This window comes from Triticum urartu, chromosome 2A (assembly GCF_056163025.1).
Source record: "Triticum urartu cultivar PI428250 chromosome 2A, HENAU_Tu73, whole genome shotgun sequence".
Classification (NCBI taxonomy): Eukaryota; Viridiplantae; Streptophyta; class Magnoliopsida; order Poales; family Poaceae; genus Triticum; species Triticum urartu.
Window position 1 is genome coordinate 457,788,032 of NC_141874.1, and position 144,179 is coordinate 457,932,210.

Consider the following 144,179-nt stretch of genomic DNA (forward strand, 5'->3'; position numbering starts at 1 on the left):
TCATGTGAACGTCGACTACATGACAGTTCACCATATTTGGGCCTAAGGGAATGCATTGTGGAGTAGTAAATAGATGGTGGGTTGCGAGAGTGACAGAAACTTAAACCCCATTTTATGCACTATTTCGTAAGGGACCGAGTGGATCCTAGAATTTAATGCTATGGTTAGGATTTATCCTTAATACTTTTCTCATAGTTGCGGATGCTTGCGGGAGGGTTAATCATAAGTAGGAGGTTTGTTCAAGTAAGAAGAGCACCTAAGCACTGGTCCACCCACATATCAAATTATCAAAGTGGCGAACATAAATCAAACCAACATGATGAAAGTGACTAGATGAAATTCCCCGTGTATCCTCAAGAACGCTTTGCTTATCATAAGAGACAGTTTTGCCTGTCCTTTGCCTCAAAAGGATTGGGCTGCCTTGCTGCATACTTGTTACAATTATCGTTACTTGCTCGTTACAAATTACCTTGCTATCCACTGGTGCGCATCGGTCCTAAACAAACGGTTTTTAACCCCTTTCCGTGACGACATATGGAACTGTCACCAAGTGAGTGTGGGTGATACGGGGGTCCTTCCCACATGACCCAGAAACCGTCAGGGATAGGGAGCCTTGATGCATGCAGTTTTCCCTATATAACTATTTCCGATATCTCGAATATCCCAAACACTTCATCCTTGCCACTCATTTGTGCTCGCATTGCCATCGCAGTCGGAGTTTTGTGGTTCTGCCTAAAACCAGGCAGATTCTAGGCACGACGGTTTTCTAGGCAGATTCTTGGCACGGGAGATTTACGATGCCTAGCAAATCACAAACACTTCATGATTACAAACCGTGTACGATAGGTAGACAATCACACACACTTAGTTTTCCCGCACCGTATGTGATAGTGTCTGACATCACACACGCTTTGCAAATGGCAACTGTGTGCATGCTTGCACACATTTCCTCTCTGTGAACCGTCTCGGAGTATGGTGTATATCGCAAACATTTGTGTTTTACCAACCGTGTGTGCCGTAATGACCTGCACAACGTAATTTCGCCCTAATTTAATTGCTGCTATTTAAAATTGTACCTAATTTAAACTTCAAAGTAGGCTATAGCTTTATTCATATCCATCTGGTTCAAACAACCAATGCATTATTCGATTCACGGGTACATATGTTTAAGAATTACAGAAGCACCAAATAAAGAATGATGTACCAGGGTTCTATACTTGTACTATTACAGATGGTAAAGAAAGAGGCGACAAACATTCCAGTTGCTGAACAAGGTGAAGCGCAATGGCCCTATTGTGCTCTCCTGGATGCAGAAGGCATGTAGGACTCTAGTCCAACCCCTTGTGATGGCCGGCCGCCAATCATGTAGTTTGAGAGGTAATCTTGAGTAAACTGCTTCAGGATCCACTACAAAAGAAAAGGATTCAGATATTGTCATCTAACACAACTCATTACGGGCAGTAAAAAGAAGGCTATTGGGTTCTTACTTACCATCCTGCAGTTCACTGTTGTCTTGCAGAAAGTGTAAAAAAATAGTTCGATTGACATCTTTTGACCCATTTTAGTAACAATCTTTATCAGTTTCCTCACTTGATGTTGGTTCATGCATATCTCATTGCCCCATACGTAGAACTGGTAGAAGTGTGGATCTTTGGCAATGATATATGTACCTAAAAGCACCAAGTTAATATTAGAAGCTAAACAACAATTGAAAAATGATGTAGTACAACACTCCATCCATCCCATTATATAAGATTTTATTACATGTATATATAGACAACACCAGAACATTAAGGTAACACTCTTCCTTGTTGCTATGTTGCCTAGGATTGCATATTTAGTCATTCAGTACAATGCATGTTGCTAAACAACAATTGAAAAACGAAAAGGCATGTTAACTGCAATATCCTTAATAGCAACCAAATGTCGTAATTCATAGTGGTATTGTTGAAACTGTTATTGATTAAATTGAACTGCACAGCAAATAGTTGCACATATAGAGCATCACATTGTGAAGAACTGAAATAAACAAGTCATAAGGACATCTCTAGGTGATCCTTAAAAAGTTAAAGGACTAAAACCCTTAGTGGATATATATACTCCAGCAATTTTTGGCCTTTTCTAGTCGATCCCCTAAACTTAAGGTTGTAAACTTCAATTTTATCAAGTTCAAAGCAGGTTCAACCGAAAGTAGCATGCATTCAAACATAAACATAGATAGTTTTGCATAACCAAACATAAAACATAAATTTAAACTAAGCTAAACTACTTTCGGTCGAAGTAGAAGTCGAGCCAATCCTTCCTCGTCATGTACGGTGTGCGGCGAGCCGAGTCCAGGCCAGTACCGTCTTCGGGGTCGTTGGGGAAGGCACTCCTCCACTCGTCGATGTCGATCTCCTCATCCTCGGGTCCCACCTAGATGCCCTCCGCGCTGCCATCGCCGCCGCCTTCGACCTCATCATCAGAGGAGAGCGCGATAACCTCGCCGCCCTCCGCGCTACCGTCCTCGCCGCCTTCAACCTCGTCATCGGAGGAGAGCGTGATAACCTCGCTGCCCTCCGCGCCGGCAAAGATCACCCACTCCGCCTCCCGGAGCTCCGGGTGCTGCTAGCGGAGCTCTTGCATGTAGGCCTCAGCGGCGGCCTCGGCCTCGAGACGCTCCCACGCCTCGTGGGCCTCCCGCACCATAGCCGAGTTCACCACCCCTGGCTCCGGCGGAACGAGGTGGACCGAACATGTGCCGAAGGGGAAATTGAGCCTAGTCGCCGTGCCGTGGTAGCGTACCTGCCAGCAGTCATACTCCATGGCCGCGAGCTCGGCCGTGTGGAAGCTACCGAGCCACCGGCGGGTGTGGGTCTCTCGATCTGTAATCTCGGTGCACCACGTCCCCCACCACCGCTGTCGTACCCCTAAGGTAGGACTTCGTTGGCTGCCGGGTTCAGGGGAGGACGGGGAAGTCCTCGAACCATCGTAGGGGCATGGCGGCTGGCGGATTGGGGGACCGACGATGGCGGATCAGGCCCACAGAGGACGACGAGGACACCTCGCCAGCCACCTCGCCGGCGTCGGGTGAAAAGGCCGTGATAAACCTCTTTTTAGCAATTGGCTACTCAAGCTCCCTGGCACATAGGCAGAGGTTGAGGATGGAGGCGCTGGTGATGGCAGCGACCTACCAATGGTTTCGAGGATTGTGTGTGTCTGTGTGAGCGGAGGTTGAGTTTGAGGAAATACTGTGGCAACTGAAAATTTTACTAGGTGGGAGTAACAAGGCGGGGCTACTGAAAATTTGGATCAAGGGCGAGCAGATATTTTTGAGATTGCGAGGGATGCAGAGGCGGGAGTAAAATGTCGGGGTTACTGAAAATTTGAATCAAGGGACTGAAGCAGAGCGGGATTAACAGACATCGCACATGGTCCGCACATACTAATCGTGTGCTATCAAACATTAAAACCTTCCAGGCGGTAGATATTTTCGAGATTACGAGGGATGTAGAGGCGGGAGTTTTGGGGGAGCAAGCTAGTGTGCTTGACACGCCGGCTGTGGACTATAGTCGACACACCTTCTCGCGTAAGCCATAGGCATACTATACACCGACAGTGCCCCAAGATAGTTTGTACTACATCTCACACGGTTGGTGAGAATAAACTGTGTGGGATCTACTTGATTTGAATTACAAAATGGGGTCACAACGGCTATGGACGGTGTTTGAATTGCTAGACGTTTTATCTGCAGTGAACATGCAACTGTATGTGTGTCGTAAAAGAATTGGAATTATTTAGGGTTTGTTTGGACATTTCATACATTAAACTGGTTTTCTAGCCATTTCAGGTGCACAATTCAAAATTAAACTACATGCACATGCTCCGGTGCATACAAATTGGTTGAAAAATCAAATTTGTGTCCTTCAGTGCATGCTTAGGTCCCATGGAAGAAATGGGAATGAATTTTTTGGGGTACGTTTGGCCTTTTTTATACATTATCTGGGTTTCCTAGGCATTTTATGTGCATAATTCAAATTTTAACTACAAGCACATGCTCCAATGCACTAAAGTTGGTTGAAAAATCACATGTGTGTCCTTGGGTGAATTTTCTAGGTCCCATGCAAGAGATGGGAATGAATTTCAAACACCAAGGCACTGTTGATTGCCTACAAAATGTTGAGATACCTGGTTTTTAAATTCTAGTAAATCCAAAACTCGTCTGAAATTCATAAAACTTGGCATGCTATCATGGAGCGGCATTAACATGCCGTGGTGAAAATTTTATCCCATTTGGGGCAGGTTTGGGTATAAGCTTCTCACAAACCAGAGTTCTCACAACAAGCATGATGGTTTTGATAGGGAACGTACCACCTTTGGGGAAGGGACGATATTTGTTGCCTCTTATTGCTTTCAAATAATTTCTAGTGTTAACATAGAACAACAGGAGTGTTGTGTTCAATCTTGGAATTTTTCAGGGTTCGTTTGGCCTTTTTTATACATTAACTGGGTTTTCTAGGCATTTTATGTGCATAATTCAAATTTGAACTACAAGCACATGCTCCAATGCACCAAAGTTGGTTGAAAAATCACATGTGTGTCCTTGGGTGAACTTCCAGGTCCCATGCAAGAGATTGGAATGAAATTCAAACACCATGGCACTATTGATTGCCGGCAAAACATTGAGATGCCTGGTTTTTAAATTCTAGTAAATCCAAAACTCGTCTGATATTCATGAAACTTGGCATGCTATCCTGGAGCGGCATCAACATGCCATGGTGAAAATTTTGTCCCATTTGGGGCAGGTTCGGGTATAAGCTTCTCACAAACCAGAGCTTCTCACAACAAGCATGATGGTTTCGATAGGGAATGTACCACCTTTGGTGACGGGACGATATCCGTTGCCTCTTATTGCTTTCAAAAAATTTCTAGTGTCAACATAGAACAACAGGAGTGTTGTGTTCAATCTTGGAATTTTTCGAGGTTCGTTTGGCCTTTTTTTATACATTAACTGGGTTTTCTAGGCATTTTATGTGTATAATTCAAATTTGAACTACAAGCACATGCTCCAATGCACCAAAGTTGTTTGAAAAATCACATGTGTGTCCTTGGGTGAATTTCTAGGTCCCATGCAAGAGATGGGAATGAAATTCAAACACCAGGGCACTGTTGATTGCCGCCAAAATGGTGAGATGCTTGGTTTTTAAATTCTAGTAAATCCAAAACTCGTATGAAATTCATGAAACTTGGCATGCTATCATGGAGCGGCATCAACATGCCGTGGTGAAAATTTTGTCCCATTTGGGGCAGGTTTGGGTATAAGCTTCTCACAAACCAGAGCTTCTCACAACAAGCATGATGGTTTCGATAGGGAACATACCACCTTTGGGGACGGGACGATATCCGTTGCCTCTTATTGCTTTCAAAAAAAATTTAGTGTCAACATAGAACAACAGGAGTGTTGTGTTCAATCTTGGAATTTTTCAGGGTTTGTTTGGCCTTTTTTATACATTAACTGGGTTTTCTAGGCATTTTATGTGCATAATTCAAATTTGAACTACAAGCACATGCTCCAATGCACCAAAGTTGGTTGAAAAATCACATGTGTGTCCTTGGGTGAACTTCTAGGTCGCATGCAAGAGATGGGAATGAAACTCAAACACCATGGCACTATTGATTGCCGGCAAAACATTGAGATGCCTGGTTTTTAAATTCTAGTATATCCAAAACTTGTCTGAAATTCATGAAACTTGGCATGCCATCATGGAGCGGCATCAACATGCCGTGTTAAAAAAATTGTCCCATTTGGGGCAGGTTCGGGTGAATTTCTAGGTCCCGTGCGTGCCCCTCCACCCACCGCGGTGCCGGTCCCCGTGCGTTTGCCTACACCTGCCGCGCCCATGCCCGTGCCCCCCCCCCTCAGCGGCATGGGACTCTGCCGTCGACTGCTAACTCTGAGCGGCGCCAGTTGCCGTCCTCCCGTGCCCCGCCCGTCGATTGTGCGACGACATGATGTTTGATTTACAAGTGAATAACATTTTGTGCTGCCTTGAAGACTTCAACAACGGTGTTCCAGAGGACGACGACGACAGCACGACACGCCACCTCCGTCGCCGCCGGAAATAGTTTTTTTGGGGTTTAATACTGTATCTCGAATTCTCGATCATATGAATATAAATTCGTAGTGTGACTGAATGAAAGATATGGTTTGAATGAACTTGCATTTTTCTCTCTTAATGTACAGACTTATCAAATGATTTTCTTTTAAAAAAACATCAACGGTTTTTAAATATAAAACACTCGTCGCAAACGTTTTAGTCAGAACACCCGTATGCAAACCGACAGCTTTCCCAGGAAGCCAAGGGAAAATGTGCCGAGCAGGATTTCTGTATCCCTTCAACGCAAACGGTTGTTTTGCATGACCCGTGTGCAACCACGTACAAACAATTGGGTAAGATTTGCATATCTATCATTTTGGGTATGTTTCCATTTCTAAAACTGGAAAGATTGACATTTATTTATCTAGTAACATTGCCATTTGACAACCTTGTAACACTGCGATTTGTCAAAATATGCAGCTACAAATCACTAGCACTATCCAATTTTTGCAACTAAAATCACTAGCACTGTTCATATGGACACCACTAGCAGGCGTGAGCTCATGGACGGATATGCAAGTGTACCATTGATTACATACAACAAGTCATCAACAAGGATACACGTTGGATTATAGATCATTTCCAACAAAACATTCTAGTAAAGTTTTTCTCACACAACAAATAACAAAGCGATGAAATGAACTTCATCTCAACCACTCGTCGGCGTTGGAAACGCTTGCTTTGAACCAGAAGTGATTCTCTGGGAAGTGCTAGCTACTGTCTATCTCGAGACCAACGCAGGACTGATCATCGAGGCTGAAGCAGCCTATGTCAGGACCCATATTGGGATGGTAGGGAAGCATAGTAATGTCCGAGGTATAGATATAGTTGCTTCTCATAAATGATAGTAACGTTGTGTCAACAGCAGCGGGATCGCCTTCCACCATCATTGGATAGTTTTGTCCAAGGAAGAGCGAGTTTCCTCCAAGACTTTTAATATTGTACCAGGGAGAAGGTGTTGGCGCTAGTACACTAGTATCCATCCCGAATACCCTGCAACGGATGTTGCAATAGGTCCGGAGAGTGCGACCATACGAGACAACACCTGCTTCCTTAGTAACATCAGCAGCGCCCCGTATACAGACAAGAAGAGGTGATCCATCGGAATAAGTTGTCAGGCGCCACTGAGTATATGTGTCCTGCTCGTCCTCATGCCCGTGAATAAAATTTTCAAGTATAGCTGGTGGAATGTTCACAGGACCTTCGAAACACAAGAAGGTTAATTAGTAAAGGGAAACTAGCTAACCTGCATGCATGTGGATGAAACAATTATAATTACGGTGGAAGACAAACGTACCGAAATCATGAGGATTCCATGCAAAAACAGTGCCACGAGTGGTGGCAGCAAACACAAGACCCTCATATTGAATTGCATCACAATACTCATCTGTGTATAGAAACTGATTTTTGAGCAATATCCATCGAGTCGAACCATGAAATACAGCAACAAGCTTGTCGAAGATAGTGACAACATAAGCATTCCTATAACCCCAAGAGAGGTTGGGAACTCAACAAATTGCTATCTTCCGTAAACGACAGTCAGCATGATCGTATTTGAACTCACGTAGAATATCGGTGTACTCAACCTCTGGGCAGTCGTCTGAGATTTTTCGAAGTGGAACCCGGTGATGAGTGTACACATTCACAAGTTCCCACTCGCAGTTGTACCCAATATAAACAACCCAATCTCCATTTGCGCCTGCCCAAGCCTTTCCCTCAAGCGATGGCATCTTAACATCATACTTATCATTATCAAGCGGCATCAAGTTACACAAGGTGAGGCTTCCCTTGTCCCCGCGCCAATCAGCAGGGTCACGGTGAAGAAGACAGGGGAGATCAAACCGCTCCTGGACCCTTGGGTTCCTTGTAATGATGTTATTAGTTGAGTTGAGAATGGTCTTGAACGAACCTGGCATGCTAGCCGAGGTGATGATGTCGCACCGATCAATGAGTTACTCCACCACATCATCATTCAGATCGGGGCAAGAATAACGGGGTCGTTTCTAGCTTGTTCCCTCCATGGAGAAGACGATCAAACAATGGCTGAAGGAAGGGTGGAGGCAAATGGATGAGGGAGGACGAGCTAGCGTGCGACATCAGTTCCAAATCGAGAGGGAAAGGCGAAGAGTCGGTGGATGGTTGCCACGGTACACGAAGAGGCGCCTGGGGAGCGAACGGTTGCCATAGAGGTCACACACTGACGACAAGGGCCGAGTGAACCGCATGCAATCCCATCGCACAAGACACACGTCTTGTTAAGTTGAACCGTTTCTGTTCTCTTGTGTCAACACAAACAGTTCATTCGAGTGAACCGCATGTTGTATATCGCACACACCTTGATCTGGCTGACCGTTTCTTTTGTGTTGCCTAATCACAAACAGTTCATCCGAGTGAACCGTATGCTGTATATTGCACACACCTTCATCTGGCTGCCCGTTTCTTTTGTGTTGCCTAATCACAAACTGTTCATCCGAGTGAACCATGTTGTGTATCGCACACGCCTTCATCAGGCTGCCCGTTTCTTTTGTTCCTCCTCATCGCAAGCAGTTAATTGAACTGAACCGTATGCCCTTCATCGCACACACAACTAAAATATGAACCGTGTTTGATGCATCCTCCATCGCAAACGTTTTCACCTTTTTTGACGGTTTTCATACACCACCATTTGCGTTTATCGCATCGCACACAGTTTCTCAAAGGGTATCTGACCGTAGTGTCGCGTTTGCAACATCCTGCAGTAGTGATCAAACTACTCGCTACTTACAATTTCAGCACTTGCAGACGCTACCTTACTGAAAACTACTTGTCATTTCCTTATTCTCCTCGTTGGGTTCGACACTCTTACTTATCAAAAAGAGCTACAATTAACCCCCTATACTTGTGGGTCATCAGCCCCTAGCATGCTGAACATGGAACCGTCCCCTCTCTTTTGTCTATCTGAAAAAGGCCAAACACTGGGAAAACCCATCCAGATGTTTTCCCTCTCCGTCTACAACGTGTTGTACCACGTTAGAACACCCCTAGCTCTGCATACATTCATGTCATGCTTTCTGTTGCTTTGTATGTCTGTTACTTATTATTTCTTCCCCCTCCTCCCTCTCTGGTAAGCCTCGAGACCGTTGATGCTTCGGTGTTCGACTACGGCTACGCATCCAAATTTTCCTTTTGTCTGTCGAGCTTACAGGCAAGCAAACCCCCCTTGATCATTCTGATATCGCCCATTCCCTTCTCTCTTATGCTTGCATTAGAACTGCTACTACTTTTTGTATGATCCTACTCTGATCCCCTGTTTTTGTTACCTACTTTCATACCTTACCTGCTTATCCTAAATTGCTTAGTATAGGCTGGTTAGTGATCCACCAGTAACCCCTCACCTTGTCCCAGTTACCCCCACTTGATGACTGCTACCTCTTGAGCACTGCGTTGGATTTCCCCGAAGAGGAGAGGATGATGCAGCAAAGTAGCGTAAGTATTTCCCTCAGTTTTTGAGAACCAAGGTATCAATCCAGTAGGAGGCTACACGCGAGTCCCTCGTACCTACACAAAAACAATAGCTCAACGCAACCAACGCGCTTAGGGGTTGCCAATACCTTCACGGTCACTTACGAAAGTGAGATTTGATAGAGATGATAAATAATATTTTTGGTATTTTTGGTATAGAGATGCAAAGTGAAAAGTAAAAGGCAAAGTAAAAAAGCAAAGCAATAATAAAGTGATGGAGATTGATATGATGAGAAAGAGACCCGGGGGCCATAGGTTTCACTAGTGGCTTCTCTCAAGAGCATAAGTATTCTACGGTGGGTGAACAAATTACTGTTGAGCAATTGACAGAATTGAGCATAGTTATGAGAATATCTAGGTATGATCATGTATATAGGCATCACGTCCGAGACAAGTAGACCGACTCCTGCCTGCATCTACTACTATTACTCCACTCATCGACCGCTATGCAGCATGCATCTAGAGTATTAAGTTAAAAATAGAGTAATGCCTTAAGCAAGATGACATGATGTAGAGGGATAGTTTCATGCAATATGATAAAAAAAAACCCATCTTATTATCCTCGATGGCAACGATACAATACGTGCCTTGCTGCCCCTTCTGTCACTGGGAAAGGACACTGCAAGATCGAACCCAAAGCTAAGCACTTCTCCCATGGCAAGAACAACCAATCTAGTAGGCCAAACCAAACTGATAATTCGAAGAGACTTGCAAATATAACCAATCATACATAAAAGAATTCAGAGAAGATTCAAATATTATTCATAGATAGACTTGATCATAAACCCACAATTCATCGGTCTCAACAAACACACCATAAAAAGAAGATTACATCAAATAGATCTCCACGAGAGAGGGGGAGAACATTGTATTGAGATCCAAAAAGAGAGAAGAAGCCATATAGCTACTAACTATGGACCCGTAGGTCTGAAATAAACTACTCACACTTCATCGGAGGGGCTTGGATGATGATGTAGAAGCCCTCCGTGATCGATGCCCCCTCCGGCGGAGCTCCGGAACAGGCCCCAAGATGGGATCTCGTGGATACAGAAAGTTGCGGTGGTGAATTAGGTTTTTGACTCCGTATCTGATCGTTTGGGGGTATGTGAATATATATAGGAGGAAGAAGTACGTCGGTGGAGCTTCGAGGGGCCCACGAGGCAGGGGGCGTGCCCTAGGGGGGGCGCCCGCCACCCTCGTGACCGCCTCGTGGCTTCCTTGACGGAGGGTCCAAGTCTCCTGGATCTTATCTGATGAGAAAATCATGTTTCCGAAGGTTTCATTCTGTTTGGACTTTGTTTGATATTCATTTTCTTCGAAACCCTAAAACAGGCAAAAACAGCAATTCTGGGCTGGGCCTCCGCTTAATAGGTTAGTCCCAAAAATAATATAAAAGTGTATAATAAAGCCCAATAATGTCCAAAACAGTAGATAATATAGCATGGAGCAATCAAAAATTATAGATGCGTTGGAGATGTATCAATCATCCCAAGCTTACTTCCTGCTCGTCCTCGAGTAGGTAAATGATAAAAACAGAATTTTTGATGCGGCGTGCTACTTGGCATAATTTCAATGTAAATCTTCTTAATTGTGGTATGAATATTCAGATTCAAAAGATTCAAGACAAAAGTTCATATTGACATAAAAATAATAATACTTCAAGCATACTAACAAAAGCAATTATGTCTTCTCAAAATAACATGGCCAAAGAAAACTATCCCTACAAAATCATATAGTCTAGCTATGCTCTATCTTCACCACACAAAGTATTTAAATCATGCACAACCCCGATGACAAGCCAAGCAATTGTTTCATACTTTTGACATTTTCAAAACTTTTTCGATCTTCACACAATACATGAGCGTGAGCCATGGATATAGCACTATATATGGAATAGAATGGTGGTTGTGGAGAAGACAAAAAGGGAGAAGATAGTCTCACATCAACTAGGCGTATCAACGGGCTGTGGAGATGCCCATCAATAGATATCAATGAGAGTGAGTAGGGATTGCCATGCAACGGATGCACTAGAGCTATAAGTATATGAAATCTCAACAAAAGAAACTAAGTGGGTGTGCATCCAACTCGCTTGCTCACGAAGACCTAGGGCATTTTGAGGAAACCCACCATTGGAATATACAAGCCAAGTTCTATAATGAAAAATTCCCACTAGTATATGAAAGTGACAGAATGAGAGACTCTCTATCATGAAGATCATGGTGCTACTTTGAAGCACAAGTGTGGTAGAAGGATAGTAACATTGTCCCTTCTCTCTTTTTCTCTCATTTTTTTGGGCCTTCTCTTTTTTTATGGCCTCTTTTTTTCGTCCGGAGTCTCATCCCGACTTGTGGGGGAATCATAGTCTCCATCATCCTTTCCTCACTTGGGACAATGCTCTAAAAATGATGATCATCACACTTTTTATTTTTCTTACAACTCATCAATTACAACTCAATACTTAGAACAAAATATGACTCTATATGAATGCCTCTGGCGGTGTACCGGGATATGCAATGAATCAAGAGTGACATGTATGAAATAATTATGAACGGTGGCTTTGCCACAAATACGATGTCAACTACATGATCATGCTAGCAATATGACAATGATGGAGTGTGTCATAATGAACGGAACGGTGGAAAGTTGCATGGCAATATATCTCGGAATAGCTATGGAAATGCCATGATAGGTAGGTATGGTGGCTGTTTTGAGGAAGGTATTTGGTGGGTGTATGATACCGGCGAAAAGTGCGCGGTATTAGAGAGGCTAGCAATGGTGGAAGGAAGGAAAGTGCGTATGATCCATGGACTCAACATTAGTCATAAAGAACTCATATACTTATTGCAAAAATCTAGAAGTTATCAAAGCAAAGTATTACGCGCATGCTCCTAGGGGGATAGATTGGTAGGAAAATACCATCGCTCGTCCCCGACCGCCACTCATAAGGAAGACAATCAATAAATAAATCATGCTCTGACTTCATCACATAACGGTTCACCATACGTGCATGCTACGGGAATCACAAACTTTAACACAAGCATTTCTCAAATTCACAACTACTCAATTAGCATGACTCTAATATCACCATCCTCATATCTCAAAACAATTATCAAGCATCAATTTTTTTCTTAGTATTCAACGCACTCAAAAGAAAGTTTTACAAATCTTGAATACCAAGCATATTATTATTAAGCAAATTACCATGCTATTAAGACTCTCAAAATAATCTAAGTGAAGCATGAGAGATCAATAGTTTCTATAAAACAAATCCACCACCATGCTCTAAAAGATATAAGTGAAGCACTAGAGCAAAATTATATAACTCAAAAGATATAAGTGAAGCACATAGAGTATTCTATCAAATTCCAAATTATGTATGGCTCTCTCAAAAGGTGTGTACAGCAAGGATGATTGTGGTAAACTAATAAGCAAAGACTCAAATTATAAAAGACGCTCCAAGCAAAACACATATCATGTGGTGAATAAAAATATAGCTCCAAGTAAAGTTACCGATAGAAGTAGATGAAAGAGGGGATGCCTTCCGGGGAATCCCCAAGCTTTGGCTTTTAGGTGTCCTTAGATTATCTTGGGGGTGCCATGGGCATACCCAAGCTTAGTCTCTTGCCACTCCTTGTTCCATAATCCATCAAATCTTTACCCAAAACTTGAAAACTTCACAACACAAAACTTAAAGTAAAAAATCTCGTGAGCTCCGTTAGCGAAAGAAAACAAAAGACCACTTCAAGGTACTGTAATTAACTAATTATTTATTTATATTGGTGTTAAACCTACTGTATTCCAACTTCTCTATGGTTCATAACTATTTTACTAGCCATAGATTCATCAAAATAAGCAAACAACACACGAAAAACAGAATCTGTCAAAAACAGAACAGTCTGTAGTAATCTGTAGCTAGCGCAAGATCTGGAACCCAAAAAATTATAAAATAAATTTCTGGACGTGAGGAATTTATCTATTAATAATCTGCAAAAATAATTAACTAAATAGCACTCTCCAAATAAAAATGACAGCAGTTCTCGTGAGCGCGAAAGTTTCTGTTTTTTACAGCAAGTTCAACAAGACTTTCCCCAAGTCTTCCCAACGGTTCTACTTGGCACAAACACTAATTAAACACAAAAAACACAACCAAAACATAGGCTAAATAATTTATTTATTACTAAACAGGAGAAAAAAGCAAGGAATAAAAATAAAATTGGGTTGCCTCCCAACAAGCGCTATCGTTTAACGCCCCTAGCTAGGCACAACAAGCAAGAATAGATCTAGGTATTGCCATCTTTGGTAGGCAATTCTTCAATGAGGCATATTATTATAATTTTCATAAGAATTGTTGTAGGAATTACCATAATTATTAGAGGGATTACTAGGATAAGGCCTAGGATTGAAATTTCCTCTATACACGTTGTTACCAAAATTGTTCCTACCAACAAAATTCACATCCATAGATTCATTATTATTCTCAATCAAAGTAGACAAGGGCACATCATTAGGATCAGAAGAAACACTCTTATTAGCAAATAATTTCATAAGTTCATCCATCTTTCCACTCAAAACATTAATTTCTTCTATCGCATGCACCTTTTTAGTAGATCTTTCAGTATGCCATTGAGAATAATTAACCATAATATTATCTAGGAGTTTAGTAGCTTCTCCTAAAGTGATTTCCATAAAAGTGCCTCCCGCGGCCGAATCTAAAATATTTCTAGAAGCAAAATTCAATCCGGCATAAAAAATTTGTATAATCATCCACAAATTTAAACCATGTGTAGGGCAATTATGTATCATTAATTTCATTCTCTCCCAAGCTTGTGCAACATGTTCATGATCAAGTTGCTTAAAATTCATAATATCGTTTCTAAGAGAGATGATCTTAGCGGGAGGAAAATACTTAGAGATAAAAGCATCTTTGCACTTGTTCCATGAATCAATACTATTTTAGGCAAAGACGAAAACCAAGCTTTAGCACGATCTCTAAGCGAAAAAGGAAATAGCCTCAATTTAACAATATCATTATCGACATCTTTCTTCTTTTGCATGTCACACAAATCAATGAAGCTATTAAGATGGGTAGCGACATGATGTAGAGGGATAGTTTCATGCAATATGATAAAAAAACCATCTTGTTATCCTCGATGGCAATGATACAATGCGTGCCTTGCTGCCCCTTCTGTCACTGGGAAAGGACACTGTAAGATCGAACCCAAAGCTAAGCACTTCTCCCATGGCAAGAACAACCAATCTAGTAGGCCAAACCAAACTGATAATTTGAAGATACTTGCAAAGATAACCAATCATACATAAAAGAATTCAAAGAAGATTCAAATATTATTCATAGATAGACTTGATCATAAACCCACAATTCATCGATCTCAACAAACACACCGCAAAAAGAAGATTACATCAAATAGATCTCCACGAGAGAGGGGGAGAACATTGTATTGAGATCCAAAAAGAGAGAAGAAGCCATCTAGCTACTAACTATGGACCCGTAGGTCTGAAATAAACTACTCACACTTCATCAGAGGGGCTTGGATGATGATGTAGAAGCCCTCCGTGATCGATGCCCCCTCCGGCGGAGCTCCGGAACAGACCCCAAGATGGGATCTCGTGGATACAGAAAGTTGCGGCGGTGGAATTAGATTTTTGGCTCCGTATTTGATCGTTTGGGGGTACGTGGATATATATATGAGGAAGAAGTATGTCGGTGGAGCTTCTAGGGGCCCATGAGGCAGGGGGCACGCCCTAGGGGGCGCCCTCCACCCTCGTGACCGCCTCGTGGCTTTCTTGACGGAGGGTCCAAGTCTCCTAGATCTTATCTGATGAGAAAATAAGTCCGAAGGTTTCATTCCGTTTGGACTCCGTTTGATATTCCTTTTCTTTGAAACCCTAAAATAGGCAAAAAAAACATCAATTCTGGGTTGGGCCTCCGGTTAATAGGTTAGTCCCAAAAATAATATAAAAGTGGATAATAAAGCCCAATAATGTCCAAAACAGTAGATAATATAGCATGGAGCGATCAAAAATTATAGATACGTTGGAGACGTATCAATGAACGATGACTCGATCAATGTGATCGATTTCCAGGATCCGACATTGCACATCACCCCCCTTAATTGTACGACTCTGCAGAGTTACTATCGAGTGTCGAGGGTGATACCTCGTCAGCACTTCTGATGTTAACCATATAGTGTAATTGTTCGGTTGTGGTCATCGAGGGTGATTCCTCCTTCACCACTCCCGACAACGACTCTGTCGTGCAACCCCTCAAGTGTGGACCAACGAGGGTGATTTCTCCAAGTCCACCTTGACGGTTACATCAAGTGGGAATCCATCGAGGGCGATTCCTCGGGTTTTCCCCTTGCTGTTTTGGACACACGATTACTTTGACTTTACCATAGAACCATCTTGAAGTCGGGTTGTCCCCGAGGGGTATCTGCGAGAGAAAAGTGCAGTCAGGTTGATCTGGAGGATACCCATGAGTTTTTCCACGTGGCGCGGCCGGGCATTCTTAGCCCTTGCCGCAAGTCCATGAGACGGGGCGACGGGACCACATATCGTGGGTCATTGATCGTTACCGTGCACTACCAAGACACTAACGATTTGGATATTTGATCCGAGTAGGCCTCTGGCATTTTCGCACTGACCGCCACGCGGGAATAAGTATGGGCACTCTGCATCGTATGTATCAGCCGAAAGCTCTTCGGACGTCAGCAATGGAGCGGCGTGCGCCGGGTTGGACTGGAACACCTCTCTTGTATAAGGGGGGCTAGGTCTACTCACCTGCCGCGTACGCAACGTGCAGGAGTGCAAAGGGTGATGGGCCCAAGACCCATGCGCGCTTAGGATGTAGACCGGCATGTTGGCCTCTCTGTTGAGACTAGGTAGGACTGCAGTGTGTTGATCGACCAAGGTTGGTCATGACCTAATGGTGTGTCCGGCCGGAGTTGATCGAGTGTGTTGGGTAAGTTTGTGCACCCCTACAGGGAAGTATTATCTATTCGAATAATAGTGTCCACGGTAACGGACGCTCGGATTTGTATCTCGATCGATACAACTAAAACTGGATGTTGAGGCATGAGAAATGGATGTGATGGCTCCGGGATCGCTTTCTCGCGGGAAGTCGAGAAAGGATCTGTGGGCGCTAATGATACAACATACTTGCTAAATATAATATGCTATTCTTTACTCCTCTATAAGCTGCAAGATGCTTGAAGATGCTAGTCTTCGGTAGGCTAGGCTTTCCCCTTCTCGTCTGGCATTCTGCAGTTCAGACCACATATATTACCCATTTCATTGATACTGATGCATATGTAGTGTAGATCCTTGCTTGCGAGTACTTTGGATGAGTACTCACGGTTGCTTTGCTCCCTCTTTTCCCCCTTTTCCATTTTTCTCGGATGTCACAACCAGATGGTGGAGCCCAGGAGCCAGAAGCCACCATCGATGCCGACTACTACTACCACCCCGAGGGTGCCTACTACTACGTGGAGACCGCTGACCACCGGGAGTAGTTAGGAGGCTCTCAGGCAGGAGGCCTTGCCTTTTCGATCGTTGATGTTTATGCTAGCCTTCTTAAGGAAGATCTTGTTTGACTTATGTCCATACTCAGATATTGTTGCTTCCGCTGACTCTTGTGTACTCGAGCTGATGTATTCGAGCCCACAAGGGCCCTGGCTTGTAATATAAAGCATGTATGATTTTAATTTGTGTTTAGAGATGTGTTGTGATATCATCATATGAGTCCTTGATCTTGACCGTAACATTTGTGTGTATGATTAGTGTACGATTGAATCGGGGACGTCACATCCTACACCCCTAATTATAGTCATGTCATGGGCATGCGGTTGTGTGTCGAGGGTCAACTTGCAACTAGGACAAAAAATGGATCAGGTCAGTTGCGTGTAGAGGGTGGACTTGCAACTGGAACAAAATGGGGGCATGCACCAGTTGCGTATCAAGGGTGGAACTGCATCCGGGACAAAATTGGTTGGGTACCTAGTTGCATATCGACGGTTGATTTGCAACTGGAACAAAAAATGTTCCCACCATTGCATTTGCATGGCAGGGTTGTAGTTTGACTTACAACTAGGACAAAAATGGGTTGGCCTCAGTTGCATGTCGACGGTGGACTTGGACTCGAACAAGAAAAAGGACAGCCACCCAATTGCATGTCGGTGATGGAGTTGCAACTAGGACAATAATGGTTGGACCCATAGTTGTGTGTCGAGGGTGGACATGGAAATGGGACAAACAATAGGTCGGGCCTAATTGTGTACTGATGGTGGACATTGATACGTCTCCAACGTATCTATGATTTTTGATTGTTCCATGCTCTTATATTATCATTCTTGGATGTTTTACAATCATTTTATATCATTTTTTGGAATAACCTATTGACATACTTCCAAGTGCCAGTTGTTGTTTTCTGCTTGTTTTTTTACATCGCAGAAAATCAATATCATACAGAGTCCAAATGCAGTGAAACTTTTTGTGGACTTTTTTGGACCAGAAGACACCAGATGGGCCAGAGAAGCACCTGGGGGGTGCCCCAAGGGGGGCACAACCCACCAGGGTGTGACCGGGCCCCCATGCGCGCCCAGGTGGGTTGTGCCCACCTCGATGGCCTCCCGCACCACCTCTTTGCTCTATAAATACCTCCTTGCTTCAGAAACCCTAGGGGAATCGATGAAATTTTATTCCAGCCGCCGCAAGTTCCAGAACCACGAGATCCAATCTAGAGCCCTATTCCGGCACTCCACCGGAGGGGAACACGATCACGGAGGGGTTCATCATCCTCATTGGTGCCTCTCCGATGATGCGCGAGTAGTTCAACTCAGACCTACGGGTCCGTAGGTAGTAGCTATATGGTTTTCTCTCTCTTTGTATCTCAATACAACGGTCTGTTGGAGATCTATTTGATGTAATGACTCTTTGCAGTGTGTTTGTTGGGATCCAATGAATTGTGAGTTTATGATCAGATTTGCCTTGATTTAATATCCAATCTTGATTGTTATAGCCTCGTATTTCTTCTCTGATATTTGGGTTTTGTTTGGCCAACTTGGTATATTTATCTTGTAATGTGAAGGGGTGCTTTGTAATGGGTTCAATCTTGCGGTGTATTTTCCCGGTGACAGAAGGGGCAGCAAGGCACACATGTATCGTTGCTATTAAGGATAAAAAGATGGGGTATATTCCTACATGAATAGATCTTGTCTACATCATGTCATCATTCTTATTGCATTACTCCATTTTTCATGAATTTAATACACTAGATGCATGCTGGATAGCGGTCAATGTGTGGAGTAATAGTAGTAGATGGAGGCAAGAGTCGGCCTACTAATCTTTGACGTGATGCCTATATACATGATCATTGTCTTGAATGTCGTCATAATGATTTGCTTTTCTATCAATTGCTCAATAGTAATTTGTCTAACCGCCGTTGCTATTTTCTCGAGAGAAGCCACTAGTGAAACCTACGACCCCCGGGTCTATTTTCCTATCATATACTTTCAGATCCATATTGCCAATTGCCTTTTCTTTTATTTGCTTCTTTTATTTTTAGATCTATATTATCAAAAACCCAAAAATACCTTGTTGCGTTTTATTTACTTTTATTTGCATCTATCAATCTACTACAATTTTATCCTATCCTTATGTCACTTTTTGGCACCGCTACCCGAAAGGGATTGACAACCCCTTTAACGCGTCGGGTTGCAAGTATTTGTTATTTCTGTGCAGGTACCGTTTATGTAGTGTTGTGTGGTTCTCCTACTAGTTCGATAACCTTGGTCTCATCACTGAAGGAAATACCTTACCGTTGTTGTGTTGCATCCTCCCTTATTCCTTGGGGAAACACCGACGCATCTCAATCGACACCAGACATGCAATTGGGACAAAAAAGTAGGCCTCGGAATTGCATGTCGGGGGTGGAGTTGCAGTTGGGGATGAAATTCATCAGTCCCCCGACTGCGCATGTGGGTTGACTTGCAACTGAGACAAAAAATGTGAGAACCCCAATTGTATGTCAGAGTGTAGTTGGACTTTCAACTAGGACAAAAATGGGTTGGCCCAGTTGCGTGTCGAGGATGGACTGGCAACTGAGACAAGAAAAAAGGCAGGGCCCCCCAATTGGATGGCAAGGGTGGAGTTGCAACTAAGACAAAAATGGCTAGGCCCCTAGTTGCGTGTTGATGGTGGACTTGCGAATAGGATAAAATTGATCGGACCTAGTTGCGTATCGAGAGTGGGCTTGCAACTAGGGCAACTACAACTGCAAGTGCAGCTGCAAGTCGAGCATGGTCTTGCAACTGAGACGACAAACATCGACGGGCCCAGTTATGAGTCGAGTGTGGACTTGCAACTGGGACTCAAATAAGAAAACTATGAGGCCATGGTTGCGAGTCGAGAGTGGACTCACAACTGGGAGGAGAACAACTACGGTCCCAATTGCGAGTTGATGGTGTACTTGTAACTATGACCACAAATAACTAAGGGCTCCAGTTGTGCGTGAGTCAGGGATTGAGTATCAAACTGGGAAACCAAGACAACTACGGAGCCAGTTGCGAGTCAAACATGGATGTAACTGGAGTTTGTTTTGTAAGAGGGGGTAGCGGGAGAGAGGGTGGGCAATTGATATGCAATTGCAAGGATTTGAACTAGGCTGCAACTGCATGTCATCCAACACGGATGCAACTGGAGTTTGTTTTGTCGGAGGACGGCGGGAGAGAGGGCGGGTAATTGTCGCCCCTGACTACCACTGGACTTTGTTTTGTCGGAGGGGCGGCGGGAGAGGCAGGGGTAGTTGCATGTTTATACACTAGGCATGCAACTGCAAGTGTCGTCCCGCGACTGCAACGACATGTCTTTCAACATGGTTGCAACTAGACTATGTTTGTCGAGGGCAACAAAATAATATTTTGAGAGTTTTTTTCTCATGGAGACCTAAATTTATTTTTTTATAAAAATGTAAAATATTGTTTTCATTTTTGTTTTCCTTTTTCATTTTGGTTATTTAAATTAAATTAAGAGTTCAACTTTTCTCACGCAGATCAAGTTAGCCATGAATTAAGGAGCCATGGCCATGTGCAATATAGAGTTTTTTTCTTCTGAATTTTTTTCTAGTTACATGTGTACACTAGGCATGCAATTTCAAAAGTCGTCCCCGACTGCAACTGCATGTATTTCAACATGTGTAAGCTACCTGCCCACCAAGTAAATCAATCCTGCCACTTTTGCTGCGCGCCAAAAAATCCAGCACCCCGCCTTAGTTTTCTCTCTAGGGTTCACTTATTTGTGCTGAAATTACCACATATAGAGAGGTCCAAGTGAAGAGACTAGCCCAAATGTAAGATGAGCGACCTGGGGCAGCGATTTTTTTTCTACGTGTGTTGTGTTTTTGCTCAAGCGGAGCCCAATTTTCGGTTGCTCTGAAATGAGGAATTCCCTTTTCTCTTTGGAAATTTTCGACGTGTCTAATTGGAGATAAAGTGGCCAAAAAAATATATTCAAAGTAGCCTGTGGTCGGTAATTTGTAGGGGTAGCTGCCGTCAGGTTCCCGAGCACCTCTATTTTTTTTTGCGGGTATGAGCACCTCTGTTTCTGCTCTAACTAAAGGGCAGAGCTGATTGTTTTCATAGCCAAATATACAGATCATTTTTTTGTGTGTGTATGTTCAAATCTGATTTTGTAAGAGGAGCTTATGAAGCACATTCTCCTTGATTATACAAAGTGTTTCTCGCGTATGTTGACAACATGCACCAGCAATAGTGTGAGCTAGACATGTCGGTGGGGTTTCACCTGCTGAATCCAATTCTAACCAAAGTATAGACACAGAGACCAAGCTGGCTTGTGCATGCAACAATTTTAATGAAGCTCCTTTTGACAAAAAGAAGAAGAAACGAAGAAGAAGCAGGGGGACGAAAGGGTAATCCAGCGTCGTTTAGCTACAGAAGATAGGGTTTTTCATTGTCTGGGTGTGGTCTTTTTTCTCCACTACTATTAAAAGAGCCAACAAGGGGCAGACGAAAACTGCCCTCCCACGTTCGGCCAAAAAAAATAAAGTCCATCTAGGAAATATTAATATGCTTACAAGGGAAAACATCACGTAATCTCCGGATGGGTTGTTCAACTGCACAGGAACAAAAAAAATAGAGCCGGCCCTCCAGGCATCCAGATTGACCTACGCCCTACGCAGCCGCCGAGGCACCCGGCGACGGATGCGACGAGGAGTATGCCCTATGCAGCCGGCGAGGCACCCGGCGACGACGACTACTTCGCCATCACAGGTCTACGCTCTTCTAGACTTCGTGAGGCTTTTACATGCCGCCACCGTCCATGCTTGGTGACGCTTTAAGACGCCGCCGCCTAGGCTGTCCTGCCTTATCGCCGATGGATTCTCGAGAAGAGAGGAGCCGTGGTGGCCCCCCCCCGGACCGCCCGGATCCCATGGCTGAATGGTTAAAGCGCCCAACTCATAATTGGTAAATTTGCGGGTTCAATTCCTGCTGGATGCACACGAACGGGAACATTCCATAAGTCTATTGGAACTGGCTCTCTATCCATGGAATCTCATCCATCATCTAACTCGATTATTTCCTAATAATTGTTGTACCTCACAAGTCACATTAATTTGCTTATCGGCAGTGTCTCTACTCTGGACTACCAAAGCGTTATAAATATAAGGTAACTTGCCTGGGGGAAAAGTGACATCCAGCACGGGTCCAATAATTTGATCGAGTGTAATTTCATCCATCTCTTAGTTTTTTTTTTGAATCATTGAGTTCATCACTCAACGTAGTCTAGCAGTTCAGTTCGACTCTATTTGAGAGACCTCGGCCCGCGGGTCTGACACAAGGTTAGAATCCGAGCTCTTCCAGAGTGGTATCTCACTGATGGCTCGGGCCCCCCCGGAAGGGGGCCTTCTTCGCCTTCCACCTAAGCTGCGCAGGAAAGGCCCAAAGCCAATCCCGTGTCAGACCCGCGGGCCAAGGGACAGTCTCAGGTAGACAGTTTCTATGGGGCGTAGGCCTCCCAAAAGGTAACGGAGGCGTAAATCAATAGTTCAAACCGCACTCAAAGGTAGGGCATTTCCATTTTGGGCGGAACAGATCTACTAATTCTTTTATTCCAGTTAGTAAGAGGGATCTTGAACTAAGAAATAGACCTAGCAGCTAAAAGAGGGTATCCTGAGCAATTGTTGAGCTCTTACCACGCCGTCACCGTCCACGAACTCCTCTGCAACGCAGGTGCGCCCTCATTCCCTCTTGTTTCCATCCTGCGATATATACTAAAACACATCAGCGGCGGCCAGTCTATAATTTAACCAACACATGAAAGCAGTGAAGAACCATTCTTACATCCCAGATTTGTTAGACTCTCTGTAAATTGCAGACGAATAATGAGGCACCTATGAAAACTCATCCATGTAACTGCTGAAGATGAATTTCATAAGAAAATTAGTCACAACTTCCAGAACAAATCACTACTTTTAGATCTGAAAGTCCTCAGTTAGATGCCACTTCAATTATAATTGTATTATAACAATTTGCCATTCACAGGGTTCAAGAACTTCGTATGGCCCCTACCACTCCCAACTGGGCGCGCACACCGTTCCAGGATATAACCAACACCCACTCCTTGGGTACTTAACCCAATCACTCGATTTCTTATTTATTTTGCTCAGCTACTGAACTGTGTCATGACTTGCAGATCGTAAAGAGATAAAAAGGCAGAGGGAAAGAGAGCGGTATGCACAAAATAGGGATGAGATAAATAAGAGATGGCGTGAAGCCTACAAACAAAGAAAAAATATCGCAACAGACGTCAATGGACTGGAAAACAAAACACACACAGTCGGCTGTATCACAAGGTAATGAATGTCGACTTTGGTGATGTATAGCCCAATCGTATTGCCATATAATGATCTACTCTTTGTCTATTCAGACCATAATGGGCTGGAGATACGAGGGGAACGGGAGCAATATGCACACAATACAGATGAACTATTTAAAGGGACAACCCATATCCAGCGAGCATAATAAGCATATTGATGCCGTCGCCGATGGCAGTAACATTGTCTCATAGGTGCGAGCTACCGGACAAACGGCAGTCACACAACTTCAGACGATAACATGTGTACAAGAGCCTAGACCAAATTCAACTTCAGACGAGAATATTTATGATGACAATGAGACCGATTGGTTGCACAGAAATGATGCGTACCAGATGCAGCGACATTCATGACGATTGTCATTCACCCAGCTGTCAGGGGAGGAGAACCCCCAACTCAGTACAATCGTGAACCTACATAACCTAGATGAGTCTTTACAAAACAAAGGTTAGTTCATTGAAATATTTATGCTACAAATATAATATTTCATTCAGCTACAATAATGTCATGATGTACCAATACAATATATAAAACAACAAAATGGGCCCTCTTTTGAGTGATTGTACTGAGTTGGGGGTTGTCTTTTGTTCATTCAGGTCTATTGTTGCTACAATAATTTGGGCCCTCTTTTGTTCATTCAGGTACAAAGTCTATTTATGGAAGCAAACAACCTGTACCGATCCAGCCAACTTACAATAGTCCAAGAATGGAAATGATCCCTGATGCTCGTCGTGCCACTCAGAATCCTCATGGTATATTTTTACTAACACCTGGTTCATAACTTCAATTCATCTCTGATTCTTACTCATTTTTCCCATATAAAATGTTATTATCAGGCGACAACCATGGCGAAGATCCATATGGAATACTAGAGCCTGATGCCCACACGATTAATATTGATGGTACGCATAATTATCATTTTAAGTCTCCTCTCCCCCGGTTACCTTTGTTTCATGTCCTAAGCGTTATTTGAAACACCTTTTGCATTATCGAATGTGTTGGCGGCTAGACTGCTTGGCAGGCGACAACCTTGGAGATGATGACCCTGATGAGGAAGCTAGGATGTTCGCCCAACCAGGTCTATTGTTGCTATCATGATGTACCAATAGACTATATAATACAACAAAATGGTTTGTTTTGTAAATTAATTTAATGCAAATGTCTACACTTTTCCAGATGTTGCTTTCCAATCCTACCTTGTGGATCAGAATCATGATGATGGAACTCGCACTAATGACACTCATGACAGACTATACATGAACCTGCCCAAAAAGCACCATGTCTTTAGAAAAGTTAGCGACTGCTGCCACTGTGGAGCATTGCGGTTTCAATACGAGGGACCTGCATTTTGTTGCAGAAAGGGCAAAGTGGGTGTGTTTACTCCAGAAGTTTCTGACGAGTTGAAACGGTTGTTTACAAGTCAATCTGATGAGGATGCTAAATATTTCAGAGAGAATATACGTTATTTCAACTCTCACTTCTCATTCACAACTCTTGGTGTCACTCTTGATCGTCAAGTCAGCACTGCCGCACGAACCGGCGTCTACACATTTCGTGCGTGTGGCCAGTTGTACCACGCTCTTGATGATCTGATGTCCGGTGAATATGGCCCTCGGCATCTGCAGCTATATATTTACGATACGGATGAAAACTTGATTCACAGGGTTAAGAGGTCTCCAGATCTTAGGCTAGATCTCATACAGAAGATTCTCACAATACTACAACATAACCCTTATGCTCAAGCTTTTAGAAGCATTGGTGCTGTTCTGAATCTGGATGAATATAGGATCTCACTGAACACAGATATCAACCTTGATCAGCAAAGGTACAATGCACCAACTACTTCGCAGGTAGCAGCAATATGGGTTGAAGGAAGTGACCCTCAAAATACCTTTGATAGGAGTGTTGTCGTGTACGGCAAAGGAGATCGTCCCGTGTATATTAGAGCATACTATGGCTACTACGACCCATTGTCGTATCCACTATTCTTCCCACGTGGGGAGATCGGTTGGAATCGTTGGATGCCATATATTGGGCTCCCCGATGCCACAACCCAAGGTTCAGTGCATGATTATGCACCACAAAGGACCCAAGCTACTGATTTTCGTTCAGGTATGATGTTCATAGTAGATTTATATACATATTGGTCAAATTAAAAATTAGACAGTTGTCCATCTTATAGACAACAACATGATGGGAGAACAAGTTGGTCATACCACACAGCTTGAAGACCAGGCCACTGATTTACCTGCAGGTATTGCATGTACTTGCTGTTTTTTATATTCTTATGATTCTATCTATCATACCAACTTTTTTTGTTAATCAATTTTTAGATGACAACGATGATAACCTAGAGGAGTTTGGAGACAATGAGATTAATGCCATAAAATCCAGGAAATTTGTTAGCGCGAGGGAGTACTATTGCTTCAAGCTACAGGTTCGAAAAAAGCTTTTTAACATCATCTTATTCAGGGGGCGCCTTTTCCAACAGTGGGCTGTTGACATGTACATCAAGATTGAGACAATGAGGCTTGACTGGTACTCATGGCCAGAAAATCAAAAGGTTATACGTGCTGACCTATATCAGGTAACATGCTTCTGTTAATACCAATAAATCACATTATATGATGCACTCATTGCTTCAACCTTGTACACTACTTACCGTCAAATATTGATTCATTATAGGGTCTTGTTGACACCGTCTATGCCGGCGAGTCACATGGTGATCGGATTGGCAAGAGAATAGTGCTTCCACGTACATTTCCTGGTGGTGACCATGACATGCAGCGCAGGTTTCTGGATGCGATGGCAATAGTACAACGATGGGGTAAAGCGGATTATTTTATCACCATGACATGCAATCCCTACTGGGAGGAGATAACTAAGGAAATGTTGCCTGGACAACTACCGCAAGATCGTCCAGACCTTGTGGCAAGAGTATACAGAGCTAAACAGCGAAGTATGATGGACCTACTAATTAAAGGTAAGCATTTCGGAGAAGTTGCGGCTTATGTACATGTCACCGAGTTTCAGAAACGAGGACTCCCTCATGAGCATATACTTTTAATCATGAAAGCCAAAAGCAAGTTAAGGACCCCAGATGACTATGATCGGGTGATATCTGCAGAGATACCCGACAAGAAGAAATATCCCATTCTCCATGATCTGGTAGTCAAACACATGTTGCACGGACCATGTGGTGCGCTGAAGAAGAGTTGTCCGTGCATGATAGATGGACAATGTCGGTTTCATTACCCATGAGATTTCTGTGATGCCACATTACAAGGGAAAGATTCATATCCGATCTATAGAAGGAGGGACGATGGGGTTCGAGTTAGGATCAGAGGAGCAGATTTGGACAACAGATGGGTGGTCCCTTACAACCCCTTCCTGCTAATGATATTATCAATGATGGGGGAATCATCAACGAAATCCGACAGTATAGGGATGCACGCTATATATCTCCTCCGGAAGCTATTTACAGGATATTTGGCTTTAAAATGTTTGGTGTCAGTCCATCTGTGTTGCAGCTCCAACTTCATCTACCAAACATGCACAGATTTGCATTTAGGGCTTATGAAAATCTGGAAGATGTTGTCGCTCGGCCATCTTCTTCCAAATCCATGCTTACCGAGTACTTTGAGATGAACCAGAAGTATCCAGAGGCACGGAAATGGCTGTACAGAGAGATCCCAGAACATTATAGGTGGATTGCCGGTAATAAGAAGTGGCAACCGAGAAAAAATAATAGACCATAGATTGGAAGACTGGTGTATGCACACCCTGCTGAAGGAGAGAGGTACTACTTGCGGGTGCTGCTCAGCCATGTCCGAGGTGCCACTTCATTTGATGATTTAAAAACAGTGAATGGCAATCCATGCAGTTCCTTCAGAGAGGCGTGTGAGCACTTAGGACTCATTGAGCATGACAGGACACTTGATGATTGCATGACAGAGGCAGCAACATTTCAGATGCCTTCTGCTCTTAGACGGTTGTTTGCAACTATATTGGTATTCTGTGAGGCAACATAAATCCGTCAGTTGTGGGACAAACACCTAGAATCGATGTCTGAAGATTACCGCCGTACTCAATCGAATGAGGCTGCACTTGAGCAAATGGTCCTTAGGGATATCCGAGATCTAATGCAATCCACGGGAAAGGATATTAAAATGTATGGGCTTCCGGATTTGGTTGACACGGATGGTTCTTCAGACGCCGAGTATAGGGAGGTAACAGAGGAGAGGCAAGTCAAAGCAGATCAAGAACATCCAGATCTATTCAACTGCCTGAACAATGAGCAACTAGCTGGTTTCAATGACATAATGGATCATGTGACGAACCAAAAAAGCCAGATATTCTTCGTTGATGGTCCTGGAGGCACTGGGAAGACGTACTTGTACAAGGCATTGCTTGCGAGGGTCCGTTCGATGGGCCTAATAGCGATCGCAACTGCTACGTCAGGTATTGCAGCGTCGATAATGCCCGGAGGCCGGACTGCACACTCCAGGTTCAAAATTCCAATCAAGCTCACTGACAACAGCATGTGTAGTTTCACAAAGCAGAGTGGTATGGCAGAGTTGCTTAAACAGGCATCCTTGATAATTTGGGATGAAGTTGCTATGACAAAGCGTCAAGTAGTTGAGACGCTTGACAGATCGTTGCAGGATATAATGGAATGTCCTCTACCGTTTGGTGGAAAGGTTGTCGTCTTTGGTGGGGATTTTATGCAGGTCCTCCCTGTTGTGACCCGAGGGACAAGAGCACAGATCACGGATGCTACACTTCTGAGATCCTATTTGTGGGAGAAGATCCGCAAGATACGCCTCACGCGTAATATGCGAGCACTAGCAGACCCTTGGTTCTCCGAATACCTCCTTAGGATAGGCAATGGAATGGAAGAAACAATTGGCGATGACTATGTGCGTCTCCTTGAAGACATTGTGATTGCTTATACCGAGGACGAAGAACCTGTTAACAAGCTCATCGAAGATGTCTTCCCATCCCTGCACACCAATGCTAGGTCAAGGGAGTACATGAGCAAACGTGCAATTCTCTCGACCAAAACAAGCATGTGGATGACCTGAATGACAAGATGATCTCTAGGTTTCCGAGAGAAGAAAAGGTATACCATAGCTTTGACTCTATCGAGGATGACTTCCAGAATAATTACACGATTGATTTTCTGAACTCCATCACACCAAATGGCTTGCCCCCCCCCCATGTCTTGAGAGTAAAAATCAACTGCCCGGTCATTTTGCTACGGAACCTCGACCCTCATAATGGCTTGTGTAATGGAACACGGCTTATGATCAGAGCCTTCCAGGATAATGCAATCGACGCGGAGATTGTTGGTGGCCAGCATGCTGGAAAGAGGGTGTGCATACCTAGGATCCCTATGTCGCCATCGGAGGACACCTCACTTCCCTTCAAGCTTAAGAGAAAACAATTCCCCATCCGCCTGAGTTTTGCGATGACCATTAACAAGGCATAGGGTCAAACCATCCCGAATATTGGTATTTACCTTCCCGAACCTGTTTTCTCTCATGGCCAGCTATATGTTGCATTGTCAAGGGGTGTGTCAAGAAAGACGACACGAATTTTAGCCAAGCCTAACAAGGAGGTTGATAAATCTGGGAAGAGCACAAAAAACATTGTATACAGAGATGTTTTAGAGGGGTGAGGCAGGTACGATCTTTCGTGTATTCTTTGCACCTTTGCTTTTGTATCTATATAACTAATTCTCGACCTAACACTTTTCTTTCCTTTTATTTTCAGGTCTTGTTAGGGACAGAATGTGAAGCTTCCTTTACTTTGCGGTGGAGATGAGTGATACAATAAACCAGGCGCCATATTAGCCATATTAGGGAACAGTCTATGTTGTATTCTGTGCTATCTAAATATATTGTAGCGTTCTGTTCTGTTGAAGATGTTCTCGAACACCAAAGTGTCCTGCAGTCTTTGAACCCCTTTCGTTTTCTTTCATGTAAAGTTTTTTTGAAGATGTCTCCGGCTGTTGAGTAACTTAACTTATGTTAGCTGTGTCATATATTTGTGATGAAAACTGCAAGAGTCTATGAGATTTGCAGAATGTAGTGAAGTTGAGAGGTATTATTACTACTGTATGAACATACGTCGTTCCCGAATCGGTGGTACATGAGCTCACATGCTTTCTTTTTTCAGAAAGACAATAGAATATTAGATGGCTTTAGGTTTTCTTCAATGTTTACCTGAAAAATGGGGATAGCAACAAGCGCGGAATCGATTATGGAACCCTTAATCTCCTGCACCGCTGAAGGATCTTGCCGCTGCAAATTGACATCAGGATAACCACACATTACTAAACACCGAGTCGAAAAAACAGACAGTAGAATAGGTACAAGAACATTCCAAGCAAAGCAATCTTTACCCACAGGATCCCCTTGACTTGCCTTACAGACTTGACACTGTCTCACATTCTTGGAACGACTTAAAGCACTTCCCTGGCCCCTCCTATCAAGCATGGCCGCTAAGGGTACATTAACTAGCTGGCAAGACAAATGATACAAGAATTATATTTCTATACAGAGAGGTAAACTTTATGTATATAAAAAAAGGTAAGAGAAAGCACACAAAAGTATCGATGAAACGTTCCGATGAGCTGAACCCAATAATTTTGTATAAAAATGTATTACGAAAATAACTCCTTTAATTCTGTATGTGTGGGGTATAAAAAAACAAAAAAAACATTGGGCCTGAGATAAACGAGGAAAGCGTGGGGCCTGAGATACTCTTGCTCCTCAATGAGTACTCATGCAGGTCAGCCTTGCAAATACCACCAAGGTAGTTCAGTTAACCCAGTTTTGGTATATGGATGATGGTTTCTTTCATATAAGAAATTATGTATGAAGTTTTTCCAGACCAGGCTATATTACTAGCGTGCAAGAAATATTGAAAAAATTTCTTGTATACGTTAGCAGCAATAATAGTAATAATAAAACATAAGTACGAAGGTCATCTTGATGGTTTAGTATTATGTTTGCGAGGGTACGTCGTTTAATCTCAATGAATTATACTTCTGTACAGAGAAAGGTAAATTTTCTTTCTGTATATTAAAACGTAAGAGAAAGCACACAAAAAATCAAATAAACGATCCGATGAGCCGAACCCAATATTACAGTATAAAAAATGCATTACGAAAAATGATTACATTAATTCTGTATATGTATGCGTCGGGTATAAAAAAGCAAAAAAAATGGGCCTGAGATAAATCAAAGGAAAGGTGTCGGCCCTGAGATAACGACCACGATTCCTTTCCTCCTCACGCTATGGAAATCCTTCCCGTGATTTCCTTCCCGTGATTTCCGCCTTACATATTGCCTACAACTAACGATCTCTCGATCAGGAGCACAAAGAACCAACAGGTTTTGCACCGTAGGGTTTTCTTCCACCTCTCCATCCTCTCTCCCAAGATGCATCCTCACACCCCTCCACCGCGCCGGCCTCCTCCACCGCAGGTCTCTCCAGCCTGCCGTACACATCTCTCCGTGGTGAACTACCATCTTCCTCCATGTCTGCGTCGCAATCCCTGGTGAGCTCTGCGGATCAATCTGCCATCATCGTGGTATTGATATCTCTCTGTGATTACACAATATTCACGATTTCACATCTAGAAGGCAATATGGTCACTAGAGGGGATCCAACAAAGTGAATCAACATGCTTTGTTTGCCCCCGCAAAATTACCAAGATGCTCTGTGTGCCTAAGGAAATTCTTATTACTGCATCCACCTGATTACTTGAGAGAATAGTCACCCAAGTGACTCTCAAAAAGTTGACTGGATAATAAAACAAACAAATACATATTGGAATTTAATTGGAAAGAATGTCCTCATACCACTATGTTAAGAACATATGCAGATATGTGCATCTAGGTGTGATGTAGAAATAAGAATGAGACTAATTTTAACTACGTGCTAATAATAAATGCTTGGGTTTTCAGGAAAACACCAACAAGGGAGCCAAGGACGAGGATATGAACCACGAGTCAACAAAGGCATCACAAGATCAAGAAATCATGGATGATACGGAAAATATGCAGATTGATCAGGTGCTACCCTAAGACAAGCATACAAACCCCGATGCAACAAAGGCGCTTTTTATTTTCACATGTCATTATTATTCTTATTCTAGCAGGACGAAATAATATGTATTTTGTACTAGATTATCATACATACAATTCTTTACTCACATGAATAATATCTTCTCTTTTGTAAGTACTGGATAATATTGTATTATTGTGTGTTCCAGTTACTAAGTGAGGGAGAATCAAATGGAATAGCCAACAAAGATGAATATCTTCTCTTTTATAAATACTGGATAATATTGTATTATTGTGTGTTCCAGTTACTAAGTGAGGGAGAATCAAATGGAATAGCCAACAAAGATGAAGTGGAGAAAAATAAGAGCACGCAGTCCACTGATTCCGAGGTGACAAAGACATCTATTCCTTTCCAACTATATGTCCCAAATAGTTCTAACTATAATTATATAAATGGGACATTTACATCTATGCCCTTAACTCGAACCCACTACTCAGTTTTGCCCCTAATTTTTAGGTATGCTCAGTTTTGCCCCTCCGCCGTTAGTTTCACTTATAGAAATGCCCTTCTCTGCCGTTACCGTCCGGTCAAAGGTCTTTGACCGTCCTGAAAAAATAGCAAAAAAAACCAAAAAAATATGAAATTTGGTGGGATCGAAGATAGTCATGTCCGCAAGGCGCGTGCACATTTTCATGCCGTTCGGACACTCCGGGAGCTCGTGTCAAAGGAAAACATAAATTGTGTACGCATGCGAGCAGTAAATTCAAAAAAAATAGAAAAAAAATCAAAAAAAAATATGAAATTTCGTGGGACTCAAGATATTCAGGTGCGCAAGATGTGTGCACGTTTTTGTTGTGTTTGGACATTGTAGGAGCTCGTGGAGAAAAAAAACAAATTTTAGCTCAAAAAAACTTTGAAAAAATGCACTATTTTGTTTTTTTTCTCTAGAGCGCCCCGTACATCATTTGATCACCAAAACTTGCAAGCACTTTGTGCACTCAAGCCTCTTTGACGCCAAATAAATTCAAATTTTTTTGAACTTTTTTGCTATTTTTTCGAATTTACTGTTCATAGGCAGAAATTATTTTTGTTTTCCTTTGCCACGAGCTCCCGGAGTGTCCAACCAACACAAAAATGTGCACGCGCCTTGCGGACATGACTATCTTCGACCCACCAAATTTCATATTTTTTTGATTTTTTTTGCTATTTTTTTCTGGATGGTCAAAGTACTTTGACCGGACGGTAATGGCGCAAAAGGGCATTACTATAAGTGACACTAACGGCGGAGGGGCAAAACTGAGCATACCTGAAAATTAGGGGCAAAACTGAGTAGTGGGTTCGAGTTAGGGGCAGAACTGGAATTGGCCCTATATAAATTCCTGCATACGTATTATTCTTTGTCACCTCGCTCTCAGGAATTAACCTTCAACAAAACAAGTGAAGAAATGCAGCCAGATCAGGACGAGCAATTAGCACAAACATTTGGCACCAAGGGGACAGAAACTATAGGGGACAAGCTGGCAGATTCAACTGGAATAGCCGACAAAGATGGAGTGGAGAAAAATAAAAGCACACAATCCACTAATTCCGAGGTGACAGAGGCGTCTTTTATTTTCCAACTATGTCCCAAATAGTTATAATTCTAATTATATCCTGCATACGGATTATTTTTTTATAATGTTGCTCTCAGGAATTAACCTTAAACGAAACAAGTAAACAAATGCAGCCAGCTCATGAAGACAAATTAGCACAAACATTCGGCACCGAAGGGGCAGAAACTATAGGGGGCAAGCTGGCAGAATCAAATGGAATAGCCAACAAAGATGAACTGGAGAAAGAGAAGAGCACGCAGGACACTGATTCCGAAGTCTCCGAAGTGACACAGGCATCTTCTCCAAATATGTCCCAGATAGTTCTAATTCTTAATTATATTATTAATCCTACATACGGATCATTCTTTGTAATGTTGCTCCCAGGAATTAACCGACAACGAAACAAGTGAACAAATGGATGCCCCTAAGGACGAAGAATTAGAACAAACGTCCGGTAGGGAAGGGGCAGAAATTATAGTACACAAGCTGGCAATGCCTGTGCAGACAGGGAAGCCTGTCCGACTGCATAACAAACCTAAGAAGGCACAAGACTACGTGGTCGCTCCAGAAGGCACGGACAAATCCTTCTATGCCCTGCTTTTGCTAAATTTATTTTTGTGGTCATCATTAATAAATTTTGTTACTTACATCATGATATATTATGCCTGTTTTTGCTACATTTAATTTCTATGCCCTGCTTTTGCTACATTTATTTTCTTTGTTATTACTAAATGTTGTTACTTACATCATGATAGATTACGTCTGCACCGGCGATGATTGGTCCGTGATTGAAAATATCATGTTTGAACCAAATGATAAAAGAAATTTAGTGAGCATCGATGACTCACATCTCAAAAGACGACACTTAGAACGTCTATTACTCCCCGAAGAATTTCTTGGCGACGAAGTAAGTATATATAGATAAGACAATGCTATTTTAACATGAGTTTTTATTCTCTCCTATAACCAAGGTGTGCACTTAATATTGCAGATCATAGACGCATACATACATTGCATAAGTGCTAAAGAGCATCTACAGATAAGGTCAGGTGGAAGTGTGTTCTTAGAAAATGCATGCATCTCTAAGATGATAAAGGAATTTAGCTCTATACGGGATGACGCGCCAAGGTGGGTATTAAACAGAGCTAAAACTTATTTAGAAAATGATATGGTGAGTCTCAGTTCCATACATATTACTATGAATTCAATCAAGGACGAATGTTTGTATATGGGACCTAGACTAACAAAAACCCTATTTTCAGATATTCCTTCTAGTTAACATTGAACACTTCCATTGGTACCTAGCAGTTATAAATACAGGGCAGCGATGCATCCAGGTGCTCTACTCGCTAGGCCCAGGAATGAGCCGCAAAGACCTCACTGCTATGGTTAGTCATTAGTCCTACTACACCATCTTTTGATAAGACGATTTCTGGGCTTGTTCGGTTGTGATGCTAATACTTTGTCATTTATTCATTCAACAGCTCAAAGGACTGGAAAATGTATTCGAATATGCATCGCTTCAAATGGAACTAAATATTGATAAGTGGAAAGACTTAAACATCTCAGCATGGCCAAGAGAAGAGTATATTAAGAGCACACTGCAAAGAGATTGGTATACCTTCTAACTCAAAGGCTCAAAGTAATTGACATTATTTGTATTTTTGTATTTCCCCATTAGTTGCAGCACAAAAGAAGTTTCTGCACAGCAAGAGTAAAGCATGGATATGTCAAAGTATATGAGCTGAAAGTATACACATATGCACCGATTTGACGGGGACCAGCAGGCGGCGGGGTCGAAGAGACTAACCTGGACCCGGAGGAGCGACGAGAAGCATAGGGAGGGTCCCGAGCACAGCACGCGGAGGTCATCGTGGTGATCCTAATCAAGATGGAGGTCGCCAGCAGAAACTGCTCCTGCTCCTGACCGAAACGGACAGGGTAATCAAGATGGGGTCAGAGTGCAGAGCATCCCGATCGAGGGGAGAAGAACAGTCGAAACCGGACCTTCATGGCGTCCCAAGCAGGGTGGAGGGGGAGGGAAGTTCCTGCCGCAGCGAGTGCATCAGCACGAGCGAACCCCGGCGTCGCTGGTGAGCATGCCCAGCTCTAGCGCCCCGCCATCGCCACGAGGAGGGAGGGCCCCGGCGTCGCCGGCGAGCATGCCCGGCTCAAGCGCAGCGCCGTCTCCAGGAGGAGGGAGGGCCCCGGTGTCGCCGGCGAGCATGCCCGGCTCGAGCGCCCCGCCGTCGCCAGGAGGAAGGAGGGTCCCAGCGGCACCGGATAGGAAGAAGGGGAGGGCAGAGCAGGGGCGCTCGCGTCCGCCGGCGTTGCTGACGAAGGGGGAGGGCGGGGCAAAGCAGGGGCCTGCGCGTCCGCCGGCGTTGCTGACGAAGGAGAGGTGCGGCCAGCAGAGAGCTCCGGTGGCTGTGGATGGGGATCGGGAAGGGGAGGGGTGGCCAGGCTGTGGATTTGGAGGACTGAGTGAAGAATGGGGAAAAGATAAGCGTGAGGGGAGGGGGCGGTGGTAGGTTGACTCAGTTTTTTTTTAATCTCTACTAAGCCAATGACCCATTGTAAGTGAGTGTGGCATTTTTTCCAAACAAAATCCAAATGTCTTTAGATTTCAAAGGGCATGTCCGGTTCACATGCTGCGTGGGTGAAATTTTTGTTTTCATCGCGGCTTGTTATAATCATGATCATTTGATGATTTAAAAAAAATATGAATCCCTTTGAAAATGATAAAAGTGGATGATAAATTTGAGTTTTGTAATCATGCAGGTCATCTTGTGGTCTGTGGATGATAAATTTTATGGAGTACTTCTGTAACACCCCGGATGTAACTTTCCCTATTTGTACTCCAACTCTTGTCGTTTCCAGCGTTAAGTTATATTTATTTTCTCGGGTTCGGGTTTTTGTCTCCGTGTGTTGTTGTCGTTGTCATGCATCTCATATCATGTCATCATGTGCATTGCATCTGCATACGTGTTCGTCTCATGCATTCGAGCTTTTTCCCCGTTGTCCGTTTTGCATTCCGGCGCTTCGTTCTCCTCCGGTGGTCATTTCTAGCTTTCTTTCATGTGTGGGGATTAAACATTTCCGGATTGGACCGAGACTTGCCAAGCGGCCTTGGTTTACTACCAGTAGACCGCCTGTCAAGTTTCGTACCATTTGGACTTCGTTTGATACTCCAACGGTTAACCGAGAGACCGAAAAGGCCTCGTGTGTGTTGCAACCCAACACCCCTCCAATTTGGCCCAAAACCCACCAAACTCTGCTCCATCATCTAGAGCGTTCAATCACGATCGTGTGGCCGAAAACCGCACCTCATTTGGACTCTCCTAGCTCCTCCTATGCCTATAAATAGGCCCCCCTCGAAATATCCCGGATCCCCTCTCCCCGAAACCCTAAAATCCACCTCGCGTCGCGCCGGACGTGTCCGTTCCGGCCGGACACGCCGCGCCGCCACCCGCGGCCACTGGCAGAGCGCCACGTGGCGCGCAGCCGCCGCCTCCCGCCGAAGCCCGCGCGGCCCGGGCCAGGCCCCCGCGGCCCGAACGCTCTCCGCCGCCGCCTGCCCTCCCCGGCCCGCGCCCGCCGCCTCCCGTCGCCTGCCGCGCCGCCCAGCGCCGCCGCGCGCCGCGCGCCGCCTCCCGTCGCCTGCCGCGCCGCCCAGTCGCTGCCGCGCGCCGGTCGCCGCCCCGCCGCCTCGGCTTCCGCACCGCCGCCTCCGCCCCGGCCCCGACCGGATCCGGCCGCCACCTCCTCTCGCCGGCCGCTGCCTCTTCGTCCCGGCGAACTCCGGCGTGAACAGTACCTCGCCGGCCGTCCTCGATCCACGTGCAAATCTCAGATCTGGAAATTCGGAGGTTGACTTTTCTCAAAAACCCTAGCTCATGTTGCATACTTTGACCTGCCGTAACTTTGCATCCGTAGCTCTGATTCATGCATATAGCATATCAAAATGTTCATCTCAGAGAGTACATCATTACATTCCATTGCATCATTTTCATTTGAGTTCATCTTGATGCCCGAAATGCTGTTAGAAGAGGGCTACTTGAGTTAATTGTCAGATCTGCTACTCCGTTTAGCACTTTTGTCATTTTTGCCATGATTATTGTGTGCATGATATGCCCGTGAGTTCTACATGTGTTTTGTTAAGGGTTTTGTCATCTTTTCAGAGGTGCAACCCATGTAATTTTAGGATGTGTGTGGTGACTTGTGCAAGCTTGCAAAGTGGTGCACTTGCTAAGTCTGTTTTCAGGGACTTAGTAATTTCACTAAGTCCCGGGGCTGTTTATCTCATGATGCCATATGTTCTTGTTGTTTCCTAGTGATCCGTGCCCCTTTTGAGGATGATCAGTAAGGGAGTTTTGTTAATATTGTAGTTCTCTATCCATCCATGTCTTTGTTTGAAATTATGGAGCACCCTATCTTGAGTCAATCGAGCTCTACTTTTGCTACTTTGTGAATCTGGGTAGATTGTCAACTTGTTTGCAATTTTGCCGATGATGTTGTAGTTGATCCGTGCATGCTATGCTATTGTTCTTGCCATGGCTAGCTTGCATTTTCTGCCTTCTTTATGGATGTATGCTTGTCTTGCCATGAATTGCACCCTAGTGAGTGCATCGAGCTCGTTAACACGCCTACTTGAGATCTGTTTCAGCATGTGTCAGTTTTTCACTAAGTCTGAAACTGATTATGTTTTTGCTATGTTCACATGCTTGCAATTGTATTTTCTGATCCCTTTTGGCTCAAGGTCACTAAGGGACTTTTGTTAAGCTCTTTGAGTAGCTCCATGATATGCTTTACTTTTCCATGTTCAGGTCCTGTAGTATGTAGTTTTGTTGCTCCGAAGAGGGCTACCTGATCTGAAATTCCAGACAAGTGTTGATTTCACTAAGTCTGAGATCTGTTTGTCATTTGCATTTTTGCCATGCTTGTTTGAACCTGTTAATGGATGATTTGGCCGTAGCTCAGTGCTAGAATTTTGTTAAGCATCTTGTGTGCATCCCTGCCATGTATTTTGTTGTCATGTTTGGGTGCTGTAGCATGTTCATTTCATTGCATTTAGATGCCTACTTGTTGTAAATCGCAGACCCGTGTCATTTTTGAATCGCTTGCCATTTCCAAACCGTAACTCCGATTCCGGCGTTCTTTATATCGTTTTCAAGCGATTTCATCTCATCTTTCCAGTGGCACACTTGGATTTCCATGTTGAGGCCAGGTTCATGCATTTCCTGTCATATCTTGCATTTGGCATCCTGCATCGCATCCCGCATAGCATATCATCATTTCATCATATTGCTTGTTCTTGCACGTGGTTGATTGTATCCTTGTTGCTTGTTTGTCTTGTTTGGGTAGAGCCAGGAGACGATTTCGCTAACGAGGAGCCCGTTAAGTTTGCTTTCGAGGATCCAGTCAACTCTGACAACTGTGCAGGCTAGATGATCATACCCTCGAAATCACTACTATCTTTGCTATGCTAGTTTGCTCGCTCTTTTGCTATGCCAATGCTACGATGCCTACCACTTGCTTGCAAGCCTCCCAAATTGCCATGTCAAACCTCTAACCCACCATGTCCTAGCAAACCGTTGATTGGCTATGTTACCGCTTTGCTCAGCCCCTCTTATAGCGTTGCTAGTTGCAGGTGAAGATTGGAGGCCGTTCCTTGTTGGAACATTTATTTACTTGTTGGGATATCATTATATTGCCAAGTTATCTTAATGCATCTATATACTTGGTAAAGGGTGGAAGGCTCGGCCTCTCGCCTAGTGTTTTGTTCCACTCTTGCCGCCCTAGTTTCCGTCATATCGGTGTTATGTTCCCGGATTTTGCGTTCCTTACGCGGTTGGGTTATAATGGGAACCCCTTGACAGTCCGCCTTGAATAAAACTTCTCCAGCAATGCCCAACCTCGGTTTTACCATTTGGCACCTAGCCTTTTCCCTTGGGTTTCGCGGACTCAAGGGTCATCTTATATTAACCCCCCCCCCCACCCCCGGGCCAGTGCTCCTATGAGTGTTGGTCCAACCTAGAGCACCGTGCGGGGCCGTCCCTTGGAAACTTGGGTTACGTTGGCTCTCGTACGCTTAGCTTATCCGGTGTGCCCTGAGAACGAGATATGTGCAGCTCCTATCAGGATTTGTCGGCACAGCGGGCGGTGTTGCTGGACTTGTTTTACCATTGTCGGAGTTGTCTTGAATTACCGAGATACCGAGTCTGATCGGAACATCTTGGGAGGAGGTCTATTCCTTCGTTGACTGTGAGAGCTTGTCATGGGCTAAGTTGGGACTCCCCTGCAGGGGTTTGAACTTTTGAAAGCCGTGCCCGCGGTTATGGGCATATGGGAATTTGTTAATGTCTGGTTGTAGATAACTTGAACCTTAATTATTTAAAATGAATCAACTGAGTGTGTTACCGTGATGGCCTCTTCTCGGCGGAGTCCGGGAAGTGGACACGGTGTTGGAGTAATGGTTGCGCAGGTTGTTCTCTAGTTTCTCGCTCGTGCTTTGCCTCCTCTTCTCGCTCTCTTTTGCGAATAAGTTAGCCACCATATTTGCTAGTCGCTTGCTGTAGCTCCACCTATATTTACCTTGCCTTACCTACAAGCTTAAATAGTCTTGATCGCGAGGGTGCGAGATTGCTGAGTCCCTGTGGCTCACAGATTACTATTACACCAGATGCAGGGCCTGATGATTCCGCTCCAGGAGACGCGTATGAGCTCAAGTGGGAGTTCGACGAGGACTCTCAACGTTACTATGTTTCCTTTCCCGATGATCAGTAATGGTGCCCAGTTGGGGGTGATTGGGACCGTGTCGCATGTTGGGTTCTCTTTTATTTTGGCGCCGTAGTCGGGCCATGAGTGTTTGGATGATGTAATGTTATTTATGTACTTGATTGACGTGGCGAGTGTAAGCCAACTATGTTATCTCCCCTTTATTTATTTATATTACATGGGATGTTGTGAAGATTGCCTAAATTGCGACATATGCCTTCAATGCGATTATGTCTCTAAGTTGTGCCTCTACACGTGGGAGCTATAGTCGCATCGAGGGTGTTACAAGTTGGTAATCAGAGCCTTCCCCGACCTTAGGAGCCCCATTGCTTGATCGTTTTTAGTGGCCGAGTTGTGTCTAGAAAAATGTTTTGAGTCTTTAGGAATTATATATCGGAGAGTTTAGGAATTCTTTTTACTTCCCAGTCTCCTCATCGCTCTGGTAAGGCATCCTGACGTAGAGTTTTGACTCTTCTCTTCTCAAATTTCACTAAAAAAAATTTAGGATCACGTGGGTATCTTGGAATCGTTCCGATGGTTTTATGATGAGAACATTGACTTGGTGCCTCCTGTCAGGGGTTTAGTGGAAGTGTCCCAGGGAGTTGAGCTCTGAGGTGTTGTCATCATAATTTTATCGTTGCAGTTCTGGAATACCTGAGTTTAGTACGCCAACATCGAAAATCTCTTTTATGCAGTTCGTTGGTGAGATAACCTCGACGCCACCCAGTACTGGGGCGGGAGTTCGGGAGTATTGCCATAACTTGTATAACGGATGCTTTTCGAAGGTTGAGGTAGATGGTTTCCGAAGGTTTCTTGGTTATGTGTTGAAGGATGGATACAGCTAGATGTAGGAATTGCTAGTTTGGGTGAGATATTTTGCTTCCCCTGTATCCCCAACACCAGATTGCATAACCGGGAAGGTTCAGGAGTTTCATAGGTGGGAATTCTAGTAGCTCTAGTTTTTCTTCCACGGATATTGGTTTGAGATTGGGATTTCTTACCGATTATTCGTTCTTGATCCGTACCTTGTTGATTTATTTCTCTACCTTAATTCTACGTGGCTTCTCAATTTATGGATATGTGACCATTTCAAGAGGAATGCATTCGGCCATTTTGTTCAGATGTGAAGACTATATGTTGCAATTTTCATTCCGTTGGATTCAGCTTCAATATTTGTCTATCAATGTGCTAATGGTGGTCAACCTCTTCAGGATGGCTCCTCCAATGCGCACGACTCCGAATCCTGATCCGCCACCACCTCCCCCTCCTCCGGAGGCATGGCAAGCTGTGATGGCCGCAACCAATGCAAACACACAGCTGATCATGCAAATTCTTCAAGAGCGCAATCAAGGCAGTCAAGGGAATCAAGGCAGCAATCAGAGTCACTTTGCTACACTCAACCAGTTCCTTGCTAACGGGCCAAAGACTTTCAGCAATTGTGTTGAGGCAACCGATGCTGACGATTGGCTTGTGGATCTATGCAAGCATTTCGAGTGCAGTAACGTCAGGCCTGAGGACTTTGTTAAGTTTGCTTCCTTCCAACTCAAAGATCAAGCTGCAGAATGGTTCCAGCAGTACAAGGACTCCAGAGGCGGACGTGTTATCACTTGGGATGATTTCTGTCGAGATTTCCGAGCTCATCATATTCCCCAGAGCGTGGTTGAAAGCAAGCGTGAGGAATTCCGCAATCTGAAGCAAGGCTCTTTGTCTGTCTATGACTACAACAAGTTATTTCAGAAGCTCGCCCGCTTTGCCAAGCAGGACGTCCCTGATGAGAAGAGCATGATATACCAGTTCAGGGGTGGTCTCAGAGAAGATATTCATCTAGCTCTTGTTCTCTTTGAGCCCTTGAGATACGATGAGTTCTACAACATGGCACTGAAGCAAGAGGCTGCTCAGTTAAGGTGTGATGCTTCCAAGAAGCGAATCAGAGATGTTACTCCTTCTTCCTCTACTCAAGTGGCCAAGCAGCAGAAGTATTGGCTTCCTCCTCCTCCGTTCCGTCAGCCGTATCAGCAGAAGAGCAAAGGTGGCAGTGGTTCTTCCCACCCACCCAACCCTGGCTTTTAGAACAAGACTTCGTCTCAAGCTCCAAGATCGAGTGCTTCGTATCACCGTCCGCTTTCAGAGGTCACGTGCAACAAGTGCCGACAGAAGGGTCACTATGCCAACAAGTGTTTCAACCAGAGGCGTCTTCCTCCTCCTCCTCCTGTCAGATCGGCAAGCTCAGCTATGGTCAAGCATAACCCCAAGCATGCCAAGGTCAACTTGCTGAATGCAGCTCAGGCAGAGGAATCATCAGATGTCATCATGGGTAACTTTCTAGTTAACTCTTTTCTAGCAAAAGTTCTTTTTGACACTGGTGCATCGCATTGTTTCATGTCAAGATCATTTGTCTCCAAGCATGACTTCGTTTCACAAATGTTGGGTAAACCTATGGGAGTGGTTTCTCCGGCTAAGTCTATGAGGGCTACTTCAATAGTCCCGGGTGTTTCTATCATGATGGGTGATTTCAAGTTTCTGGCTTCTCCAATGGTTCTTGGTAACTCGGATATTGATCTTATTCTCGGGATCGATTGGCTTTCTAAGCACAAGGCTCAGCTTGATTGTGCTGCCAGGCAGATTCAATTGACTCATTCGTCTGAGGATGTAATTGTCTTTGCCGCTCGTGATGATACTATCCGTCTGTTTTCTCTCAATGAGAAGGGTGAATTGGATGCCATCTCTCAAATTCTAGTCGTTTGCGAATACCAAGACGTCTTTCCAGAAGAGCTCCCAGGAATGCCTCCGCACCGGCCAGTTGAATTCGTTATTGATCTTGAGCCTGGTACGGAACCTGTGTGCAAACATCCTTACAAACTCGGACCTGAAGAGTTGAAGGAGCTGAAGAAGCAACTCGATATTTAAGAGAAAATGGGTCTCATCCGGCCTAGTTCTTCTCCGTGGGGTTGTGGTGTTCTTTTTGTGAAGAAGAAGGATGGAACGGGCCGAATTTGTGTTGATTACCGTCCAGTGAACAAGAAGACCATCAAGAACAAATACCCACTTCCCAACATCAATGAGCTGTTCGAACAACTCAAAGGTGCCCAAGTATTCTCCAAGCTTGATCTCCGTATGGGGTATCACCAGATTCGCATTCGTGAAGAAGATATTCCCAAGACAGCATTCAGAACAAGCTTTGGTTCATATGAATACACTATCATGTCTTTTGGTCTCGTCAACGCTCCTCCGACGTTCTCTCGCATGATGAATTTCATCTTCAACGCCTACACCAATGACTTCGTTTTGGTCTATCTCGACGACATTCTGGTTTTCTCCAAGAACAAGGAAGATCATGCCAAGCACTTGCGTTTGGTTCTTGATAAGCTCAGAGAACATCAGTTCTACGCTAAGTTCTCCAAGTGTGAATTTTGGCTAGATGAGGTTCTTTATCTTGGTTATATCAACTCTGCCAAGGGCATTGCCGTGAATCCTGAGAAGGTGTCTGCAATTGTGAATTGGGAACCTCCCCAGAACGTGAAGCAACTCCGCAGTTTTCTCGGTCTCGCAAGCTATTGCCGAAGATTCGTTGAAAACTTTTCTAAGATCGCGAAGCTTCTCTCAAATCTTCTCCAGAAGCACGTTAAGTACGTTTGGTCTCCGGAGTGTGATATTGCTTTCAACACTTTGAAAGAGAAGTTGATCACTGCTCCAGTTCTGACTCCGCCTGATGAATCCAAGCCGTACGAGGTCTTTTGTGATGCCTCTCTCCAAGGTCTTGGCGCAGTATTGATGCAAGAGAAGAAAGTTGTTGCTTATACTTCTCGCCAATTGAAGCCTGATGAGAAGAACTACCCCACTCATGATCTCGAGTTGGCGGCAGTTGTGCATGCTCTTTTGACTTGGAGACATCTTCTATTGGGAAGAAAAGTGGACATTTTCACTGATCACAAGAGTCTCAAGTACATCTTCACTCAGCCTAATCTCAACCTCAGGCAAACTCGATGGGTCGAAATGATTCAAGAGTATAATCCGAGTATCGAGTATACTCCAGGCAAGGCCAATGTGATTGCTGACGCTTTGAGCAGAAAGGCCTACTGCAACAGTCTGATTCTCAAGCCTTATCAACCCGAGCTTTGTGAAGCTTTCCGCAAACTTAATCTGCAAGTTGTTCCTCAAAGTTTCCTCGCCAACCTTCAAGTCTCTCCTACCTTAGAAGACCAGATTCGCCAAGCCCAGCTTCTTGATGCTATGGTGAAAAAGGTGAAGATTGGGATTGCCAAGAGTCAGTCCAAGTACAAGTGCTACCACCTTGATGACAAGGACACTCTCTTCTTCGAGGATCGTATTGTTGTTCCCAAAGGTGAACTTCGTAAAGTGATCATGAACGAGGCTCACAATTCTCTCCTCTCCATCCACCCTGGGAGCACGAAGATGTATCAGGACCTTAAGCAAGCTTATTGGTGGACTCGAATGAAGCGCGAGATCGCTCAATTCGTGAATGAATGTGATGTCTGCAGAAGAGTGAAGGCAGAACACCAAAGGCCAACTGGTCTCCTCCAACCTCTTGCCATTCCAGAATGGAAGTTTGACCACATTGAAATGGACTTCATGACTGGGTTTCCAAAGTCCAAGCGTGGCAATGATGCTATATTCATTGTCATCGACAAACTCACCAAAGTGGCTCACTTTCTGCCTATCAAAGAGTCGATCACTGCAGCTCAATTGGCGGAACTCTATACCTCTCGTATTGTCTCTCTGCACGGTATTCCACAAGTGATCTCTTCAGACCGTGGCAGCATCTTTACCTCGAAGTTTTGGGATTCTTTTCAGAAGGCCATGGGCACGAACATCCGTTTCAGCATAGCTTTCCATCCTCAAACTAGCGGTCAAGTCGAGCGTGTCAACCAGATTCTTGAAGTGGGAGGATTGTCTTCCTTATGCTGAATTCTCCTACAACAACAGTTTTCAAGCAAGTTCGGGCAAGGCCCCTTTTGAAATTCTGTATGGCAGGAAGTGTTGGGGAACGTTGCAGAAAACAAAAATTTTCCTACTCGTTTCACCAAGATCCATCTAGGAGTTCATCTAGCAACGAGCCATCGGATGCATCTACATACCTTTGTAGATGGCGTGCGGAAGCGTTCAAAGAACGGTGATGATGTAGTCGTACACGACGTGATCCAAATCACCGATGACCAAGCGCCGAACGGACGGCACCTCCGCGTTCAACACACGTACGGGACGGGAGATGTCTCCTCCTTCTTGATCCAGCAAGGGGAGGAGGAGAGGTTGATGAAGATCCAGCAGCACGATGGCGTGGTGGTGGATGCAGGGCGTCACAGTAGCAGGGCTTCGCCTATACTACGAGGGAGAGACGTAACGGGGAGAGAGGGAGGCGCCCAAGCTCGGGTATGAAGTCCTCCCCTCTCCTCAACTATATATAGGGGTGCCAGGGGGGGCGTCGGCCCTAGTAGATGGATCTACTAGGGGGGCGGCGGCCAAGGGTGGGGGGCTTGCCCCCCAAGCAAGGGGGCGCCCCCTTTTAGGGTTTCCCCCAACCCTAGCCGCATGGGACCTTGGGGGGGTGGCGCCCCAGCCCACTATGGGCTGGGTTCCCTCCCACTTCAGCCCATGGGGCCCCCCGGGATAGGTGGCCCCACCCGGTGGACCCCCGGGACCCTTCCGGTGGTCTTGGTACAATACCGGTGACCCCGAAACTTGTCCCGATGGCCGAAACAGCACTTCCTATATATAATTCTTTACCTCCGGACCATTCCGGAACTCCTCGTGACGTCCGGGATCTCATCCGGGACTCCGAACAATATTCGGGTTACTGCATATTCATATCTTCACAACCCTAGCGTCACCGAACCTTAAGTGTGTAGACCCTACGGGTTCGGGAGACAAGCAGACATGACCGAGACGACTCTCCGGTCAATAACCAACAGCGGGATCTGGATACCCATGTTGGCTCCCACATGCTCCACGATGATCTCATCGGATGAACCACGATGTCAAGGATTCAATCAACCCCGCATGCAATTCCCTTTGTCAATCGATATGTTACTTGCCCGAGATTCGATCGTCGGTATCCCAATACCTCGTTCAATCTCGTTACCGGCAAGTCACTTTACTCGTACCGTAATGCATGATCCTGTGACCAGACACTTGGTCACTTTGAGCTCATTATGATGATGCATTACCGAGTGGGCCCAGTGATACCTCTCCGTCATACGGAGTGACAAATCCCAGTCTTGATCCGTGTCAACCCAACAGACACTTTCAGAGATACCCGTAGTCTACCTTTATAGTCACCCAGTTACATTGTGACGTTTGGTAGACCCAAAGCACTCCTACGGTATCCGGGAGTTACACGATCTCATGGTCTAAGGAAAAGATACTTTGACATTGGAAAACTCTAGCAAACGAACTATACGATCTTGTGCTATGTTTAGGATTGGGTCTTGTCCATCACATCATTCTCCTAATGATGTGATCTCGTTATCAATGACATCCAATGTCCATAGCCAGGAAACCATGACCATCTGTTGATCAACGAGCTAGTCAACTAGAGGCTTACTAGGGACATGTTGGTGTCTGTTATTCACACATGTATTACGATTTCCGGATAACACAATTATAGCATGAATAAAGACAATTATCATGAACAAGGAAATATAATAATAATGCTTTTATTATTACCTCTAGGGTATATTTCCAACAGTCTCCCACTTGCACTAGAGTCAATAATCTAGTTACATTGTGATGAATCGAACACCCATGGAATTCTGGTGTTGATCATGTTTTGCTCTAGGGAGAGGTTTAGTCAACGGATCCGCTACATTCAGGTCCGTATGTACTTTACAAATCTCTATGTCTCCATCTTGAACATTTTCACGAATGGAGTTGAAGCGACGCTTGATGTGCCTTGTCTTCTTGTGAAACCTGGGCTCCTTGGCAAGTGCAATAGCTCCGGTGTTGTCACAAAAGAGTTTGATTGGCCCCGACGCATTGGGTATGACTCCTAGGTCGGTGATGAACTCCTTCACCCATATTGCTTCATGTGCTGCCTCCGAGGCTGCCATGTACTCCGCTTCACATGTAGATACCGCCACGACGCTTTGCTTGCAACTGCACCAGCTTACTGCCCCACCATTCAAAATATACACGTATCCGGTTTGTGACTTTGAGTCATCCAGATCTGTGTCGAAGCTAGCGTCGATGTAACCCTTTACGACGAGCTCTTCGTCACCTCCATAAACGAGAAACATTTCCTTAGTCCTTTTCAGGTACTTCAGGATATTCTTGACCGCTGTCCAGTGTTCCTTGCCGGGATTACTTTGGTATCTTCCTACCAAACTTACGGCAAGGTTTACATCAGGTCTGGTACACAGCATGGCATACATAATAGAACCTATGGCTGATGCATAGGGGATGACGCTCATCTCTTCTATATCTTCTGCCGTGGTCGGACATTGAGCTGAGCTCAATTTCATACCTTGTAACATAGGCAAGAACCCCTTCTTAGACTGATCCATATTGAACTTCTTCAATATCTTATCAAGGTATGTGTTTTGTGAAAGACCTATGAGGCGTCTCGATCTATCTCTATAGATTTTGATGCCTAATATATAAGCAGCTTCTCCAAGGTCCTTCATTGAAAAACTCTTATTCAAGTAGGCCTTGATGCTGTCCAAGAGTTCTATATCATTTCCCATCAAAAGTATGTCATCTACATATAGTATGAGAAATGCTACAGAGCTCCCACTCACTTTCTTGTAAACGCAGGCTTCTCCATAAGTCTGCGTAAACCCAAACGCTTTGATCATCTCATCAAAGCGAATGTTCCAACTCTGAGATGCTTGCACCAGCCCATAAATCGAGCGTTGGAGCTTGCACACTTTGTCAGCATTCTTAGGATCGACAAAACCTTCCAGCTGCATCATATACAATTCTTCCTTAAGGAAACCATTAAGGAACGCCGTTTTGACGTCCATTTGCCAAATTTCATAATCATAAAATGCGGCAATCGCTAACATGATTCGGACGGACTTCAGCTTCGCTACCGGTGAGAAAGTCTCATCGTAGTCAACCCCTTGAACTTGTCGATAACCCTTAGCGACAAGCCTAGCTTTATAGATGGTCACATTACCATCCGCGTCAGTCTTCCTCTTAAAGATCCATTTCTATGGCTCGCCGTTCAACGGGCAAGTCAGTCAAAGTCCATACTTCGTTTTCATACATGGATCCTATCTCGGATTTCATGGCTTCTAGCCATTTGTCGGAATCCGGGCACGCCATCGCTTCCTCATAGTTCGAAGGTTCACCGTTGTCTAACAACATGATTTCCAAGACAGGGTTGCCGTACCACTCTGGTGCGGAACGTGTCCTTGTGGACCTTCGAATTTCAGTAGGAGCTTGATCAGAAGTATCTTGATCATTATCATTAACTTCCTCTCTAGTCGATGCAGGCACCTCAGGAACATTTTCTTGAGTTGCGCCATTTTCCGGTTCAAGAGGTAATACTTCATCAAGCTCCACTTTCCTCCCACTTACTTCTTTCGAGAGAAACTCTTTCTCTAGAAAGGACCCATTCTTGGCAACAAAGATCTTGCCTTCGGATCTGAGGTAGAAGGTGTACCCAATAGTTTCTTTTGGGTATCCTATGAAGACGCATTTTTCTAACTTGGGTTCGAGCTTCTCAGGTTGAAGTTTCTTGACATAAGCATCGCATCCCCAAACTTTTAGAAACGACAGCTTAGGTTTCTTCCCAAACCATAATTCATACGGTGTCGTCTCAACGGATTTCGACGGAGCCCTATTTAAAGTGAATGCAGCAGTTTCTAAAGCATAGCCCCAAAAAGATAGCGGTAAATCAGTAAGAGACATCATAGACCGCACCATATCCAATAGAGTGCGATTACGACGTTCGGACACACCGTTACGCTGAGGTGTTCCAGGCGGCGTGAGTTGTGAAACTATTCCACATTTTCTTAAGTGTGTGCCAAACTCGTGACTCAAGTATTCTCCTCCACGATCTGATCGTAGAAACTTGATTTTCCTGTCACGTTGATTTTCAACCTCACTCTGAAATTCCTTGAACTTTTCAAAGGTTTCAGACTTGTGTTTCATTAAGTAGACATACCCATATCTACTCAAGTCATCAGTGAGGGTGAGAACATAACATAGCCACCGCGAGCCTCAACACTCATTGGACCGCACACATCAGTATGTATGATTTCCAATAAGTTGGTTGCTCGCTCCATTGTTCCTGAGAACGGAGTCTTGGTCATTTTACCCATGAGGCATGGTTCGCATGTGTCAAATGATTCATAATCAAGAGACTCCAAAAGTCCATCTGCATGGAGCTTCTTCATGCGTTTGACACCTATGTGACCAAGGCGGCAGTGCCACAAGTATGTGGTACTATCATTATCAACTTTACATCTTTTGGTACTCACATTATGAACATGTGTAGCATTACGCTCGAGATTCATAAAGAATAAACCATTCACCATCGGAGCATGACCATAAAACATATCTCTCATATAAATAGAACAACCATTATTCTCAGATTTAAATGAGTAGCCATCTCGAATTAAACGAGATCCTGATACAATGTTCATGCTCAAACTTGGCACTAAATAACAATTATTGAGGTTTATAACTAATCCCGTAGGCAAATGCAGAGGTAGCGTGCCGACGGCGATCACATCGACCTTGGAACCATTCCCGACGCGCATCGTCACCTCGTCCTTTGCCAGTCTCCGTTTATTCCGCAGCTCCTGCTGTGAGTTACAAATATGAGCAACGGCACCGGTATCAAATACCCAGGAGTCACTACGAGTACTGGTAAGGTACACATCAATTACATGTATATCAAATATACCTTTTGTTTTGCCGGCCTTCTTGTCTACTAAGTATTTAGGGCAGTTCCGCTTCCAGTGACCGCTTCCCTTGCAATAAAAGCACTCAGTCTCGGGCTTGGGTCCATTCTTTGGCTTCTTCCCGGCAGCTTGCTTGCCGGGCGCGGCAACCTCCTTGCCGTCCTTCTTGAAGTTCTTTTTACCCTTGCCTTTCTTGAACTTAGTGGTTTTATTGACCATCAACACTTGATGTTCCTTCTTGACTTCTACCTCGGCTGATTTCAGCATTGAGAACAACTCAGGAATGGTCTTTTGCATCCCCTGCATGTTGAAGTTCATCACAAAGCTCTTGTAGCTTGGTGGAAGCGACTGGAGGATTCTGTCAATGACCGCATCATCCGGGAGATTAACTCCCAGCTGAGACAAGCGGTTATGTAACCCAGACATAGTGAGTATGTGCTCACTGACAGAACTATTTTCCTCCATCTTACAGCTGAAGAATTTATCGGAGACTTCATATCTCTCGATCCGGGCATGAGCTTGAAAAACCATTTTCAGCTCTTCGAACATCTCGTATGCTCCATGTCTCTCAAAACGTTTTTGGAGCCCCGGCTCTAAGCTGTAAAGCATGCCGCACTGAACGAGGGAGTAGTCGTCAACACGTGTCTGCCAAGCATTCATAACGTCTTGGTTCTGTGGGACGGGAGCTTCACCTAGCGGTGCTTGCAGGACATAATCTTTCTTGGCAGCTATGAGGATGATCCTCAGGTTCCGGACCCAGTCCGTATAGTTGCTGCCATCGTCTTTCAGCTTGGTTTTCTCTAGGAACGCGTTGAAGTTGAGGACTACGTGGGCCATTTGATCTACAAGACATATTGCAAAGATTTTAGACTAAGTTCATGATAATTAAGTTCATCTAATCAAATTATTAATGAACTCCCACTTAGATTAGACATCCCTCTAGTCATCTAAGTATTACATGATCCGAGTTAACTAGACCGTGTCCGGTCATCACGTGAGACGGACTAGTCAATGTCGGTGAACATCTTCATGTTGATCGTATCTTCTATACGACTCATGCTCGACCTTTCGGTCTTCTGTGTTCTGAGGCCATGTCTGTACATGCTAGGCTCGTCAAGTTAACCCTAAGTGTTTTGCATGTGTTCCGAGGCCATGTCTGTACATGCTAGGCTCGTCAACACCCGTTGTATGTGAACGTAAGGATCCATCACACCCGATCATCACGGCGTGCTTAGAAACGACGAACTTTAGCAACGGTGCACAGTTAGGGGAGAACACTTCTTGAAATTGTTATGAGGGATCATCTTATTTACTACCGTCGTTCTAAGTAAACAAGATGCAAAAACATGATAAACATCACATGCAATCAAATAATAAACGTGACATGATATGGCCAATATCACATAGCTCCTTTGATCTCCATCTTGGGGCTCCATGATCATCTTGTCACCGGCATGACACCATGATCTCCATCATCATGATCTCCATCATTGTGTCTCCATGAAGTTGCTCGCCAACTATTACTTCTACTACTATGGCTAACGCGTTTAGCAATAAAGTAAAGTAATTTACATGGCGTTTCTCAATGACACGCAGGTCATATAAAAGAATAAAGACAACTCCTATGGCTCCTGCCGGTTGTCATACTCATTGACATGCAAGTCGTGAATCCTATTACAATAGCATGAACATCTCATACATCACATATAGATCATTCATCATTCATCACAACTTTGGCCATATCATATCACGAACCACTTGCTGCAAAAACAAGTTAGACGTCCTCTAATTGTTGTTGCAAGTTTTACGTGGCTGAATTAGGGTTCTAGCAAGAACGTCTTCTTACCTACGTTAAAGCCACAACGTGATTTGTCAACTTCTATGTACCCTTCATAAGGACCCTGTTCATCGAATCCGCTCCAACTAAAGTGGGAGAGACAGACACCCGCCAGCCACCTTATGCAACTAGTGCATGTTAGTCGGTGGAACCGGTCTCACGTAAGCGTACGTGTAAGGTTGGTCCGAGCCGCTTCATCCCACAATACCGCTGAAGCAAGATAAGACTAGTAGCGGCAAGAAAGTTGACAAATCTACGCCCACAACAAATTGTGTTCTACTCGCGCAAGAAGAACTACGCATAGACCTAGCTCATGATGCCACTGTTGGGGAACGTTGCAGAAAACAAAAAATTTCCTACTCGTTTCACCAAGATCCATCTAGGAGTTCATCTAGCAACGAGCCATCGGATGCATCTACATACCTTTGTAGATGGCGTGCGGAAGCGTTCAAAGAACGGTGATGATGTAGTCGTACACGACGTGATCCAAATCACCGATGACCAAGCGCCGAACGGACGGCACCTCCGCGTTCAACACACGTACGGGACGGGAGACGTCTCCTCCTTCTTGATCCAGCAAGGGGAGGAGGAGAGGTTGATGAAGATCCAGCAGCACGACGGCGTGGTGGTGGATGCAGGGCGTCACAGTAGCAGGGCTTCGCCTATACTACGAGGGAGAGACGTAACGGGGAGAGAGGGAGGCGCCCAAGCTCAGGTATGAAGTCCTCCCCTCTCCTCAACTATATATAGGGGTGCCAAGGGGGGGGGGCGCCAGCCCTAGTAGATGGATCTACTAGGGGGGCGGCGGCCAAGGGTGGGGGGCTTGCCCCCCAAGCAAGGGGGCGCCCCCTTTTAGGGTTTCCCCCAACCCTAGCCGCATGGGCCCTTGGGGGGGTGGCGCCCCAGCCCACTATGGGCTGGGTTCCCTACCACTTCAGCCCATGGGGCCCCCCGGGATAGGTGGCCCCACCCGGTGGACCCCCGGGACCCTTCCGGTGGTCCCGGTACAATACCGGTGACCCCGAAACTTGTCCCGATGGCCGAAACAGCACTTCCTATATATAATTCTTTACCTCCGGGCCATTCCGGAACTCCTCGTGACGTCCGGGATCTCATCCGGGACTCCGAACAATATTCGGGTTACTGCATATTCATATCTTCACAACCCTAGCATCACCGAACCTTAAGTGTGTAGACCCTACGGGTTCGGGAGACAAGCAGACATGACCGAGACGACTCTCCGGTCAATAACCAACAGCGGGATCTGGATACCCATGTTGGCTCCCACATGCTCCACGATGATCTCATTGGATGAACCACGATGTCAAGGATTCAATCAACCCCGCATGCAATTCCCTTTGTCAATCGATATGTTACTTGCCCGAGATTCGATCGTCGGTATCCCAATACCTCGTTCAATCTCGTTACCGGCAAGTCACTTTACTCGTACCGTAATGCATGATCCTGTGACCAGACACTTGGTCACTTTGAGCTCATTATGATGATGCATTACCGAGTGGGCCCAGTGATACCTCTCCGTCATACGGAGTGACAAATCCCAGTCTTGATCCATGTCAACCCAACAGACACTTTCAGAGATACCCGTAGTCTACCTTTATAGTCACCCAGTTACGTTGTGACGTTTGGTAGACCCAAAGCACTCCTACGGTATCCGGGAGTTACAAGATCTCATGGTCTAAGGAAAAGATACTTTGACATTGGAAAACTCTAGCAAACGAACTATACGATCTTGTGCTATGTTTAGGATTGGGTCTTGTCCATCACATCATTCTCCTAATGATGTGATCTCGTTATCAATGACATCCAATGTCCATAGCCAGGAAACCATGACCATCTGTTGATCAACGAGCTAGTCAACTAGAGACTTACTAGGGACATGTTGGTGTCTGTTATTCACACATGTATTACGATTTCCGGATAACACAATTATAGCATGAATAAAGACAATTATCATGAACAAGGAAATATAATAATAATGCTTTTATTATTGCCTCTAGGGAATATTTCCAACAGGAAGTGCCGTACCCCTCTCAACTGGTCTGAAACCGGTGAACGTCGGATTTTGGGAAATGACTTAATCACAGAGGCAGAAGAAATGTGCAAAGTCATTCGTGATAACCTCAAAGCAGCCCAATCCCGCCAGAAGAGCTACTATGATAGTAAGCACCGCGATTTGGCTTTCGAGATCGGAGATCATGTTTACCTCCGTGTCTCTCCTATGAAAGGTACTCGTCGCTTCGGTATCAAAGGGAAGCTTGCCCCCAGATACGTGGGACCTTTCAAGATTGTCAGCAAGAGAGGCGACCTCGCCTATCAACTCGAGCTTCCTTCAAACTTTGCAAATGTTCATGATGTGTTCCATGTCTCTCAGCTTCGAAAGTGCTTCAAGACTCCTGACCGCACCGTCAACTTCGAGGACATTGAGCTCCAAGAAGATCTCTCTTATCGTGAGCACCCAGTTGCTATTCTTGAAGAGACTGAACGCAAGACTCGCAACAAGTCAATCAAATTTCTCAAAGTCAAGTGGTCACACCATTCCGACCGTGAAGCTACCTGGGAACGCGAGGATCACCTCCGTTCTGAGTACCCGGTGTTCTTTCAGTCCTAGATCTCGGGACGAGATCCTTTCGTAGTGGTGGAGTGTTGTAACACCCCGGATGTAACTTTCCCTATTTGTACTCCAACTCTTGCCGTTTCTGGCGTTAAGTTATATTTATTTTCTCGGGTTCAGGTTTTTGTCTCCATGTGTTGTTGTCGTTGTCATGCATCTCATATCATGTCATCATGCGCATTGCATCTGCATACGTGTTCGTCTCATGCATTCGAGCTTTTTCCCCGTTGTCCGTTTTGCATTCCGGCGCTTCGTTCTCCTCCGGTGGTCATTTCTAGCTTTCTTTCGTGTGTGGGGATTAAACATTTCCGGATTGGACCGAGACTTGCCAAGCGGCCTTGGTTTACTACCGGTAGACCACCTGTCAAGTTTCGTACCATTTGGACTCCGTTTGATACTCCAACGGTTAACCGAGGGACCGAAAAGGCCTCGTGTGTGTTGCAGCCCAACACCCCTCCAATTTGGCCCAAAACCCACCAAACTCTGCTCCATCATCTAGAGCGTTCGATCACGATCGCGTGGCCGAAAACCACACCTCATTTGGACTCTCCTAGCTCCTCCTATGCCTATAAATAGGCCCCCCTCGAAATATCCCGGATCCCCTCTCCCCGAAACCCTAAAATCCACCTCGCGCCGCGCCGGACGTGTCCGTTCCGGCCGGACACACCGCGCCGCCACCCGCGGCCACTGGCAGAGCGCCACGTGGCGCGCAGCCGCCGCCTCTCGCCGAAGCCCGCGCGGCCCGGGCCAGGCCCCCGCGGCTCGAACGCTCTCCGCCGCCGCCTGCCCTCCCCGGCCCGCGCCCACCGCCTCCCGTCGCCTGCCGCGCCGCCCAGCGCCGCCGCGCGCCGCGCGCCGCCTCCCGTCGCCTGCCGCGCCGCCCAGTCGCTGCCGCGCGCCGGTCGCCGCCCCGCCGCCTCGGCTTCCGCACCGCCGCCTCCGCCCCGGCCCCGACCGGATCCGGCCGCCACCTCCTCTCGCCGGCCGCTGCCTCTTCGTCCCGGCGAACTCCGGCGTGAACAGTACCTCGCCGGCCGTCCTCGATCCACGTGCAAATCTCAGATCTGGAAATTCGGAGGTTGACTTTTCTCAAAAACCCTAGCTCATGTTGCATACTTTGACCTGCCGTAACTTTGCATCCGTAGCTCTGATTCATGCATATAGCATATCAAAATGTTCATCTCAGAGAGTACATCATTACATTCCATTGCATCATTTTCATTTGAGTTCATCTTGATGCCCGAAATGCTGTTAGAAGAGGGCTACTTGAGTTAATTGTCAGATCTGCTACTCCGTTTAGCACTTTTGTCATTTTTGCCATGATTATTGTGTGCATGATATGCCCGTGAGTTCTACATGTGTTTTGTTAAGGGTTTTGTCATCTTTTCAGAGGTGCAACCCATGTAATTTTAGAATGTGTGTGGTGACTTGTGCAAGCTTGCAAAGTGGTGCACTTGCTAAGTCTGTTTTCAGGGACTTAGTAATTTCACTAAGTCCCGGGGCTGTTTATCTCATGATGCCATATGTTCTTGTTGTTTCCTACTGATCCATGCCCCTTTTGAGGATGATCAGTAAGGGAGTTTTGTTAATATTGTAGTGCTATATCCATCCATGTCTTTGTTTGAAATTATGGAGCACCCTAGCTTGAGTCAATCGAGCTCTACTTTTGCTACTTTGTGAATCTGGGTAGATTGTCAACTTGTTTGCAATTTTGCCGATGATGTTGTAGTTGATCCGTGCATGCTATGCTATTGTTCTTGCCATGGCTAGCTTGAATTTTGTGCCTTCTTTATGGATGTATGCTTGTCTTGCCATGACTTGCACCCTAGTGAGTGCATCGAGCTCGTTAACACGCCTACTTGAGATGTGTTTCAGCATGTGTCAGTTTTTCACTAAGTCTGAAACTGATTATGTTTTTGCTATGTTCACATGCTTGCAATTGTATTTTCTGATCCCTTTTGGCTCAAGGTCACTAAGGGACTTTTGTTAAGCTCTTTGAGTAGCTCCATGATATGCTTTACTTTGCCATGTTCAGGTCCTGTAGTATGTAGTTTTGTTGCTCCGAAGAGGGCTACCTGATCTGAAATTCCAGACAAGTGTTGATTTCACTAAGTCTGAGATCTGTTTGTCATTTGCATTTTTGCCATGCTTGTTTGAACCTGTTAATGGATGATTTGGCCGTAGCTCAGTGCTAGAATTTTGTTAAGAATCTTGTGTGCATCCCTACCATGTATTTTGTTGTCATGTTTGGGTGCTGTAGCATGTTCATTTCATTGCATTTAGATGCCTACTTGTTGTAAATCGCAGACCCGTGTCATTTTTGAATCGCTTGCCATTTCCAAACCGTAACTCCGATTCCGGCGTTCTTTATATCGTTTTCAAGCGATTTCATCTCATCTTTCCAGTGGCACACTTGGATTTCCATGTTGAGGCCAGGTTCATGCATTTCCTGTCATATCTTGCATTTGGCATCCTGCATCGCATCCCGCATAGCATATCATCATTTCATCATATTGCTTGTTCTTGCACGTGGTTGATTGTATCCTTGTTGCTTGTTTGTCTTGTTTGGGTAGAGCCGGGAGACGATTTCGCTAACGAGGAGCCCGTTAAGTTTTCTTTCGAGGATCCAGTCAACTCTGACAACTGTGCAGGCTAGATGATCATACCCTCGAAATCACTACTATCTTTGCTATGCTAGTTTGCTCGCTCTTTTGCTATGCCAATGCTACGATGCCTACCACTTGCTTGCAAGCCTCCCAAATTGCCATGTCAAACCTCTAACCCACCATGTCCTAGCAAACCGTTGATTGGCTATGTTACCGCTTTGCTCAGCCCCTCTTATAGCGTTGCTAGTTGCAGGTGATGATTGGAGGCCGTTCCTTGTTGGAACATTTATTTACTTGTTGGGATATCACTACATTGCCAAGTTATCTTAATGCATCTATATACTTGGTAAAGGGTGGAAGGCTCGGCCTCTCGCCTAGTGTTTTGTTCCACTCTTGCCGCCCTAGTTTCCGTCATATCGGTGTTATGTTCCCGGATTTTGCGTTCCTTACGCGGTTGGGTTATAATGGGAACCCCTTGACAGTCCGCCTTGAATAAAACTTCTCCAGCAATGCCCAACCTTGGTTTTACCATTTGCCACCTAGCCTTTTCCCTTGGGTTTCGCGGACTCAAGGGTCATCTTATATTAACCCCCCCCCCCCCGGGCTAGTGCTCCTCTGAGTGTTGGTCCAACCTAGAGCACCGTGCGGGGCCGTCCCTTGGCAACTTGGGTTACGTTGGCTCCCGTACGCTTAGCTTATCCGGTGTGCCCTGAGAACGAGATATGTGCAGCTCCTATCGGGATTTGTCGGCACAGCGGGCGGTGTTGCTGGACTTGTTTTACCATTGTCGGAGTTGTCTTGAATTACCGAGATACCGAGTCTGATCGGAACTTCTTGGGAGGAGGTCTATTCCTTCGTTGACCGTGAGAGCTTGTCATGGGCTAAGTTGGGACTCCCCTGCAGGGATTTGAACTTTCGAAAGCCGTGCCCGCGGTTATGGGCAGATGGGAATTTGTTAATGTCCGGTTGTAGATAACTTGAACCTTAATTATTTAAAATGAATCAACTGAGTGTGTTACCGTGATGGCCTCTTCTCGGCGGAGTCCGGGAAGTGGACACGGTGTTGGAGTAATGGTTGCGCAGGTTGTTCTCTAGTTTCTCGCTCGTGCTTTGCCTCCTCTTCTCGCTCTCTTTTGCGAATAAGTTAGCCACCATATTTGCTAGTCACTTGCTGCAGCTCCACCTATATTTATCTTGCCTTACCTACAAGCTTAAATAGTCTTGATCGCGAGGGTGCGAGATTGTTGAGTCCCTGTGGCTCACAGATTACTATTACACCAGATGCGGGGCCTGATGATTCCGCTCCAGGAGACGCGTATGAGCTCAAGTGGGAGTTCGACGAGGACTCTCAACGTTACTGTGTTTCCTTTCCCGATGATCAGTAGTGGTGCCCAGTTGGGGGTGATTGGGACCGTGTCGCATGTTGGGTTCTCTTTTATTTTGGCGCCGTAGTCGGGCCATGAGTGTTTGGATGATGTAATGTTATTTATGTACTTGATTGACGTGGCGAGTGTAAGCCAACTATGTTATCTCCCCTTTATTTATTTATTTATATTACATGGGATGTTGTGAAGATTGCCTAACTTGCGACATATGCCTTCAATGCGATTATGTCTCTAAGTCGTGCCTCGACACGTGGGAGCTATAGTCGCATCGAGGGTGTTACAACTTCACAGGAAATATTTTGTCTGACATTCCAACACAGGTATTTTTCACTCTGTATCATTATACTTATTCTATGTTGTATCACTATTTAACTCTTATTACTATTTTAATAGAAACATATGACAGATTTTAGAACAAAACTAGCTGTCATTTTAGTGGACTCGGAATTGAATGATGATAACATAAGAAATCGAGACATGGAAGATGACGACAACAACACAGATCCCACGGAATGTATGATTCTGGATACACCTCCTGAGAATTTCAAAACATCAAATACATCAGGAGAAGTCGAGCTAATCTCGCAATCATTTATACTTTCATCGTCTGTCAAACCAACAAACGATGATTTAATAGATGAACTGTGCATGGTTGATGATGTCGCTCTACTAGAGTAAGCCATATTTTTTTAATTCATTTTGTATTATTCCAATAAATTACTCTGATGTCATTATAATTGAAAGTATTTCAACTTTACAGGAGCGAATGGGTGAAAAGCTCTGATCCGTACCCTATTAGCTTAAATTTGAGACAAATAAAAAACATATTGAACAATGATGAATACATGGATATACATTGCTTTGATATGGCTGTGCGGATACTAGCGCGCCACGAAGTCCAGCTTCTCAGAGACATTCCATCTCACTATATGGATCTAAACTTTTGTGTAAGTTACTATAATCATGTATTACATTTTTTTCTCATTGCACTAATATTTTCTCATTCTTATTTTAGTCGATGTTCCACTATGCACGAGACTCAAGTCATCGTGAAAATGTGGAAATTGCTACATTGAAACGGTTGTTTCATAGTTGGCCTGACAGTAATGATTATCATATCTCACAATGTAATACGGTAAGATTTTAATTTTTCATCTCTAACAGTGCTTTGTTTGGTCTTAATTAATATTCCATTTATTTCTAAACTATCTCATCATTGCAGATTTTATTGCCTTGGTATATGTTTGGGCTATTTTTATTGTTTGTGTTGGATCAAAACAAAAAAGTTGTCTCAATTTTTGATCCGATACCAATACCTACTTTGGGGAATAATGTACTTAAAATTATGGTCGACAACCTAAACCTTGCGCTTGAAGTTGCAAACCCTGCATTTAAGGATGATATCTCTAAATGGGAATGCATAGTTCCTGTTGCTCCAACAAATTCACGTTGGTATGAATCTTTTAAACACATTACAATATTAATTGATTCATTCGACTCACATTATGTGTTTATTTCATACATGCAATGCCCTGTCCGGTTATTTGGTTTTTAATTACATGCACTCATTGTGCGATGGAAAACTATATTTCCCCATACCCAACGTAAGTATTGACACTATGCTTATTTGTATACACATTGCACATGCAACTTGTTACAACAATGTTGTATAATGCATATGTAGGATGGTTTTCAGCTGAGGAAGCAATTTTTGGTGCATCTTTTAAAGTATGAAGAGAACGAAGCTCAAAACAATATCCCATACATTGAACGAAGCATCATTGATCGCATCTATAGATGGACCTTCATTGCTTCAAAAAGTGGACCTTCAAGACATGCTTAGTTGCGGTTTTTAAAATATATTTATGTAATAGTTATAATACAATTATTATGTGACAGTGAATTTTATGCGAAAACATGTTTCTGGATCATGTGTTACACACACGCTCATATCGTTGTGCATAAGACACATTTAAATGGCTTGGTAAAAGAACTCACTGAAATAAAAATTAGCACGTGTTGGATCAGAAATATGTCACATTTTTTGGAAATACAAATTGAAAGATAAAACAACATTTCGGATCAATCTGAAAATTTTGTAAAAAAAGCATATAAACTTGTTTTATTTGAGACGTGCGTTGCACGTGCATGCTTACTAGTCAGTTCAAACAAACAAACAGCCCAAACCAAAAAAAACAAGCTCACAAAGAAAAGCCCAGAACCCAAGCCCATAATGGGGGAGCTTGAACCCACTTACCAGGGAAGCAAAACGGGCCAAATTAGCAATAGGTTACGTCAGTCGCGAAGTCTCAGTCGACCAAGTCCCAGACATACAAAAAGAAAAAAAATCTGCATCAACGGAGAGTTTTTTTTTTGGAAATCACATCAACGGAGAGTTAATTGAGGATCACGGTGTGATCTTGACGTCTTTCGTTGGATTAGGGGGGAGGACCACCCACGGTGAAATTGCGTGGTCTGTTTCCGAGTGGGTCTCAGCCAAGTTGTCGACGTACGCGAGCAGGACTCGTTTCTGACACAATGAAACTGGAACACCATTTAGCTTGACTTGAAGGATCTGTCAACCGTGTCCTCGCCTTGGCCCTTGTCCTCATCGTCGGCCGGCCGTCAAGCTCGTGTGCCGCCGCCGCCGCTGACGTTGGGCCATAATAACGTCATGTTGAAGCACATCCTGGAACCAGCCGATCCCCTGCGTGTGGAACAAGTCAGCAGCGCCCTCCGGCAGTCAGATCGCGCGACGGGCCCCGGCGGAGGGGAAAGGAAGGCCGGCATGAGCAGCCAGGTGATGCTCACCGCGCCGGCTAAAACAGGGCAACTTGTTTCCGGAGGCGTCACTGCGGCGGCGCGATCGGTAAACGTCGTCGACGGCCGAAACATGGCACATATCGGATCGGACCGCATGGCTTTCATCGGCGGTGCCGGGGAAAGGAATGTTAGATCTGTACACACTTGCGCGCACTCGTCGCTTGAAAGGGGAGAAGTGGTTATGGGACGAGTTGCCTTGCCGTCACCGGCGACTGTCGGTGATGCGGCTGAGAGAGAGGATGCTCGTGTGGGCGTGGCTGAGGCTGCTTCTGCGGGAAAAGATATCAGGGTTTTACCCGTGGCCATCCGTTCGCCGTCCAGATCGGTCATCGCCGGCCAAGACAACACGGTCAGTCTGGGCATCAAAGCAGGGGCAAGCGGCAAAGTGTCCGCGGTTGATCAAGAAACGGATCTACACTCTCCTATGGTTCCTTTTGGGGAACACATCTCTTCGTCGGCACCGCAGGACAATCCGATCGGCTCCTCCACGTCCTCATCGTCATCCACCTCAACCTCCGGCGACACAAACGGCGAGGGCGATATCTACAACATAGGAGTTGCGGCAGCGTTGGCGATGGACACCGAGGTATTACGATCCGAGATCGCCAGGTATCTCGGGCAGGAGTCCAATAGGGAACAGAGGCCGCGGCGGCGGGCAAGGCAGCGGAATGCCCCGGCGCCGCCCGTGAGATTCTCCCTGCGTCTCACCGAGCAGGAGGCAATGGAGGACGTGGCGGCCGTCTCCCTCGCCAAGGACGTCTAGTTGGAGGAGGCCGAGGGGATGCCGGCGCACCGCAATGCAAAACGTCGACGACGCTAGGTGATCCGATCCTACGGATTACTGGTATGCGTTAGCTCTTCTCTTCTTGGCCAAAAGCAGAGACATCCATCCATAAAACTAGCGAGCCCTTTTTCCTTGTCATGTGAGCTTGATTCTGCTTTTCTTCTTATGGCTGCTTGAACTGTATGTTAGTACGTGTTGCGTTCTACTCTCGGGGATTAGAAGAAAATCTTAGTTGAAGCTAATTTGTTCAGTTGCCTGCAATACCCGTGTTTGTTCTTCAAGAATTTGTGATCAGTACGTGTTACATTTCGGCTTGCTGATATATGCCGTCTATTTATTTTCTTCATTTATTGGTTTTTTCCTCAAAACTTGAGCACTTTTACAATCTTCCCCCAGATTAAAGAACAAAAGAACATGAGTACATAATGATTAAAGTACCACGTAGGACTAGTAGACCTTGGCATCCCCACTAAAACCCTAGCAGAAGATAAGCATCTTCTTGCCCGGCTTCATCTTTTCCTTCTTTACATGCATGGGCCTCCGATTAAGCTAAACATAATCCTGGCTTAAGGAGTGATGGAGCTGGCGCCATTGCATACTTATGAATAAATAAATCACTGGACTGGAGGTGGATCTGATTCCATGGAGGTGGATCAAGCGCTCCTCTCCATCATCTCGCAGAACCTCTTGAAGGACTCGAGCTTCTGCAGCTTGAGCTGCTTGTGGATCCGGCGGATGAAGACGTCGGCGACATGGTCGATCTCGTCCTCCAGCCGGAACTCAGCCCCCTCCCCCTCCTTCTCCATGGCGTCGCGCAGCACGTCAATCACCGACCCCGGCGCGTTCACCAGCTCGTCGTCGTCGTCGTCTTCCTCACGGAACAGCGAGTGCGTCAAGTACTCGTCGTCGCTCTCCTCCTCCTCCTCCTGCTCCTCGGCGGCGGCCTCCTCCACGTCGCGCTCCGTCACGTAGCTGGGCGACGTGTAGAGCACGATGGCCTTGTTGGCGCCGTCGTCTTGTTGGGCGGCCTCCTCCTTGCGCGCGTGGTCGTCCTGGCCCATGATGGCGTGGATCTTGTGGTTGATGGCGCTGACGAGGAGCTTCCTGTTGCGGAGGATGCCGAGGACGAGGAGGCGCGTCTTCAAGGTGCTCGTCTTGGCGCGCACCGCCGTCGACTTGGCCTTGACGACGGCGACGATGGTGGACAGCATCTGCTTGAAGAATGTGGAAGCCTTGGCCTTCATCTTGATTACAGTTCACTACTCTAACTAGCCTGCAAAATAAAGGTGTGTATGTGGTGCCGGAGGGGATGCTTGCTGCGTGGATTGTGGTGGCTGTACAGTAGCGCAAGGTGTGTGTAGTTGATGCTTGGACATGGAGTTTTGCCCGTGGGATGCCATGGGTATATATAGCACTAGCAGTAGCAGTAGCAGACGTGGGGGTGAGCAATTGCGAGTGGATGTCTCCTAGACAAGTTTCAGCATCGCACGAAAGCAGGTGAGCTAAGGAAAGGGCACCAAGGGGAAGCGATGGGTGTGTGTGTGTGTAGCAATTAACAAATGCCGCAGCAGCCCGCGGGCAAAAGGAAAAGTAGTCAAAAAGATGATGGGTATGCATGCATGCATGCAAAGGGCTCCTCGTGGGTAACAGTTGTCCAATGTTTTGGCTAACTGGGGGGGGGGGGGGGGGGGGGGGGGGGGGGTTCTTTCCTTTCAAAGAAAAAGCTTGAGGTTATCCTATTTTTAATAGTTATTTCCATGTGTGTGTAGTAAGAAAGTTCATGGTGAGGTGTTCATTCATGAATACTCCTATACTAGTACCACCAAGTTTGTGGCCTTTTAACTTTGGCGGTATTACGGTCATTGTGAGGCACTCACATTATTGTAGGCAGCTTGTTTCCGCTTGCTAGCTATAGCTAGTGAGAGATGGGGCTGTTGTAAATTGTGATGCCATCAACAACACATGAGATTAGATTTCCTCGCAAAAAAGAAAAAGAAAAAAGAACACATAAGATTTACCATACCATACCGTAGCGGGCCAAATAAAAGTGTTTGGTAAATCTCAGCTGGGACGGTGCCACACTCAACGTCGGAGGGGGAGCTCAAAACTGAGTATTCTGGGAGCCACGAGTACGACTATAGATTAAGCAGCTCTTCTTCTTACGTAGTACTCCCTCCGTAAACTAATATAAAAATGTTTAGATCATTAAAATAATGATCTAAACGTTTTTATATTAATTTATAAAGGGAGTACTATAGACAGGGTAGGGTGATTGGGCGGGCGGAGCTGGTCTCGATGCTGCCTGCGTGCTTGCATGTGGGAATCCTTGGCCGCTAAGGTTCCCACCCCAAATGGCCATGGCACAAAAAGCAGCCGGCCGGCGCCGCGCGAGCTGCTTCTCCGAGCTGTCGAATCGAATCGCCCGTGTACAACCATATGGATGGACCAGCAAGCAGGCAATGCAAGCGCAGTGCAGCGTCACGCCGCATGTATCCGCAAGTGGCCGGGGGGATCTCGGCACAGGAACAGCTAGCTAGCACCCACCGCATGCAGTTTGGCCACAAAGCCCATCCAAATCAAAAGCGACCTGCCTGCCTGCGACACGACTCGTAACTGCTCCTTTCGTTCCTAAATATATAAGTGCTTTTAGAGATTTTATAATATAAACTATATATAGGTAGTTTAGAGTGTACATTCATACATTTTACTATGTATGTACTTGATATTGAAATCTTAAAAAAAACTTATATATTTTAATACGGAGTGAGTACTATAAAAAGGTATTTAATAAAGGCACACCACAAAATACACACAGTAAAAATCTGTGAACAAATGACACCACCGGTCTATGTGTCAACTTGGCACACCGAAACACATCTTGAAAATTGTTGATTCAACGCAATCAAGTTGCTAATCGGGTGCACATACAGTCCAGAACGCCTTTCTTTAATGACTTGATTTATCCAGATAGAAATGTTTTGATCCGTGCTTCTCTTGCCCCAAAACCCTACATATGCCTCCCCCCTCCCCGACAAGCTCGTCGTTCCTCACCATGGTTCATTCTGCTGGGCATTCATTAGGATCGCCCACTAGGTGCCGGCGAATGACCACACACATGCAGCTCGTGAATTGTCACGGCTGCAAGCAGGGGCAATGAAGGTGATGACTACACTGACGGGCAATAACTCCCTCCTCGATTTCTATCCATGCTAGAATCACAATAGCATTGCTATTAACTCCTCTGGTTTTACTTTGTTTTGTGTCATGTCTTGGGTTTAAGGTTTGGTTTGCTGGCATGTTGAGGTGTTTCACGACATTCCTAACAACAGAACGATAGTCACACACAGATTTGTATGACACCGTGATGTAACCTTTGGTTATTCGACGGACACAATGGACATATTTTATCCAGGTTCGGGCCACCGCAATGTTAGTAACGACCCTACTCTAGGTTATATGGGAATGTACTGTGAAACGGATAGCAATGGAGATGTACAATGATGGGTTCAACAAGTTGGATGTTAACTCGTCGAGTATGGAGGGGGACGATCAAGATGGGAAGTCTAGATTGGATCCACTGACGTGCTATTTGGCTGCTGTCGGGCTTCTGGAGAAGTTGAAGTTGGCACTCCATCTCGAGGGGATGCCTTTACGTAGTGGTCCCAGTCTCGGTGCATAAAACTGAACAAAAACTTTTCGAGATACCTATAGAGCATCTTTATGATCATCCAGTTACAAAGTGATGTTTGATTACTCATAAAGTATTCTTCCGGTATTAGGGAGTGGCACGATCTCATGGTCTAAGTAACAGATACTTGACATGAAGAAAGATGTAGCAATTAAACTAAGTGACACAATCAGATGCTAAGTTTATGGTTGGGTCTGCCCATCATATCATTCTCCTAATGATGTGATCCTGTTTATCAAATGACAACTTATGTCTATGGTTAGGAAACCTTAACCATCTTCAATCAATGAGCTTGTCTAGTAGAGGCTTATTAGGGACATAATGTCTGTTTATTTATTCACGCATGTATTTAAGTTTCCGGTCAATACAATTTTTTTGACCAATTATATCATGGAGAATAAGAATTTATCAATAATAAGAAAATATGAAAATAACTAATCTATTATTGCCTCTAGGGCATATTTCCACGTCTACCGATTACACCAGTCTTATTTTAAAATAAATTTATAAACATAAAGTGAAATTATAATAATCAAAGCTTGACTATAAATAAACTCATCAATGGATTACAAGTCATAAAGAACAAAAAAAGAGAACAAAGATCCACATTATAAAGAAACACAGAAAAGTTTCCGACTATCGATACAAATTAGACAAACAAATAAAACTAAATACATTAGGCCGACGGAGATAGCGACAACTCAGAGTACTCGCCGCCGTCACCTACGCCGTCGGATCTGATTTGTGATCTATTTCATGCAGGGTATGACGAAGATGAGGTGGCTATTACAGTGGACACGGTTGTGCTGGTGGAGGATCCGGCGAGGGTTGGGCTTCGTCCGGACGAGAGGAAGGAATTGGTACGCCGTGTCGTTCACCGGAGATATGCGGCTTCGGCGGTCAGGCCGTGGAAGGGACCGTTGCCTAAGGTACGCCTACCAAACCTTACTCTGTTCGATTTAATACATCCGGATTCATGGACGGTGGTCAAGAAGAGGAGGGCTGCGCATCGGTCGAGAACAGGATCGCTGCCGGAGGCGGCGGCTGTGGTGCCGTCGAGGCTGCCGAGCGGGATCCGGGCGAAACGCAGCGAGCGATTGAACGATTTGCTGGGCCGTTTTGGGCCGGACTCTCCGTGCGTTGCCGCATTGCTAAGTGGGCCGGATATGGCTGGGTATGAGGCCCAGGCCATACCGGGCGCCACATGCACGACTAGCGCCGCATGCACGGACGTAGTTTCCGCCTCTGCGTGCGTATCGTCTTCTTCCTCTAGGGTTCGTCGGCGTGGGACGCCCTTTCTTCCTCCGTGCGGTCCTGGTCGGGCTTGCCGGATCCCGCCACTGCTTGCGATGGCCGGTCGAGGAGCGGGTGGACCGCCGGTAGCGCAGCCCCGTGCGGCTGCGAGTAAGGCCGGGGCGATCGGGCCGCCGCCGCCGCCTGGGAGGGCTGGTCGAGGGGCCCCTGGCGCGGGGAGCAGCGCAGCCGACACCGGGCGAGTTGTAGCCGGGGCCGGGCGTGGCGCTCCCGCCCCCTCCGGACGGGTTGGCGGAAACCAAGGGGCACGGCCGCCCGTGCCTGCGGCGGCTCGGCCGCCGGTGGTGCCTACGGGCAGTGGAGGTCCCTGACCTTCGGGGCCTTCGTCTACCAGGCCGCCGGACTTTCCTGCGGAAAGAGGAGCCCCTGTAGGGCCGCGACCTTCGGGGCCTTCGCCTGCCAGGCCGCCGGACTTTCCTGCAGGAAGAGGAGCCCCTGTAGGACCGCGACCTCCGGGGCCGTCGCCTCAGGTGGCCACAGTCATGGGTCGTGGCGGCGGGCCTGGTAATGTGGTGCCGGCCCCGGGTGGTGCTCCGCCTCGGGCTGCTCCGCCGCCGCACTATGCAGCGAGGCCAGCTCAGTATCGGTCAGGATCTTCGCAGCCTAGGAAGGAGTGGACAGTTCGAGAGTCTGTTGAGGCGCCCCGTGATCAGTGGGGTGATGATGGTGTTGATGCTTATGGAGACGGACAGCACCGCGGTTCCTCGTCTACCGGTGGAGGCCGAGGCTATTCGTGGCAGAGTGACGGGTCTGCTGAGAGACCTTTCCTCGGGCCTCCTGGTGGCTTTGTCGAGGGGGCTTCCGGCCCGGACCCCAGCCAGAGAGGTGGATTCCATGGACGTCGGGGTGGTCGGGGCGGGGGCCGTGGTAGGTTTCGTTGGCAACCTCCGCCTCCGGTTGCTGTTGACCAGAGGGTTACCGCGGTTGAGACGGATTCTGCTCAGTCTACGGACATTACTACTCGGGCTATGGAGGTGGTAACGGCACTGGCCAAGGTTGATGTCCCGGTGCCTGGGGCTGTAGGTGAAACATCAGACAGGTCTGACTCCGAGAGGGCGGCCAAATGGGCGCGCAAGAAGGAGAGAATGTTGTGTTACCGGTGTGGTGAGAAGGGCCATTTTATTGCAGAGTGCGTCGCAGAGCTGTGTGACTCGTGTGGCAAGCTTGCACATGATTCGGGAGATTGCCCGTTAGTGCGTGACCAGGCTCCATCTCTGACTATGTATGGGCTGTACTGTGCGGAGTTATTGTTCTTCGAGTCCCCGGCCGCGAGGGAGATTCCCGAGGATACACAGTTCATGACTACCGGGATTGTGAAAGCAACTCAGGGCGAGGTGACTGAGGCTCGGATTATCCATAGACTTCAGGAGTTGGCACCGGGGGACTATCAGTGGGAGCTGGTCGGACTCGAAGCGAATGTCTTTAAGGTGGATTTCCCTTCTGTGGAGGATTTACAGAGATTACTGAGTTTTGGCTTGTGTAGAGTTCCAGGTACTACGTGTATTTTGGAGTTTCACGAGTGGACGAAGGTGGAGCCTAAAGGCAAGCCGCTTACGCAGATCTGGTTGCGGTTTTCTGGAGCCCCATCTAAGCCTCTGCAGGACGTTTGAGTTGTAGCCAGTATGGGTATCATGGTTGGAAAGACGGAGAGAGTGGATATGGCTTTCACTCGGGCTCATGGAGTGGCTAGGATATTGGTGAGTGTTCTGAATGTTGACTTCGTGCCTGATGTCGTTTACTGGACATATAGGGGAGAGGTATTCCCGCTCGACATAGAGTTTGAGGACATTGAGATGTTCGCTGACGAGGTTGCTGGGGATGATGTTGATATGCACGAGAGTGATGGTGGTGCAGGAGCCACGGGGGCGCCAGACGAGTCTGCTCGAGAGGGTTCGACCGGATCTTGTCCTGATGCTCAGTTGCCTGGGGAGGGGTCCGGAGCTGGTTCCACTCCGCCTTCGGTACCCACGACGACTCTGCGTTTTGGGTCCTTTGAGCCTGCTTCTGCGCCTCCCAAGCTATGGAGTGATAGGGTAGAGGCTGATGATGAGTTTGAGCACACACTTCCTTCTTTGGACTCTGCTGAGACTGCAGTTCGGGATGTAGAGCCGGAGGTCGCTCCTATTTCCCTTGCTATACCGGTTGAGGTGGTTCCGACATTGTCATCTATGACCGAGGTGGGCCTTATGGGACGGGGGTCAAGGCAGGTGGCCTTGTCCTCTTCCCTACCTATTCAGCCGTTGGTGTCACCGGCCATGTCGGGGGCCGCCAGCGATAGGAGCGGGAGCCCGAGGCAGGTGGCTTCGGCTCCCCCTCCTCAGGCCCTGGCTATGGCGCCAGCATCCCCCGGGACACTGGGGGAGGAGGGGCTGGGGCAGGTGGCCCTAGACTCCCCTTCATCGTCTGCGGTCAGGAGGACCGCTTCCTCGGCGACTTCGACGCTTCGCTCTGAGCCGGTGGGTGGTGCAGGAGGAGGGAGTGGGCAGGTGGCCCCAGCTGTCCCGCCTCTTGCCATACCCGCCGGGCACTTGTCTGAGGGCATCGGGAGCCCGCAGCCTTCTCATTCTCGAGAGGAGGTTGTTGCCTTCGGCGGTGTCCCAGACCCGGTCTCGACGGGGAGACGGATCAGTGCCCGCGTTCTGGACCTTCCGGAGGTGGACGATATGCAGCAGCGGTGCGCTATGAGGGCGGCCAAGCTTCACGATGCTGCGATATCTACTGGTATGTCCATTAACATATCTAATTCTTTATTGCATTTTGCTCCTGAGGAGATTGTTAATAATGCAAACCAATTAGGAGTTTCTCTAGGCGCTAATGATATTGAAATCTCCAACTCGGTGAATGATATGTTAGATTTAGAGGCGGAGCGGGCCTTAGAGACTATTAGTCATCTTGTTGCGGTCAAGCCCATGAATGATGAGGAAATTGATGCGTTAGGGGTTAGAGTGCTAAATAATCTATGTGCGTACCTAGCACCTTCTAATCAGGAGTCGGAGGGCGAGGATGTGCCCTTAGATGATGTAGATAGCAATTCCGTTCAGTCCGGTTATGAGGACCGGGTGACGGAGCACCCCAAGCTAAGGTGTAAGTGGAAACGAAAAATTTATCCCGACTCTGCTGTTCGTAGGAGTGCTAGGATTCGGACTGCTAAAAAATTCCATGATGAATTATGAAAGGAATCTTTTGGAATAGCAGAGGTCTGAAAGACTTGGCTAAAAGGAGGTTTCTTGCTGAAGCTTCTCTGGAACATCGGTGAGATTTCGTTGCTCTGTCGGAAACCGGTCGAGATAATTTTGCGCCGCAGTTTCTTTCCTCTCTTGTGGGTGGTCTTGAGTTCGATTGGCATTGCCTCCCGCCACGAGGTCGATCGGGGGGCATCTTACTGGGTGTGAGACGTGATGCCCTTGAAGTCCGGAGTGTTGTAATGGGTGACTTCGCAGTAAAGTTTCGAGTTAGATCTAAAGTTGATGGGTTCAACTGGGCGTTGGTAGCGGTCTATGGTGCCGCCCAACCCGAGCTTAAACCGGAGTTTCTGGCGGATCTGGTTCGGATATGTGGGTCCGAACAACTTCCGATTTTGGTCGGGGGTGATTTCAATATCATTAGAAGGAGAGAGGAGAAAAACAATGATAACTTCGACGGCAGGTGGTCATTTATGTTCAATACTATTATTGAAAGCTTAGATCTAAGGGAGATAGAGCTCACTGGTAGACAGTTTACCTGGGCTAATGCTCTGCCAAACCCGACATATGAGAAGCTTGATCGGGTTCTCGCCAGCGTGGAGTGGGAACAGAAGTTCCCTCTTGTTACGGTGCAAGCTCTCACGCGGGGAATCTCTGATCACACACCTTTGTTCGTGGACTCAGGGGAGCCGAACCATATAGGAAACAAAAATACCTTCTCTTTTGAGATGGCCTGGTTCGAACGCGAGGGATTCTTAGACATCATAACCAGGGAGTGGGCTAAGGGTGTTGGAGGAAGGACGGCGGTCGAGCGCTGGCAGAATAAAATTAGGCATTTGAGAAGCTTCTTACGGGGTTGGGCTAAGCATCTAAGTGGGGTGTATAAGATTGAGAAGGATAGGCTCCTCTCTCTTGTACAGGCATTGGACGTAAAAGCTGAATCCGCGCTGTTGTTGCCTACCGAGCTCCAAGTTAAAAATGAGGCGGAGAAGAGGCTGAAAGAACTTCTCCGCGAAGAAGAATTGAAGTGGGCTTTGCGTGCCAAGGTCCGCAAAGTAGTCCAAGGGGACGCGAATACTCAATTCTTCCACCTCATTGCTAATGGTAAACACAGAAAGAAGCGGATCTTTCAGCTAGAGCAGGATGAGGGTACTATTTTAGGGCAGGATAATCTCAAAACCTATATTACCGAATACTATAGGCAGCTATTTGGACCGCCGGAGGCCAATTGTGTGTCCCTCGATGAGTCCAGGGTTGAGGACGTGCCTCAATTGACTGCTGCTGATAATGATATCCTGGCTGCCCCGTTCTCAGAAAAGGAGGTGTTCGATGCTATTGCACAAATGGAAAACAATAAGGCTCCCGGTCCGGATGGGTTTTCGGCTGAGTTCTATAAAAAGTGCTGGCACATTATTAAGGGGGATTTACTACCTATGTTTCATGATCTATTCTCTGGACAGCTTCAATTATTTCACTTGAATTTTGGAACTATCACATTGCTTCCGAAGAAAACGGATGCTGCGAGGATTGAGCAGTTCAGGCCGATCTGCCTCCTCAATGTTAGTTTCAAAATCTTCACCAAGGTCGGAACTAATAGGCTCACACAGATTGCGCAATCTGTGGTGCAGCAATCCCAAACTGCTTTCATGCCGGACAGGAACATCCTTGAAGGGGTGGTTGTCCTTCATGAAACGCTCCATGAAATCCATTCCAAAAAATTAGATGGAGTAATTTTTAAGGTGGATTTCGAAAAAGCGTACGATAAAGTTAAGTGGTCATTCCTCCAACAGGCATTGCGTATGAAAGGTTTTGATGAAGCCTGGCGCCGACAGGTCGAATCATTTACGCAAAAAGGGAGTGTGGGAATTAAAGTGAATGACGACATAGGTCATTATTTTCAGACACATAAAGGCCTAAGACAAGGAGATCCGATGTCCCCTATCCTGTTTAACATTGTGGTGGATATGTTAGCAATTTTGATAGGCCGGGCTAAGGAAAATGGTCAAGTGGGTGGGTTGGTTCCTCATCTTGTGGAGGGAGGTGTTTCCATCCTTCAGTACGCCGATGATACAATCATCTTTATGGAGCATGATTTGGCCAAGGCGAGAAATATGAAGCTTGTGTTATGCCTGTTTGAACAATTAACCGGGTTAAAGGTTAACTTCCATAAGAGCGAATTGTTCTGCTTTGGTAGAGCCAAAGACGACCAGGAGTCTTATAGGCAGTTGTTTGGGTGCGAGTTGGGGAGTTTACCCTTCTCTTACCTTGGTATCCCGATTCACCATCGTAGGCTAACAAACAGAGAATGGAAGTGCATCGAAGATCGATTTGAGAAAAAACTGAGTTGTTGGAAGGGTAAGCTCATGTCATACAGAGGCCGGTTGATTTTGATTAATTCGGTGCTCACGAGTATGCCTATGTTTCTCTTATCTTTCTTTGAGGTCCCAATTGGTGTTAGGAAAAGACTGGACTTCTATCGGTCGCGCTTCTTTTGGCAGGGTGATGAACTTAAAAGAAAGTACCGGCTTGCTAAATGGGACATCATCTGTAGACCGAAAGACCAAGGGGGTCTCGGTATTGAAAATCTTGAAGTCAAGAACAGATGTTTTCTTAGTAAGTGGTTGTGGAAGCTGTCCTCCGGGACTGAGGCCATGTGGGCGCAGATCCTTCGTAACAAGTACCTCCAAACTAAAACATTGTCCCAGGTCGCAGTCAGGCCGACTGATTCGCCTTTCTGGAAAGGACTAATAAAAGTCAAACAATCTATGTTCAATAGGACGAGATTTGTTATTGGAAACGGTACAAGTACCCGTTTCTGGGAGGATACTTGGCTTGGTGAATCACCTTTAGCCATTCAATATCCGTCTTTATATCGGATTGCTCAACGACATGAGGTGTTCGTGGCAACGATATTCCAATCTATCCCCCTTAATATTCAGTTTCGACGGTCGCTAGCGGGCAATCGTTGGGAAGAATGGCTTCATCTAGTAAGGAGACTAATGGAGGTTCAACTTTCTCACCGACCCGATGTATTGCGTTGGAAGTTGACTAGTTCTGGAGTATTTATAGTTAAATCAATGTATATTGATGTTATTAATTCGGCTGATATTCCAACTTCTAAGTTTGTTTGGGCTGTCAAGGTGCCTTTAAAAATAAAAGTGTTTATGTGGTTCGTCCATAAACAAGTTATTTTAACAAAGGACAACTTGACTAAACGCAATTGGACAGGTCCTACTAGGTGTAGTTTCTGTGATCGGGATGAGACGATTAAGCATTTATTTTTTGATTGCCCGTTGGCTAGAGTTCTTTGGCGGACGATTCATATTGCTTTTAATCTTCCTCCACCGACTTCTGTCATTGCTTTATTTGGGACATGGCTTCATGGGTTGGGCCTGTTCTCACAAGACATATTCGGGTTGGAGTTTGCGCTTTGTTATGGACTATCTGGAATTGCAGAAATGATTTGGTTTTTAACAGAACATCACGGATTCATTTTTTGCAGGTTATTTTCCGAGCTACGGCACTGATCCGTTCATGGTCGCTACTCACTCCGATGGAGGCCAGGGAGCATTTGGTTACTGGATCTATCCGTTGGGAGATGGTCGCTCGGGATATCTTCAACCGGTTTGGATGGCGGTCATGTAATATGATAGGCAATTAGTTTCCCTATCCATTGTTAGCCAGCCGGTTGTGGCATTTTTTTTGTGCTAGTTTGTATATCTAACCGCCTGGAGCTCTGTGTGAGCTGCATTTCTCTTTTTCCTTTTGGTTTAGCTGGAGACTGTGGAACCTTGTTGGCACTTTTGCCTTTTTTTGTTTAATAAGATGGCCGTATGCATCGTTCTGATGCAGAGGCCGGGGAGCCCCCCCTTTTCGAAAAAAAAATTATCGTGTGTACATTTACAGGCTAAAGGCTTTAAAGTATGGATCTGCAAAGAAGTAGCTACAATTTTCAAGAATAATTCATCGAGGGCCGATAGAAAATTTCATATAAAAATAAACACTACACAAGTGAATACACACATATTCATCCAGCACATTAGCCTACTCAAATATGAGTACCAGGAACCAAAAAGTCATGTCAAACAAAAGAAATAACAATACAATGTACTCCCTTCGTTCCGAAATAATTGTCGTTGGAGGGGTTTTCCGACCAGGTGAAAACGAGTGAAATTACCAAACTGCCCCTCCACCACCCACCGATTTGAAATCGCACGGGCCGTCGTCTTCCTCCGTCGCTCCTCCCCTTCGCCAGGCTCCTCCGTCGTCCACATCTCCGGCGCCCTTCCCCGCCGGTTGCCTGCGCCGCTCCAATCGAGAGCCCGATCCCCTCTGGTCGCCCTTCCCCGCCGCGATCGAAAGCTCCCTCGCCGCGGTCCGGAGCTCCCTCACCGGCGGCCGCCTTTCCCCACCGGTTGCCTGCTCCGCCGCAGCTCCGAATCCTTCCCCGCTGGCCGCGTATCCCTCGCTGGCCGTCTCCCTCCACTCCAACCGAGAGCTCGAGGTCAGCCGCCGCTGCTGCTCGCTGCTCCTTTCTGCTCCTGCATACGCACAATGATTTTGATCAGAATTGCTTGGATTTCTGCTGGATGAACACAGAGACAAAATAATTACTCCGTGTGTCCCTCTTCTGCTGGATGAACACAGAGTAATTATAATTATTCTGCTGGATTTCTGCTAGAGTAGCATACAGAATAAATTTTGGATTTCCTGTAATTTTGGAAACATCTTTATTGAACAGGAGTACTAGTATGAACAATAGTTTGATACACCAATGCTGCAAAACCTGCAATGCATCACTGGCATGTTACTTGTTCATCCAGTAGGCGTCCATGTTCCATTTGCTACTGGGACTGTGGAGCATATTAGCATTGCCCAGTAGCCATCCCACGAGCCGCCAACTCTCTACAGCAGAAATTCGTTCAAAATAGGCCGGTAGCTGGAATGTTAGGAAACAGGGAGATGTGGTGACCGTGACAGGTACCTGAACCATTGTAAACTGGAATATCTCTTCTTCCTCCGGGCGAGCTCCTCGGACTCAGACTCTCTGCTTAAACTGGTTCTGCCGGCACAATGAGATCGAGGGCATAACCTTCATTAAAATTTGGACAGAAGAGACTAGTACTCGTGAATTTATTTAAGCGGCCAATTTGAACAAATAAAAGGATGACAAGGGGAAAACCTCTTCGACCCATAGTCTGCTTAATATCTCTCTTTCTTTGTGGCCAAGCAGCACTCTGTAAGTCGAATGGAGCACTAAATGGCAGAATGATTAGCTAAAATGAATGTGAAATGTGAATAAGCCAATTCATTCTATTAGCCCTGTTTGTGTAGAACAGAATAGAATAACAATTTGTCTATTCTTTTATTAATGGTTTTCTACCAAAAAGCATTGTACTCTGCACCTGTATGGGTTCAGGAAATTGCAACCAGGACACATTCAAAATTTCAAAGTATTACCCAAATTGCCACATGTAACGAGGGTTAAGCCAAAAGGCTCTTTGTGACAGGTTTCTTTCCGACGAGCCATTAGATCATACCTGAAAATAGTTGCATGACCACAGCAGCAAGCTTCAACATAATTATTCAGCCGTAGATCAGCAAGACAAAGTTGGCTAACGCTGCTCGACCACCAAGGATAGAGTCCGGATGTCTTATATTGTGAGAAAATCACACTTCACCAACAGCTAGCTGCAGAACATGATTTTTACTCCATACTCCATTTGTATGTGTATATTTCTACTACTCCATTTGTATGATCACTCTCTGATACTCCATAATCCATAATAATCCCAAGAGAAGAGAAGCGAAGAGAAGAGAGCAAGAGTAGAGAAGAGAAGAGTAAGAGAAGAGAAGAGAATTCTTTGCACTGCTCCTCTTCCTACTCCAAGAACTACTCCTACTCTTAACAGAAATAAATTAAGTTAATTAACTTAAAAAAGATTTTTCAGTTAATTAACAGGAGTAGTTCTAAGGTGCAGAGTAGTTTAGTTAATTAACTATTCCTACTCCTAAATTTAATTTACTGAAGAGAAGAGAAGTGAGTAGAGGAGAAGTGAAGAACACTAAATTCCTACACTAAATTACTCAAGCCTTGCTAAATAGCAAATCCTATACTCCAGCACATAAAAGTTCCTACAGAGCAAGCAATTGGCTTTCTTCCAATTAGCTTGATACTCCACAGATTAGGTTGCAGCAAAAATGCACTACAGAGCAAACAATTACTCCAAACAAGCACCATTGATCAGCATCCTACTCCTGAAAACAAGCACTATTTGCACTTACAACTTCGGTGTGAATTACTGTACAGTAACACTGATCATGGGAGTACAAATTCGGTGTGAATTACTGGACACCTCCTTTACACAGAACAGTTTGCAACAATGCTAATAACTAGCTGGCACTTAAAAAAATCCATGGATTCAACCCAACTAAGCTTGAGTGTGTGATTGTTTACCAGTGGTAACCATCTTGACCATTTTTGGCTGGCTGGTAATAGCATTTGTTTTATTTTGTGGACACAAAAACAACCCTAGCCACACAAAAAACAATAGGGAATATACATTCTTTTTTCCTTTTGTTTTTGAGGGGAGAAATATGCATTCTGTTGGATGGCTTCCGTGACTAAACCTGATTTTCAACACCTTTGAACAAAGTCATGGTATAAATAAAGAGAATGAAAGAAAATATCTGAATATGACAACTACTCCAGTAAAACATAGTGAAAGTGCAATTAAACTACTGTGCTGAATTTGGTTCATAGATACCCGCAAGATTTAGGATTCTCAAACAGAATAAAACCCACAAGATTTATTCAGCACAAATAACCCAGTAAATTCCTACACTACTAAACAAGAGCAGTACACTACTGCTGCACTTGCTACTCCAGTAATTGGAAGCAATACTCCAATACTGTTGTATTGGAAGCAATGCTGCAGTAGTTCAAGCAGTACTTCGGTACTGTAGTTCAGTGGAGTAGCTGTAAAGAATTAACACTAAGCATCAGCAAGTTGTACAGAATTAACAAAATTAAGAAAGCATCAGCAAGTTAACAAGCTACTGAAAAACTACTGCAATCAAAACAGTACTGCAAAATTAAAATTCAAAATTTGCAAAATTTTGTAAACTGATTTTTTTGCCAAGGAAACAAAATTCACCTAAGAGCTACTGCAAGCAGGTCTACTTGCTTTTGGGGTGTTTTTGCACAACCTGTTTGTCTGCCATGCAAGAATGTGTGCTAAACCAATCTGTCTAAAGCAAGCAAGCACCAAACAATTTGCCTGCTAAACCTGTCTGCTCCAATCTGTTTGTTGAAGTCTACTTGCACAAATCCGTCTGCTGCTACTTGCTCCAAGAACAAGAAGAGAAGAGAAGAGCAGCAATCTTGCACAAATCTGTCCGCTACTGCTTGCACAAATGTCTACAAGGTCTACTGCTCCAAGCAAGCAAGCAGAGCAAGAGAAGATGACAGGAGAAGGGGAAAAAAGAGACCTTTTTACTCCGGCGAGCTCCTTGCTGAGCTCCTCCACCTGCATCTTTGCCTTGAGCGCGTAGCCGTCGGCGGACACGGGGTCTCCGCGCTTCCACCCTGGCGGCACCCAGTACGGGTCGGCGCCGACCTCCCGGCGCAGGGCCGCGAGCTCGTCCGGCTCGAGCCAGTACTCCATGGCGCCGTCGGCGTTGTGGCAGCGGCGGATGCGCTCGGCCTCCTCCGTGGCGCCACCGGCGTGCTTGAGGACGTGGTCCAGGCACACCACCGCGACGGCCTCCTCCCCATCTCCCGCCTCCGTCGCCAGATCCAGAGTAGGCGCATCAAAGCTTGACCTCGGATGTGGGGTGGGGTGCGAGTGGACGACGGGTGTGAGTGGAGGCGGAAGAAAGATGGCGGCGACGGGGAGAGATGGTGGCCTCCTGGCCGATGTGGTGGGTGGCCGGCGAGCTGGGTGAGGTGGTGGCCGGCGAGGTGGTCGAGGTGGTGGCAGAAGAGAGGCGAAGGGGAGAGAGGGCGACGAGAGCAAGAGTGAGTGGACAGCGACGAACGGCGCGAGGGTAAAATGGAAAAGTGCGTTAATTTCGTAACGTGGCTGAACTTGTACTGGAGTTGTCCAACGACAATTATTTCGAAACAGAGGGAATACAAACTAAGAACTTACATACATGAAGAGAACTACATACAACAGCCTAACTATAGAACCTATGAAGGTAAAAGCAGAAATAAAGATAGCTATTAATATGATAGATAGTGCCTTAAAGCATGTGCAACAAAGCATTACGTACTACAACCACTCACACTTGCTCCATAACAAACCCATGAACACGACGCCCCTAACAAGACCGTCTGGCTCAATGCTAACAAGAGATACATGACCAGCTTAATAAAAAAGGAGAAAATCAAGGGAAATGTAAGAAACGAAAGAACCTCGAATCATACACAAACAATATGATAATACCATGCATACATCTAGGAAGAGAAGCATGATAAGATGAATGGAAAAACCTATAAATCAACCTAAAAAATTTGCAAGGCAACTGAAGAACCCCAAATCCCTATGATGAACAACATACCAACAATCTACCAACCTATGAGATGCATGGAAAGCCATAAAAAATACTCACAAAAAGGATTGAATGGGGAAATAATGGAGAGATAAACACGAATGAGATCTAAAAACGAACATGAAGGTAACAACCGTAAGCTAAATTTGACCTCAATAGAGACACTTTAGCTGAAATCCACAACAATTAATGACTTAGACGTTGAAATCACCATGAAAGTCGACTTCCCTCCCTCCACTCTGTCGTTCTCACTCACATCTGCCTCGACTTTGAGAGATTCAAGATGGATAGAGCAATGAGAGAGAAAAATTATTCAAAAATAAGGACACAAAAAATACAAAGAGCGTATCGCTCAAGGGGCAAACCGAATAACACCATGCTAACTTCGGCAGACAACAAAGATGGTTGACCCAAAAACGCGATGCTGAATCGAGCGGAGATAAGTTCGAATGAAGCCCAAAAGAATTCAACCAACTACAAAATAGTATATATGTAAAAAACACAATTTTCCATAAAAAAATTTTGAACATCAGTGCAGACACAAGCGCTCATATACACGCGCATACACTCACCCCTATGAACGCACACACGCACACCCTACCCCTATGAGCACCTCCGAAAGACTGAGTCGGCATATCATCTTGAGATTTACGAAGTCACCGTAGGCGCCTCGTCGTCGACGGAACGTCTTCTCCCGCTGAATGCACTTTGCCGGAAATCCTGAAATAAATCCAGGAATAAATGCGAGTACTAGAATTTGAACCCTAGTGGGCTGGGGATACCACAGTCCCTCTAATCATCCAACCACAGATTGATTCGCCACAATTTTCCATAATAGATAACGATAATTCACATATTTCTTTACAACAAATAGGACCGCAATAACCAGCGAGGCAAGTTGCCTGGGGAGGATGACATTTGCGAACACTTTTTTATGGCATGTTCTCCAAACGCACATGACAATTTCTTCATAAACACATGGCAAACTTAAAATGAATGGATTTTGCTATGAAATTTGCCGTGTTTGCTTGAAGAGAGTAAATTGCACTAAACAACCACTTTGAAGGCTAGATTTGCAAAAAACAGTACAACACATTTTTTTGCAGAAAACATCACGTCTATAGTAATTTTTTTTGTAAAAAACACTGATTGGCAAATCGAGCTCAGTTAATTGAGTTTATGACAAATGAGGCCCGCCAATCAGGCTAACGTGGCACCAATTTCTCACACTGTTACATGAAAACGTTTGTTGGACACGGGGCCGCTTGTCAGTCTAACAAGCCTCGCTATGGCATTCCACCGAACAATTTGCGTGCAGTGCACAGGCTAGCGGACAAAGGCCGCCGCTGCGAGCCTCAACCAGGCGACGAAGGTCAAGGACGGTGGCGGCAGGATGCGGTGGTCGTGCTCGAGGATGGCATCCACGGGGGAGCACTGGCGGCGGGGAGGCCTCTGCCTCGGTGTGGCAACGACGATGGCGGGCTCTGCCTCGTCTAGGGGCAGAACGGGCGACGACGGTGACCTCGGTCGGGGTTGGGATGGGCAGCGGCAGTGAGCGGCAGGTGCGGCGGGCAACGGGCGCGGTGGGCGCCGCGGACAGCGAGCAAGCAGCGGGCGCGGCGAGAAGTGGGTGCGTCCCCCACTCCCTCTTCGCCGGCCTGCTCGCCGCCCTCCCGTCCGTCTCCCCGCACACCTCCCCATGCCTGTGCAAGGCCTTTGCACTGTCGGGCTTTGACACCGATGACTCCGGCGAGCCCCTCCGCAAGGCGCGCGATGTACTTGCCGACCCTGGCATCGCGACCTGCTTCCCCGACCACCTCGCCATCTGCAATGACCTGGCCGCCCTCAGGCGTCTCGTGGAGCCCGAGTGGGCGAGCCTGCCTCCCTCCGAGCGGGCGCGGCGAGCAGCGAGGCATGGCGGCCGCGGCGAGCAGTGGGTGCAGCAGCAGCGAGGCGCGGCGGCCGTGGCGAGCAGCGGGCGCGGCACGCGGTCGACGCGGCGAGCAGCAGCGGATCTGGACGAATTTGTCAAACGGCGGAGTTGACGAGCATCGGATTTTTTATTTTTTCTTTCAATGACTGGCGGACCCCACAGGACCACACATGATGATAATGTTAGCCAACGTCGTTGTTACTTGGCGGTGCCACGTCAGCCTGACTGGAGGGCCGATTTGTCATGATCTCACTTAATCGAGCCCGATCCGCTAATCAGTGTTTTTCTATAAAAAATTACCGTAGACATAATGTTTTCTGCAAAAAGAATATTATACTGTTTTTCATAAATCTAGCCTTTAAAATGATGATTTGTACAATTTACTCGCTTGAAGAAGAAATTGTCACGCTCCAGCAACATAAATTGCTGCGGAAAACATTAGCAAATTCCATCCCAGTGAACATTTGCTGAATAGCATTGCCCGAAAAGTAACAATTCTCGCAAATGCCCTGACTCTACTTTTTTTAGGGGGTGCCCTGAGTCTACTTATTAAGCTATGGACTCACAAGTCTGTGGTTAGCAAAATAAAAATTCATATAGAATTAAGTCCATGCACCAATTTACTCATGACAGCAGGACCCACAAGTCCATGCATCAATTGTTAACTAAGAGCATCTCTAACAGACGTCTAAAAAGAGCTCCGCACACTAAAAATTCATCTTTTTGGCGCCGAACAGCTCCAGCAAATGCTGTAACGCTAAAAAGTTTCGGGCATGCTGAAAAACGCTATCGCGCGCAGCATATTTTGAGCTCCAGATTACGCGCGTTTCATAATTTGCACTGTCTGTTTTTTGGGTGCGCGTCTTTGGGCGTCTGCTAAAGCAATGTCGGTCCCGACACATTAAAAATGCTAAAGTGGTGTGCTATAATTTTTATTGGGCGTGAGATTTTTGTGCGGCTGTTGGAGATGCTCTAAGACGTTTCGATTGTTTTGCTACACCTAGGGACTAATTTTATGACATTAAACTTGCAGGATGAGGCTGCAACATCGAACTGAAAGAGGAGAAGGCACAAGCTAAATTCAGAGGAGAAATGTTATAGTAGAAATCACGTCCGTAAGTTTTCATCGCGGTACAATCTGCATTTTTGCTTGTGTTAATCATAACTTGCGTATAATCTGCTTCACGGAACTGTAGGTTCCCAGCCCAACAATCGCGGTGCCAATCGCGACAATGGCCAGGCAAGCTGCAGTCTCCAGCCCCATACCCCTGTCACCGCCGATCTTTGACCGGACCTTGAGGTAGCAGAGGCACGGCAGCAGCATGGTCGCCGTGCAACTGAGGAGAGCGCCCGTGAGGCCCACGACGTCGGCGAAAAAGGGCACGGCCAGCGCGACTACAGCCGTGCCGACGACGAGCACCGTCCTGACGAGCGCGCGGAAGGGCGCGCTCTTGCCGACGCCCAGCGCGCCCTCGGCGGCCTCGGCGACGGGGGCGACCACCAGCGCGTACTTGGCCAGCGGGTTCACCAGCGTGGTGTATATGGCCACCTTGGCGGCCACGCTCGCCGACGGGACGTTGAGGGTGATCTGGGATTTGAGCGTGTCGCCGTACATCAGGTACCCGACGATGCCCATCAAGCCGTAGCTGAGTGTGCTCACGATGAAGCACAGCAACAGCACCTGCGCGGCGTGAAGCAAATGTAAAATGTCCGGGCACTGATAAATTCACATATATTCATGTAGCAAATCATCTTTTTCTTTTTACGAATCACACATATAGTGTAGCAAATAATGAATCATGGGATGATTTCAAGCAAGAACTCAACGTAACATTGCAACTGGACCTACGTACCATGGGGAACCTCTTCCTGTCTTTCATCCCCGTGTATATCATGGGAAACACGGCATGGCCACTGAAGCAGAAGGAATACAAGCTCATGGCGCTGGGCATGCTGTCCCAACGCACCAGCCTGCCCCTCTCGCGGAACCCAACGCCGTCGAACACCCCGACCCACAGGACGGCGGCGATGAGAAGAACGGACGCCAGCGCACCACCGGCAGCGACGTAGGCGAGCACGTTGAGGCTGCTGAACCACGTGGTCGGCAGCACGGCCAGCGTGGCCGCCAGCACGAACGCCTGCTTTCCGCTGACACGGAGCGCGCCGAGCCGGAAGCTCGCCGCCGGGAAGAGCTTGTGCAGGTTATCCCCCTCCAGGATGAGGAAGTCGATGGCGACGAGGTAGAGCTCGAGGTACATGAAGGTGGCGACGATGACGCGGCCTCTCCGGCCGAAGGCGTGGGCTCCGATGTCCGGGTAGGTGTTGACGAGCGAGCTGGAGTCCATACACCTCTGCAGGAGAAGCCCGGTGTAGAAGCAGATGACGGCGATGGCCATGAAGACGATCAGGCTCAGCCATCCGCCCTGAGACAGTGCGTAGGGAATCGACAGCAGCCCGACCCCTGCATGCATGGGTGAACGTACGCACAAGCACAAACAAACAATTAATTAATCAAGTGCATGCATCATGCATGCATCAAAATGTGTACACACAGGTGACAATTGCTTCTTGAACTACTAGCTTGCAATAGCATTGGGCTGTATATATAGATCGATCCAGCTAGTTGTTTCTGAAATTAAAATTAGGATCGTTCAGATAACAGAGGAAGAAATTTAGCTAGGGATTAACCTGAGAGCGCATTGATTCCATTGATACAAGTCTTGAGGAAGCTTGTCTTGCCGGAAGACGGAGGCGGATCGGTGTTGGCAGTGCTCATGTCCATTGCAATGTCACGTTGTGTACAAAGTAGCTATCGTGGATCAAGTGCATGCCACATGCGCGGGTGGTGGAGAGGAAGATCACGGGCATCCGGCCATTTATAGGCGCCAAGCTTAGAAAGAGGTGACGGATGCGGTCCGCGGCGACGACCCCTATCATCTACGCCGTAACATCATGGCAGTTGAAGAAGAAGAGGACAACTTAACACCTCAGACGCGCTGATCGCGATTGCTGCAAAGCAAAGTGATGATATCGATGTCGAATCGGGGTCGTGGAAAGAAGTAGCCCCAAAAGAGCTAGAGCAAGACTGAAAACGCCACACCCTGCATGCATATGGAAAAAGAGATCATGACACTTGCAGTGCACAGACTTGCGTCTTGGGTTCACCTTCATACACAAGCCTGGCAAATGCAAAAGTGCAGCCACCCAGTCCATTAACTTGCGTGGGCTCAAATTAGTACAAAATCATCCAGAAGCAGATACACGGGCTCTTGTAGATGACGTGTTCGATGGAATGTTGATGTGCACGATGCACGGCAAGTAGCCAAGCTGCGATGTCAATCTCGTTGCGTGAGTGAGCCTAGCTCAACTGGTCGGAGGAGTGGATGTACAGAAAACCAACACCTGGATTTAAATCCTCACAGAGACGAATTTAGGTTTCTATTTATTCTTAAGGATCATGCTTTCCTGGTACTCATGCATTTATTATTGAAGACTAGACTCGGTGAGTAACTGAAATTAAAAATCCTAGTACTCATACTTAAAATGCCGTATGCATCCCTGGTTGGTGCGGAGGTTGAGGAAGTGAAATTCTCTCCCAACTTTTTTTTGCAAAGAGAGCCTTGGCTTAGTGGTTGAGCATGCGGTTGTGCAGTCTAATGACCCGAATTCAATTCCTAGAATTGGCAGGCGGTGCACAAGGGTTTTTTCCCATTTATTGAGGATCAAGCTTGGTGTGTGGTGAAACCACTCACCAAGAAATATCTTCATACTCATTTAAAAAAATTCTAGGGATCATATTTATCTTAGTACTCATACTAAAATGGTTGTATGCATCCCTAGTTGGTGCAGAGGCGGGAAGTGAAACTCTCTTCCATTTTTAGGGGCGACTCGGGGGCGATTAGATCTTTCGCCGCGCCGTTCCCTTTCCCTCCCTCGCCGCCATCGAAGATGGCCGCCAGGAAAGCCCGCGCGGGCGTCGGGGAAGGTGGCGAGGGGATCGATCCCGTCAGCCCGAGGGCGAGAGTATCGCATACGTGGCCCGCGGATCCTTCGGGGCGGCGGCCTTGTCGACAAGGCGGCGTCGTCTGGCGGCTCGCGACGTCTGCAAGCGACGCTGGCCAGCGTGCTCGGCAGCGCGCGCACCGGGTCGTTGGTGGAATCTGGCCGTGACGCGGTGCTCCGATGCGTCAGATCTGGAGGTTCCCCTTTCTCCTGCTGCCTCTCTCGTCCTCCCGGTGGTTTGCGGCTGCAGGCTCCGGTGATGCTGAGCATTGGTGGTGTACTTTGGGTCCGGGGGAAATCTTGGCCGGTCTGGCCGGCCCGGCAGTGGCGATGCCCATGGGCGCCGCTTTCCTTCATGAAGGCGCAGCTGAGGGCCCAATCTACCCACCCCGATACCCGGTCGAGTGAAAACCTTAAATCCTCTTCGGATCTGGCGGCAGCAGCGCTGTTCGCGTTGTGATCTTCCTGGAGGGTGCCGTTAGGGGCACTAGGGCTCGGTTGGGAGTGCAGAGGAACTGCAGGTGGATGGATGGTGATACGTCACCAATGTACCTATAATTTATCAAGTATTCATGTCATGTTTACAACAATTTTATATGGTTTTGGTATGATTTGATTAGAACTAACATGGACTGATGCTGTTTTCAGCAGAACTACCGTGGTGTCGTTCTTTGTGCAAAAATAAAAGTTCTCGGAATGGGCTAAAAATTTACGGTGATTTTTTATGGACCAAAAGAGACCCCCGAAACACCGGAGCTGGGCCAGGAAGTGGCCGAGGAGGCCACAAGACTAGGGGCACGCTCACCCCCTAGCCCCTGGCTTGTGGGCCCTCGGGCACCCCCTTGATGTGAGACCGACGCCAAAAATTCTTATAAATACCAAAACCCTCGAAAAGAACCCTAGATGAGAAGTTCCGCCACCGCAAGCCTCTGTAGCCACGAAAAACCAATCGGGGCCCCGTTTCGGTACCCTACCGGAGGGGGAAATCGTCACCGGAGGCCATCTTCATCATCCTGACGGCCATCATGATGAAGAGGGAGTAGCTCACCCTCGGGGTTGAGGGTATGTACTAGTTGCTATGTGTTTGATCTTTCTCTCTCGTGTTCTTGATTTGACACGATCTTGATGTACCGCGAGCTTTGTCAATATATTTAGATCTTATGGTGTTATTCCTTCTCTACCTTCTTGTGATGAATTGAGTCTTGCTCTTTGAGGTTTCGTTATGTTGGACTGAATATTGGATTTGTGAACACTTGATGTATGTCTTGCATATGGATACTCATGGTTACAATGGGGTATTATAATGATTCACTTGATGTATGTTTTGACGCTCAACTCACGGATTCCCGAGGTGACATTGGGGTAATCTATGCATAGGTGTTGATTTATACTAACTTATCTCACGAGTAGAGAATGGTACGGTTTTGCATTGATTTGTACTAACTTATCTCACGAGTTCTTGTTGAGTTTTGTGTGGATGTTTTTTTAAGAATTAGGAAAACCGTGATATGAGAGGAATTAAGGAGACACAAGAGCTCAAGCTTGGGGATGCCCAAGGCATCCCTAGTTAATATTTCAAGAAGTCTCAAGCATCTAAGCTAGGGGATGCCCCGGTTGGCATCCTACCTTTCTTCATCAACAATGATTGATCAATTTTGGTTGAGCCTAAGTTTTTGCTTCTTCACATGATATGTGCTATCCTTGGAATATCATTATATTTTGTTTTGCTTTCCATTTTTAATAAAATACTTAGATATTTTTTAATGAGAGAGAGTCTTCATATAGCTACTTAATTATTTGACTACTCATTAATCTTCACTTTATCTTTTTGGAGTAGTTTGTCATTTACTCTCATGCTTCACTTATATCCGATGAGTAAATGGTTGAATGAATTGAATATCATGAATCTAAAATTATATATGTTTCATATGCTTATCCCATGGGGAATAATGACTTCACATATAAGAAGTATAGGTGGTAAAATTTATTGAAAGTTAGCTAACACAGCATTTGTCACTTGAACAATTCACGAAAGAATATTGAAGGAAGAGAGATACCACATATAAATATACTATTTTGCACATCTTCTATGATTGTGAACCCCATTAATTATTTTCAAACTTGAGCAAATTAGTTGGAGTTGGATAACGAAGACAGCGTAATGGGTTATGTTTGGGTATATTTGTATAGAAGTTATATTGTTATGGATCCTCCAACATGTGGTGCTTGCATAGGATCTTTTGCTAGCCTTCACCTGTACTAAGCGGGAATATTGCTTGTGCATCCACTTCCTTAAACCCAAAGTTATTCCATATGAGTCCATAATACCTACCTATATGCGGTATTTATCGGCCGTTCCTAATAAATTTGCATGTGCCAAACTCTAAATCTTCAAATAATAATCCGTTTTGTAAGCTAGCTCATGAAGCAACAGGGGGCGGTCAGTATCTTCCATGCTAGGTGGGTTATTCTCACGATGAGTGTCTATTCTCTTGTCATTCACGAGAAAGTGGCCGGTAATTGGGATGCCCAGTCCTATGATCAAAATAATGAAACAAAACTCCCCCGGATCGTTGTTGGTATGGAGGGCACCCGAGGATTCGGATCGCCATGGCTTGTGTTTGTTGGTGGAGGGGGGGGTAAAAACTTTACCTTTTTGTTTGGCAACCGCCTACAATGTGTCTAGCATGGAGGATATTGGGAACTCTCAGTCGTTACGTTGACAATGAAAGCATACCTCTCAAAATATATTCATCTTTGTTTTAAAAGCTTCGAGCTCTGGCACCTTTGCAAATCCCTGCTTCCCTCTGCGAAGGGCCTATCTTTTACTTTTATGCAAGAGTCAGTAGTATTCCTTCTCATTTCAACCTCAATTATTCTCTAGTTGGAAGTATCATGTGGTGGGGAAAGATCCAAGAATATATGGCCATTCAAATATATTTAATCATGAATTATTATTGTTGACAATTATCTATATGATAAATAAGTTGGGAGGCGAAACATTAAGACACTATCTTTCTCTATGTTTGATGGATGCTATTTGTTCTAAAAATATGCTTTGAGTGTGAGCAATCATGGAAGACTATATGATAGTTGAGTATGTGGAATTTGATAAATCAAAGCTCTTACATAGACCCTTCCTGAAAATAAGATGAATTGCAAATGTTTAATGACTAAGAATATAGTTTGTTAGTTTTCAAGAAAGTTTATGGTCTATGCTTTAACTTGTGAATTGATTGTTACTTGATCATGAAAAGTTTTATGAGATCAGCTATTGATTGTTACTCTGACTTCCAGTCGGGGCGGCGCTTCAAGTTTGAGAGCTTCTGGCCTAGGGTTGAAGCCTTCATGGACACTGTACGAGAGGCCTGGCAGTCTGAGTCATCTGATGGAAACCCGTTCCGAAAGTGCAACTAATCCCCGGGTGGTATTGGTAATTCATAACAACATATAGCTCATTGAACTAATATTCGTTCAAGATAAACATTTTAGGAAGTTCAGTGATTGGCATGGCATGGACTAGACATGTGGACCCCTCAAAATGCTAAGGACAAAGATTGGCAAAGGCTCAAGACTCTTCATTTTCATTTTAGTGATCCAAGATCACATTGAGTCCATAGGAAAGCCAATACTATTAAAAGGGGGTGAGGTGTTGCTTAATGGTCTACTTGCTCAAAGTGATTAGTGATATTGCTCCAAAACCGTCAACCACTTTCTCATTTCCACATATGTCCAAAACCTAAAATTCAAACTCAGCCCCACCAATTTGATCTATCCGGCGCCACCGAGTTCAGTTGACATAGCCACTGCCAGAAACCCTAGTCAATTCGGTCTCACCGATCGGGATCTCGGTCTCACCGAGATGGCCTTGCAAACTCTTTGTTGCTTGTTGTAATTATTTTGGTCTCACCGAAATGTGCAATCATTCCCATCGAGTTTGCTTGACCAACTCTCTGTTTGCTCATTGCTGAAATCGGTCTCACCGAGTTTATGCAATCGGTCTCAATGATATGAGGTTTTGCCCTAACCCTAGCACATTGGTCCCACCGAGTTGATCATGGTCCCACCGAGATTCCTAACGTTCACATTTTGAACTGAATCGGTCTCACCAAGTTCTTCTATTCGGTCTGACCGAGTTGGGTCAAATGTGTGTAACGGTTGGGATTTGTGTGGAGGCTATATATACCTGTGCGAGAGCCATCAGAACGTGCCTACACTTCCACTACCCATTTCTGAGAGAGAACCACCTACTCATGTGTTGAGACCAAGACATTCCAATCCAACCACAATAATCTTGATCTCTAGCCTTCCCCAAGTTGCTTTCCACTCAAATCATCTTTCCACCATAGCCAAATTTGTGTGAGAGAGAGAGAGAGTTGAGTGTTGGGGAGACTATCATTTGAAGCACAAGAGCAAGGAGTTCATCATCAACACACCATCTATTACCTTTTGGAGAGTGGTGTCTCCTAGATTGGGTAGGTGTCACTTGGGAGCCTCTGACAAGATTGTGGAGTTGAACCAAAGAGTTTGTAAGGGCAAGGAGATCGCCTACGTTGTGAAGAGCTTCTTCGTGGACCCTTCGTGGGTGGAGCCCTCCGTGGACTCGCGCAACCGTTACCCTTCGTGGGTTGAAGTCTCCATCAACGTGGACGTATGATAGCACCACCTATCGGAACCACGCCAAAAATCTCCGTGTCTACATTGCGTTTGCCTTCTCCAAACCCTTCCCTTTACCTTCATATGCAATGTTTTACTTTCTGTTGCTACACTCTTAGAATTTCATGTGTAGGTTGATTGCTTGACTTGTGACAGTTGCCAAAATCTACCAACACTTAAAATTGGGAAAATGCTAGATTTTTATTTGGTCAAGTAGTCTAATCACCCCCCTCTAGACCTACTTTCGATCCTACAAGTGGTATCAGAGCTTTGGTCTCCATTTGCCTTGATTTCCATAGATTTGGTGATTATAGCCTTGGTTTAACAACCTAGGAGAGTATGGCGTCTAGCGAGGGAAATTACCACCGTAGAGGTCCTTACTTTGATGATACTAATTTTGCTGGTTGGAAGCATAAGATGAAAATGTATATTCTTGGTCATAACCCCGCCGTTTGGGCTATTGTGTGTATTGGCTTGCAAGGTGAATATTTTGAGGATGGAAGAGAACCGGATCGTGAAGCGTCCGCGGAAGAATTGAAGATGTTGCAATACAATGCTCAAGCTTGCGATATTTTTTTCAATGGATTGTGCCCCGAAGAATTCAACAAAATCAGCTGCCTTGAGAATCCAAAGGCAATTTGGGATACTTTGGTTGATATGCATGAAGGTACCAAGTCCGTCAAGGAATCCAAATTGGATGTGCTTCAAAGCCAACTTGAAAAGTTCAAAATGAAGGATGGTGAAGGATTCACTGAAATGTACTCTAGGCTTGCTCTCATCACAAATGAGATTGCCGGCTTAGGAAGCAAAGATATGACCGACAGATTCATTATCAAGAAGATCCTAAGAGCCTTGGATGGAAAATATGATACTGTGTGCACCTTGATCGAAATGATGACCAATTACAAAGATCTCAAGCCAACGAAAGTCATTGGTAGAATTGTTGCTCATGAGATGTCACTCAAGGATAAGGAAGAGCTTCACAACAAGTCTAGTGGTGCTTACAAAGCTTCATGTGATGCTCGTACAACATCAAGTGAGAAACAAGTCTTCAATGAAGAATTGAGCTTAATGGTGAAGAACTTCAATAAGTTCTACAAGAGTAGAAGCAAAGAGAGAAGTTCCAAGTCAAGGTCCTACAATGACAAAAGATCTTCTAGTCATGATCACAATTGCTACAATTGTGGAAGACCCGGACACTACTCTAGTGAGTGTACGAAAACCTACAAAAGAAGAGATGGCTCACCTAAAAGGAGAAGTAAAAGAGAGGAATCTGAAGGAAATATGCCCTAGAGGCAATAATAAAGTTGTTAATTTATATTTCCTTATTCATGATAAATGTTTATTATTCATGCTAGAATTGTATTAACCGGAAACTTGATACATGTGTGGATACATAGACAAAACATTGTGTCCCTAGTAAGCCTCTACTAGACTAGTTCGTTAATCAAAGATGGTTAAGTTTCCTAACCATAGACATGTGTTTCCATTTGATGAACAGGATCACATCATTAGGAGAATGACGTGATGGAAAAGACCCATCTGTTAGCTTAGCATATTGATCGTTCAGTTTTATTGCTATTGCTTTCTTCATGTCAAATACATATTCCTTCGACTATGAGATTATGCAACTCCCGGATACCAGAGGAATACCTTGTGTGCTATCAAACATCACAATGTACTGGGTGATTATAAAGGTGCTCTACAGGTATCTCCGAAGGTGTTTGTTGGGTTGGCATAGACCGAGATTAGGATTTGTCACTCCGAGTATCGGAGAGATATCTCTGGGCCCTCTCGGTGATGCACATCATAAGAAGCCTTGAAAGAAAAGTAAATAATGAGTTAGTTACATGATGATGTATTACGAAGCGAGTAAAGTAACTTGTCGGTAACGAGATTGAACTAGGTATGAAGATACCGACGATCGAATCTCGGGCAAGTAACATATCGATGACAAAGGGAATAACGTATGTTGTTATGCGGTTTGACCGATAAAGATCTTCGTAGAATATGTGGGAACAAATATGAGCATCCAGGTTCCGATGTTGGTTATTTACCGGAGAGGTGTCTCGGTCATGTCTACATAGTTCTCGAACCCGTAGGGTCCCCACGCTTAACGTTCGACGACGATTTTGTATTGTATGAGTTATGTGATTTGGTGACCGAATGTTGTTCGGAGTCCCGGATGAGATCACGGACATGACAAGGAGTCTCAAAATGGTCGAGAGGTAAAGATTGATATATAGGACGATAGTATTCGGACACCAGAAGTGTTCCAGAGGGTATTGGGTACATATTGGGTCACCGAAAGGGGTTCCGGGCACCCTCGGCAAAGATATGGGCCTTATGGGCCAAGAGAGGGACGGACCAGCCCACAAGGGGCTGATGCGCCTCCACGTAGGCCGAAATAGGAGGAGAAGGAAAGAGGGGAAGGGAGAAGGAAAGGGGAGGATTCGCCCCCTTCCTTCCCTCCCCCTCTCTCTTTCCTTCCTCCCTCCGGTAAAAAGGAAAGGGGGGCCGAATTGGGAGGATCCCAAGTAGGATTCCTCCTACTTGGGGCGCCCCTTGGATGCCTCTACTCCTGTCCAACCTATATATATATGAGGGGGACACCGCTAGAACACACAACAACATTTGTTAGTTGTGTGCGACGCCCCCTCCACAGATTACACCCTCAGTCATATTCTCGTGGTGCTTAGGCGAAGGCCTGCGCGGATCACTTCATCATCACTGTCACCACGCCGTCGTGCTGACAGAACTCATCTACTTCCTCAACATTTTGCTGGATCAAGAGTTCGAGGGACGTCATCGAGCTGAATGTGTGCAGAACTCAGAGGTGTCGTATGTTCAGTACTTGATCGACCGGAACGAGAAGAAGTTCAACTACATCAACCGCGTTGTCAAATGCTTATGCTTTCGGTCTACGAGGGTACGTAGACACACTCTTCCCCTCTCGTTGCTATGCATCTGCTAGATAGATCTTGCGTGAGCGTAGGATTTTTTTTGAAATTGCATCCTACGTTTCCTAACAGAATCACCTCCAAGAGAGAGAATGAGTATAGATGATCGTTATGAATGAAGACCCTCTCGTAGAAGCAAGGATTCAGAAAGGAAGGACAAGTCATCAAAGAGATACATAAGATGAAGACACCAAGCTCATGTTAGTGAATGTGTATCCGGTTCCGACTCCGACAACTACTCCGAGAGAAGTTATCACTCCGACTCCGAATATACTCAAGATGAAGGTGTTGCCGATCTTGCACTTGTGCCATACAACTCCTACGACATGTCCGATTCACCAAATGAAGGAATTGGAAGATGCTTCATGGCTAAAGTCCCAAAGGTATCACACCCCGAGTATGTTGATTTCAATAGTGATGAAGATGATTTGCTAGGTGATGATGATTTACTTGTTGACAACACTAGTGATGAAAACTATGATGAAATTGCTATTAATCATGCTAATCAAGATAAAACGAATGACAATGATAAGAAGGAGATTGAGTTTCTAACTAAAGAACTAAACACTCTTGAGTTAGCTCATGAAACTACCTTAGAGGATCATTGAGAGCTTTTAAAGACTCATGAGAAGCTACGGTTTGAGAAGCTCAACCTAGAGGAAGAGCATGGGTTCTTAAAAGCAATCAATGATGATCTTCGAAAGAAAAGTTCTTCTTACATTGCCAAGCATTTACTCTTGTATACTTACATGCCACAAGTAAAATCTAGCAACAAGAGCAAGAAAGATTCTTCTTCTAGTAGTAACAATAATCATGTTAAATCCAATATTGTTGCTTCTAGTAGTTCTCTTGATTCCACTAATGATTCTCTTAGCCAAGTTGCACTTGAGCAAGAAAATAGCTTATTGAAGGGAATTATAGATAAAGGTGTTTACAAGAGCCTTGCCGGAAGCAAGCAATTTGAGGAAATTGTACGCAAGCAAGGAAGGCACCGGAAGAATCAAGGTGTTGGTTTTGAACGGAAGTTCAATGCCAATGGAGCTGAGTGGGAAGAAGATCAATACCCCAAGACGAAGTTTGTTCCTCAATAAGAGAAGTATGACCCTACTTCTTTCAAGGGAACACAAGCTCAAGATGATCTTCCACCACAAGACCACAAGCTAAAAGGCAAGGACAAGCTTCAAGAAGAGATTGATTCATTTGAAGAAGCTCCAAAGGCCTTGGTCAAGTGGGTTCCCAAGACTACATCAAGTTCTACTTCATCAAGTACGACTACAACTCCAAGGATTCTCATCAAGTTGATGTGGTTTCCAAAGAAGAATAACTAGAGAGTTCTTGAGGGTGACTCCTCCAAAATACTTCACTCATATTCATTTTGGCAAGGACAAGTGCAATCAACTTCCATATTTTGCACTAGTTCAAGGAGTCACAAACCCTCTTGTTGGTAAGACAAGGGACAAGGTAACCTAATGCTTTCATGGACTAACCCATGTAGGTATTGAGAGTGCAACTCACTCCAATGGATTGCTCCAAATGATCTACATCAACATTGAGCATCCACATCTGCAACACCTACATGAAGTCATCATCGACAAAACCCAAGGTTAGTTCATCCCTCTTAGGGGGGATATCACATCTAGGGGGAGCTTTGCTCTAAGAATTGAGCTAAAGCAACTCAAATGATGTGAACACAACAATGCTTTATGTAAAAGTGGTAACCCCACTTGTGCTTAAACGATGAGTATGACCTACGACCAAATGTTCTCATTTGACTCCTCAGTCAATATACTCATACATAGATGACCTAGTCATCGCCAATTGCTTGATAGATGCTAGAGTGTTTATGCATGCTTTGCCACATATTTCATTTGATATCTTATTGTGTGAGCATGTTGGTTGCATAATTTTCTCCATTCGAGGACATCCATTTGTAGCTTTGATTGTTTGGTTTTTCTTTTTGCCAAATGGATGGACATGAATTCCTAAGTACTCCCTCTAGCTATCTATGCTTTTCTCGTCTCAAACTCCATTCATGCTACATCACAAAGCTTGAACAAGTCGAATTCGTACCCTCCAGGTGAGGAGCACTCGGAGCCACCGATCCGTCAAGGGCTTAAACTTCCAAAACCTCTTAATGCATCTCGGTCAGACCAACTCATCACACTCGGTCTCACCGAATTCATTAAGTTGATCTAGGTTTTCATCTCGGTGCAACCAATTTGAACAATTCGGTCACACCGAGTTGCTGTAACTGCTAGCAGTTTTGCATCTCGGTGCCTCTGAGTCATTCCACTCGGTCACACCGACAGTGACTGGGTATATATACCGCGGGTTGAAATTTTTGAAATTCCTCCAAACCACCCGTCTGCGCCTCCCAGCTCCACCGCCCCCTTGGTCTTTAGATCATCTCTGTCATCGCAGTGTCCTCCTGCCGCTGGTCTCCATCACCGTCAACAGAAATCTCACCGCCGTTATCGCCGTAGCGAGTTCGTCGCCAAGTTAGGGTACTAGCTCAACCTCTTCGTGCATTCTCTTTTTCTGATTCTTGCACAAAGATCATTGCCATTATTCTTACCACGAATGAGATCAATCTATCCACCGAAAAGTTCCATTAGAATAGATTTGATGCAAAAACTTAGGGTTAGGTTTCTGCCGAACTCATCTCGGACCGTCCGATCTGAGGATCTCGGTCTCACTGATTTGGCTCAGGACATTGCACAAGTACATCTCTGTCTGTCCGAAGGGTACTAATCGGTGTGACCAAAATCACTTACTCTATGAAACCCTAGCATCTCGGAGTCACCGAACCGCATTTTGGTCTGACCGAAACTGCATGTTTAAATTCTGTTATTGCTTAGGTGTGACCGAGTTTGTCATATCGGTAGCTCCGAAATGCTTTCTGCAGAAAACTAAAGTTAAGTTTTTGTCTCAATATTTTTGCAAAATAGTTGTGCTTTGTGATGCTCGTCCACTCTACCTATACCTATCTATTCACATGGTCAGTTCCTGAGATGTCAGAGGGCAGTGACAGTCAGAACAGGTCTGAGGAGCTAGTGAATCTTAGTGAGGGCACTAGTCCCTCCAACGGTAGTTATGATGATGGTAGCAGAAGCACTCCAAGCAACTTGCCTAAGGCTGCTACTAGGCAAAGGAAGAAGAGAACCTCAAAATCTGAGGATGAGGATTTTTTTGTTGAGGAGGAGGTCACCTCAAAGAAGAAAGTGCTCAAGAAGGTGCATGCTGCTGCTGCCACAAAGCCTAGTATGGAAAAGAAGGCTCCTGCCAAGAGAAACCCTATGTCTAAAGCCAGATCCTCCACTGAAGAAACTATGGAGTTCACTCTTGAACCAAGAGAGGAAGAGGCTGCTGGAGGAAAGAAGAGGAAGGAGAGAGTGAGGAAGACTGTTGCGGCTGCTGGAGGAAAGAAGAGGAAGGAGAGAGTGAGGAAGACTGTTGCCAGCGTCATTGGCAGATCATCTATGATGAGAGATTCAGATTCATATGATGAGGAGGAAGAGCCAACTGCACCACCTCCAAAGACTCAGAAGCTCATGGGGGATGCCATAAAGTCTGGGGCTGCTCCATCTAAGCCCAAGACAGCCCCCAAGCCTCCAACTCAAGCTCAAACTCCAAAACCTTCTGCACCCAAGAGATCCACCAGAAACATCCCTGCTACTAAGAAGAACAAGGCCCTAGCGCCTGAAGCTCAAGAGGATGAGGAGCAGCAAGTGCTCAGAAAGTTGAAGCGAAAGATTCCTGATCATAGTGATGATCATCCTGTTGCTGAGAACATGAAGGAAAGAAAGGATGCATGTCTGAGATTGTGGAGACAGGCTGATCTCTATGCCACCAGGAGAAGGACTGCTATAGATTATCATTTCCATACCAAGGAACAACGGGACTTCTATGAGACTATCTTGCTAGACAAGAAGCCTATTGTCAGTGATATGAGATGGGTTGACTGGAAATACACCGATGACAATGAGGAATACTTCCCAGGTGTGCATGAGAGCTTCAAGGTTAATGAAATGGACAGGTTTATTGGTCAAAAGTTGAAAAAATGGAATGATGAAATGATAATGCAATTCTACTTAACAGCTCATTTCTATCCAGATGGCAAGATTGTTTGGATGACAGAAGGAACCATATATCAATCTACAATTTCTGAATGGGCCCAGTTGATCAATGCCCCTAAGGAAGATGAAAATGACATGGATGTATATGCCAAGCCAAGGAAGGACCACAACTCCATGGTAAACATGTACAAGACTATCCCAGGTGATGCTTGGAGACTCACAAGCTTGGTTCCATATATTATCTGCTGTCAGGATTGACCACCATCAACACCATCTTGAGGCACACTATGTTTCCCAAGTCAGGAGATCATAGGATGATTCGTGGTCACTCCATCAACTTGCTCCACATGTTTGATGTGCCACAAAAGTTCAAAGTAATGAGTTTGATAGTTGAAACAGTGAAGAGAACTGCAGCTGATCAGAAGAGATCATGTGGACATGTCCCTCATATACAGATCTTGATCAACTCCAAGATGGGAACATGGACATATCTTCTTGATAAAGAGCATCTTCCCCTAAGGCCAGAATTTGAAGAAAATGAGATTGTCATGGATGAATCTCATCCAACTAGTGCAGAAGCCCAAGAGAAGAGAGAGAGAGAGAGAGAGAGAGCAAAGGCCGCAAAAGCAGCAAAGGCAGCAAAGGCAGCTAGTGTACCATATGCTTCACGAGTGATGCTCAAGACCAAGAAAGATCAACTCAGTTATCTGCTTGAGGCTATTGTGAGGATTGAGGAAGACTTGGCCACCCTGACTCGGAATCAAGAAAGTCTTGAGAGGATCATTGAGACCAAATTCCATGATCTAGATGTGAAGGTCACAGAGATCCATACTATTGTGGAGAAGATCTAGGAAGAAGTTGAGGACAGGAATGACAGACCTACCACAAACACATTTCAGAGAGTGCCAAGGGCACAAAGGTCTGCAGCTGTGCCAGTTGTTAGTTACACCAGGACTACCATTTCAGCACCTGCAGCAACTGCCTCAGTCATCCCTCCAGTTTCAACTCCTCCAGCTCCTTAGACATCTTCAGAAGCGTTTGCAGATGCTGTCCTCTCCACACCTTCTACCCACACTGGAGCAACTAGCCAGAAGATCACTTCAGGAGCTCCCGGAGATCGTGCCTAGAGTGCCGCATAGCACTATGCATTTTCAAGATTTTTGGTAACTTGTTGCCAAAGGGGGAGAAAGTGTATAGATCATTACGTTTCGAGAGAGAGAGAGATAGAGCGTTTTGCCTTTTGTTGCCTCTTGATACATCTCCAACGTATCTATAATTTTCGATTGTTCCATGCTATTATATTATCCATCCTGGATGTTTTATATGCATTTATATGCTATTTTATATGATTTTTGGGACGTACCTATTAACCTAGAGCCCAATGCCACTTTATGTTTGTTCCTTGTTTTTGAGTTTCGTAGAAAAGGAATATCGACGGAGTCCAATTGAGCTGAAAATTTATTATGATTTTTTATGGACCAGAAGAAGCCCCCGAAGCAAAAGAGTTGGGCCAGAAGATCCACGAGGCCTCCACGAGGGTGGAGGCATGCCCTACCCCTTGGGGGCGCCACCCTATCTTGTGGGCCTCGTGGACCCCCTGACTTGTTCCCAACGCCAAAATTTCCTATAAATATAGAAACTCCCAGAAATAAACCTAGATCGGGAGTTCTGCCGCCGCAAGCCTCTGTAGCCATGAAAAACCAATCGGGAGCCCGTTCCGGCACCCTGCCGGAGGGGGAAACCATCACCGGAGGCCATCTTCATCATCCCGGCGCTCTCCATGATGAGGAGGGAGCAGTTCACCCTCGGGGCTGAGGGTATGTACCAGTAGCTATGTGTTTGATCTCTCTCTCTCTCTTGTGTTCTTGATTTGGCACGATCTTGATGTACCGCGAGCTTTGTAATTATAGTTGAATCATATGGTGTTTCTGCCGCTCTACCCTCTTGTGATGAATTGACTTTTACCTTTGAGGTTTCACTATTATCGGATTAAATACTATTATGGATTTAAGGACACTTGATGTATGTCTTGCGTGGGATACCCGTGGAGACAATGGGGTATTCTATTGATTCACTTAATGTATGTTTTGGCACTCAACTTGTCGATTCCCAATGTGACATTGGGGTAATCTATGCATAGGGGTTGATGCACATTTTCGTCCTTGTTTCTTCGGTAGAAATCTTGGGGCACTCTTTGAGGTTCTTTGTGTTGGATTGAATATTATGAATCTGAAATTATTTGATGCATATCGTATAATTGACCCATGGATACTTGTGGTGACATTGGAGTATCTAGGTGACATTAGGGTTGATTGATGTGTGTCATATGGTGTTATTTTACTACGAACTCTAGCGATGTTTGTGACACTTATAGGAATAGCTCAATGGATTGATCAAAAAGAATAACTTTGAGGTGGTTTCATACCCTACAAGCAATTTGATCTTACGTTCTTTGATAGAAACTTTTGAGTGATTCTTTGTTGCACATTGAGGGATTGTTATATGATCCAATTATGTTATCATTGTGGAGAGAACTTGCACTAGTGAAAGTATGAACCCTAAGCCTTGTTTTCAAGCATTGCAATATCGTTTTGCTCACTTTTACCACTTACTACCTTGTTGTTTTTATATTTTCAGATTTTAAAAACCTATATCTACTATCCATATTACACTTGTATCACCATCTCTTCGCCGAACTAGTGCACCTATACAATTTACCATTGTATTGGGTGTGTTGGGGACACAAGACACTATTTGTTATTTGGTTGCAGGGTTTTTTGAGAGAGACCATCTTCATCCTACGCCTCCCACGGATTGATAAACCTTAGGTCATCCACTTGAGGGAAATTTCCTACTGTCCTACAAAACTCTACGCTTGGAGGCCTAACACGAGTCTACAAGAAGAAGGTTGCGTAGTAGACATCAAGCTCTTTTTTGGCGCCGTTGCCGGGGAGGTGAGTGCTTGAAGGTATATCTTTAGATCTTGCAAACGAATCTTTTAATTTATTGTCTTATCACTAGTTTAGTCAATAAAAGAAAACTACAAAAAACGGAATTGAGGTTGCCCCATATGCTTCATCTTTATAATGTCTTTCGTGAAAATAGTGGAAAGGAGAATTGTGCACAAGTATTAGAGGAAGAAGTCAATAAAATGTTTGTCACTAAATATTTGAATGATGAGCATGATTGCAATGTTGTTAGTATGAATTCTTTGAATATCCATGATGCTAATGATATGCAAAGCCATAACCTTGGGGAGGCTATGTTTGATAAAGATGAAATTTTTTGTCCCCCAAGTTTTGATGAGCAAATTTATTATGATGAAAGCATGCCTCCTATTTATGATGATTATATTGATGAAAGTGGGTTTGGAAGAGTGTCAACTCTAGGTAATGATCCCACTATTTTGGAGGGTGTTGAACCTTATAATGTTTATGAACGTGGATTTGGAGAGGTCATGACTTTATTTAGTGATGAATCCATGCTACCTCTTGAGCTTGCGATGGTTTTTCCCTTGAAGAGGAAAGGGTGATGCAGCAAAGTAGCATAAGTATTTCCCTCGGTTTTGAGAACCAAGGTATCAATCCAGTAGGAGACTACGCAACAAGCCACCGAATACCTGCACAAACAAAGACCAACTTGCAACCAACGCGACAAAGGGGTTGTCAATCCCTTCACGGTTATTCGCAAAGTGAGATCTGATAGATGGATAAACAGTAAAGTAATAATTTTGATATTTTTGGTTTATGGAACGAAAATTAGAAGATTGCAAAGTAAGGGAACGACGACAGAAATTGGCAAGTTGACGGGAAATTAATATGATGTAAAATAGACCCGGGGGCCATAGGTTTCACTAGAGGCTTCTCTCAAGATAGAAATTATTACGGTGGGTGAACAAATTACTGCTGAGCAATTGATAGAGAAGCGCAAAGTTATGACAATAGCTAAGGCAATGATCATGAATATAGTCATCACGTCCGTGTCAAGTAGACCGAAACGATTCTGCATCTACTACTATGACTCCACACATCGACCGCTATCCAACATGCATCTTGAGTATTAAGTTCATAAAGAACGGAGTAACGCCTTAAGCAAGATGACATGATGTATAGGAGTTAACTCGAGCAATATGATGAAAACCCCATCTTTTTATCCTCGATGGCAACAATACAATAAGTGTTGATTCCCCTTCTGTCACTAGGATTGAGCACCGCAAGATTGAACCCCAAGCTAAGCACTTCTCCCATTGCAAGAAAAACCAATCTAGTTGGCCAAACCAAATCGATAGTCCGAAGAGACTTGCAAAGATATCAAATCATGCATATAAGAATTCAGAAGAGATTCAAATAATATTCATAGATAAGTTGATCATAAATCCACAATTCATTGGATCTCGACAAACACACCACAAAAGAGTATTACACCGAATAGATCTCCAAGAACATCGAGGAGAACTTTGTATTGAGAATCAAAAAGAGAGAAGAAGCCATCTAGCTACCAGCCATGGACCCGTAGGTCCGAAGTAAACTACTCACGCTTCATCGGAGAGGCGATGGTGTTGATGCAGAAGCCCTCCGTGATCGATTCCCCCTCCGACAGGATGCGTGAAAAGGCCCCAAGATGGGATTTCGTGGGTACAGAAGGTTGCAGCGGTGGAAAAGTGGTTACATGGCTCCCCTGGATGTTTTTGGGGTATAAGAGCATATATAGGCGAAAGAATTAGCACTGGTACAATGATGTGCTAAACAAACGATTTTAACCTCTTTCCACGATGGCATTTGGAACCGTCGCCAAGTGAGTGTGTGCGATAGGGTGTCCTTCCCACACGACCCAGAAATCGTTGGGGATAGGCCCTCTTGGGACCCAGGCTGGGGCCGTGTGCGATCGGGTGAGGCATCGAAAACCCAATCATTTCTGTAGGTGGTATGTACATCCCACACGGTAATCTGAGAAAATCATTTCCGTAGGTATGTACATCCCACACGGTGAATCCCAGAAAAACATTTCCGTAGGTATGTATGTCACACATAGTCAATCCAAGGAATTCGTTTATGTTCTTATGTACGTCCCACATAGTCAATCCAGGGAAACGTTTCAGTTCGTACGTATATCACACATAGTTCTTTGTGTGGAAACGTTTGTGCAAGATGGCCTAACGCAAACTGTTCGCTACCGAAAGCCGTGTGTGATTGTTAGTTGATCGAACACGCCTACTTTCTAGAAACCGTGCGGGTTGTTTGAGTTCATCGCCCACGGTGCTGTCTGAGTAACCGTCTGCAATAGAAAACCCCAATAAGCAGGGTAATTAGCCTATTATTGATAATCCGTGTACTAATCAAACTGATATTTCTTATAAAACACGCCAGATATTTCATATCCGTACAAAAGCAACCAGGATTTCATAATCGAATTACATCAGATAGCTTCGGCACTCAGTTACGCAATTACACAATAGCACCAAGTTTCACATGCAGCATCAAAAACCTTTGGAAAGTAGCATCATGCATGGTAAATAGACAGATAAATCTCATCTGGGAAACTACAGAAGCGGAAGGCAAATATTGAGCCTTCAGTGATGTTGAATGTCCTTGCAACTTTAGGCCAGTGGCTATGGATAATTTCCCGTCCAACCTTCGTCCTCTTCAACAAGACTTCAATATTGTATCATGGTTGTTGAATGAATACCTTCCTCGCCTCTTGACCATCCAGGTGGTTTGAGAGGTAATCATCGGTGAACTGCTTTGAAAAGTACTGAAAACAAAGCTATGCATAAATCGCCGTTGTAAATTTTGAAATGGCGCAAGGGGTAAAAACAAGGTAAAAGAGTTGGTACCATCCTATAGTTGACTGATGTCTTCTTCATTGTGGAAATAAAGATCTTGTTGTTATTCGTCACAAGTTTCTTCATCCTAACAATCTTTCTGAGTTTGTTGACTTGACTGATATTTATGGACATCTCATTTCCCCATATGCAAAATGGGTCGAACAGTGGGTGTTGGGGATATAGTTACTGGAGGTAAACCGGCTAGGCATGGCCGGATTAGCTCCATGAAGATTGAAGCCCATGAAGATGAGAAGATACTGGCGCTTTAAGAAGGCCCAAGGCCCAAAGACGGATTAAAGCCTGTAGATGTGAACCGACTTTATCATGTAAACTTGTATTGTAAGTTAGAGGGAGAGAGACCGAGCCGGACACCTCTATGATCCGGCCTCGGGACTCTGTAAACCGGCGGGCGTCAACCTGTGTATATAAAGGGACGACCCGACCACGGTTTGAGGACAGAGAAAGAACAACTCGAGGGCCAGCCAAAGCGGATTCGCTCCCTGGTCATCGAAACCCTAGCAATACCAATCACAACTAGACGTAGGCTTTTACCTTCATCGAAGGGGCCGAAGTAGTATAAATTCTCCGTGTCCCCTTGTCCGGTTTAACCCCTCTAAGCTAACCCGTTTTGATGGCTCCACGACTAAGTCCTTTCACGAGGACATCTGCCGTGACAAACCCACGACAGTGGGTCTAAGCCTCTGACAGCAGGACCTACATGTGCAAGACCAAACTGTAAGAAACCTAAATATTAGAATGATTCCTGCAACTGCACAACAATGTGCTATTAGCCAAAGGACCCTGCTTGAACAAACCTCGATGGTAAACCGCAGTGTCTCCCATTGTTTCCCTGCAACACACATAAGGAAGATCTTGATCAGGTTAACTGAGAGTTGACATACTATCAATAGAATATGTATTGAGTACAGACAAATTCGATTGGTGTCACATGCATAACAATACAAAATTGTACCCACAACAAATGAAAATCAAATTGCAGAACTGAACCAAATAGTCAAATGGACAGCAGACCAAATGAACCAAAATAGTTAACTGAGCATGGCATTGCACAATAGAAACATGTACTAGAAGATAAGACAGTTAACAAAACAAAGAATGCTTGAGAACAGTACTATGAAATATAGCAATTGTTGGACCAAAGTGTTAACTGAACATTACATTTCAGAGGACCAAACTGTTAACTGAACATCAGATTGCATATTAACATTACAGAGGACAAATCACTAGAAGGCATTGGCGGTGGCCTCGAGAAAACATCACGAACTGTATTTTAAAGTAGACAACCACGTGGCGGTGTCGACGGTGGCCTCGAAGATGAGGTGCTCCTCCAAGCTCTGGCGGTCGACACGCATGGCAGCCATAGCGACCTCGTTCGCGCGTGCGGTCGCATGCTACTTAGCTCCACGTTATACTACGTGTAAAATGGCTGTGGGCGGCGCTTAATTGGAGGAGGGGGGCAGTGATTTCAGTGGAAGGTGTCGCTCCGTTGGTCGGGGCATGTGGGACGGGAAAGGAGGAGGATGGTGTGGGTGGGGTGTGGATTACCTGACCATATCGACGAGGCCGCGCAGCAAGAAGAAGGGTCGGCGGCGAGGAGGCCACGCAACAAGAAGAAGGGTCGCCGGCAAGGAGACGGCGCTGCAAGAAGAAGGGTCGCCGACAAGGAGGCGGCACTACAAGAAGAAGGGTAGCTGGCGAGGAGGCGGCGCTGCAAGAAAGGTCGCCGGCGAGGAGGCTGAGCTACCAGTAAGCAGTAGTGAAGGTTTGAACTTGAAAAGCAAGGAGGAACAGTGGAAATGTGGCTTTTGGTAGGAGGGAGGGGGCGGGGAGATAGATATTTCCGCGGTGGTCAAAATTTTTCGCTCTGTGCCGCGAGAAACTGGAGCGAACTATGGCTCAAGCGGGGGCGGTGGACTGTAGACGACGAAGCTTCCTGCGTAAGCCAGACAAGATGGTGCGCCAAGATATTTTATATCGCATCCAACATGATTCTTTCTAGTAAACTGTTTGTGGTATACCTGAATTTTTTATTATGTTTTGAAAGACAAAATGGTGTTACAGAGGGAAAGGATGGTGTTTGAATTGCTAGAACATTTACGTACAGTGAACATGCAACTAATACATGAGTGTCGTGTTTAAATTTGGAATTATTCCGGGTTCATTTGGCACTTTTATGCATTACTTGAGTTTCTGGGCATTTAATATGCATAATTCAAATTTGAACTACAAGCACATGCTCCAATGCACCAAAGTTTGCTGAAAAATCACATGTGTTTTTTTAGGTGAATTTATAGGTCTCAATCAAGAAATGGGTATAAAATTCAAACATCTAGGTGTCGTGGCTCGGCTGGAATGATTGAGAAACTTGGTTTTTTAATTTCTGTAAATCCAAAACACGGCTAAAAATCATGAAACTTGGCATGGTGTCATGACATGGCACCAATATGCTGCAGTAAATTTTTTGACCGAATTGGGACAAGCTTTGGTGTAAGCTTCTTGCAAACACTACACCGCAACACCGATGTGATGGCATGTAATCTGCCGGAAGAAGACCCTTAAGAGGGGCAGAAAAACTGCCAGGACAGAGTTTCTCCCGGTAGATAGAACTGCCACAACAACGGCTGCCGGGAATCATATTTCTCGGCAGATACAGATCTCCCGGCAGTTCCACTGCCAGGAAGCCCTGTTCTCCCGGCAGATACAAGTGTATGCCGGTAATTCAATTGCCTGCAGTTATAATAATGCCAGGCAGACGGTCTGCCCTTTACTTGTACTTACCCCGGCAGTTTTCCTGATCCGGGTAGCACATGTATATTTCTTCTAATTTCTATCCAGAAGAATTCACTCAAGATTCAATAGCAGATCTCATACACATAATGACTATATATCAATACTTCAACATTCATTCAAGCTTTCAGTAGCATCCAGCTACATCAATAAACATAATTTACACAAGACCTACATGCGTTCAGTAACATCCAGCTACATCAATAAAGAGAACTGACAAAACACATATGTGAGTAGAGTTGCATCTAGCTACATCAATAAACAGAATTTACATAAGACTAAGATTTTATTTTTCTTCAAACTAAGCTAGACAAATGGTTTGAGCTTTGATGCACAGAAGGAGCCATGTCCAGGAAGACAAATTGCTTGGTCGCAACCGTTTGTTGAATAACTTCCTGCGATGTCTTCAAAATAGTAAATACCAAACTTGCCAACATCTTGTGAAACAACAACATTCAAAGAGTTACCATACTTGCAATGCTTTAAAGATCACATCTTAACCACACCTCCACATGATTGTGGATGTATATGGAAGACCTGCAACTAGATCAATGTGATTTGCAAGAATTTAGTTCAGAGAAGTAAAACATTAGTATAAAAAGCTAATGAAACAGATGTCAGTTACTGTATTTTGTTTTAAAAATATCTTAACATGAAAACAACATGTGTGCATGTTCAGAGATGAGAACCATGTTACAGAAAAAAAATTCCATGGGATCCCCAGTTCAAACATCAAGAACATGAGTCTTTTATCTTCATTTGGTGAAATGGATATGCTCATGTGCAAGCTCCATAAACAAAGTTTTACACATCTAGCCTTCCTAATCAATTGAAGAATTCATCACACATTGTAGTTATCTAACAAATCAGACCAGACACAACAGATTGACTAAGGCCATATAAAATCATGACAATTGTAAAAAGAAAGGAAAAGGGAGACTCTAGAACGAATTAACATGTCGAGAACTTACACAACCGAAATACTTCTGAGTATCCACCCTTAACCTACAAACCCATTAATTAAGGATATGATCTGGTTGGTTTAGTTTAGAATGGTTGAATTTATAGAATTATGAAATCAAAGGTATGAAATTTTGTAGCATTCAACAATCTCATCCTTAAACTTACGAGCTTGATACAGAACATTTTGAACAAGAGAAAAAAATAACTTCAAATATTTTCAAAGTACAAACCAGCAACATCTATGAACTATGTAACAAAAATCATAACATCAAACCAAGAGAAGATTAAAAAAACTGAACAGGACATAGGAAAGGATATGGCAGCTGATTACAAAACATCAGACTTTCATAATCATAACATCAGACTTTCAGTGTGTGTATATAGTTCATAGATGTTATGTCAAACTTTCAGACATAAGAAAGGACTTTCAGACTTTCAGTGTGTGTATATCTATAGCAATATTACTACAGCTGATTATAATGACAGATTTTTGACACTTCCAAGTACAAATACTAATGTATAGTAAACAGTAAGCAATAAAATGCAAGGTCAAACAATTTGTAAGCATGATATGCTTCCTTTTTCCACCAAAACTGCATGCCAAGCATAGCATGTGTATACTTATGAAACATAGCACCATGCATTGTACAATGAAATAAACTAAATAACCATAAAAAATTCACACCAAGCACTAGAGCTAATTTTGTTGGATGGTACACACTAACAATTAAAGACAGCAGATAAGAGCTCAAAATGTCACCGAAGGCCAATAGGATGTGAGCGCCTACCGCCTATATAGTTCACTATAATTTGAAGCCACCATTATAAATTAGCAAAATTTATATCAAAACTTTGGCATCTTTGTACTGGATACCATAAGTTTCCTACCAAACAAGGATTATGATCAGTCAGGCAAATACATTCTGGCTCAACATACAACAGATAGAGTAGCATACATTCTGGCTCAACATACAACAGATAGAGTAGCATGTGCCGGTACCTTAGCAATGAGCGATGGGTTAAGGCGAGCTTCATCGGCTGGCACACGTGCTAGAGCTTCAGTTTTCTGCTGTGAACTTTTCCTTGGTTCATGCCTGAGCCTGAATGAGTGTGTACAGTGCGCTGGCTTCCACGCTTGAGGCTTCCATGAGGTACAAGTGGGCAACAGCAAACAAGCCCTAGACAATGGTGCCACGAGGCCTATGCAGACAACCTATAAGATTAGGACGATCAAGTCACGTGAGACAACATGTGCCCTTCTGCAGTAAGTAAAACAAGCAATACTTCTATTTACAAGTCAGAATATGTAGCTGACTAAACATTCGTATTTTCTCTAGTAAATTTTACTAATTGTGGAAGCACTGCTTTACAACTTTAACAATAAATAAACTGTACAAAGAATGTGACAGAGACAATAAGGATACATTGTATTATAAGTATGTAATTGCTTGCGGTCCTGAAAAACATGACGGTATAATATTCAAACTGGCAAAGTTGTGTCAACTTCAAGTCACTTTCACCAACAATTCTCTGGACACGAAAAGCATGCTCACACAAGATAAAAACATTGCAACTGGAATTTAATCCACACTAACTACTACTTCCTCCATTCCAAAATACTTGAAGTTCTTGTTATTTGCAAAGCTGCTATCATTATTAAGCAAAGAGCAGCAAACATTTCAACATATAGTCTAGTGATATGAGATCCAAAGCCGTGAAACCAAGTTGCTACATAATCATATTATTTGCAAAAGGAAGAACCTCATGAAAGAGACCTTAATTAAGAAGCATCATGAACCAGAATGAGAAGAATATCTACACATACATTTTGAGTAGTATAGAATGAGCAAATATCTCAATTCTCTTCCATGCACAAGACTTCGAGTTCTAGTGAACTCAGTTCGGTTTGTAAAGCTTGTTTCTTGGAATAACTAAATTATACATGAGATAAAAAATCAGATAGTATCAAGAAATAACTGTTCCAAAGCAAGTAGTCATACCATGATTTAAAATAGATAAATAGCTAACATAACAACTATTTCTACAAGCATAATTTTCGACTTTCAGTGTGTATCGATGGCAAGATTCCTGTTGTGTACAAAATATTAAACACTATAATGTCAGGTCAACCACTTTTTACACATGAAAAATAAGTACTGGACTTTGTATAGGAATACAAAAGAAGGCAGCAACTATGCTATTCATAAATTGCTCTATGGCAGGCAGACCAACAACTTTGTTTCATGAACTTCCCAATAACAAAAGACTAAGCTTCAGAATACACAAGTCATGCAAATGCTCAGTTCCAGTACATGTAAAAGCTGTTCTGAATTTTGAACAAATTTTTTACTTTGCTAATTAAGTTCGTCAGTGAGTATCGACATGCTTCCGCTGCTTTACCCAAAAAGTATGAGTATACAACGCGTTCTACAAGCCAAATACCTAGTTGTAAATAGGAAGTAATTAAGATATACATGATATATAGGGATGGCTCCGAGGAACTAGTACCATGAAAGAGCTGCTCTGAGAGGGGACGTAGAACCGCTGCCCGTCATGTTGCAGCCCGAACAGCACAGCGCCATCCGTCCTCCACAGCCCACGTGGAAGGTGCAGGCCCACAAAGAAGAGAACCTGTCGATGTAGATGCAACTCGCGGTTGACCTACTTGAACTCACGATCTGGTGCTTGCCACAAGCGTTCTGGAGGTTGAACCGTGTTCTGGATGCAGTGGCGCTGCCTTAGCTATGGTGGAGGGAGTCCATGGAGAGGCCGCCGGGGTCGGGCTCCTCGGGAGACACGCGACTACTCTGGAACTGGGCGAGGCGGATGTGAAGACGACGGGGAAGTGGCGGTGGAGAGGTGCACACTTGGGGTGGTGGTGATGAGGCCCGGAGCGGCCATATCCAGCAGCACCGACGACCGGTGCAGCCAGATCTGGCAAGGACTAGGCCAGGACGGTTCCATCCAAAGGCAGGCCAGCGAGGTGAGGCCGTAGCAGGGCGTGTGTGGATCGGAGAGGGAGAGGAAGAGATGTAGTGGCGGCGGCGCACGGGGAAGGGGAAGAACGGACTGCCCAGATCTAGGGTTTGGAAGGGCGGTGGTAAGGTTGCTGGAGGGATGGTCGATTTGGGGAAGAACTGCTTGGGCCGGCGGCTTTATTTTCTTTGGAGCCCAAACTTTCAGTATCTCCCGCGCTAGAGCGTGTCTTGGCCCAATGTCGCGCGCCACACAATCGCCGGCAGTTAACGGGCCGTGACTTGGTTCTCCCGGCAGATACACTGACCTGACATGTGTGCGTCATTTCCGGCAGTTTGCGTGTCCTCTTTACTCAACTTTTGCAGGCAGTTTCACTGCCCTTTAGTACTTCTCCCGGCAGTTATAAGATTCCCGGCAGAAGATTTGCCCTTAATCCGGTATTTCTCCCGGCAGTTAATTGCCCCGAATCGAGTGTTGTGGTGTAGTGAAATTGGAGCTTCTTTCAAGAAGACTCTTGGTTCCGAGAGGAACGTGTCACCTCCGTGTGCGAAACGACATACGTACACTGCCTTCTCCCGCCTTAATTTTTGTACATTGGCAGATTAGACCAAATAGAAGTATCGTGTTAAATTTTGGAATTATTTCGTGTTCGATTGGCCTTTTTATACATTAATTGAGTTTCTGGGCATTTAATGTGCATAATTCAAATTTGAACTACAAGCACATGCTCCAGTGCACCAAAGTTGTTTGAAAAATCACATGTGTGACATTGGGTGAATTTCTAGGTCCCATGCAAGAGATGACAGTGAAATTCAAACATCTGGGCATCGTGGCTCGGCTGGAAAGATTGAGAAACTTGGTTTTTAAATTCCCGTGAATCCAAAAAACGCTTGAGAATCATGAAACTTGGCATGGTGTAATATGTCTCCAATGTATCTATAATTTTTGATTGTTCCATGCTATTATATTATCTATTTTGGATGTTAATGGGCTTATTTTTACACTTTTATATTATTTTTGGGACTAACCTATTAATCGGAGGCCCAACCCAAATTGCTGTTTTTTGCCTATTTTAGAGTTTCGCCGAAAAGGAATATCAAACGGAGTCCAAAGGGAATGAAACCTTCGGGAGCGTTATTTTTGGAACAAACGTGATCCAGGAGACTTGGAGTGGACGTCAAGAAACAATCGAGGAGGCCACGAGACAGGGGGCGCGCCCACCCCCTAGGTGCGCCCTCCACCCTCGTGGGCCCCTCGTTGCTCCACCGACCTACTTCTCCCTCCTATATATATCCATATACCCCGCAAACATCCAGGAGCACCACGAAAACCTAATTCCACCGCCGCAACCTTCTGTACCCAAGAGATCCCATATTGGGGCCTTTTTGGGAGCTCCGTCGGAGGGGGCATTGATCTCGGAGGGGCCTCTACATCAACTCCATGGCCCCTCCGATGATGTGTGAGTAGTTTACTTCACACCTTCGGGTCCATAGCTAGTAGCTAGATGGCTTCTTCTCTCTCTTTGGAACTCAATACAAAGTTCTCCTCGATTCTCTTGGAGATCTATTCGATGTAACTCTTCTTTTTGCGGTGTGTTTGTCGAGATCCGATGAATTGTGGGTTTATGATCCAAATTATCTATGAACAATATTTGAATCTTCTCTTAATTCTTTTATGTATGATTGGTTTATCTTTGCAAGTCTCTTCGAATTATCAGTTTGGTTTGGCCTACTAGATTGATCTTTCTTGTAATGGGAGAAGTGCTTAGCTTTGGGTTCAATCTTGCGGTGCTTGATCCCAGTGACAGAAAGGGAAACGACACGTATTGTATTGTTTCCATTCAGGATAAACAGATGGGGTTTATATCATATTGCATGAGTTTATCCCTCTACATCATGTCATCTCGCTTAAGGCGTTACTCTGTTCTTATGAACTTAATACTCTAGATGCATGTTGAATAGCGGTCGATGTGTGGAGTAATAGTAGTAGATGCAGAATCGTTTCGGTCTACTTGTCACGGACGTGATGCGTATATACAGGATCATGCCTAGATATTCTCATAATTATTCGCTTTTCTATCAATTGCTCGACAGTAATTTGTTCATCCATCGTAATACTTATGCTATCTTGAGAGAAGCCACTAGTGAAACCTATGGCCCCCGGGTCTATTTTCCATCATACAAGTTTCCAATCTATTTTATTTTGCAATCTTTACTTTCAATCTATATCATAAAAATACCAAAAATATTTATCTTATTATTATCATCTCTATCAGATCTCACTCTTGCAAGTGGCCCTGAAGGGATTGACAACCCCTTTATAGCGTTGGTTGTGAGGTTCTTATTTGTGTGTGTAGGTACGAGGTGACTCGCGCGTGGTCTCCTACTGGACTGATACCTTGGTTCTCAAAAATTGAGGGAAATATTTACGCTGCTTTACTGCACCACCCTTTCCTCTTCAAGGGAAAACCAACACAATGCTCAAGAGGTAGCAAGAAGGATTTTTGGCGCCGTTGCCGGGGAGATCTACGCCAAGTCAAGACATACCAAGTACCCATCACAACTCTTACCATTTGCGTTACATTATTTGCCATTTGCCTCTCGTTTTTCTCTCCCCCACTTCACCCTTGCCGTTTTATTCGCCCTTCTTCTGTTCGTCTTTCCATTTGCTTTGATGTCTTACTTGGCCCGTTTGCTCATTTGTTTGGAATAGTTGTTTATTTATTGTTAAGCAGAGAAACTAAGATCTATGGATCCTCATCCGATTGCTAATGCTTTTAAGAGATCCAATTATGATGAACCAATTGCTAGTGAGTTTTGTGCACTAGATTATCTTTATGAAGTTTTGCTTGAAATTCGTGAATCTGAAAATTATGATGAAGTACTTTATGGAGTGATTCACGATGGATCTTTGAATAGAAAGCATGATTGCAATGATGATAGTATAAACTCTATTAATGTCAATTGTGCTTATAATATGCAAAACCCTAAGCTTGGGGATGCTAGTTTTGCTATGAGTACTATTTGTTGCAATGATCATGATTGGGGTGATTCTTCTTATGATCTTGAAAATTTATTGAAGCCCCATGATGAATATGATATTGATTATAATGTTTGCAATAATATTGGAAGTGGGTTTGGAAGAGTGTCAACTTTAGATCCCACATATTTGGAGAATTTTCAATCTTATGAAGTTTTTGATAAAAGTGGGTTTGGAGAGGTCGTGACTTTAGTTAATGTTAATCCCACTATTTTGGAAGAGTGTCAACTTTGCATGCATGTGGATCATGTTGAGAATATTTTATATGATGGCTATATTGTTAAATTTGCTTATGATCCTACATGTAATTATTATGAGAGAGGAAAATATGGTTTTTGAATTTTTTTATGTTACTAAATTACCTCTCGTTATGTTGAGATTGCTATTGTTTCTTTCCGCTTCCTTGCATATGCTAGTTTTTGCCTTCCTTGATAATTTGTTTGCCTATAAGATGCCTATGAATAGGAAGTATGTTAGACTTAGATGTTTTTGTCACGTGTTTTATGATGCTCTCTTTGTGTTTCAATTCTTGTCTTTCATGTGAACATCATTGAAATCTTATGCCTAGCTATAAGGCTTTAAAGAAAAGCGCTTGTTGGGAGACAACCCAATATTTTTCCTTGCTGTTATTCAATAAATAATTTATCTAGCCTCTGTTTTGGTTGTGTTTTTTGTGTTTAATTAGTGTTTGTGCCAAGTAGAACCGTTGGGAAGACTTGGGGAAAGTCTTTTTGATCTTGCTATAAACAAACATAAACTTTAGCGCTCACGAGAATTGCTGCCATTTTTTATTGGAGAGTGCTATTTAGTTAATTCTTTTTACAGATGATCAATAGATAAATTCCTCACTTCAAGAACTTCATTTTAGAATTTTTGGGGTTCCAAAAGTTTGCGTTGGTTACAGATTACTACAGATTGTTCTGTTTTTGACAGATTCTGTTTTTCGTGTGTCGTTTGCTTATTTTAATGAATCTATGGCTAGTAAAAGAGTTTATAAACCATAGAGAAGTTGGAATAATGAGTTCATTACAGTACCTTGAAGTGGTGTTTTGTTTTATTTCGCTAACGGAGCTCACGAGATTCTCTTGTTAAGTTTTGTGTTGTGAACTTTTCAAGTTTTGGGTAAAGATTTGATGGATTATGGAACAAGGAGTGGAAAGAGCCTAAGCTTGGGGATGCCCCGGAAGGCATCCCCTCTTTTGTATTCGTTCATCGGTAACTTTACTTGGAGCTATATTTTTATTCGCCACATGATATGTGTTTTCCTTGGAGCGTGTTGTATGATTTGAGTCTTTGCTATTTAGTTTACCAAAATCATCCTTTTTTACACACCTTTTGAGAGAGACACACATGAATTGGAATTTATTAGAATACTTTATGTGCTTCACTTATATCTTTTGAGCTATATAGTTTTTGCTCTAGTGCTTCACTTATATCTTTTAGAGCACGGCGGTGGTTCTATTTTCTAGAAATAATTGATATCTCATGCTTCACTTATATTATTTTTAGAGTCCTTTAGAACAACATGGCAATTTGTTTTTAGGCATAATAAAAACCTTCATGTAAGTGCATTGAATACTATGAGAAGTTTGATACTTGATAATTGTTTTGAGATATGGAGATGGTGATATTAGAGTCATGCTAGTTGAGTAGTTGTGAATTTGAGAAATAGTTGTGTTGAAGTTTATGATTCCCGTAGGATGCATGTATGGTGAACCGTTATGTGATGAAGTCGGAGCATGATTTATTTATTGATTGCCTTCCTTATGAGTGGTGGTCAGGGACGAGCGATGGTCTTTTCCTACCAATCTATCCCCCTAGGAGCATGCACGTAGTACTTTGTTTCGATAACTAATAGATTTTTGCAACAAGTATGTGAGTTATTTATGAGTAATGTTGAGACCATGGATTATACGCACCCTCACCCTTCCACAAATGCTAGCCTCTCTAGTACCGCGCAACTTTTGCCGGTACCATAAACCCACCATATACCTTCCTCAAAACAGCCACCATACCTACCTATTATGGCATTTCCATAGCCATTCCGAGATATATTGCCATGCAACTTTCCACCGTTCCGTTTGCTATGACACACTTCATCGTTGTCATATTTCTTTGCATGATCATGTAGTTGACATCGTATTTGTGGCAAAGCCACCGTTCATAATTTTTTCATACATGTCACTCTTGATTCATTGCATATCCCGGTACATCGCCGGAGGCATTTACATAGAGTCATATTTTGTTCTAAGTATTGAGTGGCAATTCTTGAGTTGTAAGTAAAAAGAAGTGTGATGATCATCATTATTAGAGCATTGTCCCAGTGAGGAAAGGATGATGGAGACTATCGTTCCCCCACAAGTTAGGATGAGACTCCGGACGAAAAAAAGAAAAAAAGAGGCTAAAAAAGAAGAAAAACGAAGAAGGCCCAAATAAAAAAAGAAAAATGAAATGAGAGAAAAAGAGAGAAGGGACAATGTTACTATCCTTTTTCCACACTTTTGCTTCAAAGTAGCACCATGATCTTCATGATAGAGAGTCTCTTATGTTGTCACTTTCATAAACTAGTGGGAATTTTACATTATAGAACTTGGCTTGTATATTCCAATGATGGGCTTCCTTAAATTGCCCTAGGTCTTCGTGAGCAAGCAAGTTGGATGCACACCCACTTAGTATCTTTTGTTGAGCTTTCATACACTTATAGCTCTAGTGCATCTGTTGCATGGCAATCCTTACTCACTCACATTGATATCTATTAATGGGCATCTGCATAGCCCGTTGATACGCCTAGTTGATGTGAGACTATATTCTCCTTTTTTCCTCTCCACAACCACCATTCTATTCCACCATAGTTCTATATCCATGGCTCATGCTCATATATTGCGTGAAGATTGAAAAAGTTTGAGAACATCAAAAGTATGAAACAATTGTTTGGCTTGTCATCGGGGTTGTGCATACAACAACAACAAAGCCTTTAGTCCCAAACAAGTTGGGGTAGGCTAGAGGTGAAACCCATACGATCTCGCAACCAACTCATGGCTCTGGCACATGGATAGCAAGCTTCCATGCACCCCTATCCATAGCTAGCTCTTTGGTGATACTCCAATCCTTCAGGTCTCTCTTAATGGACTCCTCCCATGTCAAATTCGGTCTACCCTGCCCTCTCTTGACATTCTCCGCACACTTTAGCCGTCCGCTATGCACTGGAGCTTCTGGAGGCCTGCGCTGAATATGCCCAAACCATCTCAGACGATGTTGGACAAGCTTCTCTTCAATTGGTGCTACCCCAACTCTATCTCGTATATCATCATTCCGGACTCGATCCTTCCTCGTGTGGCCACACATCCATCTCAACATACGCATCTCCGCCACACCTAACTGTTGAACATGTCGCCTTTTAGTCGGCCAACACTCAGCGCCATACAACATTGCGGGTCGAACCACCGTCCTATAGAACTTGCCTTTTAGCTTTTGTGGCACTCTCTTGTCACAGAGAATGCCAGAAGCTTAGCGCCACTTCATCCATCCGACTTTGATTCGATGGTTCACATCTTCATCAATACCCCCATCCTCCTGCAGCATTGACCCCAAATATCGAAAGGTGTCCTTCTGAGGTACCACCTGGCCATCAAGGCTAACCTCCTCCTCCTCACACCTAGTAGTACTGAAATCGCACATCATGTACTCGGTTTTAGTCCTACTAAACCTAAACCCTTTCGATTCCAAGGTTTGTCTCCATAACTCTAACTTCCTATTTACCCCCGTCCGACTATCGTCAACTAGCACCACATCATCCGCAAAGAGCATACACCAGGGGATATCACCTTGTATATCCCTTGTCATCGGGGTTGTGCATGACTTAATATTTTGTGTGATGAAGATAGAGCATAGCCAGACTATATGATTTTGTAGGGATACCTTTCTTTGGCCATGTTATTTTGAGAAGACATGATTGCTTAGTTAGTATGCTTGAAGTATTATTATTTCTATGTCAATATTAAACTTTTATCTTGAATCTTTCGGATCTGAACATTCATGCCACAATAAAGAAAAATTACATTGAGAAATATGTTAGGAAGCATTCCACATCAAAAATTCTGTTTTTATCATTTACCTACTCGAGGACGAGCAGAGATTAAGCTTGGGGATGCTTGATACGTCTCCAATGTATCTATAATTTTTGATTGTTCCATGCTATTATATTATCTATTTTGGATGTTAATGGGCTTATTTTTACACTTTTATATTATTTTTGGGACTAACCTATTAACCGGATGTAACACCCCGGATATGATTTTCCCAATATGTAATCCAACTCTTGCCGTTTCCGGCATTAAGTTATCTTATTTTCTCGGGTTTGGGTTTTTGTCTCCATGTGTTGTTGTCATTGTCATGCATCTCATATCATGTCATCATGTGCATTGCATTTGCATACGTGTTCATCTCATGCATCCGAGCATTTTCCTCGTTGTCCGTTTTGCATTCCGGCGCTCCGTTCTCCTCCGGTGGTCATTTCTACCTTTCTTTCGTTTGTGGGGATTAAACATTTCCGGATTGGACCGAGACTTGCCAAGCGGCCTTGGTTTACTACCGGTAGACCGCCTGTCAAGTTTCGTACCATTTGGACTTCGTTTGATGCTCCAACGGTTAACCGAGGGACCAAAAAGGCCTCGTGTGTGTTGCAGCCCAACACCCCTCCAAGTTGGCCCAAAACCCTCTCCATCATCTAGATCGTTCGATCATGATCGCGTGGCCGAAAACCGCACCTCATTTGGACTCTCCTAGCTCCTCCTATGCCTATATAAAGACCCCTCCTCGAAAATCCCGGATCCCCTCCATCCCTAAGCCTAGATCCACCACCTCGCGCCGCGCCGGACACGTCCGGTCCGGTCGGACACGACCGCCGCCCCACCCGGGCCAATCCCGCGCTGCCACGTGGCAGGTGCGCGCCCACATCGCCACTTCCGCCGCCGGCCCGCCGCGGCCCGCAGCGGGCCCCCGAGGCCCGGCTCCTCCCGCCGCCCGAAGCCGCCTTCCTCCGCCTCAGCGCCGCCCCGCTCTCCCCGCTGCCTCGCCGGAGCAGCTCACCGCCGACCAGCGCGCCTCGCCGCCCGACGCTCTCCGGCAGCCGCGCCCACGCCGCCGCCTCCTCGTCGCCCCTCGTCGCCGCGCGCCGCCCTCCTCCATCTCCGGCCACCGGAGCAAGTCCGGCGACCTCGGCCCCCATCTCCGACAGGAACTCCGGCGAGCATCCTCGGGAGGCGCGCCAGCTATAGTGCCCGACCTCGATCCGATCTGGATCTGGGATTTGCTTCGGTTGACTTCTCCCCGAAACCCTAACTATTTAGCAAGTTTCGTCATGCTATAACTCCGCATCCGTAGCTCCGTTTTGGGCATATAGCATATCAAAATGTTCGTCTCAGAGAGCACATCATTTCATCTCATTGCATCATTTTCATTGTAGTTCATCTTGATGCCTGAAATGCTGTTGGAAGAGTGCTATTTGAGATAATTGTCAGATCTGCTGCTTTAATTAGATATTTGTCATTTTTGCCATGATTATTGTGTGCATGATATGCCCCTGAGCTCTACATGTGTTTTGTTATATGTTTTGCCATCTTTCCAGAGGTGCAATCCATGTATTTTGTGATGTGTGTGGTGACTAGCACAAGCTTGCAAAGTGGTGCATTCGTTAATGCCAATTTCAGGGACTTAGCATTTCCACTAAGTCCTTGATCTGTTTATCTCAATATGCCATATGTTCATGTTGTTTCCTTGTGATCCGTGCCTCTTTTGAGTATGATCAGTAAGGATGTTTTGTCAATCTTGTAGTGCCCTATCCATCCATGTCTTTGTTTGCAATTATGGAGCACCCTAGCTTGAGTCAATCGAGCTCTACTTTTGTCATTTCGTGAATCTGGACAGATTGTCTACTTGTTAGCGATTTTGCCAAGGATGTTGTAGTTGATCCGTGCATGCAATGTTATTGTTCTTGCCATGTCTAGCTTGTATTTTGTGTATTCTTGATGGGTGTATGCTTAGATTGTCATGGCTTGCTCTGTAGTGAGTGCATCGAGCTCGTGAACATGCCTACTTGATATCTGATTTGCATGCTCCAGTTTTTCACTAAGTCTGTGATCTGATTATGTTTTTGCCATGTTCACATGCTTGCAAATGTATTTTCTGATCCCTTTTGGCTCAAGGTCACTAAGGGACTTTTGTTAAGCTCTTTGAGTAGCTCCATGCAATGCTTTACTTTGCCATTTCCAGGTCCTGTAGCATATAGTTTTCATGATCCAAAGTGTGCTATCTGATCTGAAATTCCAGACAAGTGGTAATTTCACCAAGTCTGAAATCTGTTACCAAATGCATTTTTGCCATGCTTGTTTGAACCTGTTAATGGATGAATTGGCCGTAGCTCAGTGTTCATCTTTTGTTAAGCTTCATGAATGAATCCCTTCCATGTATTTTGATGCCATGTTTGAGTGCTGTAGAATATTCATCTTGTTGCATTTAGATGGCTATTTGCTGTAAATCGCAGACCGGTGCCATATTTGAATTGCTTGCCATTTCCAAACCGTAACTCCGATTCCGGTGATCTTTATATCGTTTTCAAGCGATTTCATCTCACCTTTCCAGTGGCACACTTGGATTACCAAGTTGATGCCAGGATCATTCATTACTTGTCAAATCTTGCATATGCATCCCATATCGCATCCCGCATAGCATACCATCTTTGCATCATATTGTTTGAGCATTGCACGTGGTTGATTGTGTCCTTGTTGCTTGTTTGTCTTGTTTGGGTAGAGCCAGGGGACGAGTTCGCTAATGAGGAGCTCGTTGAGTTTGCTTTCGAGGATCCAGTCAACTCTGACAACTTTGTAGGCAAGATGATCATACCCTCGAAATCACTACTATCTTTTCTTTGCTAGATGCTCGCTCTTTTGCTATGCCTATGCTACGATGCCTACCACTTGCTTATCATGCCTCCCAAATTGCCATTTCAAACCTCTAACCCACCATGTCCTAGCAAACCGTTGATTGGCTATGTTACCGCTTTGCTCAGCCCCTCTTATAGCGTTGCTAGTTGCAGGTGAAGATTGGAGACCGTTCCTCGTTGGAACATTATTTTACTTGTTGGGATATCATTATATTGCCTTGTTATCTTAATGCATCTATATACTTGGTAAAGGGTGGAAGGCTCGGCCTCTCGCCTAGCGTTTTGTTCCACTCTTGCCGCCCTAGTTTCCGTCATATCGGTGTTATGTTCCCGGATTTTGCGTTCCTTACGCGGTTGGGTGATAATGGGAACCCCTTGATAGTTCGCCTTGATTAAAGCTTTTCCATCAATGCCCAACCTTGGTTTTACCATTTGCCACCTAGCCTCTTTTCCCTTAGGTTTCCGGAGCCCGGGGGTCATCTTATTTTAAGCCCCCCTGGGCCAGTGCTCCTCTGAGTGTTGGTCCAAACTAGAGTCCTGTGCAGCGCCCCCTCGGGGAAACTCGAGGTTTGGTTTTAGTTGTATGGAGAGCTCATCTGAGTGTGCCCTGAGAACGAGATATGTGCAGATCCTATCGGGATTTGTCGGCACATTCGGGCGGTGTTGCTGGATTTGTTTTAACTTGTCAAAGTGTCTTGTAGAACCGGGATACTGAGTCTGATCGGAACGTCTCGGGAGGAGGTCTATTCCTTCGTTGACCGTGAGAGCCTGTCATGGGCTAAGTTGGGACTCCCCTGTAGGGATTTGAACTTTCAAAAGTCGTGCCCGCAGTTATGGGCAGATGGGAATTTGTTAATGTCTGGTTGTAGATAACTTGAACCTTAACTTAATTAAAATGAATCAACAGTGTGAGTTACCGTGATGGTCTCTTCTCGGCGGAGACCGGGAAGTGAACACGGTGTTGGAGTAATGCTTGCCGCAGGTTGCCCTCTAGTTACTCGCTCGCGCTTTGCCCTCTCTTCTCGCTCTCTTTTGCGAACAGGTTAGCCTCCATATATGCTAGTCGCTTGCTGCAGCTCCACATATTTTACCTTGCCTTACCTATAAGCTTGAATAGTCTTGATCGCGAGGGTGCGAGATTGCTGAGTCCCTGTGGCTCACAGATTACTTCCAAACCAGATGCAGTGCCTGATGATTCCATTCCAGATGACGCGCTTGAGCTCAAGTGGGAGTTCGACGAGGACTCACGCCGATACTACGTGTCTTTCCCTGATGATCAGTAGTGGTGCCCAGTTGGGGCGATCGGGACCGTGTCGCATGTTGGGTTATCTTTTATTTTGGCGCCGTAGTCGGCCCATGAGTGTTTGAATGTTGTAATGCTATTTATGTACTTTGATTGACGTGGCGAGTGTAAGCCAACTATGTATCTCCCCTTTTATTATCTATCTTACATGGGATGTTGTGAAGATTGCCTAACTTGCGACATTGCTTTCAATGCGGTTATGCCTCTAAGTTGTGCCTCGACACATAGGAGCTATAGCCGCATCGAGGGCATTACACCGGAGGCCATGCCCAAATTGATGTTTTTTTTGCATATTTTAGAGTTTCACCGAAAAGGAATATCAAACGGAGTCCAAACGGAATGAAACCTTCGTGAGCGTTATTTTTGGAATGAACGTGATCCAGGAGACTTGGAGTGGACGTCAAGAAACAATCTAGGAGGCCACGAGAAAGGGGGGCATGCCCTCCACCCTCGTGGGCCCCTCATTGCTCCACCAACCTACTTCTTCCTCCTATATATACCCATATACCCCGCAAACATCTAGGAGCACCACGAAAACCTAATTCCACCGCCGCAACCTTCTGTACCTAAGAGATCCCATCTTGGGGCCTTTTCCGGAGCTTCGCCAAAGGGGGCATTGATCACGGAGGGCCTCTACATCAACTCCATGGCCCCTCCGTTGATGTGTGAGTAGTTTACTTCAAACCTTCGGGTCCATAGCTAGTAGCTAGATGGCTTCTTCTCTCTCTTTGGATCTCAATACAAAGTTCTCCTTAATTCTCTTGGAGATCTATTCGATGTAACTCTTCTTTTTGCGGTGTGTTTGTCGAGATCCGATGAATTGTGGGTTTATGATCCAAATTATCTATGAACAATATTTGAATCTTCTGTGAATTCTTTTATGTATGATTGGTTTATCTTTGCAAGTCTCTTCGAATTATCAGTTTGGTTTGGCCTACTAGATTGATCTTTCTTGCAATGGGAGAAGTGCTTAGCTTTGGATTCAATCTTGTGGTGCTCGATCCCAGTGACAAAAAGGGAAACAACACGTATTATATTGTTGCCATCGAGGATAAAAAGATGGGGTTTGTATCATATTGCATGAGTTTATCCCTCTACATCATGTCATCTTGCTTAAGGCGTTACTCTGTTCTTATGAACTTAATACTCTAGATGCATGTTGGATAGCAGTCGATGTGTGGAGTAATAGTAGTAGATGCAGAATCGTTTCGGTCTACTTGTCACGGATGTGATGCCTATATACATGATCATGCCTAGATATTCTCATAATTATTCTCTTTTCTATCAATTGCTCGACAGTAATTTGTTCACCCACCGTAATACTTATGCTATCTTGAGAGAAGCCACTAGTGAAACCTATGGCCCCCAGGTCTATTTTCCATCATACAAGTTTCCAATCTATTTTATTTTGCAATCTTTACTTTCAATCCATATCATAAAAATACCAAAAATATTTATCTTATTTTTATCATCTCTATCAGATCTTACTCTTGCAAGTGGTCGTGAAGGGATTGACAACCCCTTTATCGCGTTGGTTGCGAGGTTCTTATTTGTGTGTGTAGGTACGAGGTGACTCGCGCGTGGTATCCTACTGGATTGATACCTTGGTTCTCAAAAACTGAGGGAAATACTTACGCTGCTTTACTACACCACCCTTTCCTCTTCAAGGTAAAACCAACGCAGTGCTCAAGAGGCAGCATGGTGTCATGACATGGCACCAACATGCTGCGGTAATTTTTTTGGCCGAATTGGGACAAACTTTGGTGTAAGCTTCTTGTAAACTGGAGCTTCCCTCAAGAAGGCTCGTGGTTCAGGAAACGTATCACCTCCGTGTGCGAAACGACATACGTACACTGCCTTCTCCCACCTTAATTTTTTTACACTGGCAGATTAGACCAAATAGAAGTACCGTGCTAAATTTTGGAATTATTCCGGATTCGTTTGGCCTTTTTTATACATTAATTGAGTTTCTGCGCATTTAATGTGCATAATTCAAATTTGCACTACAAGCACAGGCTCCAGTGCACCAAAGTTGTTTGAAAAATCACATGTGTGTCCTTGGGTGAATTTCTAGGTCCCATGCAAGAGATGAGAGTGAAATTCAAACATCTGGGCGTCGTGGCTCGGCCGGAAAGATTGAGAAACTTGGTTTTTTAATTCCTGTAAATCCAAAACACGCCTGAAAATCATGAAACTTGGCATGGTGTCATGACATGGCACCAACATGCCGCAGTATTTTTTTGGCCGAATTGGGACAAGCTTTGGTGTAAGCTTCTTGCAAACCGGAGCTTTCCTCAAGAAGGCTCGTGGTTCCGAGAGGGAACGTGTCACCTCCGTGTGCGAAACAACATATGTACACTGCCTTCTCCCGCCTTAATTTTTTTACACAGGTAGATTAGACCAAATAGAATTACCGTGCTAAATTTTGGAATTATTCCGGGTTCGTTTGGCCTTTTTTATACATTAATTGAGTTTTTGCGCATTTAATGTGCATAATTCAAATTTGAACTACAAGCACATGCTCCAGTGCACCAAAGTTGTTTGAAAAATCACATGTGTGTCCTTGGGTGAATTTCTTGGTCTCATGCAAGAGATGGGAGTGAAATTCAAACATTTGGGCGTCGTGGCTCGACCAGAAAGATTGAGAAACTTGGTTTTTTAATGCCTGTAAATCCAAAACACGCCTGAAAATCATGAAACTTGGCATGGTGTCATGACATGGCACCAACATGTTGCGGTAATTTTTTTGGCCGAATTGGGACAAGCTTTGGTGTAAGCTTCTTGCAAACCGGAGCTTCCCTCAAGAAGGCTCGTGGTTACGAGAGGGAACGTGTCACCTCGGTGTGCAAAACGACATACGTACACTGCCTTCTCCTGCCTTAATTGTTTTACATGGCAGATTAGACCAAATAGAAGTACCGTGCTAAATTTCGGAATTATTCCGGGTTCGTTTGGCCTTTTTTATACATTAATTGAGTTTCTACGCATTTAATGTGCATAATTCAAATTTGAACTACAAGCACAGGCTCCAGTGCACCAAAGTTGTTTGAAAAATCACATGTGTGTCCTTGGGTGAATTTCTAGGTCCCATGCAAGAGATGGGAGTGAAATTCAAACATCTGGGCGTCGTGGCTCGGCCGGGATGATTGAGAAACTTGGTTTTTTAATTCATGTAAATCCAAAACACGCCTGAGAATCATGAAACTTGGCATGGTGTCATGACATGGCACCAACATGTTGTAGTATTTTATTTGGCCAAATTGGGACAGGCTTTGGTGTAAGCTTCTTGCTAACCGGAGCTTCCCTCAAGAAGGCTCATGGTTCCGAGAGGGAACGTGTTGGGGATATGATTACTGGAGGTAAACCGGCTAGGAGTGGCCGGGTTAGCTCCACGAGGGTAGAAGCCCATGAAGACGTGAAGGTGGTGGCGCTTTATGAAGGCCCAAGGCCCAAAGGCAGGTTAAAGCCTGTAGATGTAAACCGACTCTGTCATGTAATTTGTATTGTAACTTAGAGGAATAGAGACTGAGCTGGACACATCTATGATCCGTCCTCGGGACTCTTAAACCGGTAGGCGTCAACCTATGTATATAAAGGGATGACCCGACCACGGTTTGAGGACAACAGACAACAACTCGAGAGCCAGGCAAAGCGGATTCGCTCCCTGGTCATCGAAACCCTAGCAATACCAATCACAACTAGACGTAGGCTTTTACCTTCATCGAAGGGGCCGAACTAGTATAAACCCTCTCGTGTCCCCTTGTCCGGTTTAAACCCTTTAAGCTACCCCATAGCGATGGCTCCACGACTAAGTCCTTTCATGAGGACATCTGCTGTGACAAACCCACGACAGTTGGCGCCCACCGTGGGGCTATCGCACGATGGTTTCGAGATCTTGAAGGACAGCTTTGATGGAATCAAGGGGTACGCTGTGGGCCGGATGACGAAGATTCGTCACGGCAAGCTCTACATAGATGACGTAGGATGGGGTCCCGAGGCCGGTTCAATCGAATACGGGTACCGGGTCCCCTTTGGTGGGATTCACGTCTTCATCGGCAAGATTGGTGAACCGGGCCCTGAGCCAGACACCTACACCAACATCATCGAGACGGCTCAGCGCGCAAGCCCTTCCCCGGTTCAGCCCGTAGCAAGGCATGTTTTCGTAGGTGTCATCCATGGAGCGAAAGATGAGGATGGACCGGCATCCGATGGAGAAACCGTCGTCTGCTCCGACGACGAGTCTTCAACTGGAGAGACCAAATCGTTGTATTAGTTGCAGGACGGCCAGATTAGCAGAGGGTCCGATGGCAACAGTATTTCGGACCCCCTCGATATGCCAAACCGGGTCGCTATCTTCATGGCCGGTACACAATCAGCACACCACTCATCAACCGCCACAGCAATGCTCTCCGATTCAGCGACAGCAACGCCGGCGGGAGCAGGGGGCTCTACGCCGCCTCCGGCTCAAGTTCTGTCTGATTTGTTTGACGCTTTGGCAACATTGATGGCCGCAGAGGTGGACGCAGCAGCCCGGGACCAGCACAATGCAGAGATTGCAAAGGTGAAAGATTGGATAACTCAGGCTAAAGCGGACCTAGTAGCAGAGAACGCTAGGATGGCTACGAAACTGGCCGAGTTGGAAGCTCGGGCCTACCGGCTTAGGCTGGATCAGAATGCCTCAGAGGAAGTCATGAGAAGAAGATACCGGCCGCATCTCCCACCGGCTTATGAGCCAAGAAATCTCTTCAATACGCCAGGAGCAGGAACTAGTAACCAGCCAATGTTAAGCCGGACAAAAGCACCGGGGACAGGAGCTTCGGTTCAGCCGTGCATGATGGACCCGCCTCGTTAAGGCAACATTGTGCCGCAGTATGTTCCGATGCCCCAAGGGCATTACTCTAACCCGTTGGACAACATTGTGGCCGCCGCTTCATGATTGGTAGCCCTCCCAACCGACGGCGAGTCACCGGTTGTGATTGAGGCACGACAGGCCAGAGAGCTCCTTCAAACAGCTTTAAACCACCAGCAGGCTTGTTCACATAGTCGTGAGAGGATTCATTCCATCCCCCCACCCGAGCCGGAGCTACAACAGGCATGTTGAGGATGAACCGGCCGTGTCAAGTAGTGCACGTCGCCGTAACTCTCCGCGAGGGCACAACCCGGTGGGTGGAGGTGCTAATGCACAGGATGTGGTGGATCATGGTCATGCACATCGAGATGCTGAATTAGCAGCTCTGCATGGAGTTCATCAACCTACACCGGTTCACCCGATCGCTTCAGTGGAGCCAGGTGTGGTCTTCAGTTCCTTAGGGGTTCCGTGTCTCACCCCCGCTTTACGTAATGTGCGACTGCCTAAGGACTTTAAAGGCCCTCGTAAGGTGCCCAATTACACCGCCGATTTGCAACCAGAGTCATGGGTTGAAAGTTATGAGATGGCAATGGAGATGTTGGATGTAGATGAAGCGGTGTGTGCAAAATATTTCACCATGATGTTAGAGGGGACAACTCGTACTTGGTTAAAGAGCTTACCAGTTAACTCCGTCGGGTCATGGGCCGAGTTAAAACACTGGTTTATCCAGAATTTTAAGGATACTTGTAAGCAGCCTATGTCGATTGTGGACCTGGCCGCTTGTGTCCAAGAGGATGGGGAGTCTACAACCCATTGGGTGAAGCGGGTCTCATCTATTCTGCATTCGTCGTACCGCATCAATGCGGACACCGCAGTGTTAACATTGGAGGGCAATTGCCGGTTCCTGCCACTGAAACAGAAGTTAGGAAGGCTCAAACGTCACTGCAATGATATGTCAACGCTTATGGCCGCTTAGGTTAAATACGTCGATTCAGATAATACCAAAGACCCTGACTCAGAGGAGGACAAACCGGGGAAAGGGAAAAAGAACGACAACACCAAGGGACAACAGCATAAGTCGGCAGGTCATGGGAATAATGGTAAGCGCAAGGTCGACAATAGTTTGGATTTTGTGGCTAACAGCAATGCTCAGGATAACGGTCAGCGTCGTAAGGGCAAACAACCCCAGAGGGGCGGAGGTTCGGGCCCCAATCTGGAGCGCCTGTTAAATCAACCTTGTCCAAAGCACGGATCAAAGGAGAAGCCAGCGTCACATCTTTGGAAGGACTGTTATATCATGCGGGAGTTTAAGAACTCCAACATGTTTCAATACGACAATGGCCCGCCCAGCGGTTGAGGAGGTGGTTTTCATGGGCCGGGTTATGGAGGTGGTAGCTCCGGTTCAGGATTTTAGGGCAATCAAACTGGCTATAACAATCAAGGGAACCAGGGCAACCAGGGAGGTTATAACCATCAGGGGAATCAGCAGCAGCAGCAGTCGAGTTATCAGAGCAATCCGAAGCAATTAAATAGTGGGCAGTATCATGTCTTCACCACTAGCTTGTGCAAGCGTGATCAAAAGCTTCACAAGAGGGCCGTAAACTCTGTTGAACCGCCTGTGCTGCAGTATTTGCGCTGGTCTGAGCAACCCATTTTATGGAGTAGAGAGGATCACCCACCCCGAGTTGACAATCTGGGTCATCTGGCCTTAGTGGTGGCACCTCAAGTTGGGGGGTATAAGTTCACCAAGGTGCTCATGGATGGGGGAAGCAGTATCAATATTCTCTACTATCATACCTTCCGCCGTATGGGGTTGACAGATAAGAGTCTTAAACCGTCGAACACCATTTTCCATGGTGTGGTACCCGGTAAATCTGCATATCCGGTGGGCAAGATATCCCTAGAGGTGGACTTTGGAGATGATCATGATTCAAGGTCAGAAACATCGACTTTTGAAGTGGTGAAAATCAAGAGTCCGTATCACGCTCTGTTTGGGCGATCGACTTATGCCAAGTTCATGGCGAGGTCGTGTTATGTTTATCTGCAGCTTAAGATGCCAGGTTATAAGGGGACCATCACAGTACATGGGAGCAGGAAGATCGCTTTGGAATGCGAGGAAGGGGATGCGGCTTATGCTGAGTCGGTTTGTGCCACGGAAGAGCTGAAGTTTTACAAAGACAAGGTTGATCCGGCAGATATGACTTCTTTGGAAAAGCCAACTATGGAACATGATCCGGCGTTGAAGTTTAAATCGGCTACAGATACTAAGATGGTTGATTTTGTTCCTGGCGATTCATCCAAGCAGTTCAACATTAGTGCTAACTTGGATCCCAAATAGGAAAGCACGCTCATCGAGTTCATCTGTGAGAACCGGGACATTTTTGCATGGAAGCCTTCTGACATGCCAGGTGTCCCGAGGGAACTCGCTGAGCACACACTTAATATTGATCCTAAGTTTAAACCGGTCAGACAGTTTCTCCGCCGCTTCAACGAAGAAAGGCGCAAGGCTATTGGTGAAGAGGTAGCTCGGTTGTTGGCCGCAGGGTTTATCGTGGAGGTATTTCACCCGAAGTGGTTGGCTAATCCGGTGCTGGTTCTCAAGAAAAACGGCACTTGGTGTATGTGTGTGGACTACACAGACTTGAACAAGGCTTGCCCAGCAGATCCCTTTGCCCTCCCTCGTATTGATCAGATTATTGATGCTACGGCGGGTTCTGACCGCTTGTGTTTTTTGGATGCTTATTCTGGTTATCATCAGATCAAAATGGCAGTTAAGGACCATGAGAAGGTAGCTTTTATAACTCCCTTTGGAGACTTCTGCTATATCTCCATGCCCTTTGGGCTTAAGAATGCCCAGGCGACTTATCAACGCTGTGTTCAGAATTGTCTTCATAAGCAGATTGGGCGCAATGTTCATGCATATGTGGATGATATTGTGATAAAGTCCAGGAAAGAGGAAACATTGATAGATGACCTGAGAGAAACCTTTGACAACCTCCGAGTTTACAAGATGATGATCAATCCGGACAAATGTGTTGTTGGTGTCCCGACAGGCAAACTCTTGGGCTTTCTGGTGTCAAACAGGGGCATTGAGACTAATCCGGAAAAAAATTCAGCAATCACATCTTTGGCCAAACTGGCGTGTATCAATGACGTTCAGTGTTTAGCCGGCCGGATTGCGGCTTTGAGCCGGTTTATCAGTCCTGTTGGGGAGAAAGCTATCCCTTTATACCAGATGTTAAAGAAAACATATGACTTTGTCTGGAGCGATGCGGCTGATAAAGCGTTTGAGGATCTGAAGAGGCAGTTAGCTGAATCGCCTGTGCTTGCAGCTCTGATCGATAAAGAGCCTTTACTGCTGTATGTGGCTGCTAATGCCAGGGCTGTTAGTGTGGCTATTGTTGTGGAGCGCAAGGAGGCTGGAAAGGAATATCCGGTTCAACGGCCGGTTTATTATATCAGTGAGGTACTTATCGAATCAAAACAGAGATATCCACATTGGCAGAAGCTGGTGTAAGGGTTGTTTATGGCAAGCTGGAAGCTCAAACATTATTTTCAGGGTCATCCCATCACAGTGGTCAGTTCAGCCCCTCTGGGAGATATCATTCAAAACAGAGAAGCAACTGGTCGGATTGCCAAGTGGGCTATTGAGCATGGACCTCACGTGCTCAAATACACACCTCGCATAGCGATTAAATCCCAAGCACTCGTGGACTTCATCAATGATTGGACAGAGTTGCAGGCACCAGAGGAAAAGCCAGATAACACGTATTGGACTATTCACTTTGATGGATCCAGACAGTTGGAGGGCTCGGGGGCTGGAGTCGTATTAACTTCCCCACGAGGTGACAAGTTTTGTTATGTCCTCCGCTTAATGTTCCCTTGTACTAACAATGCAGCTGAGTATGAGGCCTTAATCCACGGTCTTCGGATGGCTAAGGAGATGAACTTAAGCCGGGTTAAGTGCTTCGGTGACTCGGATCTGGTGGCTCAACAGGTATCTGGCACTTGGTGTCGGTGTACAAAACTAGGGGCACATTTTTGTACCCCTTTACCTGTGCACGGGCAGTCAGAGCCGTGCCCGTGACCACACCAAGCAGAGCAAGGGAGGTAAGCCAAGGTAAGACTGAAGCCCAAGACGAAGCAAAGCAACGACAAGGACCAAGGCCACAAAGATCAGATGGGCAAAGCAGGTTTCCCCAGCAAGACCCTTGCCGGGGCAGCTCGCCCACGCCAGCCGAGCGAGCCACCCTCGAGCCCACCAACACTCGACAAATGCATTGGACAGGGCTCGGGAGGCACCTCTGTGGTGGCATGCAGATCTTCGTGAAGACAAAGAATAGTCAAGATCAAATGAGGATAGGAAGGCAACCATCCTCACCGAAGAAACCCACTAGACCCCCGGCAAGATCCTTGCCGGGGACGCCTGCGCGCCACGGCAGGACCCTTGCCGGGCCGCCCGGCAAGGCCCTCGCCAAGCGCATCAGCAGGGCCACCGTCAGGCCCACACCAGCCAAGTCTCCACCGCCGTTCGCATGCAGCTGCCGACCCAACCAGCTGGGCAGGCACCTGCGTGGCGACATGCAGCCCTTCATGGAGGCTCCACCACCGCGCCACCTCAGCTGCCTGCCTACCTACATGGCACCGCATGCATCGCTGGCCAGGGCACGTGTCGAAGCTTGGAGGAGTGGCGACAGATGGGACGGGCCTCGCCCCCGTCCCCGATAAAGTGGAGGGACACCTAAGCCTCGCATTTAATGCGCTTTGTCCTGTAATACCAGGATAACCTTGCAACACTGTTGACTTTCCACCTCCTATGTGCCACTGTGGCAACCCCTTTTTCTATAAAAGGAGGCACAAGGCGACGAGGAGAGGGATTCGGCTTTTTGGAGCTCGTTGCACCCCGTAGCTAGTTCAAGAACTCAGAATACATCCACCAAAGCAGGATTAGGGTTTTACGCATCCTCGCGGCCCGAACCTGGGTAAACGAACCGCGTGCTCTCTGTTAGACCCGCTCTTCTCTCAACCCCGCGCCCTGCAACCGCAGTAGGGATTCTTGTGATCCCATAGGTATCGTTTCCCACCGATATATTTGGCGCGCCAGGTAGGGGCGCGCAATTGTGAGAATCAGTTTTAGCAGTTAAGTGAGCATTTCTTCATGGCGATAGCTCTAAGAGAAGCAGGAGAAGGGGTCGAAAGATCGACGCCGGCGCGACCACAAGCAGAAGCTAAGTCACACCGAACCCTGACTACTTTCTTTCCTTTGTATACAAGGTTATTTCCCTCGGAGATGTCGTGCCTTTGTATGGAAAACCTGCACGCCAGGGGGCTCTCCTGCTATCGGCAACGCCCTTGCCCTGTTTCGAGTCCGCTCAACAGCTCAAGCGGCTGCGTCGAGTGCGGCAGGGTTAGCCTTCCACGATTGACAATGCTCTCGATTCTGACTCGAGTCAAGCTCGACAGTTTGAGCGGCCGCGTTAAGAACGGTGAGGTGGCTCGTCCGGCAGCACGCATACCCGGCAGACCAATGGGGATCCGTCCCCAAGATGCCACCTTGGGCTTCTACGCCGGCGAGCCTGCCCAGTTGGCGTAGGGTGCCTATACAAAGGGAAATCGAACAGGGAAATAACATGCATAGTACTGAAAGTGTTGCAGAGTTATGTTACATCAAATTGTTGCCGCGGTTCTAACTAGAGATAGCAATTGTCTTGGTTGTGAACCCGCATCGGCAATGAGGAACGGGATGCCTAATCGCGGCGCTGGCCCTCCACCCTTAGAATTCCGCCAACACGGCTGATGATGGGCTTGATGCGCTCCCTGAGCGGCGCGAGGTTGACACCCTCCGGCAAGCTCTCCAGCCCGGCGTCGAAGTCGAGGTCGGGGTACCAAGTGTGCCATCTTGGTGAGAACCTTGGTCATGGCGCCCTGACAAAGCATCCGGGACTGCTCGGCCAGTGAGGCCGCCAGGTTGGCGTGGAGCTGCTCCAGAGCATGGACGACCTTCTTAAAGAACAAGGTCAGGGTGCAATGGGCGCCCACGCTCCGCTCCGGGGCATACCTCACGTCCGACATCCCCATGGTGGCAAGCTGCGCGGCAGCCTGGTTGGTGACGGCGGCAAGGCATTCGAGCCAACGGTTCTCGCCCACCACATGATCGGCAAAGTTGTGGCCTTCGTTTTGCCGCAACTGCTTCTCGCCCTCCAGCACCTTGGCTAGGTTTCCCTCTCGAGTCTTGGCCTCCTCCAGCGCCTCCTCGAGACCCTTCATGTAACACCCTCGATGCGGCTATATCTCCCACGTGTCAAAGCACGACTTAGAGGCATAACCGCATTGAAAGCAATGTCGCAAGTGAGGTAATCTTCACAAACATCCCATGTAATACAATAAGGGAAATGATACATAGTTGGCTTACACACGCCACTTCACACAATACATGAATAAAGCATTACATCATCCAGATACAATCAAGGTCTGACTATGGAACCAAAAGTAGAATAAGACTACCCCAAATGCTAAACAGATCCCCGATCGTCCCAACTGGGCTCCACTACTGATCAACTGGAAAACGGAACAACATAAAGAACACGATCTTCATAGAGCTCCTCCTTGAGCTTGGTTGCGTCATCTGCACGGTTCAACGGCACCTGCAAGCTGGTTTTGGAAGTATCTGTGAGTCACGGGGACTCAACAATCTCACACCCTCGCGATCAAGACTATTTAAGCTTATAGGAAGGGTAAAAAGGTATGAGGTGGAGCTACAACAAGCGACTAGCATATATGGTGGCTAACATACGCAAATGAGAGCGAGAAGAGAAGGCAAAAGCACGGTCGAACAACTATGATCAAGAAGTGATCCTAGAACAACCTACGTCAAGCATTACTCCAACACCATGTTCATTTCCTGGACTCCACCGAGAAGAGACCATCATGGTTACACACGCGGTTGATGTATTTTAATTTAAGATCAACTTCAGGTTTTCTACAATCGGGCATTAACAAATTCCCATCTGCCCATAACCGCGGGCACGGCTTTTGAAAGTTCAAATCCTTGCAGGGGTGTCCCAACTTAGCCCAGCACAAGCTCTCACGGTCAACGAAGGATATTCCTTCTCCCAAGACAATCCGATCAGACTCGGCATCCCGGTTACAAGACATCCTCGACAATGGTAAAACAAGTCCAGCAAGACCACCCGCTGTGCCGACAAATCCCGATAGGAGCTGCACATATCTCATTCTAAGGGCACACCGGATAAGCTAAGCATACGGGAGCCAATGTAACCCAAGTTGCCAAGGGACGGCCCCACACGGTGCTCTGGGTTGGACCAACACTTAGAGAAGCACTGGCCCGGGGGTTAAAATAAAGATGACCCTTGGACTGGCTGACCCAAGGGAAAGAAAAGGCTAGGTGGCAAATGGTAAAACCAAGGTTGGGCCTTGCTGGAGGAGTCTTATTCAAGGCAAACTATCAAGGGGTTCCCATTATAACCCAACCGCGTAAGGAACGCAAAATCCGGGAACATAACACCGATATGACGGAAACTAGGGCGGCAAGAGTGGAACAAAACACCAGGCATAAGGCCGAGCCTTCCACCCTTTACCAAGTATATATATGCATTAATTAGATAAGAGATATTGTGATATCCCAACAAGTAAACATGTTCCAACAAGGAACAACATCTCCATGTTCCAACAAGGAACAAACTTCAATCTTCACCTGTAGCTAACAACACTATAAGAGGGGCTGAGCAAAGCGGTAACATAGCCAAACAACGGTTTGCTAGGACAAGGTGGGTTAGAGGCTTGGCTTAAAAATATGGGAGTCATGATAAGCAAGTGGTAGGTATCGCAACATAGGCATAGCAAAAGAGCAAGCAACTAGCAAGCAAAGATAGAAGTGATTTCGAGGGTATGGTCATCTTGTCTGAAATCCCGCAAGGAAGAAGAACGAGTCCATGAAGAAGACAAATGGACGTAGTCGAACGGGTCCTCACAAACGCGACGTAATCGGAACCAACCCGAAGAAGCAACACCGGAAAGAAGCACACAACATAGTAAACAACCAACACATGAACATGGTATGATATGCGGGATGCGGTATGTGATGCATATGCATGATTTGGAAAGGAATGATTGAACTTGGCCTCAACTTGGAAATCCAAGAGTTCCACTGGAAAGGTGAGTTGATTTCGGTTGAAATCGATATAAAGACCACCGGAATCGGATGCACGGTTTGGAAATGGCAAGCAAAACAAATATGGCATCGGTCTGCAATAAACAACAAGTAGTCATCTAAATGCATCAAGATAAATATGCTACAGCACTCAAACATAGCAACAAAATACATATCAGGGATCCACTCAAGATGCTTGACAAAATATGAACACTGAGCTACGGCTAATTCACTCATTAATAGGTTCAAACAAGCATGGCAAAAGTGCAAATGACAACAGGTTTCAGACTTAGTGAAATTAACACAAGTCTGGAATTTATCATCAGGAAGCAATCTTTAGAGCATGAAAACTAGATGCTACAGGAACTTAACATGGCAAAGCAAGGCATGGAATGAAGCTACTCAAAGCACTTAACAAAATTCCCTTAGTGACCATGAGCCAATAGGGATCAGAGAATACAATAGCAAGCATGTGAACATAGCAAAAACATAAACAGATTCAGACTTTGTGAAAAACTGGAGCATGGCAAAACAGTTAACGAGTAGGCATGTTTACGAGCACGATGCACTCACTACAAAGCATGGCATGACAAACTAAGCATACATCCATCAAGAAGACATGGAATAGAAGCTAGATATGGCAAGAACAACAACATAGCATGCACGGATCAATAGCAACAACCTAGGCAAAATCGCTAAACAAGTTAACAACCTGCCAGGAACATTTTATAGCAAAAGTAGAGCTTGATTGACTCAAGATAGGGTGATCCATAAATGCAAACAAAGAAATGGATGGATAGAGCACAACAATATTAACAAAACATCCTTACTTATCATCCTCAAAAGAGGCACGGATCACTAGGAAACAACATGAACATATGGCATAACAACAAAAACAGAACAAGGACTTAGTGAAATTCTAAGTCCCTGAAAACAGCATCAACGAATACGCTACTTTGCAAGCTTGTGCTAATCACCACAGAGATCACAAAAATACATGGCAAGCACCTCTGTAAAGATGGCATGGCATATAACAAAACACATGTAGAGCTCAGGATCATAGCATGCACACATTAATCATGGCAAAAATGACAAAAGGCTATTTGCTGAAACAGATCTGACAAATTCCTCACATATCCCTCTTCCAACAACATTTCGGGCATCAAGATGAGCTCAAGTGAAAATGATGCAATGAGATGAAATGATGTACTCGTCGAGGCGAACATTTTGATATGCTACATGCACGAATCGGAGCTACGGTTGCGGAGTTATGGCATGATGAAAATAGCAAAATATTAGGGTTTCGGGGAGAAAAGTCAACCTCTCGTCTAGATCCAGATCCAGATTTGCACGCGGATCGAGACGGTGGCAGATCTCGCCGGAACAGTGGCTGCCGGTGCCTTGAGTTCGCCGGAGGAGAGGGGCCGGCGAGGGGGAGGTGCGCCGGCGACGAGGGAGGCCGGACGGCGGAGGACCGGGCCAGCGACGGTGATGGGCGGCACTGGCGACGAGGGGAAGTGGCGGCGGGGCGATGTGCAGCGGCGAGGTGCAGGCTGCCGATGGGATGGCCCAGCGAGCTCGCGGTGGCCGGCGCTGCTCCGGCGACCGGACGCGGAGAAGGCGGCGGGCGGCTCGGGAGCCAGGCGGCGGCGGCGGGCGCTCCAGGCGCGGGGCGCCTCGATGGGCTCGGGGGCCCGCTTCGGGCCGAGCGGGCCGCGGCGACGGAAGGCGGCGCGAGGACAAGTGGCGGCGGCGGATTTGTCGGAGGGCGGCGGTTGGACATGTTCGGGCGGGGGAAAAGTGTCCGGCGGCGCGGGGAGGACGAAGTTAGGGTTTCGGGGAAAAAGATCCGAAAACGAAAATGAGGGGTCTATTTATAGAGGTAGATGGAGCTAGGAAGCTCCAAATGAGGTGCGGTTTTCGGCCACACGATCGTGATTGAACGACCGAGATGATGGAGGAGGTTTAGGTGGGTTTGGGGCCACTTTGGAGGGGTGTTGGGCTGCAACACACACGAGGCCTTTTCGGTCCCTCGGTTAACCGTTGGAGTATCAAACGAAGTCCAAATGGCACGAAACTTGACAGGCGGTCTACCAGTAGTAAACCAAGGTCGCATGACAAGTCTCGTTCCAATCCGGAAATGTTTAACCCCCACACACGAAAGAGGTAGAAAGGACCACCGGAGGGCATAGGAGCGCCAGAATGCAAAACGGACAACGGGGAAAATGCTCGGATGCATGAGACAAACATGTATGCAAATGAAAAGCACATGATGACATGATATGCAATGCATGACACACAAGCAATGACAAGGCAACAACAGCAAATAACTGGAGGACACCTGGCACATCGGTCTCGGGGCGTTACACTTCAGCTTCAGCTTGAGATCCCTGATGGAGTTGTTGGCCCCGGCAAGCTCCCCAGCCTTGCCGATGACCACGCCCTGTGCCTCCGTCAAAGCACCGTTAAGTGCGTCCTTCTCCCGGGACAACTTTAACGCTTGCTCCGTCAGCCTGTGGTGCTCCTCCTCTAGCTCCTTCACTTTGCCGGCATGAACCTGGGCCTGGGCATTGAGTGCCTCCTTGTGCCTCTGCTCCAGCTCACTGGTCCGCTGTAGGACAAGCTTCTCCACCTCAGCATCTTTGCCACGAAGTGTGGCGGCGAGCTTCTCCTCGCGTGTGGCAAGATCCTCCTCCTGGGAGTTCAGCGCGGCCTCGCGCTGGGTCCAAACGGCCTCGGGCGAGTTCTTCGCCGCCTCCTGAGCTTTCTCGACGTCGGCAAGCTTCATGGTAAGCTCCACGTCGCGCCTGGCCTGCTCATCCTGGGCCGCCTTGAGCTTCTCGCGGGCCTCGCGGAACCAATCCCGTGCTTCGGCCACGCGCTCCTGGAGGTCCGCCTCCGCCTTCTCCACCACCACCATCCTAGACTCAACCTTCTCCAGGCGGGCGCGATGGAGCGCCTGGAGCTTCCGGAAGCTGGCGCCCATGGCTCATCAACGACTTCGAGCCCGGCGGCAGCAAGCACCTCATCGTCGAACACCTCTCCTTCAACAGGCGTCCTGGTGCTCGACGCGCTCGGAAGGTGGACGAACAAGTCGTCGCTCATCCTCAGGTACTTGCCAGAGCCGGAAGCAGCAGAGGAGGAAGGCCGGTCACCAGCCTCCTCCTCCGTCTCCCCGGCAAGCCCCTTGCCGTCCTCTTCAGCAGCAGCCTTGTCGGCCTCCCCGGAAGGCCCCTCGGCGGCCTCCTTGGTAGCGTCCTTGGCGGCCTCCTCGGCGGCAACCTTCTCGGCGTCTGCCTCGGCGGCCTTGGCGACACCCTCAGCGATGGCGTCCACGTCCTCTGGGTCCACCAAGGAGGAATCTGGGCGCTGAAGACAGGGGTGAGGCAAAGCCAAGACCAAGAACCGGAAAGAAGAAGAAGCAGGGACGAAACGGTGAACGACTTACCGATGCCGACACCCGGCTGGGAAACGGAAGTCCCCTCTCCACCAACATTTGGCGTCGAGGCAAAGCCACCGGCACCCAAGTTCTCTTCCTCCTCCATGTGTGTGGGCTCGGTGATTGGCGCCCTTGTCGGGAACGTCCCTTGGGGCGGCGTGGTCAATGGGGGCAGTGTGTTGGGAATAGCCCCCTGTGGCTCCTCCTCCTGCTGCTCCCCTCCTGCACACCTGGCAAGGTCAGCACCAAAGTGCCGCGCCCCTGACACGTGTCGAAGAGAGAAGAATGATGAACTTAGGCTGGGGGCTTTGCCGGGGGCTGCTGTCCGGGCTGCTCAATACCACCAAGGGCGCCCTCGAAGTACCAGCCGGGGGCTGGCCACCCGCCGAGGCCTTGGCCCTTTTTGTTCTCTGGGCCAGCGTCTCCACGTCCCTGCAAAGATGAAGACAAGTCAAGATCAGTAACGCAGGTTGGGGAGGCAGAGATAACGGGGAGGAACCAGATGCTTACTCATCGTCCTCCTCCTCCTCTGCTGTCTTCCTCTTCCTCCTCGGACTGAGGGATCCATAATCAAAGGTGATCCCCGTGCCGATGTTCGCCAGAGGAGGGGAGCGAGGCGGCGTCTGGGCACGCTTGGATGAAGAAGGAGCGGCTGTCTGCTTCTTCACCGCGACCTTCGCCGGCTCCTTCGACGCCGCGGCCCTCGTGTGGGGCCGGGACCCCTCCGAGGTCAGCTGCGGCTGCGCAGCCCTGCGGGGCAGGACCGGCTCGCCGGAACTGGCCTGCCGCAAGACTCGCCCCCTCCCCGTAGGTGGCGTCGGGTCTGCGGTCTCGGCCTCCTCCTCCGACGACTCGCCGGTCACATCCTCAACCAGAGGAGCCTCGGTGCCGGCGCTGCTGGCTCCCCCGGCGGCCGCCGCCCACCGGACGAGCTCCTCCTCCTCCACAGCCGTCGCGGCCTCGTCCTCCACACCGCCGGCGCTGCCGGCCTCCCTGGCAAGCTATGCCTCCCTCGCCCTGATGGTGATGTAGTCCAGCTCCGCCCGGGTGGTGTCCATGACAAGCAGTTGCTCGGCGTCGGCATCGACATACCCCTCGTGCAGGGTGTCAAAGAACTGCTGCACTTCGACGTCCTCCGGCTCCTTCCAGCTCGAGTCGGGGCCATGCGCATTGCAGTCCGGCATCATGGCAATGATCTCAGACCGACGCGAATTGTTGCACAACGGGACCACCCCCGTTGGCAGCTTGAACAACGGCCCCTTGAGGACCTTGCGGGCCTTTGCGGCGGCCCTCGCAACCTTGCCGGTCCGCTCAAGCTCGCTGCCGCGGCCCACGTCAAGCTGGAAGAGCCGCTGGCAGAAATGGGCGTGCGCCATCACCGTAAAGTTGTGGTCGAGGCCGGGGCAGAGTCGCATGATGTCAGCGGGGTTCGTGAAGAGCCAGGCTGGCCTCCCCTTGTTATGCAACGGAGCAATCCGGTGGCGGATGAAATCCGCCCCGTTCATTTCAAGGGTGAGCCCGGCCTGGGTAAGCCGAAGAATCCTGGTGGTGGCAACCGTGAGCTTCCCGTCGGCAGCATCAACGTCGCTCCAATCGCTGCCGAGAACCGGTGGCACCCGGCGAACTTTGCAGAACGTCGGCGGGTCCTTCTCTTCAATCCAACACCACCGGCCCTGCCATTCCTCCCACCTCTCCTTCATGGCGCCGTCCGGGTACGCCCCTTTGGATCTTGGGACCCAAGTGACGCAACCAGAGACGACACCCCCCGGCTGGATCTGAGGGAAGAAATAGTGGCGGAAGAGCGCCGTGCTGGGGTGTACTCCGGCAAAGCCTTCGCAAAGGTGCGCAAAAGGGCCATGCACGCCACCGCATTCGGAGTAAAATCCAAGAGATGGAAGCCAAAGGTATGCATGATGTCGCTGAAGAAATCAGAGAAGGGAGGGCAGAGCCCGCAAGGAAGGTAATCAACGAAGAAGGGGTACCGATTTGGGGCAGGGTCGGCGCAGGCGGCGGGGATGACGCGCGTGGCCGGGTGCCCCGAATTCTCCCCCCACCCCCGTCTTCACTCCCCACAGGGGCCTGAAGAAGTCCCGAAGCTCCAAGGTGTCGACCGTCGAGGGGAAGAAGAAGGCGGACTGCGTCCGTTGCCCCAACAGCGTGCTCTCCGGCGGCTCCACAGCCCCAGCATCCTTGGCCACCCCCTTGCCCCTGGTGGATTTTGGCGCCATGGTGGTTGAAGGAAGAGGGAGGAGCGGAGGGCGGCAGAAGCACAACGGCGGTGAGTGGAGGCGAAGCTTGCAAAAGAAGAGGGAGACAGGCGGAGGTTTCCGAGATTGGGGTCGCGCGAAGGGTAAAAGGAACAGTGCGCCCGCGTTATCCCTTTTTATGGGGAAGCCACGGGTCGAGACGCCCATTTACCGCGATGTGACGCATGCGTGTGGAAACCTTCCCACGCATGCCGCCCACGTCACGCACACCCCTCCACCGCGCGCCGCGCGCGCGGGTCGTGGGAAGCACAGCGCGTGAAAAATCTTACCATGGTAAAAACCGCCCCGCCTGCCCGCGCACCGTCTTGGGCGTGACCCAACAACCTGTCGCACTTATGTGTGGCCCAGGCCCCGGGGCTCCTGTCGGTGTACAAAACTAGGGGCGCAATTTTTGTACCCCTTTACCTGTGCATGGGCAGTCAGATCCGCGCCCGTGACCACACCAAGCAGAGCAAGGGAGGTAAGCCAAGGTAAGACTGAAGCCCAAGACGAAGAAAAGCAACGACAAGGACCAAGGCCACAAAGATCAGATGGGCATAGCAGGTTTCCCCGGCAGGGACCCTTGCCGGGGCAGCTCGCCCACGCCAGCCAAGCGAGCCACCCTCGAGCCCACCAACACTCGACAAATGCATTGGACAGGGCTCGGGAGGCACCTCTATGGTGGCATGCAGATCTTCGTGAAGACAAAGAATAGTCAAGATCAAATGAGGATAGGAAGGCAGCCATCCTCACTGAAGAAACCCACAAGACCCCCGGCAAGATCCTTGCCGGGGACGCCTGCGCGCCACGGCAGGACCCTTGCCGGGCCGCCCGGCAAGGCCCTCGCCAAGCGCATCAGCAGGGCCACCGTCAGGCCCACACCAGCCAAGTCTCCACCGCCGTTCGCATGCAGCTGCCGACCCAACCAGCTGGGCAGGCACCTGCGTGGCGACATGCAGCCCTTCGTGGAGGCTCCACCATCGTGCCACCTCAGCTGCCTGCCTACCTACATGGCACCGCATGCATCGCTGGCCAGGGCGCGTGTCGAAGCTTGGAGGAACGACGATAGAGGGGACGGGTCTTGCCCCCGTCCCCGATAAAGTGGAGGGACACCTAAGCCTCGCATTTAATGCGCTTTGTCCTGTAATACCAGGATAACCTCGCAACACTGTTGCCTTTCCACCTTCTGTGTGCCACTTGGCAACCCCTTTTTCTATAAAAGGAGGCCCAAGGCAACGAGGAGAGGGATTCGGCTTTTTGGAGCTCATTGCACCCCGTAGCTAGTTCAGGAACTCGGAATACATCCACCAAAGCAGGACTAGGGTTTTACGCATCCTCGCGGCCCGAACCTGGGTAAACGAACCGCACGCTCTCTGTTAGACCCACTCTTCTCTCAACCCCACGCCCCGCAACCGCAGTAGGGATTCTTGTGATCCCATAGGTGTCGTTTCCCACCGACACTTGGGATTCTAAAGACCCACTCATGGCTGCATATCGATGAGAGGTGGACATAGTGGCTGGTCATTTCAAGGGTTATCAAGTTGACCATATAGACCGGCGAAAGAATGAAGCAGTGTACGCTTTAAGCCGCCTTGGCTCTCAGCGTAAACCGGTCCCACCAAATGTCTTCCTTGACATACTGCATAATCCGTCGATCAAGATACCAACAGAGGAGGAGTTGGCTATTCCTGACCCGGAGGCTCAAGTGGTGGCAGCTTTGCATGTCATACGGGATTGGACAATCCCGTACCTGGCTTACATGGACCGGGGCGAGTTACCGGAGGATGAAACCTCGGCCCGGCAAGTAATCCGGCGTTCCAAGTCAATGACCATAATCAACGGGGAGTTACATCTTTACAGCGTCACAGGGGCAATTCAGCGTTGTGTCTCTCCTCAAGAGGGTTGTGAGATTTTGCGAGAAATCCATGAAGGGGATTGTGGTCACCACGCCGGTTCAAAATCTTTGGTGGCTAAAGCTTTTCGTCACGGTTTCTATTGGTTAACAGCTCATGCTGATGATGAGGATTTAGTCAAGAGATGCGATGGTTGTCAAAAATTTGCACCCCGCGCTCATATTCCGGCTCAGGAGTTGAGGATGATTCCAATAAGTTGGCCGTTTGCGACTTGGGGGCTCGATATGGTTGGACCCTTTAAGAGATCCAAGGACAAAAAGACCCACCTGTTAGTGGCAGTTGACAAGTTCACCAAGTGGGTGGAAGCAGAGCCAGTCAGTAAGCGTGATGCGGCCACGACGGTTCAGTTCATCAAAAAGGTGATATTCCGGTTTGGCTTTCCACACAGTATAACTGACAATGGTACTAATCTGTCAAAGGGAGAGATCGAGGAACTTTTCCAATGTGAGCACATCCGGCTTGATGTAGCATCAGTGGCTCACCCCCAATCTAATGGTCAAGCGGAGAGGGCAAATCAAGAAATTTTGAGAGGTATTAAACCCCGACTTATGGTTCCTTTAAAGCGGACACCGGGTTGTTGGGTGGAGGAGTTACCTTCTGTGTAATGGAGCATCAACACCACACCTAACAGATCTATGGGTTACACGCCTTTCTTCATGGTTTATGGAGCAGAGGCGGTTCTTTCTAGTGACATACGTCATGACTCGCTCCGTGTGGCAGCTTATGTTGAAGCTGATAATGAGAAGGCACGTCAGGACTCACTCGACCTGTTAGATGAGGAGCGTGATCTCGCAGCCGCACGTTCAGCGATTTATCAACAAGATCTCTGACGTTATCACAGCCACCAGGTTAAGACCAGAACTTTTGAAGAGTGCGATCTGGTGCTCCGGCTCATCCAGGATCAGATTGATACGCACAAGTTATCCCCACCTTGGGAAGGATCTTTTGTGGTTAGCAAGAATCTGCACAACGGGTCATACTACCTCATTGATGTTCGAGAGCAAAAAGACTCACGTAAATCGGAGGAGGAGACCAAGCGGCCGTGGAATATAGCTCTTCTTCGGCCTTACTATACTTGAGCCACAGGCTCTTCTTATGTACATATTTATGACAATGTATATATTATATAATAAACTGGAGCCTCGAATAAAGCGGGGTCTCTGTTCTTTTTACATCATGTGTGAGCCTACAAGAGCTTCTACTGACAAAGCGGAGTTTTGTTAAACCATCCTATACAGCCACACGGATATAAAGAAAATCACTAGGGGGCTTGGTCGTATCCGAACCATAGCTACACCTCTTGATCGGTTTAAAACCACAAAGGGATATAACTAGGGGGCTTGGTTGTCTTCACACCATAGCTACACCTCTTGATAGGCCTTAAGCCAAAAGGAAATTATGTGGAGCCAAAGAGAGTCTGTTGCATTGAGCTCAGCTCAAACATGGGTAACCATTGAGCACAGCTCACATATTACCTGGGGGCTCCTTGCTTCTCAAAGAACAATGAGTTTGAACCCTTGTAATAGGCTATCAAGCCAGGCTTGGAAGCCAGGTGTATTCACCTAAAACCCTGGGTTATCCTGCCTCTTTAAGTAAGCCACTCCGTCCAGGTAAACCTGGTATGACCCATCGAACATTTGACAAGTCAATCCCATGGACCCTGAACTTGTCAATGTTAAACCGGTGATTGGTTAAAGATTGAGGTCCATCTTAAAAGGCTTTGCAAAATGGTTTAACTCAACGGCCTGGCAGCCCATGAAAAGCCTCGATTTAGGGCCTGGCAGCCCATGAAAAGCCTTGCATATTTCTTTGTTTTTGCTGTTTTTATGATAAGGGATTTATTAATATTTTCCGATAAACCAGTGTTCATTACAACCCGACATGACTTTCAGCGCTTAGTTGTCAGTACATGATCAGATTCTAAACCGGTAGTGTACTGCTCAGGTCTGGTTTTGACTAGATGTCACCAGCATTATACGAACAAATCAATGGCTTTTTTAGCCCAATATGATTTCTCTATGAACCGGCAAGAGGGCCATGAGTTATCAACACTCCAGATTGGTGTTTTCACCTCTACCATACAAGCAGTTGGTCAGCCAACGAGGTATGTCACAGATATTATTTGTTTATCTGGTTAATACAAATCTTGGTCATTCATCCAAGTTATGTATATTTTTGGGTATCATGACCCGTCCAGTGGTAAACCACTAGGATGCTTTCAAGTTCTTGTATGCAGGAACACAAATCATCATGGACTATGCATAAATAGATCCCAAAAGTGAAACAAGTTTTCAAAATATCAAGCAACATAAGCATGCTCGATGGCATGACAGATAAAGGTGTTTCTGCTATCTTATTACAAGGAGCTTCAAAACGGCCCAAATTGAATAATTGTTTTCAAGCAGTAACAGACTGTACCTTGTAAACTGGTCTTCGGTCTAAGATGCTTCATCGGGACAGCTTGACGATTGAGGGTCATCTTGTGCAGTCACATCTTCTTCATCCCTCCCAGACGCTAGAAATCAACCCTTGACCAATCGATTCCGGTTAAAGCTTGAAACACGGCCTCTTCATGGATAAGGCTGGAGGGATCAATGTCAGGAGCGTAAGTATGCTTACGGATTAGAGGCACAAGTTCTTCAACTTGATGGGTCACGTCAGGCTGTCTCTTTCCTTCAGCATCGTAAACCTGTTGGAAATGAGATAGGTTTGTGTCCTCCGCCAGTTTGCTGGCTATTGGCCGCATCTTCTTTGTCAGTTCCCGGAGGTCATCATTGTTGAAGTCTGAACCGTCCTCCTTCACACTTGGATATCCTTTAATGATATCTCCCGCTTCAAGATCCGGAATCCATGCCTTGGCCCGGATTAGTGCTGTCAGCGCTCCTGCTCTTGCAGCTACTTTCTTCAGTTCTGTAATCCGGGCAGGCAGCATGGCCAGCTTCTCAAGAGTTTCCTTTATCAACGACGGCGCCGGCTTGTTATATGCTGCAGTACAAATTGCACATTGGGATCCAGAATATAGCTATTCCATTAAGGTGTACGCCGCTTTAAGCTTCATCCGCATGTCAGATCCCAGATGATCAATGCTGGTGCCTGTCATGGCTTAGTATCAGTAAACAGGGAAATGATAAGATCTTATGAACTAGACAAACGGCATGCGGAGGTACTTACCAAACACAGCCGATGTCATGGCATCAATCTGCCGCTTCAAGCCGGTCAGTTCGTCTACCACTGGCTTCAGGGCTGCTTCTGCGTCCTCGGCTTTCCTGGTTAAACCGGCCTTTTCTGTTTTCCAGTCGGCACGCTCCTTGTTGAAGGTCTCTTTAAACTTCTCCATAGCTGCTAGGGCATTGGTCAGCTCCTCTTTGGCTTTGGAAGCCTCTGTCTGTTGCGACTTTACGTTCTCTTGAAGATCAGCGG

General features: G+C 46.0%; 5 protein-coding genes, 1 long non-coding RNA gene and 2 pseudogenes across 6 annotated transcripts; 4 read left to right on the forward strand and 4 right to left on the reverse strand.

The window, feature by feature from the left end:
* The first annotated feature begins 23,480 nt into the window (after nt 1-23,480).
* LOC147985450 (uncharacterized) lies at nt 23,481-27,456 on the forward strand. The gene is made up of 11 exons (XM_087541580.1): nt 23,481-23,523; nt 24,186-24,296; nt 24,381-24,446; nt 24,554-24,622; nt 24,721-25,656; nt 25,727-25,798; nt 25,878-25,981; nt 26,036-26,131; nt 26,230-26,336; nt 27,059-27,261; nt 27,428-27,456. The coding sequence occupies exons 1-11, from the start codon at nt 23,481-23,483 to the stop codon at nt 27,454-27,456; spliced, it is 1,836 nt and encodes a 611-aa protein (XP_087397706.1).
* Nucleotides 27,457-27,515: 59 nt separating this feature from the next.
* LOC147985451 (uncharacterized) lies at nt 27,516-28,924 on the forward strand (annotated as a pseudogene).
* On the forward strand, nt 28,850-60,158 carry LOC125537768 (uncharacterized). The gene is made up of 17 exons (XM_087541581.1): nt 28,850-28,895; nt 31,585-31,628; nt 33,311-33,332; nt 33,444-33,496; nt 33,597-33,783; nt 33,968-34,119; nt 34,204-34,383; nt 34,475-34,600; nt 34,697-34,827; nt 35,994-36,037; nt 58,589-58,635; nt 58,709-58,989; nt 59,076-59,262; nt 59,331-59,450; nt 59,538-59,757; nt 59,834-59,919; nt 60,000-60,158. The coding sequence occupies exons 1-17, from the start codon at nt 28,850-28,852 to the stop codon at nt 60,156-60,158; spliced, it is 2,085 nt and encodes a 694-aa protein (XP_087397707.1).
* A 2,088-nt stretch (nt 60,159-62,246) lies between these two features.
* LOC125541646 (uncharacterized) lies at nt 62,247-63,315 on the reverse strand. The gene has a single exon (XM_048704999.2). It carries the CDS (start codon nt 63,164-63,166, stop codon nt 62,576-62,578), a length of 591 nt encoding a protein of 196 aa, XP_048560956.1. The 5' UTR covers nt 63,167-63,315; the 3' UTR covers nt 62,247-62,575.
* A 6,778-nt stretch (nt 63,316-70,093) lies between these two features.
* On the forward strand, nt 70,094-71,637 carry LOC147985452 (uncharacterized; annotated as a pseudogene).
* A 2,435-nt stretch (nt 71,638-74,072) lies between these two features.
* LOC125529401 (uncharacterized) lies at nt 74,073-78,418 on the reverse strand. Its single transcript, XM_087541582.1, has 4 exons — nt 78,397-78,418; nt 77,598-78,201; nt 75,091-75,168; nt 74,073-74,647 (listed from the first exon to the last, which is right to left on the reverse strand). The coding sequence occupies exons 1-4, from the start codon at nt 78,416-78,418 to the stop codon at nt 74,188-74,190; spliced, it is 1,164 nt and encodes a 387-aa protein (XP_087397708.1). The 3' UTR covers nt 74,073-74,187.
* Nucleotides 78,419-81,653: 3,235 nt separating this feature from the next.
* LOC147985453 (amino acid transporter AVT1I-like) lies at nt 81,654-83,455 on the reverse strand. Its single transcript, XM_087539885.1, has 3 exons — nt 83,284-83,455; nt 82,449-83,056; nt 81,654-82,276 (listed from the first exon to the last, which is right to left on the reverse strand). The coding sequence occupies exons 1-3, from the start codon at nt 83,375-83,377 to the stop codon at nt 81,755-81,757; spliced, it is 1,224 nt and encodes a 407-aa protein (XP_087396011.1). The 5' UTR covers nt 83,378-83,455; the 3' UTR covers nt 81,654-81,754.
* Nucleotides 83,456-105,017: 21,562 nt separating this feature from the next.
* LOC125537764 (uncharacterized) lies at nt 105,018-109,032 on the reverse strand. Its single transcript, XR_007296075.2, has 3 exons — nt 108,393-109,032; nt 106,885-107,097; nt 105,018-105,464 (listed from the first exon to the last, which is right to left on the reverse strand). It is a non-coding gene; the product is annotated as an uncharacterized LOC125537764 (long non-coding RNA).
* Nucleotides 109,033-144,179: the final 35,147 nt, after the last annotated feature.

Coding starts and splice junctions, on each gene's coding strand:
- LOC147985453 (XM_087539885.1), bottom strand. CDS start 83,377: ATGGACATGAGCACTGCCAACACCGATCCGCCTCCGTCTTCCGGCAAG. Junction 83,057..83,283: donor TGGAATCAATGCGCTCTCAG/GTTAATCCCTAG, acceptor CCATGCATGCAG/GGGTCGGGCTGCTGTCGATT. Junction 82,277..82,448: donor ACAGGAAGAGGTTCCCCATG/GTACGTAGGTCC, acceptor CACGCCGCGCAG/GTGCTGTTGCTGTGCTTCAT.
- LOC147985450 (XM_087541580.1), top strand. CDS start 23,481: ATGGACTGGAAAACAAAACACACACAGTCGGCTGTATCACAAG. Junction 24,623..24,720: donor TAGGATGTTCGCCCAACCAG/GTCTATTGTTGC, acceptor ACACTTTTCCAG/ATGTTGCTTTCCAATCCTAC. Junction 25,657..25,726: donor AGCTACTGATTTTCGTTCAG/GTATGATGTTCA, acceptor TCCATCTTATAG/ACAACAACATGATGGGAGAA.
- LOC125537768 (XM_087541581.1), top strand. CDS start 28,850: ATGATCAGAGCCTTCCAGGATAATGCAATCGACGCGGAGATTGTTG. Junction 33,333..33,443: donor ATTAACCTTAAACGAAACAA/GTAAACAAATGC, acceptor TAGCCAACAAAG/ATGAACTGGAGAAAGAGAAG. Junction 34,601..34,696: donor GCAAAGACCTCACTGCTATG/GTTAGTCATTAG, acceptor TTCATTCAACAG/CTCAAAGGACTGGAAAATGT.
- LOC125541646 (XM_048704999.2), bottom strand. CDS start 63,166: ATGAAGGCCAAGGCTTCCACATTCTTCAAGCAGATGCTGTCCACCATC.
- LOC125529401 (XM_087541582.1), bottom strand. CDS start 78,418: ATGGGTTTGTTATGGAGCAAGT. Junction 78,202..78,396: donor GGGTTTGTTATGGAGCAAGT/GTGAGTGGTTGT, acceptor GGACAACTCCAG/TACAAGTTCAGCCACGTTAC. Junction 74,648..75,090: donor TCCAGTTTACAATGGTTCAG/GTACCTGTCACG, acceptor GTGCGTATGCAG/GAGCAGAAAGGAGCAGCGAG.